At 46.1% G+C, this 108,377-nt stretch overlaps 3 protein-coding genes across 6 annotated transcripts; 2 read left to right on the top strand and 1 right to left on the bottom strand.

Moving 5' to 3' along the window:
• Positions 1 to 29,257: 29,257 nt before the first annotated feature.
• On the bottom strand, positions 29,258 to 48,873 carry LRRC8B (leucine rich repeat containing 8 VRAC subunit B). The gene is made up of 4 exons (XM_069967639.1): positions 48,756 to 48,873; positions 35,981 to 36,105; positions 32,388 to 34,507; positions 29,258 to 30,289 (listed from the first exon to the last, which is right to left on the bottom strand). The coding sequence occupies exons 3-4, from the start codon at positions 34,491 to 34,493 to the stop codon at positions 30,023 to 30,025; spliced, it is 2,373 nt and encodes a 790-aa protein (XP_069823740.1). The 5' UTR covers positions 34,494 to 34,507; positions 35,981 to 36,105; positions 48,756 to 48,873; the 3' UTR covers positions 29,258 to 30,022.
• Positions 48,487 to 75,210, top strand: KYAT3 (kynurenine aminotransferase 3). 4 transcript variants are annotated; one of them, XM_069967642.1, is made up of 14 exons: positions 48,487 to 48,712; positions 48,818 to 49,065; positions 56,203 to 56,267; positions 59,751 to 59,895; positions 60,090 to 60,239; positions 60,829 to 60,915; positions 61,675 to 61,800; positions 61,872 to 61,992; positions 66,421 to 66,497; positions 68,942 to 69,031; positions 69,452 to 69,638; positions 71,281 to 71,354; positions 72,475 to 72,561; positions 73,888 to 75,210. In XM_069967642.1, exons 2-14 carry the CDS (start codon positions 48,847 to 48,849, stop codon positions 73,939 to 73,941), a joined length of 1,482 nt encoding a protein of 493 aa, XP_069823743.1. In that variant the 5' UTR covers positions 48,487 to 48,712; positions 48,818 to 48,846; the 3' UTR covers positions 73,942 to 75,210. The 4 variants fall into 4 exon arrangements, with proteins under 4 accessions (XP_069823743.1, XP_069823742.1, XP_069823744.1 ...); XM_069967643.1 differs by lacking the exon at positions 48,487 to 48,712 and adding an exon at positions 51,674 to 51,774 and having other exon boundaries at positions 48,988 to 49,065; XM_069967641.1 differs by having other exon boundaries at positions 48,487 to 49,065.
• A 1,964-nt stretch (positions 75,211 to 77,174) lies between these two features.
• GTF2B (general transcription factor IIB) lies at positions 77,175 to 102,455 on the top strand. Its single transcript, XM_069969073.1, has 7 exons — positions 77,175 to 77,339; positions 89,595 to 89,695; positions 92,087 to 92,220; positions 94,889 to 95,035; positions 95,117 to 95,246; positions 99,136 to 99,417; positions 101,873 to 102,455. The coding sequence occupies exons 1-7, from the start codon at positions 77,323 to 77,325 to the stop codon at positions 102,004 to 102,006; spliced, it is 945 nt and encodes a 314-aa protein (XP_069825174.1). The 5' UTR covers positions 77,175 to 77,322; the 3' UTR covers positions 102,007 to 102,455.
• The last annotated feature ends 5,922 nt before the right edge of the window (positions 102,456 to 108,377 follow it).

Here is a 108,377-nt window from a genome sequence, read left to right as displayed (position 1 = left end):
GACGGCCGGTCACTTGCTAGGTGTTGTAGTGTGACGCCACTATGGTGGTGGATGGCCGAGATACAGACGGACCTTTGGGTTTTGTCAGGTGACGCCAGTGCCAGGTGGGCACACAGGTGTGATGGTACGGCTGCTTTTAGTTGATAAGGCCGGGTGTAGCCTTCTCCCCTGTGGTCGGTGTCCTGCCGGGTTGCTACCAGGTCCCTTGGGATAGTGTAGTCACAGATGATGTAGTCACAGGTGGTCAGAGCGGTGTAATCACCCTCCCGGATAGTAGGACCCGCCCCCCACTGAGAGGGGAGGTGTCCCAAGGCTGCGGTGTGTATGCTGTGCAGGTGGTGGGGTATAATCACAGTTGAGTTGGTTACTACTTGTAAATGTGCAGCAGGTAACACAGAAGTGACAGGATGAGCTGTCACTTCTGTGGGAGCGGGAGCGGACGAGAAGGGGGCGGGAGACTCTGCTATTCTAGGGGGAGCGCCTGTAAACTAACGCTGTCTTCTGGGTGAGTGAGGGCCCAGTCAGATGACAGCATGGATATGTCGACAGCATGGCCCCCCCCCCCCCCCCCCCGAGCCTCGGGCCCCAGGCGGCCGCCCAAAATGCCTTTGGTATAATCCCGCGTGGCCATGTCATGGCCCCAGCTCAATGTCACATACTTGGCCGATGGATTGCCTGCTCAGCCAGTCAATGACTTCAGCAGTGTCCATCCTCAGTCAGTGATTGGCTGAGCGGGCGATCCATCATCCAAGTATGTAATGTTGCAGCTGGAGGAGCTGGAGGAGGCCGGTGACTACTGGATATCATTAAGGAAGAGCTTCGGGGGCAGAGGGATGGGTAAGTATGTTTTCTTTACTATGTTCCTGCACCCCCCTGCCCACCTGAGATTTGTTAGTTTCATGGGACTTCTCCTTTCAAGAAACTTAAGTGCCATGTTATGCAGTTCACATAGAGTGACTGAAGAGTTACTAGTAGTGGTCACATACACAGCGCTGTGCAAAGTCGCTATAGTAATGTGAAAGGTTTGGTGCTTGTTATATCTGGTGTAAGCAGGGTGGGCCCCAAGAATCAAATTCCCAGGTGGGCTTAAGGTACCCCAGTCTGACACTGGCCAGCTGGCGCTCCCCCTAAAATCCATAGAATAGGGGATATCAAGCTAAAAAAAAATTATTTTAAATCAACTGGTGTCAGAAAGTTATATAGATTCTTAATTTACTTCTACTAAAAACCCCCAAGCTTTCCAGTACTTATCAGCTGCTGTATGTCCTGCATGAAGTGGTGTATTTTTTCCAGTCTGACAAGTAAGTTTCTGACATGGACAGAGGTGGCAGCAGATATCACTGTGTCAGACTGGAAAGAATACACCACTTCCTGCTGAACATACAGCAGCTAATAAGTACTGGAAGACTGGAGATTTTTTGGATGGAAGTACTGTGGACTATTTTACTTTTAGGGTAGCTTCACACACACCATATCGCAGCGGATTTACTGCTGCAGATCCGCAGCAAATTTGATCTAAATAATTGAATATGCTGCAGATCTGCTACGGATCCTGCACGTGTGAACGCACCCTTAAACAACTTGACAACCCCTTTTGTACAGTCAATGCAGTTTCTCCGTTGATTAACTAATCAGGTGATGACCGATTTCCTATAAAAGCCTGGGTAATATAGTCCTACATGCCTCCCATACTGTCTTTACTCTGGAGGATTTCCAGGTAGGGATCCCCTCCATTATGGGGATGTCGTGTTTTCAGTCATCATCATCATCATCACCTTAAGCTTTACAGTAATGGAGCAGCTTTATCAATCTGCCAGAGACAAAACACGGTCTAATTTGCCCCTAGCAACCAATCACAGCTCACCTTTCATATCTTAACAAGGTCTTATAAAATAAAAGCTGAGCTCTGATTGGTTGCTATGAGCAGGTTAGACTGTCTAAATTGCGCATGGCAACCAGTCACAGTTCAGCTTTTATTTTACCAGAGTAATTTGAGAAATGAAAGCTAAGCCGTGATTGGTTGCTATGGGCCACATGAAACTATATTATGTTCTTAGTGCGGCCTAACCATAAGCTCTTTGCTTGGTCACAAGTGTGTTTAGCGACCTCTGCAGTAAAGCGCATCACCAGTCATTAATGGGTTAATCCTTCAGATGTGTTTACCTGCAGTAACCATGGCAACCGTGCACTATGATGACAAGCGCTTATGTCATAAAGAAAGTTCCATAAAGCAATGCACCGCGCCCTGATCAGTGCCATCTTGGATGCGCCAGAGGACCTTGAGCTTGTATACTTTACTGCCCCCTACTCATGATGAAATTTGGAGGTTCTAACAGGGGAAAAGAGGTGGTCTGCTTTAGACTACCCCTTCATCAAGTCTCCACCTTCTTGAGAAGTGGACCTGGATCTGTGAAGGAGAAAGGATACATCCGCCATCGATAAGGTGACAGATATTGCAGCCAGATCTCTCTCACATCCAGTTTATTATATTTATAATATGGTTTTACCCTCTAAGCCCAGGGGAGGGGCAACTCTCCAGCCATGGCTCCCTTGAGGTTTCCCCCACAGGGGGTTTTTCCTCGCCTGAGTGCTGGAGAGTGACTCTTTGTGAGTCGGGGGTCTGCCATTTTCAGAGTCATGTAATTTTAAATAAAATTGGGCCCCTTTGACATCTGATTACAATGTGTTGTGTCTTTATTTTGCGTTCTTTGGTTTCACTTATTATGCTTGGCATTGGGGGGGTCATTCATATAGCAGATGAATAAAGCTGCACAATGAGAGCAAGTAGGATGGAGCAGTAGATAGTAGAACTCCTGCATGTATGTGAATATCCCTATTTTAATGGAACACTCTACTCACTCAAGAAAAAACATACATCGCAAGGTTTATACCGACATCTGCAAGGTTTGTCGAAAGGTTTTTTCAAGTGACAGGGTCACACCAATCATAGCAACACGGACACCACTGTACATATACATTATATATACACAACCCAGTGGCTCTTATGTGTGGGCAGCATGAGGCAAAGTATCCAGGTGTGGGCTAGGTAGCTGCCCCCTCCCCCTGCAAAACCCACAGGATAGGGGATATTAAGCTGATTGGTTGGGGTCCCAGTGGTCACCAGAATGTGGGGAACGTGGCCCCCTCAAATAAACAGTGGGGACAGTGCTCCATTAATTCTTTATAGGTCTTGTTATCCCTTATCCTGTGAATAACTTTGGGAGAGGGGTATGTTCTCATGTACTATATGGCTGGACCCAGTCTAGGTTTTTTTTTCCAGAAATATGGCATATAGCATTTTTTGGGGTTCAAAAACGCAGAGACCAGAGACCCATAGGACATTTTTCTGCTATGTTTTGGGTTTTTTTTGTTTGTGAAATCATAGCAGGCTATATGTTTGGTATTTTGCCACAGACTTCTATAGGGGGGACTATTGTCATGTCTCTATGGAAATTATAGTGGTACCTTGGTTTAAGAGTAACTTGGTTTAAGAGCGTTTTGGTTTAAGAGCTCACAGTTTTTCAAAATTGTGACTTGGTTTAAGAGCATTGCTTTGGTTTAAGAGCTCCCTGTACTGGGTGGGAGGGGGAGCGGGGGAGGGGCAGGGTCTGCATAGTGGGGTCTACAGCACTGCACTCTGACCCAGGAAGTCTCCCTCACCTTCCAAATCATAGCAGATCCCCTTCAGGCTGGGGCTTACATCAGGGGACAGGACTGTGGAGGTAGCTGTAACCCTTCACTCCCCAGAAAGAGTGCTGCTATACTGTGACCACATCTCCCTGCTCATTCCTTCCTGCTCCCTGCAGTCTCTGTCCGCCCTTGTGTTTCCCATCCTCTCCATTACTGTACAGTAACTTATCACATATTCACATATTCTGCTGTTTCTGAATGTTTGTTTCATCTGTTTTACATGCTATTCAGAATAATTATTTTTGAGGTGTGGAACCAATTGCCTGCATATCAGTGATTTCTTATGGGAAAATTTGCTTTGGTTTAAGAGTGGATTTGGATTACAAGCGCCGTCCTGGAACGGATTATGCTCCTAATCCAAGGCACCACTGTATTGTTTTTTTCCCCAGTTCTTCAACAGCAAACCTGGAATCACATGATAAAGAATCACACGACTTGTACTGAAAAAAAAAAAATAAAAAACACAGGGTAATTTACGCTAATAGTAATTTACACTAAAATGGGAAAAAAAAGTGCCTGAAAAAAACACCAAACAGCAAGAAAATGTGCAACAGTCTTATTCTTGGTTCAGATTTATAGTAAATTCAGTAGAATTAAATGGGTACTTTGGCAAATTTTTTCTTTTAAATCAGCTGGTGTCCGAAAGTTATAAAGATTTGTATTTCACTTTTATTTAAAAATCCAGTACTTATCAGCTGCTGCATGTCCTGCAGGAAGTGGTGTATTGTCTCCAGTCTGACACAGTGCTCTCTGCTGCCACCTCTGTCCATGTCCGGAACTGTCCAGAGCAGGAGAGGTTTTACCTGGGACCTTGTTACCTGGGATGAGCGGAATGCTGAGGGTTCCCTGCTGACACCCGCGCTGCAAGACAGAGTTCATAGGCTTACTGCAACTTTGCTCTGTCCAGATCAGTTCCTGGCTCTGTGGCTCTGTTATGGATACTGTCCTACTCTGTGACTTCTCCTTGTCCTCGGCATGGGTTAAGGTTATCTCTGGCTAGTCGTCTCTAAGAGGAGAGTGCACAGTGGTTTGGAGTGTTACAGGTAAAGAAGTTGGTAGCAGATGATGTCTTGTGTCCTTCCCATGCAGAGTACTGACTGACTTGGGTACGGGGACCTGGCAGAAGGCCAGGGCCCAAATAGGACCACTGTGGAGAGCTATCTAGCGTGTGTGCTTCCTCCACAACGTCCAGAATAAAAAACTCATGCTCCTCCTCCACCCATGTGACTAACCTCCTCTCTAGCGTGTATGGTGCGCTATGAGTGGGTGAAAGAGTGCAACAGAAGAAGAAAGGAGGGAGATGATAGGAAAGAAGAAAGCAGAAATCCTACTGGTCTGCAGATTCTGGTGACACACGAACACAATAACCCTTTGTAATCCTTCAGCTGTGCAGCTTCCATATCCATAATACAGTGACATCTAGTGGTGAACTTTTAGTACTACTTTTACCATAGTGATAAGGCAATAAGTAAAGACTTTTGCGAAGGGTGTATATAACTGCAACACCCCTAGTGGGACACCATAAATACTTCTAGTGGATATACGAAACTTTGTAATATATCTTATCAGATAAAACACCTCTTTCCCCCCCATATCATGTTCCTCTCCTGCTTCCTTTTCCTAAACTCATCATTCACTGAGGAAAACTGCTTAAGTCTTAAGTCTTGAAGAGCAAATGAAGTATTAACTCACTGAGGAATCAGGTTACGTGCTGCCCACTGATGTCTTTGAAGAATGGGAGGGAGAGAAGGGGGAAGCGGCTGGAGAGACAGATCTGGGCGATGCTTCGGTCAATGACCATGAAGAACCGGACGGCACAAAGCAAAATATTTTTATAGCTGTATCAGATGTTTGGATGCTTAGTGATAAATGACGGCCATGCGGTAATTATTACGTTACGGCCGTGTTTCCTGCTTACATTTCATGCAGTGTTGGAGCATTGTGCTAAACACAGGCGGAGATTGTTAGTGATGGATCCTCCCGGCATGGGGAGCTCTGTAAGCAAAAGTGAAGCGCTGGACGTCAATCTCCTTTATTGATGTGGCTGCACCTGCACCGTCAGCGTTCCTGACCCAAGGGCGCAGCTCCGCAACAGCAGCAGAATTTCAGGAGAGGTTTTCTATAGGGATTTGCTGCTGCTCTGGACAGTTCCTGAAATGGACAGAGGTGGCAGCAGAGAGCACAGTGTCAGACTGGAGAGAATACACCACTTCCTGCAGGACATACAGCAGCTGATAAGTACTGGAAGACTGGAGATTTTTAATAGAAGTAGATTACAAATCTATATATCTTTCTGACACCAGCTGATTTGAAAGAATATTTTTGCCCTTTAAGAATCTGTGCCGCTGTTCAGATTTGTTGTGTGGACGCGGCCTGAATGACACCTGGCAGGTGGGGCCCTCCCTATAGCTGATGTAACATGGGGGCCCAGGAGCTTCGGGTTTCGCCATGGCTGCACACGTTTCATCTTCCTCCAGGTTTATTGCGCTATAATTCTTTTTTTAGCCGGAATATTTGCAGCCGCCGCTCTATGTCTGTCGGAGAACGTGCCGGCCCTTTCTATTTGTGTCCGTTTTTAGTTACAGACCGGCGTGTCTATAGGTTGTAGACGTCAGCCATACAGCTATCTCTGGAGAGCCGCACTACTCTGGACGCCGGATTGATGCTGCGAGTGCAGTCATATTAGTTCTTCATATGAAACCTGAAAATGTGATGATCCGGCTGAGACGTCTGCATGTAAAGTCTGAAAGTACAATGTGAGGACACGACGTCCCCATTATTCATCCACGGCCCCTTCCCTCTACCATGCATCAGACGCCGGGAGAAGGGGAAGATGGGAGTGCAGGGCGGAGGGGAGGATGGGAGTGCAGGGCGGAGGGGAGGATGAGAGTGCAGGGCGGAGGGGAGGATGAGAGTGCAGGGCGGAGGGGAGGATGAGAGTGCAGGGCAGAGGGGAGGATGAGAGTGCCGGAGAGGATGAGAGTGCAGGGCGGAGGGGAGGATGAGAGTGCAGGGCGGAGGGGAGGATGAGAGTGCAGGGCGGAGGGGAGGATGGGAGTGCAGGGCAAAGGGGAGGATGGGAGTGCCGGGGAGGATGGGAGTGCAGGGCGGAGGGGAGGATGGGAGTGCAGGGCGGAGGGGAGGATGGGAGTGCAGGGCGGAGGGGAGGATGAGAGTGCAGGGCGGAGGGGAGGATGGGAGTGCAAGGCGGAGGGGAGGATGAGAGTGCAGGGCAAAGGGGAGGATGAGAGTGCAGGGCGGAGGGGAGGATGAGAGTGCAGGGCGGAGGGGAGGATGGGAGTGCAGGGCGGAGGGGAGGATGGGAGTGCAGGGCAAAGGGAAGGATGGGAGTGCCGGGGAGGATGGGAGTGCAGGGCGGAGGGGAGGATGGGAGTGCAGGGCGGAGGGGAGGATGGGAGTGCAGGGCGGAGGGGAGGATGGGAGTGCAAGGCGGAGGGGAGGATGAGAGTGCAGGGCAAAGGGGAGGATGAGAGTGCAGGGCGGAGGGGAGGATGAGAGTGCAGGGCGGAGGGGAGGATGGGAGTGCAGGGCGGAGGGGAGGATGGGAGTGCAGGGCGGAGGGGAGGATGGGAGTGCAGGGCGGAGGGGAGGATGGGACTGCAGGGCGGATGAGAGTGATTGGCGGAGGGGAGGATGGGAGTGCAGGGTGGAGGGGAGGATGGGGGAGCAGGGCGGAGGGGAGGATGGGAGTGCAGGGCGGAGGGGAGGATGGGGGAGCAGGGCGGAGGGGAGGATGGGAGTGCAGGGCGGAGGGGAGGATGGGGGAGCAGGGCGGAGTATAGGAGAGCAGGGCGGAGGGGAGGATGGGACTGCAGGGCGGATGAGTGGTACGGAGGGGAGGATGGGAGTGGGGTACGGAGGGGAGGATGGGAGCGGAGGGGAGGATGGGAGTGCAGGACGAGCAGCTCAATCTGCAGGAAAAAAATTCAATTGTGACTTCAGGTAAATTAAATATATTTGTTCGGTGTCTCTTGGGCCGAGAGGAAACTCAATTTCTGAATGGTCTGAACAATGTCAGATGTGAGAGAGAAGAACATGGAGAGAGGGATAAGAAGAGAGAGGAGGAGGGTTATGAAATAGGCATTCAGCTCTGGAGAGGGGCAGAGGAGTCTGGGGAGAGGGGCAGAGGAGTCTGGAGAGGGGCAGAGGTGTCTGGAGAGGGGCAGAGGTGTCTGGAGAGGGGCAGAGGAGTCTGGGGAGAGGGGCAGAGGAGTCTGGGGAGAGGGGCAGAGGAGTCTGGAGAGGGGCAGAGGAGTCTGGAGAGGGGCAGAGGAGTCTGGAGAAGGACAGAGGAGTCTGGAGAGGGGCAGAGGTGTCTGGAGAGAGCAGAGGAGCCTGTGGAGGGGCAGAGGAGTCTGGAGAGGGTCAGAGGAGTCTGGAGAGGGGCAGAGGAGTCTGGAGAGGGGCAGAGGAGTCTGGAGAGGGTCAGAGAAGTCTGGGGAGAGGGGCAGAGGAGTCTGGGTAGAGGGGCAGAGGAGTCTGGGTAGAGGGGCAGAGGAGTCTGGGTAGAGGAGCAGAGGAGTCTGCACATCTGCCGCTGTCATTTTGTGCAATAGGAGGAGAGGCAGACCACCACTATCTTCTATGGCTGCCCGGATGATCGCCCGGGCAGCCCCCAGCAGCTCCCTGTGGCCCCCCCGCACTTACCCGCTGACTGGCGGTGCATGTAATAGCGCAGCCAGCCAGCGAGGCCTGACAGGTTGGCGCTCACTTGCTCCTCTGAATCGCCCGTGTAGTAGCGGCTTTAGTGATTGGATTTATTTTACGTTTCTTTATCAAACCTCCAAATCCCTTCTCCTTCCTGACGACGAGACGTCGAATAAAAATAGAAAAATATTCACAGCCTGAAAACTAAAAGTCGTCTTCTTAGGGCAACGTTATGATGCATTTACACAGACAGATTTATCTGATTATTGAAGCCAAAGCCAGGAATGGATGTGAAAAGAGGAGAAATCTCAGTCTTTCCTTTATGACCTGATCTCTGTTTATAGTCTGTTCCTGGCTTTGGCTTCAATAATCTGTCAGATAAATCTGTCTGTGTAAACGCACCATTACATGGGGCGATTATGGTGCGAAATTATCGTTTCATCGGTTGAATTTAAACAATCGCTTTAAGGCAGCAACGATTAAACGACCAACGAGAAATTTGTGATTGTTTATCGGTAATCGCTTTCTCTAATAGGATCCTTACCTCCCTGACTAATGGGAATGAGCAGCTTTAGGGTCCATTTACACAGAAAAATTATCTGTCAAAGATTTGAAGCCAAAGCCAGAAACAGACTATAAACAGAGATCAGGTCATAAAGGAAAGCCTGAGATTTCTCCTCTTTTCAAATCCATTCCTGGCTTTGGCTTCAAATCTTTGGCAGATAATCTTTCTGTGTAAATGGACCCTATGTCTTCCGGATGTTTAGGACGATCTCTTGATGCTCCACACGCACAGCAGCTCCGGCAGGTAGAGTGCCTCATTCCAAACCAATATATCTTTCTAGTAGCAGCTGAATAAAAACAATAACCAAGAGTTCCCCTTTAACACTTGTTCCCTGTTCTGAGCATACCCATCAATGTTAAATGTTGGTCCGTCAGTAAACCTATTGCCAGCAAATACAATCTGGATCCAACAGATCTAAGATCCAACAACAGCAACCTGTTGATAAATTCAAGTTAAAGGGGCACTCCAGTGAAAATCTTTTTCTTTCAAATCAACTGGTTTTAGAAAGTTAGATAGATTTGTAATTTACTTCTATTTAAAAATCAACCGTCTTCCAGTACTTATCAGCTGCTGGATGTCCTGCAGGAAGTGGTGTATTCTCTACAGTCCTTTAGTACTTATCAGCTGCTGTGTGTCCTGCAGGAAGTAGTGTATTCTCTCCAGTCTGACACATTGCTCTCTGCTGCCACCTCTGTCCATGTCAGGAACTGTCCAGAGCAGCAGCAAATCCCCATAGAAAACTTCTCCTGCTCTGGACAGTTCCTGACATGGACAGAGGTGGCAGCAGAGAGCACAGTGTCAGACTGGAGAGAATACACCACTTCCTGCAGGACATACAGCAGCTGATAAGTACTTGAAGACTGGAGATTTTTAAATTGAAGTAAATTACAAATCTATATAACTTTCTGACACCAGTTGATTTGAAAGGAAAATATTTTCGCTGGAGTACCCCTTTAATTTCAGCAATATACAAATCTATTGGGTGAATTTTCTTCGGATGCCTTGAAGCGTCTTCACAGGTTCAGCGCAGGCATTGCTCTTGCAGAGCGCGGTTCAGTAGTCTGACCACATATAATACATTCACACTCCGGGGCAGGGGTTATAATAACCGGCGTGTGGCTTCCGCCCTTCCAGTTATGTAGCGATAAGTCAGCGGTCAGGGTGGCGCAATCTGACACAGTGGTCTCTGCTGCCACCTCTGTCCAGAGCAGGAGAGGTTTTCTATGGGGATTTGCTGCTGCTCTAGACAGTTCCTGACATGGACAGAGGTGGCAGAGAGCACTGGGTCAGACTTGAGAGGATACACCACTTCCTGCAGGACATACAGCAGCTGATAAGTACTGGAAGACTGGAGATTTTTAAATAGAAGTAAATTACAAATCTTGTGGGTCAGATCTGGCCGTCACTTTTGGTTTTCTGCTATGATGGGAGCTCAGTCATGTTGATTCGGTCATCGCATGTTGTAATGTGACCCAGCCCTGATGACGGCAGAGACAATAGGGAGCAGATGGTATAATCTGAAATGTGCCCAAAGCGGTTGTCACTGCCTTTCCCCACTGACAGCTGTAAGACCCGACCATGTGTGAGGAAGTCGGAATAAGATGCATTGTGTAAAAGCATCATAGAAATCCATTTATAGATATGTGAGTTGTCGTTCTATTGGTCTCACACTTTCTGCAAACTTTAAATAATGTATCTTACAAGCTAAAAATGCTTCTTTCTCCACTTATCGGCTTCTTTTCTCCCCCCCTCCCTCCTAAACTCATCATTTACTTTAAGAAGAAAGACAAGTCAGTAGACAAGTCAGTGTACTGAAAGGTCAGGTTACAGCTGCCCCTAGAAGTCTATGGAGAGGGGAGGGGGAGGGGGAGGAAGGAGCTGTAAAGTGAGACAGAGACACCACTGAAAGCTGTAGTAAGTGTTACATTTCCCCCAGTGCTGGGTTCACACCTTATACTGCTCACTACTGCTCTATAATGTCCTCCATGCTGCTGCTGCAGCTTCTGAGGGTGTGCTATAGAGATATAATGGAGCAGCCCGATCTCCTCTACTGTGTGTGCGGTGTATGGAGACATCATGGCAGCTACTCTACCCCCCTACTACAAGGACAACCAAGGACCAGATACATTATGGAGCCGGCACAGGGCAGAGGTGGAGAGTAATGTGCAGGGCGGCTGGAATAGATTTGCTGCAAATTACAAATAAATTCAGCCAAATAAAATGCGATGAATCTGTCCCCACCCGTAACACGAGGTCACTCCAGGGTCACCATTGTGCGGGGGTTATTTCGTGGACTTTTGTTTTTCTCATAGAATAATTTTTTTCTCCCTATTGCAGAGAACACGACGCCCTGATACAGTCCTGAGCGCTAAGTGTTTGTGCTGCTGCATCACACCCAGCGGGAACACTGACAGCGAGCCAGCTCCTCCAGAGGAAACAGCGCTGACAGTGTTCTCCCTCGCATCAGGAAGAAACTGGGAACCATTCCCAGAAACCGAAGCTGAGAGAGCGGCAATAACATAGAGGGTACTGCTCCATAATGTGTCTGTATAACAGCAGCACGCTGATCACAGGATAGAGAGAGGGTACTGCTCCATAATGTGTCTGTATAGTACAGGGCGCTGATCACAGGATGGCAGCACGCTGATCGCAGGATGGCAGCACGCTGATCGCAGGATGGCAGCATACTGATTGGAGGATAGAAGCACACTGATCACAAGATAGCGGCACGCTGATCACAGGATAGAGAGATGGTACTGCTCCATAATGTGTCTGTATAACAACAGCACGCTGATCACAGGATAGCGGCATACTGATTGGAGGATAGCAGAACTCTGATCACAGGATATCAGCACTCTGATCACAGGATAGCAGCACTCTGATCACAGGATAGCAGCACTCTGATCACAGGATATCAGCACTCTGATCACAGGATAGCAGCACTCTGATCACAGGATATCAGCACTCTGATCACAGGATAGCAGCACTCTGATCACAGGATAGCAGCACTCTGATCACAGGATAGCAGCACTCTGATCAAAGGATATCAGCACTCTGATCACAGGATAGCTGCACTCTGATCACAGGATAGCAGCACTCTGATCACAGGATATCAGCACTCTGATCACAGGATATCAGCACTCTGATCACAGGATAGCTGCACTCTGATCACAGGATGGCAGCACTCTGATCACAGGATATCAGCACGCTGATCACAGGATAGCAACACGCTGATCACAGGATAGCAGCACTCTGATCACAGGATAGCTGCACTCTGATCACAGGATGGCAGCACTCTGATCACAGGATATCAGCACTCTGATCACAGGATATCAGCACTCTGATCACAGGATATCAGCACTCTGATCACAGGATAGCAGCACTCTGATGAAAGGATATCAGCACTCTGATCACAGGATATCAGCACGCTGATCACAGGATAGCAGCACTCTGATGAAAGGATAGCAGCACTCTGATCACAGGATATCAGCACTCTGATCACAGGATATCAGCACTCTGATCACAGGATAGCAGCACTCTGATCACAGGATAACAACACGCTGATCATAGGATAGCAGCACTCTGATCGCAGGATAGCAGCACTCTGATCACAGGATATCAGCACTCTGATCACAGGATAGCAGCACTCTGATCACAGGATATCAGCACTCTGATCACAGGATAGCAGCACTCTGATCACAGGATAGCTGCACTCTGATCAAAGGGTATCAGCACTCTGATCACAGGATAGCAGCACTCTGATCACAGGATATCAGCACTCTGATCACAGGATAGCAGCACTCTGATCACAGGATAACAACACTCTGATCACAGGATATCAGCACTCTGATCACAGGATATCAGCACTCTGATCACAGGATAGCAGCACTCTGATCACAGGATAACAACACGCTGATCACAGGCTAGCACCATAGTGTTCTTCGGCTCTGGATCAGTGTTGGGTTACTATTTTAACAATCCAGAGTGCAGTTGGTAAAGATTACCTGATGTCATTGTTATTAGATATATAACCCAGGAGTGAGGCCTCACATGACTGCACTAGGAATGCTGCTCTGAGGGCGGTGCAGAACATATGTGAGGTCGCATTATACAAGGTCAGAGCATTCCTCTTAGTCAGTGGATGGCGATATTTTTGGCTTTTTGCACTTTGCTCCAATCATCCGGATAACATTATATATATATTTTTATTTCATGACATGTTCCCGGTCCTCTGCTCTGTATACTGGCGTTACACCGCATATAATGAATGGACGGTCATGTGGAATCTGTGCTCAACACCAGCGGCCGTTCTAAGATTTAGAGAGATTTGTATACATCTGTAATGAGACGGCATTGATGTTGTTGCACATTTCACATGACAGAGAATAGAATCTGTGATAAAGTTCTGCAACATTTCCCCAAAAGACAGTGGTGGAGATTTATCAACCATGGTGTAAAGTGAGACTGTCTCAGTCGCCCCTAGCAACCAATCAGATTCCACCTTACATTTTCCAAAGAGTCTGTGAGGAATGAAAGCTGGAATCTGATTGGTTGCTAGGGGCGACTGGGCCAGTCTCACTTTACACCATGTTTTGATGAATCTCCCCCAATGTCCCCACATCCACTCTCACTACAACACTGTGATCTATGGCCGAGAAGCCGGAGTACCACCCATATATAATGGTATATGGTATATGCAGCCCTACATGGTTATCAGCAGAACCCGCCCCGCTTGTACACCAATAGCGACACTTTATTTTTAGACCGCTGATAAATTCATTCCCTAATATCTTTCATGTCGGCTTGGGGTAGTAGATTATTCTATTTAAAGGGATACTCCAGCGGAAAAAAAATTCTATCAACTGGTGTCAGAAAGTTACATAATCTTTTAATTTACAGTACTTACAGCTGCTGTATGTCCTGCAGGAAGTTGTGTGTTCCTTGCAGTATATATCAGCTGCTGTATGTCCTGCTGGAAGTGGTGTAGTCTTTCAGGGGAATGCTTCTTTAAAGGGGAACTTTGGCAACTCTGGCAAAAAGTGTCAGAAAATTATCTAGATGTGTGGACTACTTCTATTTAAAAATCTCCATTCTTACAGTACTTATCAGCTGCTGTATGTCCTGTAGGAAGTGGTGTATTCTCTTCAGTCTGACACAGTGCTCTCTGCTGCCCCCTTTGTTCCGGCACAGATGACTTCTCTAATAACCTAATATTACATGGCATGGTGTGTATACAGAGGATTAGGGACCCTGTCAGATATCGCATTGTAATATATCAGTGATTGGAGGGTCACAGCTTATAGAGATGGGCAGGACGCGGCACCATTTATTATGGAAGACAATGGAGCAGATTCATCTCTATTTATAGCGGGGATGGGGAACCTCCGGCTGGTGCCAAACTACAACTCCCATCATGCCTGTAAAGCTGAAGCTAAAGCTGGAGGGCTGGAGGTTCCCCATCCCTGCTATATACTCACACCAGATCTCTGCACGCAAAAATCATTCCAATCAAATTAACCTTACAGGCCCCTGTGCCGCTCTCTGGCATCAGTGCCGCTATCTGGCATCTGTGCCGCTGTCTGGCATCTGTGCCGCTGTCTGGCATCTGTGCCGCTGTCTGGCATCTGTGCCACTGTCTCTCATCTGTGCCGCTATCTGGCATCTGTGCCGCTTTCTGGCATCTGTGCCGCTGTCTGGCATCTGTGCCGCTGTCTGGCATCTGTGCCGCTGTCTCTCATCTGTGCCGCTATCTGGCATCTGTGCCGCTTTCTGGCATCTGTGCCGCTGTCTGGCATCTGTGCCGCTGTCTGGCATCTGTGCCGCTTTCTGGCATCTGTGCCGCTGTCTGGCATCTGTGCCGCTGTCTCTCATCTGTGCCGCTGTCTGGCATCTGTGCCGCTGTCTCTCATCTGTGCCGCTATCTGGCATCTGTGCCGCTTTCTGGCATCTGTGCCGCTATCTGGCATCTGTGCCTCTGTCTGGCATCTGTGCCGCTTTTTTGGCATCTGTGCCGCTGTCTGGCATCTGTGCCGCTGTCTGGCATCTGTGCCGCTGTCTGGCATCTGTGCCGCTTTCTGGCATCTGTGCCGCTTTCTGGCATCTGTGCCGCTGTCTGGCATCTGTGCCGCTGTCTGGCATCTGTGCCGCTATCTGGCATCTGTGCCGCTTTCTGGCATCTGTGCCGCTATCTGGCATCTGTGCCGCTTTCTGGCATCTGTGCCGCTATCTGGCATCTGTGCTGCTATCTAGCATCTGTGCCGCTATCTGGCCGCCATTCAGAATTACAGTGTTACCTTGGATTACGAGTATAATCCGTTCTGGGACGGCGCTTGTAATCCAAATCCACTCTTATACCAAAGCAAATTTTCCCATAAGAAATCACTGATATGCAGACAATTGGTTACACACCTCAAAAATAATGATTATTATTCTGAATAATATGTAACAGATGGAACAAACATTCAGAAACAGCAGAATCTGTGATATTATAAGTTACTGTACAGTATAGCAATCAGCATGTGGTGTATAATGTATAGTAACTGTATAACCCTGATAACACAGCAGCTGGATATGTGATATATAAGTTACTGTACAGTATAGCAGCATGTGGTAATATATAGTAACTGTATAACCCTAATAACACAGCAGCTAAATATGTGATATATAAGTTACTGTACAGTATAGCAGCGTGTGGTGTATAATGTATAGTAACTGTATAACCCTGATAACACAGCAGCTGGATATGTGATATATACGTTACTGTACAGTATAGCAGCATGTGGTGTATAATGTATAGTAACTGTATAACCCTGATAACACAGCAGCTGGATATGTGATATTATAAGTTACTGTACAGTATAGCAATCAGCATGTGGTGTATAATGTATAGTAACTGTATAACCCTGATAACACAGCAGCTGGATATGTGATATATAAGTTACTGTACAGTATAGCAGCATGTGGTGTATAATGTATAGTAACTGCATAACCCTGATAACACAGCAGCTGGATATGTGATATATATTACTGTACAGTATAGCAGCATGTGGTGTATAATATATAGTAACTGTATAACCCTGATAACACAGCAGCAGCTGGATATGTGATATATAAGTTACTATACAGTATAGCAGCATGTGGTATATAATGTATAGTAACTGTATAACCCTGATAACACAGCAGCTGGATATGTGATATATAAGTTACTGTACAGTATAGCAGCATGTGGTATATAATGTATAGTAACTGTATAACCCTGATAACACAACAGCTGGATATGTGATATATCAGTTACTGTACAGTATAGCAATCAGCATGTGGTGTATAATGTATAGTAACTGTATAAACCTGATAACACAGCAGCTGGATATGTGATATATAAGTTACCGTACAGTATAGCAGCATGTGGTATATAATGTATAGTAACTGTATAACCCTGATAACACAGCAGCTGGATATGTGATATATAAGTTACTGTACAGTATAGCAGCATGTGGTATATAATGTATAGTAACTGTATAACCCTGATAACACAACAGCTGGATATGTGATATATCAGTTACTGTACAGTATAGCAATCAGCATGTGGTGTATAATGTATAGTAACTGTATAAACCTGATAACACAGCAGCTGGATATGTGATATATAAGTTACTGTACAGTATAGCAGCATGTGGTGTATAATGTATAGTAACTGTATAACCCTGGTAACACAGCAGCTGGATATGAGATATATAAGTTACTGTACAGTATAGCAGCATGTGGTGTATAATGTATAGTAACTGTATAACCCTGATAACACTGCAGCTGGATATGTGATATATAAGTTACTGTACAGTATAGCAGCATGTGGTGTATAATGTATAGTAATTGTATAACCCTGATAACACTGCAGCTGGATATGTGATATATAAGTTACTATACAGTATAGCAATCAGCATGTTGAGTATAATGTATAGTAACTGTATAACCCTGATAACACAGCAGCTGGATATGTGATATATAAGTTACTGTACAGTATAGCAGCATGTGGTGTATAATGTATAGTAACTGTATAACCCTGATAACACAGCAGCAGCTGGATATGTGATATATAAGTTACTGTACAGTATAGCAGCATGTGGTGTATAATGTATAGTAACTGTATAACCCTAATAACACAGCAGCTGGATAGGTGATATATAAGTTACTGTACAGTATAGCAGCATGTGGTGTATAATGTATAGTAACTGTATAACCCTGATAACACAGCAGCTGGATATGTGATATATAAGTTACTGTACAGTATAGCAGCATGTGATATATAATGTATAGTAACTGTATAACCCTGATAACACAGCAGCAGCTGGATATGTGATATATACGTTACTGTACAGTATAGCAGCATGTTGTATATAATGTATAGTAACTGTATAACCCTGATAACAAAGCAGCTGGATAGGTGATATATAAGTTACTGTACAGTAATGGAGAGGATGGGAAACACAAGGGCTGACAGACTGCAGGGGGCATGAAGGAATGAGCAGGACAGATGTGGTCACATACATGCAGCGCTCTCTATCCGGGGAGAAAGGGGTTACAGCTATGGACAGATTACCTCCACAGTCCTGTCCCCTGATGTAAGCCCCAGCCTGAAGTGGATCTGCTATGATTTGGAAGGTGAGGGAGACTTCCTGGGTCAGAGTACAGGGCTGTAGACCACACTATGCAGACCATGCCCCTCCCCCACTCCCCCTCCCACCCAGTACAGGGAGCTCTTACACCAAAGCAATGCTCTTACACCAAGTCACAATTTTGAAAAACTGTGAGCTCTTAAACCAAGTTACTCTTAATCCAAGTTACTCTTAAACCAAGGTACCACTGTACTTATATTTTAACGATGACTTTTATTCTTTTCTTTCTCCTTTATTTGAGTTCCTGAAGATCAACTAAAAAACCCCAAAGAAACAGAAAGGTCACAGATCCCTGAGGCCTATGAAGGGCTCTAAGGGGATTTTCCATTATAATAACATATTCAAGGAATCTTCTGTACCTTTCAAGGTGCTTTTTTCTTCTTTTTTTTGCTGTACGCAAAATGTGGCCAACCCATTTTTTGTATCCAGCGTCTACATTTCAACCCATTTATCTTTATCATGTAATGTTCCATTGAAGTGAATGGAGCTGAAATGCTGTTTTTGTGATTTTTTTTTTAAATCCTGGATAACTCCTTAAAGCAAATAGGGATGAACAAATATGAACCTTGAAGGGGTATGCAGGAATAGAAAACCGCTTCTGCTTTCTTCCAAAAACAGCACCACCCCTAACCTGAGGTTGTGTGTAGTGTTGCTAGTATATTTACCATGTGGCACTCCATACACTTATAGACGACACCTGCCATACAGACCTGGAGCAGGACATTGCGGATCAATGAACTACAACACACAGCGCCACCTGGTGGCATGATTTCTGACAAATATTCACAATTTGTTTTTCTCAGTTTTTTTTTAATAGTTTTTTTTTTTAATTCTAAATTGTATAAAAATAAAAGCTGTGTGTGAGTATAGGGCTATGTTCACACTATAAAAATAAAAAATTAAAGTTATTTTAGTTGACTTCAATGAATTGCATTGAAGTCATTTGCACACAGTGTATTGAACGACGGACGTCTTTAAAGGCAGATGTCAAATAATGTCCATGACAATTATTTTCGGACATCTTTTGCAAACAACGGACGTTATTTTTTAGTTGTTCCCAGACAGTTCTTTTTTCACCGTCTTCAGTATTAAATTTAATTGACTTTTTTCATTAAAGACAAAGGGCGATCAGTCCACCTGAGCTAGAAAATAATGTATCCACAGCCGTCATTGCACTGACCAACGCCAAACAGCGAAATGACGGACATCGTTTCGGACTCAAAATGACAGACGTAATTTTAAAAAATTTTAAACGGTCAAGAAAAAATTGTCAGAACATAGCCTATGAGTGAACAGAGAATGAAATCTATGGGGACAGTTCCTGACATGGACAGAGGTGGCAGCAGAGAGCACTGTGTCAGACTGGAGAGAATACACCACTTCCTGCAGGACATACAGCAGCTGATAAGTACTGGAATACTGAAGATTTCTTAATAGAAGTAAATTACAAATCTCTGGCACCAGTTAATTTGAAAGAATTTTTTGGGGGTGAACAATCCCTTTAAGTCTCTTCTCCCACATCTGTCTATTCTGACTAACCCTACAGAGATGCTGTTGTCTGACCTGAAAGGCCTGTGTGGAGATTGACCTATGGTGCGTATTCCATATCAGAGTTCTTGCAGATGTATTATGAATATATAGTTGTTCCTTTCTATATAAAAAATTCCTGGCGGACGATCAGGTCAAATGACCTGGATACAACAATGAAATATAGATGCAGCAGAGCTGGGACGAAACAGATGACACTGCAGGAATAGTGAAGGTGAGTGTACATGACAGGCATAAAATAAATGTGGGAATGCTTCTTTAAAGGGGTATTCCACTCAAACATAACTTTTCATATGTTGTTGCCCATGGTGAGACTAACAATTCCTGCCTTACTTACTTACTATTATCTATTCAGTCTCCTTCCCCCAGTTCTCAGCTGCTCCTTTCTGCTGAAGATACAGAAATCTGTGTGTGAGCTTTTCTCTCTGTCTCCCCCTCCTCCCCCCTCCCTTCTGAGACGGATGATGTAAACAGGTCCCTGGCAGGCTTTATCTGCAACATTGTAGCTTCTCTGTAATGCTGGGAGGGTTATTAGAGTTTATTAGCAACTTGACCTCAGAATAACCCTCTACAATGTTGCAGATACAGCCAGCCAGGGACTTGTTACATCAGCCATCTCAGAAGGGAGGGGGAGACAGAGAAAAGCACACACACAGATTTTTGTGTCTTCAGCAGAAAGCAGCAGCTGAGAACTGGGGGAGGGAGACTGAATAGATAATAACAAGTATGGAAGGAATTGTTAGTCTCACCATGGGCAACAACATAGCAAAATTTATGTTTGTGCAGAATTCCCCTTTAAGTCTATTTTCTGTTATTTAGTTCCATGTAAGTTCTAGATATCCGTGACCCTGGGAAAGAAACGCACAAAGCATAAACAAATGGGTAAGATAAGCGGAGTAATCCCAAATTATAATATTCTTCTCACATTCCAGATTGATGCTGTAAACATGATATCTAAATAAATGAAGCAAATCCTGAAGTCTCTGAAGTCTGCAGACGCGGCTGTGATCAATTACAGAACACTATACATTGAGATCACATGTACATACAAATACACAGAGACCATGACATGGAGAAATCCTCGTAATCGTCTACAGAATACGGCAGGATGTCCAGAGGAGGAACCACTACAGACACAGATCTTACCAGACTTCCCATGTACAATTCTTGAAGGAAACACGTTGGGCAGAGTTCACACTGAAGTTACAGCATCTGTTTTCCATATGTGTAGGTGAGATACTGCTCCCCCAAGTGTAGGTGAGATATTGCTCCCCCTCAGGTGTAGGTGAGATACTGCTCCCCCCAAGTGTAGGTGAGATATTGCTCCCCCTCAGGTGTAGGTGAGGTACTGCTCCCCCCAAGTGTAGGTGAGATACTGCTCCCCCTCAGGTGTAGGTGAGGTACTGCTCCCCCCAAGTGTAGGTGAGATATTGCTCCCCCTCAGGTGTAGGTGAGGTACTGCTCCCCCCCAAGTGTAGGTGAGGTACTGCTCCCCCCCAAGTGTAGGTGAGGTACTGCTCCCCTAATCCATGGGTCTCCAAACTACGACCCTCCAGCTGTTGCAATTCTACATTTCCCATCAGGCCTGGACAGCCAAATCCAAAGCTTTAGCTGCCTGGGCATGATGGGAATTGTGCTTTTGCAACAGCTGGAGGGTTGCAGTTTGGAGACCCATGGTTTAGGGGAGCAGTACTTCACCTACACTTGGGGGGGGGAGCAGTATCTCACCTACACTTGGGTGGAGTCGTATCTATCCTACACCTGAGGAGGAGCAGTATCTCACCTAGACCTGGGGGGGGGGGAGCAGTATCTCACCTACACCTGGAGGGGAGCAGTATCTCACCTACACCTGGGGGGAGCAATATCTCACCTACACCTGGGGGAGGAGCAGTATCTCACCTACACCTGGGGGGGGGGGAGCAGTATCTCACCTACACCTGGGGGGGGGGGGGGGAGCAGTATCTCACCTACACCTGGGGGGGGGGAGCAGTATCTCACCTACACTTGGGGGGGGGGAGCAGTATCTCACCTACACCTGGGGGGGGAGCAGTATCTCACCTACACCTGGGGGGGGGGGAGCAGTATCTCACCTACACCTGGGGGGGGGGGAGCAGTATCTCACCTACACCTGGGGGAGGAGCAGTATCTCACCTACACCTGGGGGGGGGGGAGCCATATCTCACCCACACCTGGGGGGGGAGCAGTATCTCACCTACACCTGGGGGAGGAGCAGTATCTCACCTACACCTAGGGGGGGAGCAGTATCTCACACCTGGGGGAGGAGCAGTATCTTCCCTACACCTTGGGGGGGGGGGGGGGAGCAGTATCTATATCACTTACACCTGGGGGGGAGCAGTATCTCACCTACACCTTGGTGCAAAACGGCTGTCTCTGGTGTCCTATCTTGTGGCTCTCGGAGGCTAATTTTGGCCAGTGTACCTCTCGGTGAGAGTCCATTGACAGCAGCCACTGTCACCTTTGTTTGCAGTGGCGTCTTGAACAGGAACCATGGACTGCTAAGGACTAGGGCCATATCCTCCTTACTAAATCCAGCTTCTGTTTGAGATGGTCCAGTTGAAGTACGGTGGTCATGTGACACTGTCTGTGTTGTGGAGTACACACTGCCCCCTGCTGGTGTGATGATGTGGGGAGGACATACTACTCAACAACCACACTTTACCACCATTGTGCACGTACACAAAACAATTGTTGGCTGGAATGGCCGTTGAGGCTGATAATGGGTTTGAGTAATAGGATGTTAACCCTTCCTTGTCCTGCCACCTCATGCAGTAATTTTTTTTTAAAAACGCCACCAACTGAGCCGTACCCCCAATCTGGTCCTGAGCATGACGTAATATAGTTTTATATGAGGATGGTTAATAAATCCCCAGCTCTGCCTTGTGTCTGCCATCATTTTACTGCTCCAAGCCATAAACCTAGACGACATTTATAGATAAACCATCGGGTCTCTGGAGTAAGTGGCGGCTGTGACAGGAATCATTAGACGCCATTATACGCAAATCAAGAGGAACCAGATCAGATCTAAGAAGGAAATCTCACAGTGGAGTACAAAGACAATCTCACAGCAAAGAGGAGTCCAAGAAAAAACGGAAGTTTATTAGAAATAATTCACACTTCATGGTAACGGAGCGTTCACTTACATTCAGTAATAACAAGCTCCTTCATGTCCCCGATTCTGCGGCTCACGCACACGGCGAATACTGACTCCTGGTAAGATTTGGCACCACTTCCACTTCATTCAGGAGAGGTCGCACGTCTTCAGACCACACCGGAGTGATGAGGATACGGAGCGCGCTCTGTGTACGCTATAGTGGAAGTGCGTGACGCCAGAGCCGGCCAGTTATATAACACGGTATGGGATGTAGAGTAACCATGGAGAACAGAGCCGAGCGAAAACGGTAAGAATCACCAAACCCAGAACTAATGAATAAATCCTAGAGAAGTTGTTCAGCTTCCTAAGCGTTCAGCTTCCCCAGAGAAGCAGAACAATTCTTAGAAGACATACGGAGCATACACCTGTTCTACAACACTTTAAAATGTTCCCGCTAGTAACAGTACAGCAAACATTTTAAGTGTTTCAGGGCTACAGGAGGCCAGGGGTTCCGTTGTGTAGCACATCATCCGTGCACAGACCACCATCACCGAATGTGTAAATGCCCCCAAAATGTATCGACAACAAATTTATTCAATTTGGAAAATCTAACTGCAGATTCCCTCAACTTTACCCTGATATTGTCATACGCCAGGAGACTATAGCTGCTACCAGCTAACACTATGGAGGGTTGGCTATGCAAGTGCTGAAAAACACCTGGGAAAGGGGTATATCTATATTAAAAACCCCAAAAATGTAAAGAAAAAACAAAAACAAAACCCAACTCTCATACATCCAGGGGTTACAGACATCCACAAAACATTCTCTTAAAATTTACATGTCGATCTGTGGCAGAAATTTACACAACTCTCCTATTCACCTATAGCTTGCAGAAATATACACTCGAATCGAAACAGCAACCCCAATCAGGTGAGCTGGACCTGAGTTTCAATGTTTGTTGCGCGGTTTATAAAAAAAAATAAAAAAATATTCATATAAAGTGATAGGAGTCAAGTGGGCGGTCCCTTTCTGTAAGAACAGCTTTCTCCTAAGCACAGAACAGGGATGTAGATGATTTCAGGCTACACTAAATCTTTTCCATATAACTCTATGGCATTGGACTCCCTGAGCGTGCTCTCCATCCCTTACCCATCTCCTGCCTCTATCAGTATGAATCTTAAAGGGGTTATTCAGCACCACCTCTGTCCCAAGGTATTGCACAAACTTAGGACAAAAAGAGTTTTTTTTTCCTTCTAGTTCTGGATACCCCTTTAAGTAAAAAACAAAAACGGCTCAGGTCACCTACACAGCCCCTCTGAGAAGCCATTACACAGTCCTGTCCACTTTCTCCTTGCTCAGCTTGAATATAGGTAATAGATACAGGTAGGATATACAGACTCTATCTGTAGCGGGCTAGCCCCTGAGGATAGTATATAGACTGTATCAGTGATATTGTGTAGATTGTACCATGAATGTTGATCACAATGAGATGACGACACAATAATACATCCTGCAACACGCGACAAACAGCACAACGGATCAGGCGTCAGACAACACGGAGCGGACTGCAACGTGAGTAACGGCCGGATTACACGTCCAAGATAATGAGGGGGAAGCGAATGCCCCACGTTCCCTGCTCACCGTCTGTGATATTACACACATAGACGTGTGATATTACACAAAGCAAAGGGCAGCAGGCCGACGTTAACCGTTCAAAGATCAGTTACATGCGCTATTACACCAAACTATTTTCATCCAAAACGTCTGGTAATCGGCCAAAGTATGGCCGATAATTGTTTTGTGTAATAAGGCCTTATGGTATGGAAATAAAGCATCCCAATGTCTATACAACCACCACAATAAACGCTTTAAAGGGGTATTCCACTCAAACTTAACTTTGGATATGTTGCTGCCCATCATGAGACAAACAATTCCTTCCATAATCTCCCAGCATTACAAAGAAGCTACAATGTTGCAGATACAGCCTGCCAGGGACTTTTTTACATCATGTCTCAGAAGAGAGGGGGGAAGAGGGGGAGACAAGAGAGAAAGGCTCACACACAGATTTCGGTATCTTCAGCAGAAAGCAGCAGCTGAGAAGTGGGGGAAGGAGACTGAATAGATAATAACAAGTATGGAAGGAATTGTTAATCTCACCATGGGCAGAAACATATCAAAAGTTATGTTTGAGTGGAATACAGCTTTAATGCAGTTTTATGGATCTTGTAGTTGGTTCTTTAATTTAGTCAGTCTAGAAATAGTCATTATTGTCATGTTAAGAACTTCAAAGGGGTTGTCTGCTACAGAGCAGTGATCTACATGAACCACTGACTGCAGCGGCACCGACTGCAAAAAACAGATAACCCCCTGACTCACTGCCTGTCCAGTAATAATAAGTGCGGAGAGGCAGAGAACTGCAGGATCCGCAATATGTAAAGCATCAGAGCAGCCATATCCCTCAGGCCTCATACACATGGCAAAAGTGAGGGATAACATCTGCAGACGGTACAAGAACGCACGGCGCCCCGGGCTCCATCCCAAGTGCCCGACCTGTCACAGGCAGCTCACTGATTACATGCCCGTCAATGCTCTACGGAGCCAAGTCCAATCGGCTGGATACTATATGTTTCTATAGAGCCCCAGCCATAGATATCACATATATGAATGGAGACCAGACAATTGTTATGAACATGTAGAAAATAGATAAGGCATAGACCGGTGCGGTAACAGTAACAAACCACACGAGAAGCAGAGTAAGGGTGCGTTCACACGTACAGGATCTGCAGCAGATTTGCTTTGAATCTAATGTGGGCCATTAAATCTGCTGCGGATCCTGTACGTGTGAACGCACCCTTATAGGCCGTTCTGCTATCAGTAGTGAAGTGCTTTATGTTAGACGCCATATTACCTACAGTCCTGTAGGGCTACGAGAGTCTTACACTATCTCAAATACTAAAATTCTCAATTGCATAGTAAAAAGAAATGCTGGAAATAAGAAGCTACGGCTGTACTGCACCAACCAGTAAGACTATGGGCCCTATTCCACCGGACGATTATCGTTCGCATAATCATTAACGATTAACAATCTCAAACGACCGCTATTGCGAAAGACCTGAAAACGTTCACTTATTTCCATGAAACGATATTTGCGATCGTTTTTTCTTCGCTATTGCGTTCGTATCTACTGCGAACGACGTCTTATTTAATGCGAACGTTTTGCGAATGAGCAACAATAAAAAAAGGGCCAGGTCTTATAAAGCGATCAACGATTTCTCGTTCGGTCGTTAATCGTTAACTGCATTTCAACTGAACGATTATCGCTTAGATTCGAACGATTTAACGATAATCTGAACGATAATCGTCCCGTGGAATAGGGCCCTATGCTGATATACAATGTAACCAGTAAGACTATGCCGATATACAATGTAACCAGTAAGACCTTGCCGATATACAATGTAACCAGTAAGACCTTGCCGATATACAATGTAACCAGTAAGACTATGCCGATATACAATGTAACCAGTAAGACTATGCCGATATACAATGTAACCAGTAAGACTATGCCGATATACAATGTAACCAGTAAGACTCTGCCGATATACAATGTAACCAGTAAGACTATGCCGATATACAATGTAACCAGTAAGACTATGCCGATATACAATGTAACCAGTAAGACTATGCCGATATACAATGTAACCAGTGTGTTCAGTCAATGTAGGCGGCCTCTCACCCTCATATCACATAGACTGCACTGTATAACAGGCTTCCTCTCCTCTGTGTACACAGACTATGCGCATCCAAGTAAAGCCGCCTGGCGTTTTGTGTATACAGCTCCTATGCAGATCTATAGTCATATATACAGATAGTCATATAGGGTCAGATGCAGAGGAGAAGTCTGTGATCATGGAGCCGTATACACAAACAGTGGAATATTACTAATGCTTTTAAAATAATTTTTTTTTTTAATTTAAGACAAACTTAAGACGTTTGCTTTGCAGTCAATGTTAAAGGGGTATTCCATCACCTTAACTTTTATAAGGTGAGAGAATACAAAAGAAAGGAATTTTTGTAAACCATTTGCATTAACAAAATAGCTTTCTTCTAAAGTTTGGCCCCTGGATGTCCCTGTATAGTCGTCAGCTCGTTGCCTAGGTTCCCGACCACCACTTTCAGCTCTAATCCTTGGGAGCGGTCCTCTGAGGTCACACACGTCTGTCCCTGCAGACGTATGTTATCTCAGCTGGAGACACAGCGATGCCGAGCAGATTCAGCACTGCTGCATCCCGTCCTTGCTCCTCCTGCGCTGAAACAGGAACTGAGAGGGGACGCAGTGGTGTCCAGAAGAATTTTCAGTAAGTGGGAAGAATCCCCTTTAAAGGGGTAGTCCACCCAAAATTTTTTTCTTTCAAATCAACTGCTGCCATGAAGTGACAGAGATTTGTAATTTACTTCTATTAAAAAATCTCAAGCCTTCCAGTACTTATTAGCTGCTGTATGCCCAACAGGAAGTTGTATTATTTCCAGTCTGGAGAGCAGGAGGGGTTTTCTATGGGGATTTGCTCCTGCTTTGGACAGTTCCTGACATGGACAGAGGAGGCAACAGAGAGCACTGGGTCAGACAGGAAAGAAAACACCACTTCCTGCTGGACATACAGCAGCTAATAAGTACTGGAAGACTTAAGATTTTTTAATAGAAGTGAATTACAAATCTCTGGCACTTTATGGCACCAGTTGATTTGAAAGAATTTTTTTTTGGGTGGACTACCCCTTTAAGACAAAAAGAAATACAAAACAGAAGTTTAAAGGGGGTTTCCGGGACCTCAAAGACCTGAAACGCTGATCAGTGAGATCCAGGCTCAAGGAATCTTGCAGACTATTAAATCCACTGGTCCCGTTTACACAGGGAGATGTGCTGCCGACTAACCGGGATTTAAATTAGGACCCTGTACTCACATTATATTCACATTATAAAAAACAACGTAGAATTACACATTTGTTTAACAAGATTTTCTGGTTAAAGTGGTTTCAAAAGACTTAAATAGTGATAATAAATATGTGCCCCCCCCCCATGTATGTATGTGTCATCCAAGCCAGGGGTTGCAGCGACTGCATAGATCACCACAGACAAGTGAACCCAGACAGTAAGGGATTGTACAGGTGGTACTATACACAATAAGAATTATTATAGCAGTAAGAACAATGCTTTCCTTCAGTGCAGGCAGCAGCAGGTTATCATTTAAAGGGGTTTTAAATAGGGAAAAGACTGTTATACTGCACAGCCCCCACTGAGCATGCAGGAGTACAGACAACCCTGAAGAGAGACCAGGCCGCCACGCTCATGGGGGTCATCAATATTCTTATTCTAGTTAAAACCCCTTTTATAATCTATTTCTAATAAAGATCAAACACAATAAAGATAAATGTAAAAAGATGAATTAACAAGCAAAATATTAAACTTATTTACATATTATCTGGGGTTAAAAAAACAAACAAAACAAAACAAAAAAAAAACAGAGTTAGAATCACCAGCAGGACCTGTCACTGCTATCAGCACTTCCTGGTGCCCACTCAGCCAATCACGTGCTAAGATGGATGCCAGTGCAGCCAGTGATTGGCTGAGTAAGAATCCCCTGTGTGTCAGGATGGGACGTAGCAGTGACAGGGGATCAGGTAGGTGAGTATCACTTATTTCTGGGTGGAGGTCAGGCTTTCACTTTAAGACACGGCCAACACTGGATCAGCGGCAGAGCAGTCTCTTAATCCGTTCGTTCTGGTATCCATGGCTATGAACCACGTGTAATGGAAATGAGCGCAACCCTCATTCTGATCCAACAGAAGTCACATGCATCTGTCAGGCGTGGTTCGTAGCCATGTATACCCAAACTCCCAGCGTTGGCAGGTACACTTTAATTTCACTTGCAGGGATTTCACATTGAAAAGAAACAGAAATAATAGAAGCATATGAAGCTGGACAAACCCCAAATGCTTGGGGGCAGCAACACAACCAAATCCGGTTATACGGATTAATCAGGATTAGAAAAACAGGTTTACAAAACAGCGCCCCTTCTTGTCCTCAGTCGGCCTGTAGTATTGCAGCTCTAGTGAACGGCATCAACCCTATACATATACAGTATGAGGAGTCTGCGGAATCCACAGCATTTCTGATCCTCAGCTTTGTCGGACATATATAATGTGTCTCCACACGTATCTAGTCTGCACACAGTCTACACCAGGGATGGGGAACCTTCGGCCCTCCAGCCTTTGGTTGTCCAGGCATGATGGGAGTTGTAGTTTTGCGACAGCTGGAGGGCCGGAGGTTCCCCATCCCTGATTTACACACACAGCTACACGTTACTATCACAGTAGTTTAGCACACATCAGTGTTACGGTGTTGGCATGCCTCTAGCCCGCGCCTGGTCCTATTCTGGATCCGAGCACTTGCTATATAAATGGCCACTATTTGGTCCCGTCTACATTTGTTTTATAAAAGGCGCTAACTTATCAATTGTTTTGTGCAACATACAGAAAATATATACTATGAAAGGAAATCTCAGCGTTTCTACAAACTAGCTACAGTATCTGAAACCTTTAGGCTATGTTCACACAACATACTTTTTATGAAAAGAATGGCTGTTCTTTTCATAGGGAAAAAGGTTGCATTAAATTTGATGCAAAACAACGTCCGCCATTCCCAAAGGCTGTTGTTTTCTATGGCTATTAAAATAATTGGCCTACATTTTTAGGCTATGTTCACACTACGTAACAGACCGGCCGTTCCGTGACCCCGGCCGGGTCACGGAACGGCCGGTCTGTGCCCGGATCATCGTGGCCGGTACTTAAGTACCGGCCGGATGATCCATCCGGCCGCAGAGCTCTGATGCAGGCACATCAGCACGCGCCCGCATCAGAGCTTCCCATAGCCCACAGTGAAGCGAGCGGCCGGAGCCGCTCGCTTCACTGTGTGCACTGACAGGTCTTTCTGCGGCCGGAATTCACTGAATTCCGGCTGCAGAAAATTGACATGTCAGTTTTTTCCGGCGCCGCATGGGATAACGGCCGGAGCGTATATGATGTGTGTACGCTCCGGCCGGGATCCCATTGCACATAAGACTAAGTTCAACTCCTCAAAACTACGGCCGTAGTTTTACATAGTATGTGAACATAGCCTTAATGTTTTTGGAAACTTTTTATATGCCTCAATAAAGACTACAAGTTTTATGGGAGCTGTGGACTTTCTCCTTTATATCATTGAAATAATCGACATGTTAATTGTTTCCCCTGTTGTGCATCGAATTCAATGCAACAATGGTCGGCATTTGACACGGAGTACAACAGCCGTTTATTTTTCAGTGACGAACAACGGCCATTGTCTGTACCTTTGTGTGAACATAGCCTTAGGCCGTAATCACACCTGCAGTTTTTAAACCAGTGGATCCAGCAGGAGGAAACCCTCTAAGTCTTTCTTTAAATTTCTCATTGCTTTTGACTCCACTGAGTAAACTGCCCGTGTGATGTCACTAGACTGCCCGTGTGATGTCACTAGACTGCCCGTGTGATGTCACTAGACAGGATTGCATACACTATAAGAAAACTGAATAACAATATTAATAGTAATAAGATTCAATATGCAAAAGGTGCAGAATTCACACTGCAAAGTCTGCTGTGGTCGTGTACAGAAGAGAGACGGCCCCCGTTATCGGGTCTTATCACAAAAGTAGCAAAACAAAAATGAAATGAAAGTGTCCGGCATGTGGCGTTGGTTTCCTATCTATGCGCGGACTTGTGGTTCTCTTTTGCGTATGATGGCAGTGTGTGTAGCACGCTGCTCTCTACGATAATGCAGTTTGGCTTCAGCGACTGACAGGATTCCAGCTCTGGAGGAAGAGATTCAATCTGGTTCCCCACCAGTTCTATCTTGATGAGGTTCATCAGGTCGCCCACGTGCGGGGACAGGCTGGTCAGGCTATTCTTCCCCAGGAGAAGACACTGCAGTTTGCTGCATCTGAACAGCCCTTCTGGCAGCGTCTCAATCTATGAAGAAAAAGACAAAATAATTCTAGGAAGGAATTCTATAAACCTGACAATATGGCTGATTTCTTTTTTTTTTCGGGGGAATGCATGCTTTTTACATTATGTCACTTTCACTGGGGTTATTTAATGAAATAAAAGATGGGGGCAGATAACACAGAATCCACCATTTACAATAAGTAATGGTTTACAGCTGACCTCCTCCCTCTTCATGCACAGGTCACCAAACATGCCCATACTGCTCTCCTATAAAAAGCAATGCAACATTTGTACTTATTGATGAACACAGCTCAGCTGGTTCCCTCCCTGCACAGGTCACAGAGCATTTCCACAACATTCTACCACATATAGCAATGGGACATTTTTACTTACTGATGGACACAGTTAAGCTCTTTCCTCCTCTTCAAATGTCACGCCCACACATGCACAGGTTACAGGGCATGCCCACAACACTCTCCCATAGAAGTCAATTTCACCTAGTGATGGACACAGCTCCACGTTTCTCCTTTTTCACCTCTACACAGCTCACAGAATAAGACCACAATACTTTCCCAATAGCGTCACTTATTTTTATCCACTAATCGACATAACTCAGCTTCTTCCCATTCATACACAGGTCACAAAGCATTATAAAAAAAAAAGCTCTTGCTACTGTGCTGGAGACCAGATGACATGGCTCTGTCTGCTCCAGCATTCACTACAGGCACCTCATATAATAAGAGGTAAACATAGGCATCTATAGTGCAAACACTCTCATAGTCAACAGCTGGAAAAATACAGACAGGATGTGAGGAACAAAGAGGAAGCACAACCGCCATAGTGACACAGTCTGCCCCAATATGATAAACGCCTTCACTTTATATCAACTGAGCGCAAAGCAGGAGTGTGGTGTAAATGTGGTCATATAAATATAAATGTGGAGATATAGGCATATAAATGTGGTGATACAGGGATATAAATGTGGTGATATATAAATATAAATGTGGAGATATAGGCATATAAATGTGGTGATACAGGGATATAAATGTGGTGATATATAAATATAAATGTGGTCATATAACCATATAAATGTGGAGATATAGGGATATAAACGTGGAGATATAGAAATATAAACGTGGTGATATAGGGATATGAATGTGGAGATATAGGGATAAAAATGTGGTGGTATAGTGATATAAATATCAGCCACCAGTATTCAAAAGGCAGAGTGATGGCACCTGCGCCTGCTTGAGCCTTGCTCATCTCTACTGGCTGTATGTATATATATATATATATATATATATATATATATATATATATATACACACATACACACACACACACACGTGCATGTAGAAAGAGCTGACAATTACTGAATAAGACCACCCACTTGACTACCTTGCTTATTTTGAGTCAAAAGGGGTATTTCCCTCAAAATAGTTTTTGCATTAATAGGCCACCCAAAGCTTTCTATCTTTGTAAAATCAACTTATTATTACTTTTGCACCATTTTGCTGTTTTCTGTGTGACCTCACCCCCTCTGGATGCATAAAATCATCTGAACCAAGTCCTCTCCGACACTGCTCACTGCTCCTGGCCTCCACCTTCTGTGTCGGGGATCACAAGTCCTTTCTCTCTTCAATGGGCAAGGTTATAGCTCTTCTAACCCTACCCACTGAAGAGAGGGAGAAAACGTGATACACTGACATCACGTTCTCCCTCCAGTAAGAGCTCACAATGTGATAGGTTCCCTTGAAAGCAGTACTCAAGAGAAAAAAAAATAGTTTTTAAATCAACTCATGTCAGAAAGTTATATAAATTTGTAAATTACTTCTATTTCAAAATCTCCAGTCTTCCAGTACTTACCAGCTGCTGTATGTCCTACAGGAAGTGGTGTATTCTCTCTAGTCTGACACAGTGCTCTCTGCTGCCACCTCTGTCCATGTCAGGAACTGTCCAGAGCAGCAGCAAATCCCCATAGAAAACTTCTCCTGCTCTGGACAAAGGTGGCAGCAGAAAGGAGGAGACACCAACCTTTAGACAGCGGTTTTGAAATTTATTGAAGCCTTTGGAGAACCAACACTAATATAGTATGTAATAATGACCGTATAATAATACTTACACTATTGTTTGTCACAGCTAAATGCTGGAGATTTTTCAGCAGCTGGATCTCATCGGGGATAAAAGTCAGATTGTTGTGACTGAGGTCCAGAACCCGCAGCTTGTTGCAGAGAAAGAGCTGCAGCGGCATCATCTCTATATTGTTATGATTGAGATAGAGCTGTTCTAGGTTGGCCAAAGCCCCGATCTGTAGTGGTATATACGCTATGGAGTTGTGCCATAGCTTCAGGCAGGTCAGTTTGGGCAGATGCTGAAAACTAATAATTTCTTCAACCGTTTTAAAATTATTTCCCCTGAAGTCGATCTCCCGCAGTTCCGTCAGACTGAAGATGGAGTGCGGGATCCGTTCTAGGTCACAATTTATCAGTTCTAGGCTGGTCAGGTTAATCATCTTTTTAAGACTTATTAAGATTAGGAGTCTATTTCCTTCATTGTTAACGCTAAGTTTCTGAAGGAACGGTAACATGTCCGTAACCACCGGAGGAACCCGGGGAATGCTGGTCTTCAAGTAAAGGGTGGTCAGGTTCTTCAAGTCCTGAAGACCCTCGATGTGCGAGAAGCTGTAGTTGTCGATACATCCAGCTAAATACAATTCCTTCAAATTCTTTAGGAGGAAGATCCAAGAAGGGATCTTTTCGACTGAAGTAAACTTCAGATGTAGAGTTTCGAGGTTGTCGGCCAGGTAGCTCAGAGCCTGTAGGTCCACGGTGAGGGTTGAGTGATAGATGTGGAGTTCCTTGAGGTCGACCAACTGTGTGATCATCGGGGTGATCTTGGCATCGGGTATAAGTTCCAGTTTCATGACCTGAATCTCAGTGAGCTCAAAGACGTTGTCCGGCACCCCGCTCAGCATGAACAGATGAAGCTCTATTTTGTCTTTGGAGTTTCGCACCAGTTTGTTGCGCAGCATTTCCACGCTCCATTCGTTGTTAAGATTGATCTGCTTCAATCTGTTCTCGCTGACTTCGGATAAAAATATGGAGAAGCGTTTGGAGTAGAGAGGATCATACTGATCCGCTAAGTGAAGGATGAAGGCAAAGTCGTTCTGGACATCGGGGATGTCGCTGTAGTGGCTCTTCTCTCTGACGGCTTCGAAGGAATACTGCTTCAGTGAGCTTCTCAGCATCCACCAGAGACTATAAAAACAAGCAAACCCGTACAAAAAGACAAGGAGAATGTAAAACGTGGCCAAAACCTTGAAAATGGCAGCGAGAGAATAAACACATTGGTATCTCTTGTATCCCGTGAACGCTTCAATGTCTACTTTACAGTCAATGTCAAACGTTATGTGCATCAAAAAATACGAGACGTAAGTAATGATGACGAGCAGGGCGATGACTTTGACCACGATCTGCTTCAGGTACAGTCTGTAGATGATGTCCTTCTGCTCCACGTGAAGACGGAACTTGCGGACCTTCTCAAACAACGCCTTGGCCTGTTCACCTTCTTTCTTGTCCAGGACGCTGGACGCGTCATCTTCCACCGCTGTGCCTTCCACCCCGTGTTGAACTGACTGTTTCCTGGCATCTGTGTCTTCGCTGGTCAACCGCCGTGACGGTTTGTTAGTCCAGTTTCTCATTGTCTGTTCCGCCACAGTCTCGGACAAAGCTCGCGTCGTCCACGGAGAATCAAAACACTTATACAAAATGGCTACGAAGTGCTCCAGTCTGGAACTTGTGCTTGGGTAATGAAGCCAGAAATTGCTGCACACGGCGAAAATTACAGTGTGAAGAAACACCAGATAGGGAAAAAACTTTGTGAACCAGTGCAGCTGCTTCTCATAGCAAACGGCGTCTATATAGGCGTATTGTTGGCGATGCAATTCATTCTGGATTCCTCTCGAGGGGTTTATTTTTCCTAAGGGACCGACAGACACATTAATCTTTACGGTGTATTGATCCAGGGGATGTGTACAGTGATCACCCACTTCTGCTTTACAGGGAAGGCAGAGCATTCGGCTTTGTGTGAGCTGCAGAGCGCCGGCCAGAAAGGCGATCATCAGCATCACCATCGTGATATAATACCAAAACACGTCCCACCATGGCTTCAAGATGTGATAGGATGTCTGGGCGTCTGCCAAAAATCGTAGTTCTGTTACAGTGATCATGACGTCAGTAGTGGCTGTGAAAAAGAAAAAAAAGAAAGATTAATGGGATGCAAATATATGTATGTAAAGAGCATAGACGGGGAATAGACCAGACATGTGAATCCAACATACGTGAAGACAAATGGGATCAGGATCTATATGTAGTTGACACTAGCGGAGTTCTCAGACCTCCGCCAAAGATGTCAGAAGCCTTTCTATTAAAAAACACTCTAAAAAGGGGTCGTCCCATAAGGTCATCCGATATAGACAAATACAGAAACTCCGGCTATGCTCCCGAACAGCAGCTGACTTTAAGAAGCAGTTAACAAAATTTTTTTTTTAAAGAAAATGTTGGTGCGCTGTATATGAGAGAGGAGAGCGAGATCCTCTGCGTCCTCCTGGATAATGTCGGATACTGTAGTTGCAAATATTTTCTGACATGTCATAAAGACATTGTAGACATGTTAAAAGTTGTGATTGGTCCGGGTCTAAGGGCCCTATTCCACCGGACGATTATCGTTAGCATAATCTTTAACGATTAACGATCTCAAACGACCGCTATTGCGAAAGACCTGAAAACGTTCACTCATTTCCATGGAACGATAATCGTTACTTATGATCGTAATTGCGATCGTTTCTTCTTCTGTATTTCTTCGCTATTGCGTTCGTATCTATTGCGAACGACCGAACGATGTCTTATTCAATGCGAACGTTTTGCGAACGAGCAACGATAAAAATAGGTCCAGGTCTTATAAAGCGATCAACGATTTCTCGTTCGGTCGTTAATCGTTACTGCATTTCAACCGAACGATTATCGTTTAGATTCGAACGATTTAACGATAATCTGAACGATAATCGTCCGGTGGAATAGGGCCCTAAGTGTTCATACCCGAACCAATCGGGACATAGTTCCCCGAGAGAGACGCACTGCAGCACATTGACTCTCCATTCGAAAAAATAGGGTCGGACTTATAATGGAGCCGACTGAGGAGCAGATGTGCTGCAGAGCAGTCTTCTCCCCATTGGTACAGGTCTGGACACTCTGACTTGGACCGATCAAAACGTTTGACATGTCTCTATGATGTCTCTATGACATGTCAAAAGTTTTTTCTAACGACAGTGACACTTTAAGTAAATTGCTCATTATCAATTTAAAAAAAAAAATGCTGTCTCAACTAGGAAAGCTCCTACATTTCCCCAAACCTTACTGTGATGTAGAGAAGAGCGTCACAATATAAACCATAGAAATCTACAAATCCTGAACTGCCGGGAAGATATTAGAGGTGAACCGCAGAGCGTGCTGGTGGGATAAGGGAACTATATTTAGTCATGTAGGATTTACCATGAATATTTAATCTGATGCCAGGCTAAGCGGAGGAGGGCAGCGGCCAGAACTTGGGCCTACACCCACCGGCGCTCCACCACAAACACACAGGACAAATCCCGGCACACATCTGACTGAAGGGGAAATTACTTAAGTTATTCTATCCACCTTCCATATATCTCACCTCAATGTTATAGACAAAGCAGACTGGAAAATTCCTCAGTCAGGGGGTCTGCATCTCTTACACAGTCTCATTCTCTTCATTTCTGGTTTCATTCTGGATCATAGCCCAACGCCATCGTAATCCTCCTGTAAGAAGAGAAGAAATGCATCAATACAGGACAGAGAAACAGTCAGGAACATCACTATATATAGCCAATACAGGACACAGGAGTATATAGGAACATCGCTATATATAGCCAATACAGGACACAGGAGTATATAGGAATATCACTATATATAGCCAATACAGGAGTATATAGGAACATCGCTATATATAGCCAATACAGGACACAGGAGTATATAGGAACATCACTATATACAGCCAATACAGGACACAGGAGTATATAGGAACATCGCTATATACAGCCAATACAGGACACAGGAGTATATAGGAACATCGCAATATATAGCTAATACAGAACACAGGAGTATATAGGAACATCGCTATATATAGCCAAAACAGAACACAGGAGTATATAGGAACATCACTATATACAGCCATAACGGACATCGCTATATATAGCCAATACAGGACACAGGAGTATATAGGAACATCGCTATATATAGCTAATAACGGGACACAGGAGTATATAGGAACATCGCTATATATAGCCAATACAGGACACAGTAGTATATAGGAACATCACTATATATAGCCAATACAGGAAACAAGAGTATATAGGAACATCGCTATATATAGCCAATACAGGAAACAGGAGTATATAGGAACATCGCTATATATAGCCATAACGGGACACAGGAGTATATAGGAACATCGCTATATATAGCCTAACCAGAACACAGGAGTATACAGGAACATCGCTATATATAGCCAATACAGGACACAGGAGTATATAGGAACATCGCTATATACAGTATAACCAAACCAGAACACAGGTGTATATAGGAACATTACTGTATATAGCCAAAACAGACAAATCGGTGATCTGTGGGGAAACCTGGCTGTAAATGTTTATTACCCTGTAGCGCCACCAGAGGAGAAACTAAACATTACACATCCTTCCACCACATTGATGTACTACCTATGTAATACAGGACGGGTCGGGTCCTCCATCCTCTTCTACCAACTTACATTCACCTATCAGAGTGTCTGGAATTGGGACAACCCCTTCATGGTATTACAGCATGAGGTTTACTAATACTTTTCCTTTATAATGGTAACTTTATAACATATAAGAAGCCGCGTCCCTATCACAAAGTAAAAGGAAATGTTGGTGCGCTGTATATGAGAGTGGAGAGCGAGATCTGCTGCGTCCTCCTGGATAATGTCAGATACTCTGCAGATTTATGTCAGCCAGGCTGTTCTGGGAAGAGCAGGAACATGGGAACAATTGAAGCGATCCCACGGGAAAGACATGGATGTTTTGTCTGTGAAACAAACGCACAGTCCTGCAGTCTCACTGAAGTGCTGGCGAAGGTGGGGTCCCTCCATCACCGTGTCCCGGCTCCCTCCAGCACCGGGGCCCGGCTCCCTCCAGCACCGTGTCCCGGCTCCCTCCATCACCATGTCCCGGCTCCCTCCATCACCGGGGCCCGGCCCCCTCCAGCACAGGGGCCCGGCCCCCTCCAGCACAGGGGCCCGGCCCCCTCCATCAGCAGGGCCCGGCTCCCTCCATCACCGGGGCCCGGCTCCCTCCATCACCATGTCCCGGCTCCCTCCATCACCGGGGCAGATGGAAATGGATTTGTCATAACCAATGTCTGTGTGGGAGGCCATCCTGCTCACCATCCCGAACCAGGAATAACACAGAAATGATTTAACAGGATGTAAGGTGGTTTTCATTGGAATACTTAATTGAATTGAAGGGGTTTTCTGATTAATTGTTCTATAAATTATTGTTCCTGCTGTACACTCTAGTTGGTACTACAGCAAATATAGGAGGCTCCTGTGAATGTAGTGGGTGGGTTATAGTTAAAGTGGTATAATGCAGTGGTGCACTACCTGCAGGTCTTCAGCCAGTCATCATACCTAGACAACTATGAAAGCATTGTACCAGCTGGAAGACTCTTCCCAAGAACCCTTCTTCTCTAGGACAGTATTAAAATAAGTTCAATAAATCCAGGGAATTTTTGAGGAATTCGTAAATTAATAAATACATAGGCTGCAAAAGAAAAAAATTGGATTTGAGATAAACATGTGATGCCACAAGAACGGGAGACATCTGTTGTTTTTCCAATGTGTCGTCCTGGGCCGGAAAACCAGATAATGTACATTGCATCTGTCTGCGGGAAGTCGGATGTTTCCACGACAAGTTCTCACAGTTCCCTGCAAAAATATCTGACAATAACCCCAAACACAACAAAACAACCATGGGATATGGGATGTGTCATGAATGTGTCGCACCATCATTGGCATAAAAGAAAAAGACCTGAGTCCTGGTTGAATCAGACTGCGGCCTGTGGGTAACGGCCTGGAGGGAAAGAGCAGGGCCATTTCTAGTACTGTGCCAGGCGGCGTGACAGGCGGGGGTGGAGTTCTCACCTCAGTCAGCTCCACACTTCAGGAGTGGGGCAGGCAACATAGCTCATACAGCTTCCTTGCTCCTGCCAGGGAAAGAGAAGACAGACCACCCCCTTCCTGCACCACTGCCTGGGCCTGGAGGAGAGGAGGACTACCCTGCATGTTTTAGGTAAGGGAAAGCGCAGTATACAGGGGGGTCCTGATACAGTACCCCACCCTCATGCCCACTCTATGTACTGTTCAGGGCCTGAAGCCCATATATGCAGAGGGGTGGGGGTTCTTTATGAGCACCAGGCTCTGAACAGTACTTGGAGTGGGTGGGGTGGTGGTGGGGTGTCAGCTGAGGCGCTATACACAGGACAGAGACCCTAGACGTCTACTATCAACACTACTACCACCACCAGCATCATCATCATCATCCTCCTCCTCCTCTCCACCTCTTCCACTCTAGCCTGCTGCAATAGGATTACAGCAAGGATGGCATTACATAAAAAAGCAGCCCTGGTCTAAGCAGTAACCTGTGGATAACGATGTCTAGGTGTGGGGGACATTACATTCAATAGAAGCACTTTGTATATAGAACACATGTATTTACACAAGGTCCAGCTGCCCAGCACTCTATGGATGCTAAGAGATGAGAGGGAAGCCTTTATTTTTACTTCTCAGGCACAGTGTAGACCCTCTAGAGGAGACAGAAAGGAGCTCAGGATACAAGCACATAACAGTCTCTAAACCCCACCCCAATATCTGTATTCCATCACTGAGGTAAGCTCCGCCCCCACTTCCTGTGTTCTGTCCTGGTCTCTCTGCTGCTACAGACAGATGAGTCTACCAACAGGCAATGGGCCGCAGATCCTAAGACTTTAGAGCTGTGTTTCTTCTGTTTTGCTGGTAAATTAAGTAAATGACAAATATGTTAGGAATCCAATGGAGGGAAGTTGTTTAAAAGAACAGTTAACCCCACCCCATCTGTCCGCGGGATGACTCTGGTACTACTGCAAAGAACGAAACTGAGCTACAATAGTGCATATAACCTACGACAGGTTAAGAGACATTCCTCCTATCTTAGACACCTTCACAATATCTCCCCACAATCCTCATAAGCTGATTTAACACTGGTCTATTGAACTCTATGGTTACACTGCAAACATGGTGGATGTCAAACACCTTTTCGGTCCCAATGTGTATAGCCAAAGTGTGATGTGACCATCAACTATGCCAGTTCTCCAAGGCAGACTGAAATGAAATACTAAAAAATGCAAATGTGAACGCCCCTTACGTCTTACATATACTTACATATATCTTCAATCATTCCTTGGCAGAAATCCAGCTCACCAGGTCCTGGCTCTGGATCTTACATGCAGATGGGACATATTCAGCATAGTATTTACATCCTTGTCCGGGGGACTGGCATCAATTATGTAGAATTCCAATCACATTTTTCTGAGTAGATGTTTTCCAGGTCTGAGGACGATCTTCTCACCGGATTACTGAGCAGCCATGTTTTCCAGGTCTGAGGACGATCTTCTCACCGGATTACTGAGCAGCCATGTTTTCCAGGTCTGAGGATGGTCTTCTCACTGGATTACTAAGCAGCGAAGGTTTCAAGGTCTGAGGACGGTCTTCTCACTGGATTACTGAGCAGCGTAGGTTTCCAGGTCTTAGGACGGTTTTCTCACCGGATTACTGAGCAGCCATGTTTTCCAGGTCTGAGGACGGTTTTCTCATTGGATTACTGAGTAGCCATGTTTTCCAGGTCTGAGGATGGTCTTCTCACAGGATTACCGAGCAGCCATGTTTTCCGGGTCTGAGGACGGTCTTTTGACCGGATTACTGAGCAGCGAAGGTTTCCAGGTCTGAGGGCGGTCTTCTCACTGGATTACTAAACAGCGAAGGTTTCCAGGTCTGAGGGCGGTCTTTCCACTGGATTACCGAGCAGCCATGTTTTCCAGGTCTGAGGACGATCTTCTCACCAGATTACTGAGCAGCCATGTTTTCCAGGTCTGAGGACGGTCTTCTCACCGGATTACTAAGCAGCAATGTTTTCCAGGTCTGAGGACGGTCTTCTCACCAGATTACTGAGCAGCCATGTTTTCCAGGTCTGAGGACGGTCTTCTCACCGGATTACTAAGCAGCAATGTTTTCCAGGTCTGAGGACGGTTTTCTCACCAGATTACTGAGCAGCCATGTTTTCCAGGTCTGAGGACGGTCTTCTCACCGGATTACTGAGCAGCCATGTTTTCCAGGTCTGAGGACGGTTTTCTCATTGGATTACTGAGTAGCCATGTTTTCCAGGTCTGAGGATGGTCTTCTCACAGGATTACTGAGCAGCCATGTTTTCCGGGTCTGAGGACGGTCTTTTGACCGGATTACTGAGCAGCGAAGGTTTCCAGGTCTGAGGGCGGTCTTCTCACTGGATTACTAAACAGCGAAGGTTTCCAGGTCTGAGGGCGGTCTTTCCACTGGATTACCGAGCAGCCATGTTTTCCAGGTCTGAGGACGATCTTCTCACCAGATTACTGAGCAGCCATGTTTTCCAGGTCTGAGGACGATCTTCTCACCAGATTACTGAGCAGCCATGTTTTCCAGGTCTGAGGACGGTCTTCTCACCGGATTACTAAGCAGCAATGTTTTCCAGGTCTGAGGACGGTCTTCTCACCAGATTACTGAGCAGCCATGTTTTCCAGGTCTGAGGACGGTCTTCTCACCGGATTACTAAGCAGCAATGTTTTCCAGGTCTGAGGACGGTCTTCTCACCAGATTACTGAGCAGCCATGTTTTCCAGGTCTGAGGACGGTCTTCTCACCGGATTACTGAGCAGCCATGTTTTCTAGGTAAGAGAATGATCTTCTCACCAGATTACTGAGATGTTTCCAGGTCTAAGGACAGTCTTCTCACCGGATTACTGAGCAGCAAAGGTTTCCAGGTCCGAGGATGGTCTTCTCACCGGATTACTGAGATGTTTTCCAGGTCTGAGGACAGTTTTCTCAGCGGATTACTGAGCACCGATGTTTTCCAGGTCTGAGGACAGTCTTCTCACCGGATTACTGGGCAGCGATGCTTAGGATCCTTATTTGGGATAGATCATATTGTGGTATCTGGACTAAATCACATGAGTATAATACATCAAGTGAAACATCTGCTCCGAGGCCGTATATGACAAAGACCTGAGACACCAGGGTGGTATATACTTCTAAGAATAACCTGCCAGTACAGTATGGGGGAGATTTATCAAAGGGTGTAAAATATACAATGTAAAATATTGTGTATCTGCCTGCTCTCAATCTTACATGCAGATGGGACATATTCAGCATAGTATTTACGTCCTTGTCCGGGGTACCGGCCTCAATTATGTAGAATTCCAATTACATTTTTTTTGTGTAGATGTTTTCCAGGTCTGTGGAGGGTCTTCTCACCGAATTACTGAGCATCCATGTTTTCCAGGTGTGAGGACGGTCTTCTCACCGGATTACTGAGCAGCCATATTTTCTAGGTTCGAGAACGGTCTTCTCACTAGATTACTAAAATGTTTCCAGGTCTGAGGACGGTTTTCTCATTGGATTACTGAGTAGCCATGTTTTCCAGGTCTGAGGACGGTTTTCTCACCAGATTACTGAGCAGTGAAGGTTTCCAGGTCTGAGCACAATCTTCTCACTGGATTACTGAGCAGCAATGTTTTCCAGGTCTGAGGGCGGTCTTTTTACCGGATTACAGAACAGCAATGTTTACCAGGTCCGATGACGGTCTTCTCACCGGATTTCTGAGCAGCAGAGGTTTCCAGATCTGAGGATGGTCTTCTCACTGGATTACTGAGCAGCGAAGGTTTCCAGGTCTGAGGACAATCTTCTCACTGGATTACTGAGATGTTTTCCAGGTTTGAGGATGTCTTCTCACCGGATTACTGAGCAGCCATATTTTCTAGGTTAGAGAACGGTCTTCTCACCAGATTACTAAAATGTTTACAGGATAGAGGGCGGTCTTCTCACCAGATTACTAAGCAGCAATGTTTTCCAGGTCTGAGGACATTCTTCTCACCGGATTACTGAGCAGCCATGTTCAGGATCCTTATTTGGGATACATCATATTGTAGTATCTGGACTAAATCACATGAGTATAATACATAAAGCAAAACATCTGCTCTGAGGCCGTATATGACAAAGACCTGAGACACCGAAGTGGTATATACTTCTGAGAATAACCTGCCAGTACAGTATGGGGGAGATTTATTAAAGAGTGTAAAATGTACAATGTAAAATTTTGTTTAACTGCCCGTAAAAAACAATCACAGCTCAGCTTCCAGCTCTGGTAAAATGAAAGAGGAGCTGTGATTGGTTGCTGCGGGCAGTTTACATCAGTGTTTAGTTTACTTAGATAAATCTGGGCCTAAATGACCAAGTATAACGTCTGTACTATAAGGTAACAACTATAAAACTTATAGGGCACAGATCCACCAGACACCTACAGTAAGGATTGTCCAATTACCATACACACCAATTAGCAATTACATTACAACCACCTGCCTAATACAGGGACTCTCTCCTCCTGCTCTGATGTTTTGAAGCCCGGACCCCATAGCCCTGTAATGTGACCCATCTACGCCCAGACCCCATAGCCCTGTGATGTGACCCATCTACGCCCAGACCCCATAGCCCTGTGATGTGACCCATATACGCCCGGACCCCATAGCCCTGTGATGTGACCCATTTAAGCCCGGACCCCATAGCCCTGTGATGTGACCCATCTACGCCCGGACCCCATAGCCCTGTGATGTGACCCATCTACGCCCGGACCCTATAGCCCTGTGATGTGACCCATCTATTCCCGGACCCCATAGCCCTGTGATGTGACCCATCTATGCCCGGACCCCATAGCCCTGTGATGTGACCCATCTATGCCCGGACCCCATAGCCCTGTGATGTGACCCATCTATTCCCGGACCCCATAGCCCTGTGATGTGACCCATCTATTCCCGGACCCCATAGCCCTGTGATGTGACCCATCTATGCCCGGACCCCATAGCCCTGTGATGTGACCCATCTATTCCCGGACCCCATAGCCCTGTGATGTGACCCATCTATGCCCGGAGCCCATAGCCCTGTGATGTGACCCATCTATGCCCGGACCCCATAGCCCTGTGATATACACAAACCCCCATCTGAGCTTTTTGAAGCACTATGCAACTCCCAGTAGTTAACAAAGCTGTAGCTGGTGACATGAGCGGATCGCCAGCGAGACTACATGTAAAAAAAGGTTTTCATTCCATTGAACGCAATGCTATATGCACCCTCAGTAATGTTTCCTAAAAATTATTCTTATAATAACTAAAAAAAAACACCTAAAACCCTTGTACCCCGAGGCATTTGCTATGTCTTGTGCGGTTTCGATGACTATTTAATAAATTTCTAATATACTGATAAAAACCATCCAGAAACATAAGTACAACAACAACTGCTGCGTGTCGTCCCCAATGGTGTCCTGTCCCTGTATCCAGCTGTAGCCAGGGACATGCAGGTACTGCTGCGTGTTGTCCACAATGGTGTCTGGTCCCTGTATCCAGCTGTAGCCAGGGATGTGGAGGTACTGCTGCGTGTTGTCCACAATGGTGTCTGGTCCCTGTATCCAGCTGTAGCCAGGGACATGCAGGTACTGCTGCGTGTTTTCCACAATGGTGTCTGGTCCCTGTATCCAGCTGTAGCCAGGGACATGCAGGTACTGCTGCGTGTTTTCCACAATGGTGTCTGGTCCCTGTATCCTGCTGTAGCCAGGGACATGCAGGTACTGCTGCGTGTTGTCCACAATGGTGTCCGGTCCCTGTATCCAGCTGTAGCCAGGGACGTGCAGATCAGCCTCAGCAAGGACATTATAAGCTCACTACACAGCTATTAAGAGCTTTATGGTTGTTCCCATCGTAAAGAGCTGTGCACTGACCTGTGATCACCGTGCACTATCCATAGTGTCCTGCCCTTCACAATAATTAAAGTGCACCTGTCCTGAGATCTACAGGAGCACGCCATGAGAGTGCCCACTATACTGCCCGTCAGATGAGAGTTTAGGAGCTACACACCACAAATGGGCAGCTAACCCACCTGGCACATGGGCTCCCAAAAATGCCAGAGATAGGTGAACTAAACCAGGAGTACTTCGAGTGCAGGAGAACACCCTCTGGGCACTAACAAAAAGGCTTATATCTTAGATCGCCTGATGGGACGAGGAGAATCGCATGGCTGAGTGCTCCTCTCTTCAACATAACGCAGCAGTCAGGCTCCACAGACTTACTAACATCTAATGCAACAAGATAGGCTGCAGTGAGCTGGGAAGTGAAGCGCTAAGGTGCACTCTTCTCTTGGGTCACTCTAGAGAACTGTGGGGTCTGGACACCTTGACCCCTCACCAATCAAAGCTTTTGATGCGTCGTATGATTTTGTTAAATTGACAGTACCACTTTACAGGGGGTGGGGGTATCCAGCCTGGGATGGGGAACCTGTGGCCCTCCAGCTGTTGCACAACTACAAATCCCATCATGCCTGGACAGCCAAAGGCTTTGGATTCCCATCCTAAAAACAGGAGCCTGAGGCATAGTAGGGAGAACAGCATGGACCACCACTGATCCCTACAGAGGAGCCTGAGGCACAGCATGGACCACCACTGATCCCCACAGAGGAGCCTGAGGCACAGTATGGACCACCACTGATCCCTACAGAGGAGCCTGAGGCACAGTACAGAGCACAGCATGGACCACCACTGATCCCCACAGAGGAGCCTGAGACACAGTACAGAGCACAGCAGGGACCACCACTGATCCCTACGAAGAAGCCTGAGGCACAGTACAGAGCACAGCATGGACCACCACTGAGCCCTACGAAGAAGCCTGAGGCACAGTACAGAGCACAGCATGGACCACCACTGATCCCTACAGAGGAGCCTGAGGCACAGTACAGCGCACAGCATGGACCACCACTGATCCCCACAGAGGAGCCTGAGGCACAGTATGGACCACCACTGATCCCCACAGAGGAGCCTGAGGCACAGTATGGACCACCACTGATCCCTACAGAGGAGCCTGAGGCACAGTACAGAGCACAGCATGGACCACCACTGATCCCCACAGAGGAGCCTGAGACACAGTACAGAGCACAGCAGGGACCACCACTGATCCCTACGAAGAAGCCTGAGGCACAGTACAGAGCACAGCATGGACCACCACTGAGCCCTACGAAGAAGCCTGAGGCACAGTACAGAGCACAGCATGGACCACCACTGATCCCTACAGAGGAGCCTGAGGCACAGTACAGAGCACAGCATGGACCACCACTGATCCCCACAGAGGAGCCTGAGACACAGTACAGAGCACAGCAGGGACCACCACTGATCCCTACGAAGAAGCCTGAGGCACAGTACAGAGCACAGCATGGACCACCACTGATCCCTACAGAGGAGCCTGAGGCACAGTACAGAGCACAGCATGGACCACCACTGATCCCTACAGAGGAGCCTGAGGCACAGTACAGAGCACAGCATGGACCACCACTGATCCCTACAGAGGAGCCTGAGGCACAGTACAGAGCACAGCATGGACCACCACTGATCCCTACAGAGGAGCCTGAGGCACAGTACAGCGCACAGCAGGGACCACCACTGATCCCTACGAAGAAGCCTGAGGCACAGTACAGAGCACAGCATGGACCACCACTGATCCCTACAGAGGAGCCTGAGGCACAGTACAGAGCACAGCATGGACCACCACTGATCCCCACAGAGGAGCCTGAGGCACAGTATGGACCACCACTGATCCCTACAGAGGAGCCTGAGGCACAGTATGGACCACCACTGATCCCTACAGAGGAGCCTGAGGCACAGTACAGAGCACAGCATGGACCACCACTGATCCCCACAGAGGAGCCTGAGACACAGTACAGAGCACAGCAGGGACCACCACTGATCCCTACGAAGAAGCCTGAGGCACAGTACAGAGCACAGCATGGACCACCACTGATCCCTACAGAGGAGCCTGAGGCACAGTACAGAGCACAGCATGGACCACCACTGATCCCTACAGAGGAGCCTGAGGCACAGTACAGAGCACAGCATGGACCACCACTGATCCCTACAGAGGAGCCTGAGGCACAGTACAGAGCACAGCATGGACCACCACTGATCCCTACAGAGGAGCCTGAGGCACAGTACAGAGCACAGCAGGGACCACCACTGATCCCTACGAAGAAGCCTGAGGCACAGTACAGAGCACAGCATGGACCACCACTGATCCCTACAGAGGAGCCTGAGGCACAGTACAGAGCACAGCATGGACCACCACTGATCCCTACAGAGGAGCCTGAGGCACAGTACAGCGCACAGCAGGGACCACCACTGATCCCTACAGAGGAGCCTGAGGCACAGTACAGAGCACAGCATGGACCACCACTGATCCCTACAGAGGAGCCTGAGGCACAGTACAGAGCACAGCATGGACCACCACTGATCCCTACAGAGGAGCCTGAGGCACAGTACAGAGCACAGCAGGGACCACCACTGATCCCCACAGAGGAGCACATATAAAGCACAGCATGCACTGATCCCCAGAGTTATTTGTAAGCTGAACTGGCAATGAATACAATAAATAAAAAACTCTACTGTGCGGTTTTCTGCCCTGTCACCATTTATCTGTCCATCTGAAGGAACGCTATAAAGAAACCACTATGGTCAGTATTGCGGCTGTGATCCTCTGATGTTCTTCATGGTGCATTCATGTCAGGTCTGGAACTTGTCGCTATAGTTCACTGATATTCAAGGGATAAAACCACCGAATAAGAAGACAGATTGGTTAAACTGTGACTTATGCAACAAACATGACATCGGCTTTCATGTGGCCGGCCGACTCCAGCACGACGTGCTTCACATCCGGACGAGAGTCACTGTCCACATCGGGGATGGAAGGGACAGAATGCAGAAGTGGTTCCACCCATCGTTGCTTCCGCTGAATCTGCTTTATCTTATCTGCACACCGTATATTAGTGCGGCACTCGCTGTATCTTTTACGTATTCCTATGTTGCTCCCTCCTTCGCCGACAAGTAACAAATCAAAGGCCGGGTTCACAATAGTGTAATATGGAGGCATTTAGGGCCACATTAAGGGGTATGTTCACACTGAGGGATAGGTGAGAAATTTCAAGCAGAATCCGCGCTTAAAGTGACTGTACCACCAGGCCCAGGATGAAGCACTGGAGGCGGCCGACCCACCCTTAGTGGGAAGAAACTCCAGCCCCTCCATGACGTGACTCCATTAGAATCAATGGAACCCTATCATAGAGGGGCAGGGGTTTCCTCCCACTAAGGGTGGGTCGGCCGCCTCCAGTGCTTCAGTCTGGGCCTTTTGGTACAGTCACTTTAATTTTACACGTATTCCGCTTGAAATTTCACCTGTAAAATATGTACAGAGCAATGTCCCATTATGTTTGATAGGATTTCCTCTCTGTCGTTCACATGGCGCAATTTACACACGGAATTTCTATGGAATCCCATAGAAGTCAATGGGGCTTTGAATTTCCGCTTTCTACTCGCATTCTGCCATTGATGATGAAGACAAATTTTTTTGCAGAAAACTTTCCTCTTCAATTCCCCAGTGTGAACACACTCTAAGGGCCTGTTCACAGTACCAAATCTGCGCAGATGACCTCCAACGGATTGTGTGTGCTTGAACATCTGGCTGTCCCATAGGCTTCATTTTATGTTCTGGCAAATCTGAGCAACCAGAGCACAGCATTCAATCACGAAGCAAAATATGAAATGGTAAAAGCCGGGCTGTGATTGGCTGCGCAGAAAGAAAGCCGTGCTGTGATTGGTTGCTTAGAATGAAAGCCGTGCTGTGATTGGCTGCACAGAATGAAAGCCGTGCTGTGATTGGCTGCACAGAATGAAAGCCGTGCTGTGATTGGTTGCTATGGGGCTGGTCAGGGTTTCTTAGTAACAGTTTCCTAAAGCTCCTGTGCTGTGTCCCGTGTGTAATATAAGGATAACCGCTGAATCCACGGCCAGTCTCCGTCACTAATCATCATAGACTGACATGCACGGTGGTTACCGGGCGCTGACAGCATTGTCAGGTTACACAATAGCCCGGAGAGAGTTGATAAACAGAGACATTGTACATCCCCCCATATCTCCTCATCCCCTCCGTACACCGCGCCTCCCGTATCCGCGGCCGGGCGGTACCGTTAGGTGTGTACAGCGCTGACAGACACACCTCAGCACTCTCACTTACATGGCTCAGCTCCCAGCTATCCTGTGGCCTCTTGTCAGCTGCTTCTTCCTACTCCCTCACAGATGCGGCGCACTGCTACACGCACCAGCCAATGGCGTCTCGCCGTGATCCTAACTTCTCATCCTATTGGTTGTTCTGGCTGTCAGTCAAGACTCATCCACCACTAGCAGAGCCGCGGTTTCCAGCGCCGAGCCATCCTATTGGCTTACGCTTCCGTCAATCACGCCTCCCTGTGGTAACCATCTGTCACCATCCGCCCGCCTCTTCCTCTCTTGCTGGTGAAGTTCCCTGTGACACAAGGACGCAGCCAGTAAGTAAATGCTGTGTGTGAACGCAGCCTGCGGTTCTTCAGTGCACTTGGTATATCACCTTCTTCTATACAAGAGGTGCAGCAGCAGCTTTGACATGAACTTTGCCCTTTGCAGCTGGTGGATGAACAGGCCCTTTAAGTCTCCTGTATCTGCACTGTTTGCAGTGTTTAGAGCGATAGGATTACAGTTTATATCCTGTTTCTAGGATTACACATCAGGGCTGAATTTTATATCAGTGTAATAGTTTTTGGAGTCCTATAGATTCACAATTTGTTTTTAAAGGGGTTTCAGAGATTGCAGAAAATTAAAGGGGTAGTTCTAAAAAATATTTCAGATTAACTGGTCCCAACAAGTGCCACAGATTTGTAATTTACTTCTATGTAAAAATCTCCAGTCTTCCAGTACTAACCAGCTGCTGTATGTCCTGCAGGAAGTGGTGTATTCTCTCCAGTCTGACACAGTGCTCTCTGCTGCCACCTCTGTCCATGTCAGGAACTGTCCAGAGCAGCAACAAATCCCCATAGAAAACCTCTCCTGCTCTGGACAAGGTGGCAGCAGAGAGCACTGTGTCAGACTGGAAAGAATACGCCACTTCCTGCAGGACATGCAGCAGCTGATAAGTACTAGAAAACTTAATTTTTTTTTTTAATAGAAGTAAATTAAAAATCTTTTTGCTGTGACCAGTTTATCTGAAAGAAAAATAAATTTGGTGAACACCCCCTTTAATTGGCGTTATCTGTTATGTAACGATTCAGGGAGAATGACGCAGCAGCCTGTTTCCTGCCCAATGATTCTGTGTAGTCCCAGCCTTGTATGGTCACATGACCCATGTCATGGAGCCCTAGTCTAAGAGGGGTCATTCCCATTGAATACTCGCCTAAATGTGAACTGATTTTGGTAGGTAGGTTTGACACCCCTGTAGGTATTGGACCCTCACTCTCATCGTTCCCGGCACACGCTGGTTGTCTTAAAGGGAACCTGTCACTTATTGTCATACTACTTGTATATCTTTTATGCCCATGTCAATGTATAGGAGTTAGGAACCAGGTGGGCACCATGGGGGTCTCCGGAGGGGCCATATGGACAGCCCTAGTCTTCCAAGTCATCGAGTCCTCCAAGCAAGTCACAAGCACCTGTGATCTTTTCTCTTTGCAATTTTTTTTTTGGGTTGACAAATTGCATCTTTAGCAAAGTTGCTTAACAGATTGTATGGTGGCGGGATTGTATGCATTGCTGACACGTGACCCATGTCACCACCGCCTCAGAATGTGCAGCCTTAAAGGGGTATTCCCCTTGTTTAATCACCCCACCCCTCCTGGAGAGTAACAATTCCTTCCATACATGTCATTACCCTTTCTGTCTCCTTCCCCCAGTTCTGAAACTTTCTGACACCAGTTGATTTGAAAAAAAAAAAAAAAAATCTTTTTTTGCTAGAGTTCCCCTTTAATGTAAATGAGGAAAGTCTACTGCATATCCACCACCGAACTAACACCAAGCATATTTGCAATCTGCAACCCAGATCCATTTTTGCTGATTTTCTTTATGCAATGTGGGGATAAGAGTCTTGGATCTGTCGATGTAACTTGTAAAGGTTTTTACTACGAAGACTCTGCAGCAAATACGCCACATGTGACTCTACCCCAAGCGTCACCCATAATACTCCAGTCATTTTTCCCTGGGCCTACCTGCATCTACCTGGCGTCCGCCCAGTATGTGTCCATGCCTTATTAACAAAAAGGAAATCTGCACCAGCATCTTCATCGGTGAGTGGATGTCATTGCACCTATACCTTATAAACAATGGTGAATACCATTGAGTAAATGTACGAAGAATTGAAGGTGAACTCTGGTAAAATATATATATTTTTTTTTTCTTCAAATTAACTGGTATTAGAAATTTATATAGATTTGTAAAATACTTCTGTTTAAAAATCTCCAGTCTTCCAGTACTTATCATCAGCTGTATGTCCTGCAGGAAGTGATGTATTCTCTCCAGTCTGACACAGTGCTCTCTGCTGCCACCTCTGTCCATGTCAGGAACTGTCCAGAGCAGCAGCAAATCTCCATAGAAAACCTCTCCTGCTCTGGACAGTTCCTGACATGGACAGAGGAGGCAGCAGAGAGCACTGTGTCAGACTGGAGAGAATACATCATTTCCTGCAGGACATACAGCAGCTGATAAGTAATGGAAGACTGGAGATTTTTAAATAGAAGTAATTTACAAATCTATATACATTTCTGGTACCAATTAATTAGATTTTTTTTTTTGCTTATAAGGGGGAAGTCAAATGCCACAATTAATTGTCGAGAAGTTACGAATCTAATTGCTTGGTGAATAAGACATGTTTAGTTTCCAGCACTCTCTATTAGCATTTTCCCACTAGGGGGGGTTCTCCAGCTGTAGCAAAACTACAACCTCCCTCTTGCCATGACAGCCGAAGACATGATGGGGGTTGTGGTTCTGGAACAGCTGGAGAGCGACCGCTTGCAGAACACTGCTATATATGTAAGAAATGACTTTGCTGTTACATTCTAAGTACAATGTAGACATGGCACCACGGTAATTGCTCGGCTAATCCTCTGCCTCTCTCGTTGACCCATCCTATAGGCATGCTGATTGCTTTTCGTGCTGTCTGCCGCCTTGGGAATCGCTCTCAATTGCCGAGGACAGTTCATTCCCCCCAGTTCCTCAGATTTTCCACTACAGGAGTATGTATGGCTTTTTAACATTCCAATGGACTCCTATTTTTGCAGAATTGATTTTGGTTTCGCCGGTGCCGCATTATACCGGGAGGTTATTTTTGGAACCACAAATGTATCCTCAATGAGCGTAACTTCCACATTTGTTTCTCTCGCTCAGAGATATTTTTGTTGTTGTTTTCAGGTCTTTTTTTTTTCCATTGTCCTGACTTGATCGTTATAACATTCTCTCCATACCGCCATTGGGGGGGGGAGGTAAGAGGAATTTACTATTTGTTGATGAGAGCAAACACAAGAATGTTTATTCTACTATAAATATACAGGGACGTGCGCTGTATCCGCATAAGACTCGATAATCGGTTCTAATGAACTGGAACGTTTGTCAGCCCGTGTTCATTTAGGAAAAATGCCGGAGGAGAATAAGGAAATGGAGAGATGGCTGCAACAATCTGGACCCACAAGGGGGGGGGGCATTGCTTATCAAAAATACCAATGTCATGGTGGCGGGGATGGGAAAGTCACTGTTCACGCTTCCAAGATGTGTAATTTAGTTCATAGTTTTAGTCGTTCCATACAATGGAGACAGTCAGTATGCAGAAGAAGGAGAATGTTCTTCTTGTAAAATAAAGGGTGTTCCCCGACACAGTTCATTTATCAGAACAGAGTCATTTACCAAAGTCAGAGATGACTGAAGGACAGACTAATATAGAAGGACCCTGCCCACAAGGGCTTTCAGCCTACGAGGGAAGGAAATGGAGACAGTAGAGGCTACCAATGTGGTTTGTCGTGGTAGTGATGGAGAAGGTAGAGAAAAGGTTTAGAAGGAGGAGCACAGAGTAATGGTAAAAGCAGAGGACAGGTCTAGGGGGAGGAGCACAGAGTAATGGAGAAGGAGGAGCACAGAGTAATGGTGAAAGCAGAGGACAGGTCTAGGAGGAGGAGCACAGAGTAATGGAGGAGGAGAGGAGAGGACAGGTCTAGAAGGAGAAGCACAGAGTAATGGAGGAGGAGAGGACAGGTCTAGGAGGAGGAGCACAGAGTAATGGAGGAGGAGAGGACAGGTCTAGGAGGAGGAGCACAGAGTAATGGAGGAGGAGAGGACAGGTCGAGGAGGAGGAGCACAGAGTAATTGAGAAGGAGGAGCACAGAGTAATGGTGAAAGCAGAGGACAGGTCGAGGAGGAGGAGCACAGAGTGGTGGAGAAAGAGGAGCACAGAGTAATGGAGGAGGAGAGGACAGGTCTAGGAGGAGGAGCACAGAGTAATGGAGAAGGAGGAGCACAGTAATGTAGAAGGCCAATGTAGAGGACAGGTCTAAAAAGAGGAGCACAAAATAATGTAGAAGACAGAGAAGGTCTAAAAGGAGGCACTTAGAGTAATCCAGAAGGGGGAGGACAGGTCTAGAAAGAGAAGCACAGAATAAGGTGGCCAGAAGTTTACACAGAGTAAAACTGGCGGAATTCCGTGGCGGACCCCCAGCCGCGGAATCCCTCCAGCCTCTGTGTCATATTGGCCATCTGTGGGAGGCTCTCACGCCTCCTCTCTCAGCGCCTCTCCACTTTGGAAGATCTGAAATGTCCATTGTTCCGCACGGAGAGAGGCTGGCAGGATTCCGACAGTTTTATTTTGTAGGAACTGGCCCTAATGTAGAAGACTGAGGACAGGTCTAGAAGGAGGAGCACAGAGTAATGGAGGAGGAGAGGACAGGTCTAGAAGGAAGAGCACAGAGTAATGGAGGAGGAGAGGACAGGTCTAGAAGGAAGAGCACAGAGTAATGGAGGAGGAGAGGACAGGTCTAGAAGGAGGAGTACAGAGTAATGGAGGAGGAGAGGACAGGTCTAGAAGAAGGAGCACAGAGTAATGGAGGAGGAGAGCACAGGTCTAGAAGGAGGAGTACAGAGTAATGGAGGAGGAGAGGACAGGTCTAGAAGGAAGAGCACAGAGTAATGGAGGAGGAGTGTACAGGTCTAGAAGGCGGAGCACAGAGTAATGGAGGAGGAGAGGACAGGTCTAGAAGGAGGAGTACAGAGTAATGGAGGAGGAGAGGACAGGTCTAGAAGAAGGAGCACAGAGTAATGGAGGAGGAGAGGACAGGTCTAGAAGGAGGAGTACAGAGTAATGGAGGAGGAGAGGACAGGTCTAGAAGAAGGAGCACAGAGTAATGGAGGAGGAGAGCACAGGTCTAGAAGGAGGAGTACAGAGTAATGGAGGAGGAGAGGACAGGTCTAGAAGGAGGAGTACAGAATAATGGAGGAGGAGAGGACAGGTCTAGAAGGAAGAGCACAGAGTAATGGAGGAGGAGAGGACAGGTTTGGAAGGAGGAGCACAGAGTAATGGAGGAGGAGAGGACAGGTCGAGGAGGAGGAGCACAGAGTAATGGAGGAGGAGAGGACAGGTCTAGAAGGAGGAGCACAGAGTAATGGAGGAGGAGAGGACAGGTCTAGAAGGAGGAGTACAGAATAATGGAGGAGGAGAGGACAGGTCTAGAAGGAAGAGCACAGAGTAATGGAGGAGGAGGAGAGGACAGGTTTGGAAGGAGGAGCACAGAGTAATGGAGAAGGAGAGGACAGGTTTGGAAGGAGGAGCACAGAGTAATGGAGAAGACAGAGGAAAGCAGAAAAGAGCCTCATTAACACCATTGATTTACTGCAATCTAGGTATATAACACTTGTTTGTTCCATGCTTCGCTGTATTGTAATCTTTGTGTGGATACCCGGTGATTGTCCTGTTATGGGGTCTTCTGGTTTTCACGTGATGTGGTTTTTGACTCTGGACCCCCCCCCCTTCCCTTCTCGTTTCAGTCCAGTCATGTGATTTCTGATGAATTTCATCCTCTACGCTGTTAGTGAACCGCTTTATGTTTCCATTAACACAAATCCATCTATTTTAAAGAAATCCATCTCTTTTTTTTCCATAATTTCTGTTCTGGTTGTTCTTTTTGTGACTTTGATTGCTCGAGGTTCAATCTTCCAAACCTTTCTCTGGTTGTTTGCTGGTGGAAGAGCCTTGACTTTTTGCAGGATATTTTGACACAGAGTTGGTCCATACCTGACTTCTTGGCCTTGCAGCTCCCACCACCATGAGAAGTGACAATGAGGTGGCTAGTAGATGACACGGTCTTGGCCATACAAGCTTCATGGCCAAGACTTCAGGTGAGGTCCAGCTCCCTGAAGAATGTACAGAGTTGTCAACATTTTTGAAGGCTCAAAACTCTAGACAAACTCCTTTTATACGGTCAGTCCCATTATTATGGCCACCATCAAATATAAAGAATAACCAAAGTGTGCAGTACGGACAGCAGCTAGATGAGCCAGGAGTGACTGAATAAGATCCTGGCAGGTTGTCACAGGTATCTGGAGTCATGATGACTGCATCATACACCAGCTGGAGGGTTCATAGAGCCAACATCACCATCCAGGTGGTCCCACAGCTTCTGGTTTCAAGTCCAGGTAATTAGGGGTCAGGATAGTACTGAGAAATCTTGGTCTCGTTCTTCCGAACAAAGTTGGACATTTCTAGCCTTGTGACATGTTATGTTGTCTTGCTGAAAGATCCAATCAGCCCCAAAGGATACAATCAGCAAGGATGTGTGTTGGTTATGTGCAGGGAAAGATTCATGCCCAGATCAAATGTGAGCATCTCCACATGGATGAGTGGCCCAGAGCACATCTCCCAGACCATAACGCTGCCCCCACCAGCTTCTGTTCTTCCAGCAATGGTGTTTGTTCTCTGATGTTTTACATCTGAAATACGATCGTCTATCCATTCAATGAAGCAGAAAACAGGACTCATTGGAGAAGACAACCCTTTATCGAACAGGAGAGAAGACAACCCTTTACCAACCAGAGGAGGAGACAACCCTTTACCAACCAGCGGAGAAGACAACCCTTTGCCAACCAACAGAGAAGACAACCCTTTACCAATCATAGAAGAAGACAGCCCTTTACTAACCAGCGGAGAAGACAGCCCTTTACTAACCAGCGGAGAAGACAGCCCTTTACTAACTAGCGGAGAAGACAACCCTTTACCAACCAGCGGAGAAGACAACCCATTGTCGATTAGCAGAGATGACAACCCGTTACCAACCAGCGGAGAAGACAACCCTTTACCAATCATTGGAGAAGACAACTCTTTACCAACCAGCGTAGAAGACAACCCTTTACCAACCAGCGGAGAAGACAACCCTTTACCAACCAGCGGAGAAGACAACCCTTTACCAACCAGCAGAGAAGACAATCCTTTGGTGCGTTAAACACGTCTTGCAGAGTATGGCACCTTATATACCACACATGGCTTCTTTATGAGCTACACGCTGTTGTTGCAGAAAGTAGAAAGTGGTCATGAGAATGGGACTTCACTGTGAAGATGTAAAAATCCTCAAATATGAAATAGGCGTTCTATTTCCTTCTATATGAATGACAAATGTTTTTCCTTTCAGATTACCAGTATGTCCTCGAGACACAAAAATGCGAAACGTATCGAGGGGATCGATGGCAATGTATGGTAAGAAGCCACATATTTATAATGACATCTATTATGTCCAGCTACATTCATGTCATCAGCAGATCAGGATGGCGGGAGGGTCTGACTGCTGGGAAACAATGGAGGGACATGGTACTGAGCGTTCCTGGAGCATGACCACACATAGACATCTGTTCTCTGAGATTAATGAGGTCTGAGTGCCAGGCATACATGGCGCATTTCCATCAATGTTCAGCACTGGCACCATTGCCCTGTTTCCCCGAAAATAAGACATCGCCAGAAAATAAGACCCAGTAGGGGTTTTGCTGAATTGCTAAATATAAGGCTTCCCCAAAAGTAAGGGCCCTATTCCACTGGACGATTATCGTTTGCATAATCGTTAACGATTAACGATCTCAAACGACCACTATTGCGAAAGACCTGAAAACGTTCACTCATTTCCATGGAACGATAATCGTTACTTATGATCGTAATTGCGATAGTTTTTTCTTCGCTATTTATTCGCTATTGCGTTCGTATCTATTGCAAACGACCGAACGATGTCTTATTCAATGCGAACGTTTTGCGAACGAGCAACGATAAAAATAGCTCCAGGTCTTATAAAGCGACCAACTATTTCTCGTTCGGTCGTTAATCGTTAACTACATTTCAACTGAACGGTTATCGTTTAGATTCGAACGATTTAACGATAATCTGAACGATAATCGTCCGGTGGAATAGGGCCCTAAGACTTACCTTTTTATTTGAGAGCATGCCTGCCAGACAGAACACCAGAGCATAAAGCTGTGATTCTTTTTAGCCCACCGCCATTGTCCCCTACCTTCACCATTCATTGCAGAGCAGCTGCATGCAGGTCATGAAGACCGTCATCTACCACCAACCCTGATGTTTCCTTCTGCGGCTGTCACTTGTAAATGTGCAGACAAGACATCAAGAGGCCCGTCGCCTGCCGCCATCCCTGCTGTCCCCTACTGCCTTATGTAGAGCTGCACACAGTCTGCCGTTATCCCACCGCCTGTCGCCATACCGTACACTGTCCCTGCTGTGCTGTATGAATGTGCTATGATGAGTTCCCCCTGGTGGCCAGAGGCCGCCATACCATACGCTCTGTCCCTGCTGTGCCGTATGAGTGTGGTGTGGTGAGCTCCCTCTGGTGGCGGAAGCTGCTATACCGTACACTGTCCCTGCTGTGCTGTATGAATGTGCTATGATGAGTTCCCCCTGGTGGCCAGAAGCCGCCATACCATACTCTCTGTCCCTGCTGTGCTGTACGAGTGTGCTATGGTGAGCTCCCTCTGGTGGCCAGATGCCACCATACCATACACTCTGTCCCTGCTGTGCCGTATGAGTGTGCTGTGGTGAGCTCCCTCTGGTGGCTGGAAGCTGCTATACCATACACTGTCCCTGCTGTGCTGTAGGAGTATGCTGTGGTGAGCTCCCCCTGGTGGCTTGAAGCCGCCATACCGTACGCTCTATCCCTGCTGTGCTGTAGGAGTGTGCTGTGTTGAGCTCCCCCTGGTGGCCAGAAGCCGTCATACCGTCTGATCTGTCCCTGCTGTGCTGTACGAGTGTACTGTGGTGAGCTCCCCGTGGTGGCCAGAAGCTGCCATACTGTACACTGTCCCTGCTGTGCTGTACGAGTGTACTGTGGTGAGCTCCCCGTGGTGGCCAGAAGCTGCCATACTGTACACTGTCCCTGCTGTGCTGTATGACTGTGCTGTGGCGAGCTCCCCCTGGTGGCCAGAAGCCGTCATACTGTACGCTCTGTCCCTGCTGTGCTGCAGGAGTGTGCTGTGCTGAGCTTCTTCTGGTCACCGGAAGCCGCCATACCATACACTGTCCCTGCTGTGCTGTACGAGTGTGCTATGGTGAGTTTCCCCCTGGTGGCCAGAAGCCGCCATACGCTCTGTCCCTGCTGTGCTGTACAAGTGTGCTGTGGTGAGCTCTCCCTTGTGGCCTGAAGCCGCCATACCGAACGCTCTGTCCCTGCTGTGCTGTATGAGTGTGCTGTGGTGAGCAGTGTCTTATTTTCGGGGAAACACGGTATCACCTGCCCTGGGGTGTATATACCACACAGACCTGCAGCTTATTTTAGTCAATGTTCCAACAGTTGTACAACAGTCATCATATAGATACCAAAAGAGGCACCACATAGTAATAAATGACGCCATTATTCTACCATGGAGTCTTCAGAGCCATATCTGCATTTGCCCTAAGTGATATAAGTGCAACACCAAGGAAAAAACGAAGAAATAAGTTAAATTAAAAAAAAAAAAAAAAAAAAAAAAAAAAAAACAGTTGAAAGGGATTTGTGGCGAAGAGGAGGATTGCTCTTGCTGCAGTACATGTGTTTGCTGGCTCAATGCTGCCACCTGTTGGTAAACAAAGAATAATAGTGAAGTCTTATAACGTTGAGTAAAAACTAAATAGAAAACCAAATTAACTCACCTCTTAAATTGTTGCAGTTGAAACACTGCCCCGATATCCCCGCAGCAGAAGGCTTAGCGGTCACGTCATACATGCAGCACTGTGTATCCAAAAATGTCAAAACAGAAATCTCATGGGACAAGCTATACTGTGTGAACATAACTTTAAAGAAGATATAGTGCTTTTGTGGGGGGTTCCTATAATTCACACTCGCTATTACTATTCCTGCAGTGTCATCTGTTTCATCCCAGCTCTGCTGCATCCGTATATTTATTTTCTGTATCTGGGTCATGTGTCCTCTGATCAACCACCATCTTGATTTTAAACTACATCCTCTCCCTTTAAACTCTTCATTCTCCCCATGATGCATCAGCGCAGCATCACATGGCAGCGAGAGCCAGGAAAATCTCTGTATCTCGGTCTGTCTGGGAGGCTGAGCTGTGACCAGGTCCATTATACAGTAGGGGTGAGACAGGAGCCGTAGTATGATCATCATCATCATCATCAGTGACTGATGGGAGTTCATGTCTCCCCCTGTGAAGAGCTTTACTGCTACAGTCCCCTCAGCTTCATTATACAGGAGGTTTTGCTGACTCCAAGAAATACTGAAAATTGCAGATTACTTCTATTTAAAAAAATCTCCAGCCTTCCGGTACTTATCAGCTGCTGCATGTCATGCAGGAAGTAGTGTATTCTCTCCAGTCTGACACTGTGCTCTGTGCTGCCACCTCTGTCCATGCCAGGAACTGTCCAGAGCAGCAGAAAATCCCCATAGAAAACCTCTCCTGCTCTGGACAGTTCCTGACATGGACAGAGGTGGCAGCAGAGAGCACTGTGTCAGACTGGGGGGAATACACCACTTCCTGCAGGACATACAGCAGCTGATAAGTACTGGAAGACTGGAGATTTTTAAATAGAAGTAACCTATAAAATTTGTATAAGTTTGTGGCACTAGTTGATTTGAAAATAATTTTCTCACCAGAGTACCCCTTTAAGGAAATGGGCTCTGTTAAAATGGTGATGGTGGGGGAACAGTGAAGTGAACAACTTTTTCTCTTTTCTCTTTTTTTATCCCAGGGTTGAATTCACCTCACTGGCCTCAGATCCTACAGTCGTCAATCTTGGTCAGGGACTCCCGGACATATCTCCTCCTTCCTATGTAAAAGAAGGTCTGGCCCGGGCAGCGTCTGTGGATAGGCTGAACCAGTACACCCGAGGCTTCGTGAGTGAAACCTTCACTATCTATTTCTATAAATATATTGACCACGTACTCCCCATTTAGTGACTACTCTACAGGCTGGAGGTGGACTATGTCCCCCAGTAACATGCGCCATGTTGGGGAATATATCACACCCCATCAGTGTCCTCATCATCGCACACTATCTGTATATATTGTCCTATATGTGTTGTCCTCAGGGTCACCCGTTGCTGGTTGAAGCTCTCTCTCAGGTTTACGGTAAAGTCACCGGACGGCAGATCAGTCCGACCAAAGATATCCTGGTGACGGTGGGTGCGTACGGCTCCCTCTTCAGCGCCATCCAGGGCCTGATGGAAGAAGGTGATGAGGTGAGTGTTACATGGCTGTATACAGCGTTATGGGTCCAGCCAGGTTCCGTCCTTATGACCAGGCCATAACCTGTAGAATCTATGGCACCTGTATAGTAAATGTGTCCATATGTCTCCCTGGGGGGATCTGGTTCTTCTAGTCTGCAGCATTGTCCACCCTTGCTTCTCCTGGATTGGGGAGCGGCATCTCGGGTAACCAGGGCTTGCTCGCTGCTGTCACCTACCTCTAAGTGAACTGCAGCAAGATCCTTAATGGTTGTGTAACCCTATATCTCTGCCCACATCTGCGCAGTAGGCCCCGCCTCCTCAGTGGCGTCATTAGCGTCTAGGCCCCGACCTAGAAAGAGGAAAATGGACAAGAGATGTCTTGGAAGGTTGGTGAGAATGGTGGAAAAAAAACCCACGTCACGCAACCAAACCCGAAGGCCGACCAGGAAAAGTCTGGGGTCATGGTGTCACCGAGTACCGTACACCGTAGACTAAACCAAGCAGAGCTTTATAGGGGACGGACCATGGAAGAAACCATTATAAAATTCCATCTATATATAGTCTTGTACCGTTCCTCATATTTCATTTTTGTTCCTACCAGGTGATAATAATTGAGCCGTTCTATGACTGCTATGAGCCCATGGTGAAGATGGCCGGGGCCACGCCTGTCTACATCCCTCTCCGCTATGTGAGTAGCCTGTCATGTAGAGCCCATATAGCGTCCTAGAATGGGGTTCCTGGGTAATTGTTACTGCAGGTAAATGTGTCAGTTGTATTGGATAAGAATCAATCTGTCATCTCGTAATTTCCCATAGATTTAATTCACACATACTCAGACTCTGTTCTTTACATTACCTTCAGTTTCCAATATTAAAGGGGTACTCCGGAGAATATATTTATTTTTTTTACTTTAACTGGGGTCAGAAAGTTATATAGATTTTTAATTTACTTCTATTTAAAATTCTCAAGTCTTCCAGTACTTATGAGCTGCTGTATGTCCTGCAGAAAGTGGTGTATTCTCTCCAGTCTGACACAGTGCTCTCTGCTGCCACCTCTGTCCATGTCAGGAACTGTCCAGAGCAGCAGCAAATCCCCATAAGAAAACCTCTCCTGCTCTGGACAGTTCCTGACATGGACAGAGGTGGCAGCAGAGAGCACTGTGTCAGACTGGAGAGAATACACCACTTCCTGTAGGACATACAGCAGCTGATGAGTACTGGAAGACTAATCTTTAATAGAAGTAAATTACAAATGTTATAAATCTATATAACTTACTGACACCAGTTTTTTCCTTCTCTGGAGTACCCCTTTAAGGTTATGTTGCGGCCATTGGTTGGGTCTACAGTGGTTAACCCCTTCATCCACCTTGTGGGTAAATCTTCATCTGAGATCTCCTTTATATCCTGAAACAAATGTTACTGACGTGAGACGTGTTTGGAATTCACAGAAGGAAAGCGGCAGAGTTAGCGCCTCGAGTGGCGACTGGAGCCTGGATCCTGAAGAACTGGCCGGCAAATTCAGCCCGAAGACGAAGGCAATTATCTTGAATACACCGCACAACCCCATAGGGAAGGTGAGAGGCAGAAGGCATTGTCTATAGGGTCTGTATCTGGTCTAATACTAATCCTGGAACCTGCCGTCTAGGTGTACACCAAGGAAGAGCTGCAGATTATTGCTGAACTGTGTATAAAACACGACATCCTCTGTATCAGCGATGAAGTCTATGAATGGATGGTCTATTCTGGAAGCAAACACGTCAAAATAGGTAGCGTATCTGTATGGAGTATGTCTATATACTGTTATCCCTGTGTATACTGTATCCCTGTGTATGGGGTATCTGTGTATACTGTATCCCTGTGTATAGCGTATCTGTGTATGGGGTATGTCTATATCCTGTAATCCCTATGTATGGGGTATCTGTGTATACTGTATCCCTGTGTATAGCGTATCTGTGTATGGGGTATGTCTATATCCTGTAATCCCTGTGCATGGGGTATCTGTGTATACTGTATCCCTGTGTATAGGGTATCTGTGTATATTGTATCCCTGTATATAGGGTATCTGTGTATACTGTATCCCTGTGTATAGCGTATCTGTGTATACTGTATCCCTGTGTATAGGGTATCTGTGTATGGGGTATGTCTATATACTGTAATCCTTGTGTATACTGTATCCCTGTGTATGGGGTATGTCTATATACTGTAATCCCTGTGTATGGGGTATGTCTATATACTGTAATCCCTGTGTATAGTGTAACTGGGTATAGGGTATGTAATCCTTGTGTATACTGTATCCCTGTGTATAGTGTAACTGTGTATAGGGTATCTGTGTATACTGTATCCCTGTGTATAGTGCATCTGTGTATGGGGTATGTCTACATACTGTAATACCTGTGTATAGGGTATCTGTGTATGGGGTATGTCTATATACTGTCATCCCTGTGTATGGGGTATACTATATCCCTGTGTATAGTGTATCTGTATATACTGTATCCCTGTGTATAGAGTATCTCTGTATATACGTGTATGTATGTGTATATACAGTGTAATATATACACTCACCGGCCACTTTATTAGGTACACCTGTCCAACTGCACGTTACCACTTAATTTCTAATCAGCCAATCACATGGCGGCAACTCAGTGCATTTAGGCATGTAGACATGGTCAAGACAATCTCCTGCAGTTCAAACCGAGCATCAGTATGGGGACGAAAGGTGATGTGAGGGCCTTTGAACGTGGCATGGTTGTTGGTGCCAGAAGGGCTGGTCTGAGTATTTCAGAAACTGCTGATCTACTGGGATTTTCACGCACAACCATCTCTAGGGTTTACAGAGAATGGTCCGAAAAAGAAAAAACATCCAGTGAGCGGCAGTTCTGTGGGCGGAAATGCCTTGTTGATGCCAGAGGTCAGAGGAGAATGGGCAGACTGGTTCCAGCTGATAGAAAGGCAACAGTGACTCAAATAGCCAACCGTTACACCCAAGGTAGGCAGAAGAGCATCTCTGAACGCACAGTAGGCCAACTTTGAGGCAGATGGGCTACAGCAGCAGAAGACCACACCGGGTGCCACTCCGCTCAGCTAAGAACAGGAAACTGAGGCTACAATTTGCACAAGCTCATCGAAATTGGACAGTAGAAGATTGGAAAAACGTTGCCTGGTCTGATGAGTCTCGATTTCTGCTGCAACATTCGGATGGTAGGGTCAGAATTTGGCGTCAACAACATGAAAGCATGGATCCATCCTGCCTTGTATCCACGGTTCAGGCTGGTGGTGGTGGTGTCATGGTGTGGGGAATATTTTCTTGGCACTCTTTGGGCCGCTTGGTACCAATTGAGCATCGTTGCAACGCCACAGCCTACCTGAGTATTGTTGCTGACCATGTCCATCCCTTTATGACCACAATGGACCCAACATCTGATGGCTACTTTCAGCAGGATAATGCGCCATGTCATAAAGCTAGAATCATCTTAGACTGGTTTCTTGAACATGACAATGAGTTCACTGTACTCCAATGGCCTCCACAGTCGCCAGATCTCAATCCAATAGAGCATCTTTGGGATGTGGTGGAACGGGAGATTCGCATCATGGATGTGCAGCCGACAAATCTGCGGCAACTGTGTGATGTCATCATGTCAATATGGACCAAAATCTCTGAGGAAGCTTCCAGCACCTTGTTGTATCTATGCCACCAAGAATTGGGGCAGTTCTGAAGGCAAAAGGGGGTCCAACCCGTTACTAGCATGGTGTACCTAATAAAGTGGCCGGTGAGTGTGTGTGTATATATATATATATATATATATATATATATATATATATATATATATTATATACTGTATCCCTGTGTAAAGGGTATCTCCATACTGTGTATATGTGTGTAAATATATATATATATATATATATATACACACTATAGTCCTGTGTATATTGTATCTGATTATAGGATATATCTCTATACTGTGTGTGTGTGTATATGTATGTGTATATATATATATATATATATATATATATATATATATATATATATATATATTAGACTATATCCCCGTGTATTGGGTATAGGACCTACAGGGCTCCAGACTAAAAAATTTACCTAGGAGCCATTGGCTCCTAACCTGAAAAATTTAGGCGCCAAATAGAATATTTGGTCGCCAACATTTGAAACCATGTAAAATTAATGTTATGGTAAATGGGACTTACTGTGTGCAGAGGCCGCGGCAGCAGCCTCCTCCTCCTTTACTGTGTGCAGAGGCCGCGGCAGCCTCCTCCTCCCTTACTGTGTGCAGAGGCCGCAGCAGCCTCCTCCTCCTCCTCCTTTAGATTCTCTCTTTTCTTAGTTTGAAAACGTTCAACATGGAAACTTGCAACTTGACAACCATATCCAGTCTGACAACCATATCCAGTCTGACAACCATATCCAGTCTGACTCAGTACTTCAGCTTCACTTGGCTAGCCTATTAATGAGGCTTACTCTTCTGAACTTGAACTTAAAGGGAACCTGTCGACCCCCGTGCCGGGGTGACAGGCTCCCAACCCCCCGTTAGAGCCCCCTATACTCACCTCATCACGCCGGGTCCCGCTTCTGAAGATGGTCGGGTCACGGAGATCTCAGCCGCTGCAGCCTGACGCGCACACTGAGAGATGAGTCCAACCCTCATAGAGAATGACGGAGCGCTGGACTCTCCCGTCATTCTCTATGAGCGTTGGACTCATCTCTCAGCGCACGCTGGGCTGCAGCGGCTGAGATCTCCGTGACCCGACCATCTTCAGAAGCGGGACCCGGCGCAATGAGGTGAGTATAGGGGGTTCTAACGGGGGGTTGGGAGCCTGTCACCCCGTCACCGGGGGTGACAGGTTCCCTTTAAAAGCTTGCAACAGTCTATACATACTGAGCTAGACTTATGACTGCAGCCATAGTGACCCCCACAAGATGTGTATATAGATAGATATATCTCTCACCTAGTGACTAATGCAAGTGACCCCCTACAATACAGACACCTGAGGGGCCCTGATAATAATAATTGTGCATATATCTATCTCCCAGTGTCTGCAGCCAGTTTGCCCTACACTTATAGATGGCCCCCTGTCCTTATAGATGACCCCCTCTACCCCTATTATAGATGCCCCCTCTCCCCCCCATTATAGATGCCCCCTCCCCTTATAGATGCCCCCTCTCCCCCCCCCATTATAGATGCCCCCTCTTCTCCCCCCTTATAGATACCCCCTCTTCTCCCCCCTTATAGATACCCCCTCCCCTTATAGATGACCCCCTCTACCCCCATTATAGATGCCCCCTCCTCCCCCCCATTATAGATGCCCCCTCCTCCCCCCCATTATAGATGCCCCCTCCTCCCCCCATTATAGATGCCCCCTCTCCCCCCCATTATAGATGCCCCCTCTCCCCCCCATTATAGATGACCCCCTCTACCCCTATTATAGATGCCCCCTCCTCCCCCGAATTATAGATTCCCCCTCCTCCCCCCCATTATAGATGCCCCCTCTTCTCCCCCCCTTCCCTTATAGATGCCCCCTCTTCTCCCCCCATTATAGATGCCCCCCCCCTTTCCTCTATGCTAAGCAATATTTAAAAAAAACAAACACACAAACTCACCTGACAACCCGCTCCCCCGGCGATCCTCTTCTTCTTTAGGTGCTGTTCCCGGCTGATGCGCGGCTGCCGGGGGTGTCCCGTCCTATCCCCGGCAGCGCGGCGCGTCAGTGAGCTCCCTGTACGCCGGGGCTGTGACTTCTGACACAGGAAGCGTCTCTGACGTGCGCTTCCTGTGCCGGAAGTCAGGGCCCCAGGCAGCTCACTGATGCGCCGCGCTGCCGGGGATAGGACGGGACACCCCTGGCATCAGCGCATCAGCCGCGCATCTTAAAGAGACAGCGCGCCGCCGCCGGGGCCAGTCGCAAATGGCGCCCAGATTAATAAATCTGGGCGCCATTTGCAAAATGTCGGTCGCATTGGCGACCATTTTGGTCGCCATCTGGAGCCCTGACCTATACCCAATATATAGGTCACCATTCTTATGGGCAGGCCTTTATGTAGCGGCCATGACTCTGGTTATAGTAGTAGCAGTGTTGGTATTCCATAGGTATTGATCAGTGCTTTCCTATACAGCCCTGGGCTCCTGCCATGTTGTGTATATACGTTCAGTAACGTTCTTTTCTATGGCTCTTCTATGTTTTAGCGACACTGCCGGGGATGTGGGACAGAACGATAACCATAGGGAGTGCAGGGAAGGCGTACAGCGTCACAGGATGGAAGGTGAGATGGGCAGGAACCCTGTATATGAAGAATGAATGGATTGCGGTACACCGGGGCCAGGGCCGTCTTAACAGCATTATGGGCCCCTGGGCAGAGGTGCGAATTGGGCCCCACCCCCCGCGGCCGCCGCCATCAAAACCCCCCAATCTTTGCAACCCCGCCCCTAGCCAGTACAATTACGTACAATAAAAAATACTAATTATTGTTAACATAAACTTTAATTCACAATACAGTCTTTCAGCAGCGCAAAAACAAAAAAATAACCGTGCCGCCTCACCAAACCAGAGCAGGTTGGCTTCAAAGTATCCAAAAAACGCAATGGAGACAGCACTTCCAACAGCAATCTGCAGGGTTTATTGTCACACCAGTGCAACATGTCTCATCTATACAGAATACAGGGAAACAACATGGTTCATATATAATATAATAGTCATGTTGTTGCCCCTCTGTCTATATGAGACATGTTGTTTTGCCCTTCTCTCTCTATATATGCCAGATAACAAGCAACAAATATTACCACCGCATACTGACTAATCCACTGTACACAGATCACTATCACCTCATCCAGTCATATAGAGGTACCCAGCTCTACACAGGTCCTGTACACCATATACATTACAGTGCAGATACATCAAGTGACTCACAGGGGACGTCTTCTCTGATCGGAGTTCTTCCCTTTTCATCTTCTTCTCCATCTGTCCTGGGCCGTTATGAGAACTTCTCCGAGCCACGAATCCACCGAATCTGCCAGACAGACATATTAGTCTCCTCACTCTGTCACCATCCTCATCTCTCTACACACTGCACATCTGTATTGGCCCCTTATAGATAGCTCCCCCTGTATTACCCCCTTATAGATGGCTTCCCCCTGTATCCCCCCTATAGATGGCTCCCCCTGTATTACCCCCTTATAGATGGCTTCCCCCTGTATCCCCCCTATAGATGACTCCCCCTGTATCCCCCCTATAGATGGCTCCCCCTGTACCCCCCCTATAGATGGCTCCCCCTGTACCCCCCCTATAGATGGCTCCCCCTGTACCCCCCCTATAGATGCCCCCCCCCCCCTGTATATGGCTCCCCCCTGTATCCCCCCCTATAGATGGCTCCCCCCTGTATCCCCCCCTATAGATGGCTCCCCCCTGTTGTCCCCCCCTATAGATGGCTCCCCCTGTATCCCCCCTATAGATGGCTCCCCCTGTATCCCCCCCTATAGATGGCTCCCCCCTGTATCCCCCCTATAGATGGCTCCCCCTGTATCCCCCCTATAGATGGCTCCCCCTGTACCCCCCCTATAGATGGCTCCCCCCTGTATCAACCCCTATAGATGGCTCCCCCCTGTATCCCCCCCTATAGATGGCTCCCCCCTGTATCCCCCCCTATAGATGGCTCCCCCTGTATCCCCCCTATAGATGGCTCCCCCTGTACCCCCCCTATAGATGGCTCCCCCCCGTATCCCCCCCTATAGATGGCTCCCCCTGTATCCCCCCCTATAGATGTCTCCCCCTTATTCCCCCCCTATAGGTGGCTCCCCCCTGTATCCCCCCTATAGATGGCTACCCCCTGTATCCCCCCCTATAGATGGCGCCCCCGTATTCCCCCCTTATAGATGGCTCCCCCTTTATCCCCCCCTATAGATGGCTCCCCCCTGTATCCCCCCCTATAGATGGCTCCCCCCTGTATCCCCCCCTATAGATGGCTCCCCCCCGTATCCCCCCCTATAGATGGCTCCCCTCTGTATCCCCCACTATAGATGGCTCCCCTCTGTATCCCCCCCATAGATGGCTCCCCCGTATTCCCCCCTTATAGATGGCTCCCCCTGTATTCCCCCCTATAGATGGCTCCCCCGTATTCCCCCCTTATAGATGGCTCCCCCGTATTCCCCCCTCATAGTTTGCCCCCTGCACAGCAGATAAAAAAAACAAACACCCAACTCACCTACCAGCGCTCCCCCGTCGCTGCTTCCTCTCCTCTTCTGCCCCGGCTGATGCGTCGCTCCCTGGGGGATTCTCAGGGAGCGCACACATCCGGAAGCTCAGTGTGCGCCCAGGCCGGGACTTCCGGTACAGGAAACCCCAGCGACGCGCACTGAGGTTCCTGATGCGTGCGCTCCCGGAGAATCCCCCAGGGAGCGACGCATCAGCCGGGGCCGGATTTCCTCTTGCGACCGCAAGCAAGAAAGTGCTTGCGGTCGCAAGAGAAGGGGAAGGGGGCGCGCGCAGGGCCGTCTTACCAATTGGGCATGGGAGGCGGCAGCCTGGGGACCCTTGCGTCCTAGGGGGCCCCTGCCCGCTGTCACAGCGGGCAGGGGCCCCCTAGGACGCAAGGGCCCCCGGGCAGCCGCCTACCATGCCCAATGGGTAAGACGGCCCTGACCGGGGCCCCAGGGAGCTATGTATATGGTATATATGTGAACAATAAATGATTTTAATCTATATCTCCTCCAGCTCGGTTGGTCTATTGGCCCGTCACATCTCATCAGACATCTGCAGACCGTCCAACAGAACAGCCTCTATACCTGCCCCACCCCACTACAGGTCAGTGTGATATGTGCGGCCGTTACGGGGGGACAAGGACCAGAAGGTAAAACAATATTACGATAATATCAGTGAAATAAGATGAACAACCACCGGGAACGTCCCCTGGGATGCACAGCTATATGGCGTGTTCAATGTGTTGTCTTGGTGCTGAACATAAAGCAACTCTCTGAGGCGATCCCCTTCTCCTATGATATGCTATTTGACCGCCATCCATGCCCTTGACGCAACTCCTGTCCTTTTTCCCCCTGTATACATATATCTCGCATCCATTGCTTTTTTCACACTGCCTTTCTGCAGTCTGTTTTATGCGTGGTTTCCGTAATGTGCACATACCCTAAAACAGATGAAAAAAGTGGATTGCAAAAATGCAGTGGGAACCCAGCCTAATCCCATTCTGCCGCCCCGTCTCATGTGCAGGAAGCCTTGGCTCACGCTCTGCTGAAGGACCTGAAGCGAATGGACCAGGCCGAATGTTACTTCAATGAATTACCCCGGGAGCTGGAGGTGAAACGTGACCGGATGGCTCGCTTACTGCAGGAGGCCGGGCTGAAGCCGCTCATTCCAGAAGGAGGATACTTCATGGTGGCTGATGTGTCTGTATTAGGTAACATAAATATATGTTATAACCTCATCCCCTTCAAGGGAAATATAATTTACAAGGCAAATAGTCTCAATAGCCCCCCTTCCGTACGCCAGGCAGCCCATCCAACATGGAGACAGAAGGAAGGGAGCTACATAAAGGACAAGTATTACATGGTGACACAAGTGCATTATGTGACCATGAGCACATATATTGGAGCTTACCCTGTGCAGAACATGAGTTTGTCACCTGCCATAAGATTCTAATGTTACATTAGGGAAGCAACATGAAGGTATTGAGGGACAAGAATGTGTAAGAGTGAAACATGGTGTCTGAGATGTCAGTGTGACTTTATATCAATGCACACTCCGACTTCTCCCATCTTTCTTATAGACGTGCGTGCTTGGTTTGACTAAGAGTACATGTGCTGCCAGGCCTTCAGATAACTCCTATGGCAGCGGCTTATCTCCCCCAGTACAAAAGGGTTGAGTGTTCCCAATGATTATTTTCCTTGAAATCACTAATCAGCACACCCCCATGTACAACAACACCTCATCATATACATCAGCATCCCATCATATACATCAGCACCTCATCATATACATCAGCATCCCATCATATACATCAGCATCCCATCATATACATCAGCATCCCATCATATACATCAGCACCTCATCATATACATCAGCATCCCATCATATACATCAGCACCTCATCATATACATCAGCACCCCATCATATACATCAGCACAACCCCCATATACATCAGCACCCCATAATCTACATCAGTACACCCCCATATACATCAGCACCCCATCATATACATCAGCACACCCCCATATACATCAGCATCCCATCATATACATCAGCATCCCATCATATACATCAGCACACCCCCATATACATCAGCACACCCCCATACACATCAGCACCCCATCATATACATCAGCACACCCCCATACACATCAGCATCCCATCATATACATCAGTACCCCATCATATACATCAGCACACCCCCATATACATCAGCATCCCATCATATACATCAGCATCCCATCATATACATCAGCACACCCCCATACACATCAGCATCCCATCATATACATCAGTACCCCATCATATACATCAGCACACCCCCATATACATCAGCATCCCATCATATACATCAGCATCCCATCATATACATCAGCACACCCCCATACACATCAGCATCCCATCATATACGTAACACAGTCTGTCCTGTGATGGGTTGCACAGAGTTTGTCCTTATGTATCTGGGGCCTGTAGTGTTGTAGATAGGAGCTGTATGTGCAGCAGCAGATAGAAGAATCCTTCTGTTTTATTTACTGCTTTTCACATAATTATTCTGTTCATTTGGGTTATTATTCCAACCTTGAGGCACATGTCCCATAGAAGCAATGCATTATCATGTGCTGCCATCTAGTGGACAGCTATGTCTCTGCTGCTAAGTTGCAGAAAGTCTACAGGATGGGGGGTATATAGTGAATTGTGAACGCACCCTAAAGGATTATTATTATTATTATTATTATTATTATTATTATTATTATTATTATTATTATTATTATTATTAATAATAATAATATTAATAATAATAATAATGTTTAGGTATAAACCTGCTTAATCTAACCCTTTTATCATGCTGTAGGTGTGGACCTTTCCGATCTGAATAATGATGAACCTTACGATTACAACTTTGTGAAGTGGATGATAAGAACTAAGGTGAGCAGAATCCCGTGAGCTGTCACCACTATGTAGTGTTGTGTATGACGGCCAGATATACACGTATGATACAGGGAGAGGTATGCTGAAAACACTAGACTCACAGATCCCTCCTGGGCTGTATGTATAATGGACCACACAGGCGTCAGTGCTGAATATATAGAGAAACTCAACGAGCCTACATTATAATCCGCATTCATCTCCTATACAACTGATTCCATGTCGGTAGTGATTGGTAGGAGAAGCGTCTACATTGTCCTCAGGTCTCCTGTTGTGCACGGCTTTGGCCTCTGTCTGGGTGGGGACACGAGTCCATTCATGGCCTGGAGACCTGCTGAATGTTTGACAACCTAATTGCAGTTTGCTTTATGCTTCCTGAAAGGAATTTTCCAACATAAAAAAAATATTACAGCTTCCTTTTGGTATAAAATTACAAAATAAACTAGGCTGGGTAAGGCTTTTCTTTCATCCATTTTATGCAAAAAAAAACAAAAAACAGACGAATAAATGTATTTGTGTGCATCAGTTTTGGTCCGTTTTTTCATTGGCTTCTATCTAAAAAAAAAAAAAAAAAAAAAGCACCAAAACACATTTTTTATTTTTATTTTTTAGCATGCACAAAAAACAGTCGACCATGCTAAAAAAAAAAGATGCATTCCATTTATAATGGAAGTCAGTGGGAAAATGAATCAAAACAGATGCACATAAATCCTTCTTTTTTTTTTTTTTTTTTTTTTTGTATAAAACGGGTGAAAAAACGCAGAAGTGTCCGATCATCCGGTCACTGTTCACAGGACTTACCTGCAGTTACTGTGAGGTCAATGCGTCCAAGGAAGTGGTGGTGACCAGCAGGGACCAGGAGGATACAGAGCTGCAGCAGCGGGGGAGGAGAGTATGAGATATTCTTTGTTGTTAATGCTTCCCCAGCTATATGTAAAAAATTTTATAAATGTGGACAAACCCCGTGCAGATGCGGCATGCAGAGGAGGGGGAAGGGTTCAGTTCCCGGGGGCATTTCCTGTTCACGTTACGTTAGATGTCAGATCTGGGGTCACAGTCTGGTATACATTCACTACAGGGTCTTCCGATACAATAACTGCGTCCATACAATCTGTTGTAGAAACTAGCGGCCATTCCCATTACAGCGTTTTGTGGACCTGAAACCAGGAAGCAGTTTGAGAAATACATAAGATTCTGTTTTATTAAGGTAAGAGCAGAATAATGATAATAATGATGATGATAATAATAATCTCTCTGTTGCCGTTCAACAAAAAAAAATGTTTCTTTCAAATCCACTGGTGCCAGAAAGTGCCAGAGATTTGTAATTTACTTCTATTAAAAAAATCTCCAGTCTTTCAGTACTTATCAGCTGCTGTATGTCCTGCAGGAAGTGGTGTATTCTTTCTGACACAGTGCTCTCTGCTGCCACCTCTGTCCATGTCAGGAACTGTCCAGAGCAGGAGAGGTTTTCTATGGGGATTTGCTGCTGTTCCGGACAGTTCCTGACATGGACAGAGGTGGCAGCAGAGAGCACTGTGTCATAAAAAACACATCGCTTACTGCAGGACATACAGCAGCTGATAGGTACTGGAAGACTAGAGATTTCTAAATAGAAGTAATTTACTAATCTATATAACTTTCTGACTTTAATAAAAACCCATTACTCACCTGATAAACCCCCTTGTCACATCACTGTGTCTGCCGGCAGACCTCGCTGGTGTGTGTGTGTACTGCGCCATATGCCCAGGTGACCACTGCCGCCACGGATACATGTGTAAACCTAATATATACATGTCTGTGCTGTCAGTTTCCCTTTATCGTTATTGGATGCCCATAACCCTGTTTACACGGAAAGATGTGCGGCCGATAACTATACATTTTGAAGCAAACTCTAAAGATCCGATCAGCGAGGATCAGGCACTTTTCCGCTCCTCAGCGGATCAATGCCGATTATCAGCCGAAGGTTTGTTTCTAGGAGCACACCCAGAATGAAGCGTACGCCCTGCCTCTTCATCTCCGTCTCACCGCTAAAGGAGGAGAAGTTTGTTTAAATGATGGGTCTGTCAGCAGGTTTCTGCTGTCCTATCTCAGGGTAACATAAACTGGTAACAGGGAAGCTGAACAGAATGATGGATCACTTACATAACATGTATAATATGGACAATAAGTAGTCCTCTCCATTATGTGCATGAGCCCAGTAGTCCTGGATATTCATGAGAAGCAGAAAACTCCACCCACCAGCTGCTGATTGACAGTTATCTACCTATGCTGTGTATAGGCAGTCAGCTGTCAATCAGCAGCTGGAGGGCGGGGGGAGGGGTGTGGCAACAATCCTATTCTCCTGCATATTAGGAGAATGGCTGAACAGAATGATGTAAGTAATACACTGATCTGTTCAGCATTTCTGTCACTAGTTTATGCTTTTCTCATTTACAGAGGAATAAACCTTGTAACAGATTCCCTTTAAGTCTGGTGCCGCCGTTGATATCTGCTGTTTGATAACAATTGATCATTTATTCTTGGTTTCTTACAGCGAGAAGAAACGTTAGATGCGGCTGAGAAGATCCTGAAAAGCTGGAATGATTGAAGCCTGTATGACTGTAACATGTAGCTTTATTATCTGTATAAGAATGTTGGGATGAGCCGTAGCTCCGGGTAAGGGCTCGTTCACATTACTGATTGCCTTACCCTACGGAGGGAGGGATGTATAATAGTCACAGGAATGATACAGCAATTCATCTCTATTGTCTTATAAAAGGTTATATCTCTTTACACATGCAGGTAGTGAGCTCTTCGGGAATCACATGAATTTCTGCATTGATTACTAAAAAAAAATAAAAATGTGACCCGATTGTTATCACACGTTATAGACAAACACGAAGCATCCTGGAAAAAACGATGACCGATGAGCTTCGGTTACGTGGAGCGGGGGGACGCGGCGAACGACGGCTCATTGTTAGCGCTCGCATTTACTTACCTGCACTGTGGCTGTTTACTCAATAACTGATATGAAGGGCACAGCTGTCTGTGTTATTCTGATATTTTGTTTGTCTCTAATGGTTTGTCTATAATTGTCTATAACTTACATACAATCAGATCACATTTTATTATCCATCAATGCAGAAATCCAGGGAGTTACATTTATTTTCTCCCTGCACTGTGGAAGTCTACTCAGTACAGGATATGAACAGGTTATGAAGGGTGCACATTTATGTGTGGTATTAGGTCACATTGTGTTTGTCTATAATGGTGACTTAGATACAACCAGGTTAAAATGTATTAGTCATCAATGCAGAAATCCAGGGAGCTACATTTATTTTCCCCCTGCACTGTGGATGTTTACTCAGTACAGGATATGAATGGTGCAGCTGTGTTATTGTGTTTGTCTATAATGGTGACTTAGATACAATCAGGTCACATTATATCATCCATCAATGCAGAAATCCAGGGAGCTACATTTATTTTCTCCCTGCACTGTTCATGTTTACTCCTGTACTATCTGTCTTACTGTGTTTTTTCTATAATGGTGACTTAGATACAATCAGGTCACATTATATTATCCATCAATGCAGAAATCCATGGAGTTACATTTATTTTTCCCTGCACTGTGGATGTTAATGAAGTACAGCATATGAACGGTTCACCTATCTGTGTGTTATTCAGTCACGTCGTTTTTGTCTATAATGGTGACTTAGATACAACCAGGTCACAATTTATTAGTCATCTATGTAGAAATCCAGGGTCTCCCATAAAGTTCATTTACTTGCAGCTGTAGTGTCAATGAGGCCTTGCACCGACTTTTATTTCATGATGTATTTTAATATAATAATAGACAATAAAACACTATAAATGTTAATGGCTATTTTGTACATCATGCCCAACCAGGTGCCAAGCAAACAGGTTACTGGGAAGGAGCAGGCGAGCTGGGAGTGATGCAGGTGAGCAGAGAACGGGGCAGAAAGGAGACTGAGAAGTGAGACCATCATCTAGCGCACACAGATCAAACTCAGGCCCCCCAGCTGTTACAAAACTACAATTCCCATCATGCATGGAGAGCTAAAGCTTTGGCTGCCCAGGCATGATGGGATTTGTAGTTTTGCAGTAGCTAGAGGGCCTGAGTTTGACCCTCCTGACTAGTGTGTACAAGCTGTAATGTGTGATGTCATCATTTCATGGTCAATAAGGACGGTGTCACATATGTACATGACAGGTGAGATCTGTAATATTAATACAAAAACATGCACACACTGTGATAACGGCTATAGCAGGTCAGAGAGCTGTGCACCAATCAGAGCTGAGATCAGAGATCCCGCCTCCACTTCTGAGAGGGTGACAGCCCGCTCAGCCAATCACAGCCCTGTCTGGCACTGCTGGGGACCTGAAGATGACGGAGAAGGACATGGTGAGAGAGGTAAAAGTAACCAAGGGCAGCAACGTATGAAAGTGGAATACCCCTTTAATGAAGTAATTAGATTCTGTATCACTGGATGATAATGAACAACATGACTGATGGAAAAATAGAAAATAAAGCCATAAAAATATCTAACTTAAAGGAGAAGTCCGGCCAAAATTTATTTTTTATATGTTATTACTGATGGAAAGTTATACAATTTTCTAATGTACATTAATTATGGGAAATGCTCATATACTGCTATTTCCCTTAATTTAGTGTATCAGGAAGTGTTAGAATTATCTCTGAAGCAGTGACGTCACGACGAAAGGTGTAATTCCAATGGAGTGTCCAGCAGGGGCGCACTATATATAGAAGTCAATGGTACTCATTGACTTCTATATATAGAGCGCCCCCTGCTGGACACTCCATAGGAATTACACCTTTCGTCGTGACGTCACTGCTTCAGAGATAATTCTAACACTTCCTGATACACTAAATTAAGGGAAATAGCAGTATATGAGCATTTCCCATAATTAATGTACATTAGAAAATTGTATAACTTTCCATAAGTAATAACATATAAAAAAATAAATTTTGGCCGAACTTCTCCTTTAACGCAAACTTTAACGCAAACTAATACTGAAAAGAGCTACAGATCTCCGCGCTGTAATACACCATCATACATGGAAATATTAGGTCAAAATACAAAGCCATTTTCCTTTAAAAAGTGTAAAAAAAAAATAAAACCTCTATCTCTTTGGTAGGGTTGTAATGAAAGACTTGTTCATATTGCTCTGTATACAGGACATTTATCTGACACATTTTTGAAGCCAAAGCCAGGAATTGATTTGAAGAGATGAGAAATATTAGTCTTTCCTTTATAACCTGTTCCCTGGTTATAGTCTGTTCCTGGCTTTGGCTTCTTGGCTTCTTCTGTCATATAAATCTGTCTGTGTAAAGGAACCCTAAGTGTGTGTGTGTGTATATATATATATATGTGTATATATATATACACGCATATATGTGTGTATATATATATATATATATATATATATATATATATATATATATATATATATATATATACATACACACGCATCCTTGAATTAAAGACTATAGAAATTTTCCTAGACTGAACCACAAGCGTCCTTCTTTAGCAGTCCAAAACGTTGGGAGTTATGATTAAACTACAAGTCCCATCATACTGTTCACCAGGCAGTTGTGCGCAGCTGCAGGCTCCGCCTCCCGGCTACGAGTCACGTGGTTCGGTGTAAGGTAAACGAAACCACGTGGGAAAGTGAAAGCATTGGGGGCACAGCGCGCGCTCGCTGATGACTCCGCCGCACGACGCGCCTGCGCACTAAGCGGTTCCTCACAAGGCAGACAGGCTGTCTGGAGACATGCGCACTGGCGCCCACAATTGCCGCGTGCGCATGCGCGAGCGCTAACAATGAGCCGTCGTTCGCCGCTGGCCGCGTCCCCCCGCAGCACGTGACCGAGCTCTATAAAAGGAGGAGCGCAGAAAGCTTCAGGTTTACTTGTCGGGCAGCTCGTTCGAGCCGGACGCCGTTAACAATGGCGTCGACAAGTCGGTGAGTGCCCTGTCTGGTTATACTGTCGCCTCAGATGTGTTGTAGGCTGCCGGCTGTGAGGGCTCGGCTTACGGCTGCTCGGTATCCGGAGCCCGGCTGGCTGTGAGGGCGGGCAGCTGTCGGGCTCGCCTCAGGGCTGTGGGGCGAGTGTGGGGCCCCCGGCCTGGGCTGAGGGGAGCTCTTTGTAGCCGGGGGCCCCTGAGTAGCCGCCCCCGGGTGTCTGACCAGAAATTACCTCAGGGCCCTGACCCCGGGGGACTCTCAGAGCCCTGTGCCCCCCCCCCCCCAACCCCTGACCCCCCCCCCCCCGAGTTGTGCTGCCCTGTGCCCCCTAGAGCTGTGCCCCCTGCCCCCCCCCCCGAGCCCTGTTACCCCCCCCCCCCCCCCAGAGCTGTGGCCCTCTGCCCCCATGGAGCCCTGTTACCCCCCCCCCCCATGGAGCCCTGTGCCCCCTGCCCCCCCCCCCGGAGCCCTGTTACCCCCCCCCCCCCAGAGCTGTGCCCCTCTGCCCCCATGGAGCCCTGTTACCCCCCCACCCCTCCAGAGCTGTGCCCCTCTGCCCCCATGGAGCCCTGTTACCCCCCCCCCCCCCTCCAGAGCTGTGCCCCTCTGCCCCCATGGAGCCCTGTTACCCCCCCCCCCCCATGGAGCCCTGTGCCCCCTGCCCCCCCCCCCCCGGAGCCCTGTTACCCCCCCCCCTCCAGAGCTGTGCCCCTCTGCCCCCATGGAGCCCTGTTACCCCCCCCACCCCTCCAGAGCTGTGCCCCTCTGCCCCCATGGAGCCCTGTTACCCCCCCCCCCATGGAGCCCTGTGCCCCCTGCCCCCCCCCCCCCCCCCCGGAGCCCTGTTACCCCCCCTCCTCCAGAGCTGTGCCCCTCTGCCCCCATGGAGCCCTGTTACCCCCCCCCCCCCTCCAGAGCTGTGCCCCTCTGCCCCCATGGAGCCCTGTTACCCCCCCCCAGAGCTGTGCCCCCCTGCCCCCATGGAGTCCTGTGCCCCCTGCCCCCCCGGAGCCCTGTTACCCTTTCCCCCAGAGCTGTACCCCCTGCTCCCCCAGAGCTGTGCGCCCCCCTGACCCCACAGAGCCCTGTACCCACACAACACACACAGCACGCCCCTTCAGTCTGTGGCCTGTCCAAATCAGTCTGTTATCTGTGCCTAGGAAAGTTGGGTGACATTCAATATGGCTGCCACCATGGCTCTTAAAGGGGCTATCTTTTCGGTCTATGTAAGATCTTTACTAAGGGGCAAGTGACAGGACTTTTTTTTTGGGCGGGGGGGAAATGGCTCCGCTCCATTGTTTCTTTGGTTTCAGGCATTTTGCCACAGTTTATGATCCATACACAGTGTCACATGATAGGAGAGCTGGATGACATCTGATGTGGCTGCCCTTAAAGGGGCTGCCACATAGTTATAATGTGCAAGGCCGGGTTTACTTTTTAAATTTTTTTTTTAGAATACAGGTTCTTCATTATTTCATACAATAACATCCATTTTTACTATCTAAGCCATCGTTTTTTTCATATTGAACTCGGTGGGATAATGTTTTAGTTTGCCTAGAACTTATTACGGCCATTACAGTAAGTGTGTGGTATTATTTTGTCATATGGCAGTTTTATGTGTATTGGATGTGAACACCTCATCATACTTGAGTTGCGAGCATATACCTGATGTGCATTAAACATTCCAAAAGGGCATAAAAAATGGGAAAAACAAGTGTGAACATAACCCAAGAACCGTGCTGCTGCTGAGGGGGGGGGGGGGATAAGGGGCGCCGCTGGGTTTTTGCCCTTGTTGACGCCATCTGACAACTTTGTTGTTTTCAGTCAGTATGTGGCGCTGTATTATCTCTAGGCCGCCATTAATCAACTTGTAGTTTTGCAACCACTGTAAAGTAAGCTCCTATAGTGACAGCTTCAGTAAGGTCTGCTGCATTGCCCGCCCCCTCAAAAAAAACTACTGCTTCCAACATGCTTACATGGCCAAAGGGTTGGGGGTGGGGGATACCGATCAGGAGTCTGAAAAAGCTGCATGATTTCTCCTGTGAGTATAAGAACGGACGTCCTTCCCAGGAAGTCATAGATCTGAGGACAGGAATACGTTATATAATAGCAGCCGACTGATTGTACGCGTCATTTTATTGATCTGTTTTTTCAAGACTCCGTTCACATGAGGTTCCAGCTGTCCGTCACGGATATACACTGTAACTATAGGAAGGTCTCCGATATATTCCACTGTTGTAGTTGTAATTTGCCAAAACTGTTTACTTTGTTTTACACCAGTATGTGATTACGTGATCCAAGCACAATGATCCTCCCCTATGGCTACGCCACAGTATATGGTGGTGTACTTTGTTTTGACAGAATCTTGATGTATATCCGCATTGTATTGTAAGAATGAAATATATTTCCTTTATAACTCATTTCCAGGGGTTTACTAGGATAAAACAAATGATAACCTATATTGATCAGCTGTTCAGAGCCTGAATTAAAATGCTGCAGGCTCCGCAATGTTTCCATCACCTGATCAGCCGCTTTGTCGTTTGCAGGTGTAATGCAATGTGAATAGTGTCAAGTGTCTGTAATGTTCGGTGGCACTTGTGCCCATACGTATGTAGGAGATATATCATACCAGTAATGCACACATGACCTGTGAAAGCCACAACCTACTTGTTAGGGACCACAGTGTTTGCACCCATGAAGATGGAGCCTCGCAGCAGTCACACTCCTATAGAAGTAACATAAATATATATAATTGAAATATATATTTACATTGCCTAAGAGTGACGTAATAAGGTCACATGGCTTTAACCCTTATAAAATGCTACTTGCTCTTGACACCTCATGTCTGAGGTTAGTCAGGCCGAGCGCTGGAGCTCAGTGACTTCCCATAGGAATGCACAGAGTCACATGTGTGATCACAGGCACGTGGTGCTCTGAAGAAGTCACTGGATAGTGTGACCTGGAGAAGAATTTCCATTGATTTCAGGAAGAAAGCATCACATGAATGCCCGCTGTACTTAGAACCGTGCTCACGTATAATTTGTGTGTTAGTCGTAACTCCACCGTCTCTTGTGACCTTCCCTGGTTCTGTTGAATCTATAACACTGTGGTTCTCTTGATGGATCTACAGCGGGGTTGAGGGATGCATCCTGAATATGGTTTGTTAAAGTGACTGTACCACCAGGCCCAGGCTGAAGCACTGGAGGCGGCCGACCCACCCCCAGTGGGAAGAAACCCCAGCCCCTCCATGACGTGACTCCATTAGAGTCAATAGAACCCTATCATAGAGGGGCGGGGTTTCCTCCCACTAAGGGTGGGTCGGCCGCCTCCAGTGCTTCAGCCTGGGCCTGGTGGTACAGTCACTTTAAGGGAAGAATCTAACCTGCCCCTATAATGTACCGGGCACTTTGGATGCCGATCTGTGCACGGACGGCAGTAGTCCTGCCCCCAGTGCACCACAATGCCTCATTAGCATAAGAAATAAACAGCTAATATATCAAACTGTGCCCAGGAGGAAGTTTAGAAACTTATCCTCAGTGTGGCGCCACAGAAAGTTATACAGATTTGTGTATTCTATTGAAGAATCTCCGGCCTTCCAGTACTTAGCTGCTGTATGTCCTGCAGGAAGTGGTGTATTCTTCCCAGACTGACAGTGCTCTCTGCTGCCACCTCTGTCCATGTCAGGAACTGTCCAGAGCAGGAGAGGTTTTCTATGGGGATTTGCTGCTGATCTTGACAGTTCCTGACATGGACAGAGGTTGTATCAAAGTGTATAACTTTGATACCAGTTGATTTAAAAAAAAAAAAAATCTCCAGGGAACCCCTATACAAATATGCCTGCTATACACCCATATGTGTAAAGACTAGGGCTGTATGTGCGGCCTGGGTTACAAAAAATGTTTTTTTCAGAGGACCCGGACATGTTTGTCAGACGATGGATGTCTTGAGTATTCAGAATCACCTCTCTATGATCATGTGTGTAAGTAGAGAGTTACTCCGGCCTAATCCATGTGTTGTATAGAGTTTTTGCAGCAGTTGTCACCTCTATCTGTATGCAGATCTGTGTGTGTATAGCCGGAGGCCGGCCATAAACATTACATAGCTGCAGCTGGGTGTACGACAAATGGCTCGCCTGGCTCCACCATAGACAATCAGGTATGTGCTTATTTATTATCATTTGCCACAGTCTTTGTCTCTATATACCTTAGATCACAGGTGTCAAACTGGTGGCCCTTCAGCCATTGCAAAACTACAATTCCCATCCTTGTAGGTTGCTGGGATGCATGGTGGTAATTGTAGTTTTGCAACTGCTGGAGGGCTGCCAGTTTGCCACCCCTGCTTTAAGGCCCTATTCCACGGAATGATTATTAGCCATTACGGACGATAATCGTCCTGTGGAATAGAAGGCAACGATCAGCCGACATAGTTCATGTTGGATGATCGTTGCTGTCGTTTGTCTTTCAACCACGTTGAAAGACAAACGACTGATAGTAGGAATCTGCTGCCGTGGCTCCGTGGAATAGGAGCGAAGGCAGCAGACCGCCACTATCCTCTATGGGCTGCCCAGATCTAACAAAATCACCCGGGCAGCCCTTCCGCACTCACCCGCTCGCTGCCGCTGCGTGTAACAGCGGTGACAGCGAGTGGGGAACGAGGAGCAAATGAGCACTGACGGCACTCATTTTCTCCTCAGTCGGCCCTGGAATAGGAGCTTTAGATGTGTATGGCTGGCTGAGGATTGTTTCTGTGCCATGCTGCAAGCCCTTGGGCCAGGGATGGGGAACCTGACGACCTCCAGCTGTTGCAAGACTACAATTCCCATAATGCCTGGACAGCCAAAACTTTGGCTGCCTAGGTATGATGGGAATTGTAGTTTTGCAACAGCTGGAGGGCGGCAGGTTTCCTTTTCCTGCCAATGGGCCCTATTCCACCGGACGATTATCGTTCAGATTATCGTTAAATCGATTGACTCTAAACTATAATCGTTCGTTTGAATAGCAGTTAAAACGACCAGACCCATTTTTTATCATTTCTCGTTCGCATTGAATAAGACTTTGTTCGCAGTAGATACGAACGCAATAGCGAAGAAAAATAGAAGAAAAAACTATCGCAAATACGATCATAAGTAACGATTATCGTTCCATGGAAATGAGTGAACGTTTTCAGGTCTTTCGCAATAGCGGTCGTTTGAGATCGTTAATCGGTAACGATTATGCGAACGATAATCGTCCGGTGGAATAGGGGCCTTGGGCTATATGCCAGCCTTTTGCTGTGTCACACAAGATAGTGATATTGCAGCTGCCGGCGGTGATTGGTATTGTGCAGAGACCTGGCAGGTCTGTGTTTCTGTCTCCTGTCAGGTTGCGATCCCTTGTGGGTTGCGCAGTGTCCACGTTCTCTGCCATTAGTTGCAGTGTGGCGGTGTTCTCTTATATAATGCTTCAGTCACTCCATGTCCCAGGACACCATTGTGGGGGGGATATCTATGTACTAAGTAAAATATACACTATGAGAAATACTATATCTGGAAACCTAACATCAGCTCTGTGGTCAGGGACTGTAATTTTGTTCCACATCTCGACGCGAGTGATTTTGGCTGTACATGGAGCCGTGTAGCGTCAGTATTCACCATCCGTCCTGCCGTCACCGGCTTCTCTTTGTGTCCTGCATTTGAGGCCTCTGTCGTGTCAATGCAGCAGGTTTGTATGGATATATATATATATATATATATATATATATATATATATATATATATATATATATATATATATATATTATAATTTTCACTCTCTAACAGCTTGCTTACATGCTTTCATGTCACTGAAAGCAAAGTATTACCTGGTTAACAAGGCGGCTTTATGTCTCTCCGTCACTGGAGAGCTGTTTATGATGTGGCATGTATGGATTGTGGAAGGACAACCTGTGGGGTTTCATAAGTTACATATATCTGAAGATTATTTATGTTTGCGAGTTTTTGTATGGCCACGTTATGTAGTGATGCAAAAACAGAAGACATGAAAGACTATAGGTAGTATACAATAAGGAAATAGTATAGGGGCTGGTGGGTTTATCCCAGGCATATTAACATCTTCTGGAAGTTTGTTCTAAGCATCTACTACTCTTTCAGTAAGATTTTCCAGTGTTGTTTTCCCACCTACTTTCCAAATAACCTCGGATTGTGCCCCTGTTCTTGTTTTGTATCTTTCCCCCTAAACCTTATCCGTTTCCATCATGTCGCCACTTTCTCTTCTTTCCGTAACATTTAGTTCCTGGTTTGTCCTGAGATGAAACCTTTTCTTTTAACACCTTGGTGACTGCAAGATGCAGAATATCATGAGAGCTGGGCTGTTACATGACAGCAGGGGCGCCTGCCCAAACTACCAGGAGCAGAAGGACTGACAATCTTTGGGGTTTAACCTCTTAAAATTTGATCTCTGCGTTCCAGTGGATTCTGGGCATCTGTCACCTTCGTATCGGGGAGAGACACTAGCAGATGGATTTCCATGGCAGCAGGCGGCCTCAGCTATACCAGATATGTGCCTCTGGCAAGGTCTACTGGTTCTCTGTGTTCTAACTGGAGGCTGCCAGTAACCACAACACCCCGGCCCTGAGCTCTGCTGCTCCCCCTGCAGGTCAGAGCACATTTCAAAAAAAAAATTATCTATTTGAATCGTATTTTCAAATAAGGGGCGAAATGATAGAATTCAATTAATTAGGTCTAAAATATATATATATATATATATATATATATATATATATATATATTTTATTTATTTATTTTTTCAAGGCAAAATACTGCGGCACTCCAAGAATAGTGAAAAATATTCAAAGTGGTTTATTCAATCCATATAACAGGTAGTTGTTTATTGAATCCATATAACAGGTAATGGTAATTGCATTACCTGTTATATGGATTGAATAAACCACTTTGAATATTTTTCACTATTCTTGGAGTGCTGCAGTATTTTGCCTTGAATATCTACTTGAACGCCGGCTGATCTCCGGTGTACGGCTGGCCACCTATATCTTGAGTGCTGCGTTACTTTGTTTAGTGTATATATATATATATATATATATATATATATATATATATATATATATATATATATATATATATATATATATATATATATATATATATATATATATATATATATATATATATATTAAAAAGTACAACTTATTCCACAGAAAACGGGCCTTCCCATAGGTTGACAAAAAATTTCAGCACCTGACAGTGGGGGGAAAAAAATAGAAACTTGGTGATCAAGGGGTTAACTGTGTAATAAATTAACATATAATGTTAAATATACTTTAGAAATATACAAATGTATTACCTTTTCTGTGGTCTTTTATGCGTTCCTTGGTTTGGAAGTGGACTGTCTGCTTTGATGTCTTAAGCCCAACTTCCTTTCTGGTGGACATCAGATGTGTATAGGACTTAGTGTCACTGTTTCACCAAAACTGGACAACAAGTTAATTTAAAGCTACATCACTGGGCTATCTCCTCTGAAGTCAGCAGTGACCTCTAAATACTGGCTTTCACACAGGTCCTGCTGTGTAATCTTTGTTCTCTGCTGGTGACTAATCTCCCTCCTTCCTCCTCCCCCTCCCCTCTCCATAGGTTACACAGGGCAGGTCTGATGTAAAAGAGTTGAAATTTCCTGATGAGCAGTGAATGAGAGAGAGGAGGAGGGGGGGCGGCTGAGGAAAGTCTTTTTGAATGCAGATAATGGCAGATTTTCCTAATAAACCCAATTATGTTTCTTAGAATCGGCTGGACTATTGATTTCTGCCAAAAAAAAGTGACTGAGATTTTCAGTGTATTTTGTATGTAGTAAAGCTAGCGCATCATGCTAAGTGTTTATTATGCTCTTTAGGGGTTTTATACATCTCTGGTATTCTTAATTTGCTTTCCATTAAATGCTGCAGTGAAGCGCACAGCGTGAGCCGTTAGATCCTGCAGTCACATGTGATGGGTTATTACATACATGGCACGGGGGTCCGGGGTGTAATGATGGGATGCTTGTACAGTATATACATATGTTCAGCTCCCCATATGCCTTATAGAGGCCAGCTGCTTCGGGAAGAGTCTAGTAGTTATTTATAGGGAGAGTGGGAAGAAGTCCTGTGATTTGTATACGGGTCCTCCAAGTAAACAGGCTGTACTCTCCTCTGAAGGTTTCCACAATTGCTGCGGTTTATTAATAGTCCAACACGGCGTACAAACTGTTTTAGAGCCTATGTATAACTTCCATGGCACATGAGCGTTTCGGAGGACATGCCTCCTTCCTCATGCGTGCAATGAAAGGAAACTATTGACTATCTGACTTCCATCCTTCAGGCTGGGCTGCCCTGCTCTGTGGTGTTTCAGTCCATAAGATAAGACATGTGACCATGCCCCACCCCCCCATTGTCCACCATAGGCATATACAGGCTCAGTGGTGGGCACTGGGGGGCGGGCCTGGTCACATGCTCCTCCATGTTGGCCATCTTATGGACAGGGCCACCACAGAGCAGGGCAGCCCAGCCTGAAGGAGGGGGGAGAAGGAGTCTGATTTTAGCTCTGAAGTACACAGGGAACTGCTGTCAGTGAGTGAGTAAACCTACTAATACTGTACACTGAACTCTTTTTACTATAAACTGGCCAACCCCTTTAAACCGTTTTGGAACCCCCGATGATATGAATGATGCCGGGAACAGTTGTGGACCCTGCAAAGTATGTGTGAAAGCCCCCTCATTGCCTCTCTGTATGTCATGGGCCACCAGCTAGTCATTATATAGCAATAGCAGGCCTAGGCATCTGTCACTTGTTAGGCCTGACAACTACCAAGGCCCCACCCCCTCCTGTGCCCCGCCTCCTCTCCCAAACCTCCTAGATGCAGTGGTTGCTGTGGACTGTGGCATCTGAGGGGTTGGGTTCAGTACTCTGCAGCAGGATGTTGTGGGAAAGACATGGTGCGGGTACAACTTCTCTGCCATCTGCTGGTCTTGCTGTACATCTGTCTGGTGATGAGATGAAACTGCAGTCTAGTCAAGGCAAAATACCTGTAGTGATGCCTTAGTCCAACCTTGTACCAGGACAGCCAAAGATTTCACACCCATGCTTTACTTTTGTTTTGTTTGTTGCCATGGTCCGTGTCCACCTGTGGGAATTACAATGTGTGGCCCTTGTTCCCCAGAGTACTCCTACCTCAGGGCCACTGGCCCCCAGCTGTCAGTCATGTGACCAGGACCTAAGATGTCTTAACACGGGACTCTCTGCTACCTACATTGCAGCAGCAGGGGACGAGCATAGATTATAGGAGAAACCAGTATAGATTATAGGAGAAACCAGTATAGATTATAGGAGAAAGCAGTTTGCACAAAGAAGAGTTTGTGAAGTGGAAACTTTTTTTTTTTTTTTTCCCTTGCGATTTGCACAGAATTTTATGCAAAAATTTCATCACAACACATGAGCTCACCCCCAAGTACAAGTAGAGTTTATTTTCTTTGTGTGTGTAGGTACAATCACAAAACACTGCAGAGCACGCCCACGACCATCGTGAGAGAAAGCAGCGTCTAAGGGGAGAGGAGAACAATAGGAATTAGAAAGTGAATGTAAACAAACCATCTTAAGCATTATTATTGTTTGTTAAGCTTCATGTGTTACCTGGCATCTAGGAACTAGTTGTATTTCTGGGGAAACCCCCTCGAATATATCTCCTGTGGGGGAAAGGTCAGGTTTACCAGGAAGTGATACGGATAACTACTGGTGACTTTCAGCTTAAGATTTAACTCGTTAACAACCAAGACAATTGTGACATGTTTTGTCAGTGTCATGGTGTGTTGCAAAAAATGCATAAAGTTTAAAAAAACAAACAAAAAAAACCTTTCAAATCAACTGGTGCCAGAGATTTGTAATTTACTCCTATTAATCTCCAGTCTTCCAGTACTTATAAGCTGCTGTATGTCCTGCAGGAAGCGGTGTATTCTCTGACACAGTGCACTCTGCTGCCACCTCTGTCCATGTCAGGAACTGTCCAGAGCAGCAGCAAATCCACATAGAAAACCTCTCCTGCTCTGGACAGTTCCTGACATGGACAGAGGTGGCAGCAGAGAGCACTGTGTCAGACTGGAGAGAATACACCATGTCCCGCAGGACCTACAGCAGCTAAGTACTGGAAGACTGGAGATTTATTAATAGAAGTAAATTACAAATCTCTGGCACACTTTGGGACCAGTTTTTTTGAAAGAGGATTTTTTTTTTTGGTGAGCTGCCCCTTTAATGTACAGTACGGCTCATCCTTAAAGGGCAGCTATGCTTATAAAAATACAACTAATCCTTCAAAAAACTGGACCCTATACAACATCTGTAGGAAAAATTAAAGGTCTCCCGAAATCCAGCAGTCAGGCCGTGTTATGTGCGTTCGCTTGTATGGATAATCTCGGCCATCATTAAGGACTCCCATGAGCTGACCAGTAACTATTGTATGGCGGGAGCCAAGAGGAGCACCTGCTGTCCGGTCCTATACTTGCCTGTATGGATGTATGTGACAGGTAAAAGGCCTACAGAGCTGTACAGTCGGAGATCCTGTGACCTCGGAGGATGACTAGCTGTCACTGTAACACAGCACCTAGTTTGCTTCATACTTTAGGGCCATTATAAAGAGTCAAAGGGTGTAGTCTAAACCTGTAAAAGCAACAGGGCGTGTTACGGCGGCGGAAACGCATACTTCAGTGTAGACTGGATCCAGGGAAGTGTGTGATATCATTACAGCGAGGTAATTTAGGGATGATGATTCAGCTCCTGCTGGCACAGTATGTTACAGTACAGCATATAGTATGGAGGGATGGCTCTTATATATAGTGTTTAATCTGTGCCTCCCCAACCTGGGACTCTCAAGGGATGGCAAAACTACAACCCCCATCATGCCCAGGGAAGCAGCAGTTTCACTCTACATGACATCACATGGATGGATGAGTAACGCTGCATTGACACAACTGCGGCCTAGGTGGTCGTTGACCAGTGAATGTCCTGCATACATCCTATTCTAGGTAAAGGGGTACGCTAAGTTGGGGCCCACTCTGGAGATTGTCCAAGGATCGGACCCCCTGTGATCTGATGCTCATCACCCTTCCCTGTGGATTGGGGGATACATTATTTTTAAAGGGGTACTCCAATGAAAGTCATTTTCAAATCAACTGGTTTCAGAAAGTTATATAGAATTATAAATTCTATTAAAGATTTCCAGTCTTTCAGTACTTATGAGCTGCCGTATGTCCTGCAGGAAGTGGTGTATCCTCTCCAGTCTGACACAGTGCTCTCTGCTGCCACCTCTGTCCATGGAAATTACAAATCTATTTAACTTTCTGAAACCAGTTGATTTGAAGGGAAAAAAAGATTTTTTCCAGAGTACCGCTTTTAACCCTTTGAGGACCAGGCCCAAAATGACCCAGTAGACGGCGCAAATTTTGATCATTGCGCTTTCGTTTTTTCCCTCCTCCCCTTCTAAGAGCTCTAGCACTTTCAGTTTTCTATCTACAGGGCCATGTAATGGCTTGTTTGTTACAGGAATAGTTGTACTGTGTAATGGCGTCTTTCATTCTACCATAACGTGTGACGGAATTCCAAATATATTATTTATGAAGATATAAATAGGTGAAATCGTAAAAAATAATGCAATATGGTAACTTTTGGGGGGTTCCTGTGCCTACGTAATGCACTATATGGTAAAAGTGACATACTATTATTCTATAGGCCAGTCCGAATACAACCACATGCAGTTTACACAGATTCTGTTATTTTTTTTTTTTTATTAAATCTTTTTTTTGGCAATTATTAATAAAATGGGCCTATTGTGACATTTAACAGTTTTATTTTTCATTCATTTCATTTTTCCGCCATGATAGTTTGATTTCATACACTGATCATTGCTATGCCATAGGCATAGCATTGATCAGTGTGATCGGACCGCACGGAGGAAGGTAAGAGACCTCCGGCGGTCCGATACAGCGATCGGTAAGTGGCAGGGGCGGCATTTAAGGAGTTAATGACACGCTGCAGCCTGTCATTAACTGTGAGTTGCTAGCTGCTCACAGCAGCCGACCCCCACCTCCTATGAAGCGCGCTTCATAGCAGGAGAACAACCACGACGTACAGTTACATCCAGGGTCGTCCGATGACAGACTTCCATGGCGTAACTATTTCCTGGGTCGTCAAGGGGTTATCATAATACATAAAATAACCCCTGTATTCTGTTTCCTCCTCAGTGTGGAGCCGAGAGTGACCTGTCCCAATCACCCGGATGCCATATTGGTAGAAGATTACAGAGCGGGGGATATGATCTGCTCAGAATGTGGATTAGTTGTAGGTAAGTGAAGAACAGGTCACCAGACGCCGCAGCTTTCCACGTGTGAGATTTTCCATTATTTACAGATGTTTTTTATTCCTTTTAAAGGGAAACTCCATTGCTTTAATTAATGTTATAATACTTGGTAATTTACACACTTCCATTGCCTGGCAGCAGTAAGGGGGGACGCTGATTTTACAGAGCACAGAGGGAACAGGACCCTGTTGTGTACAAGCACTGTTTCGCTTATGGTCCTGCAGTTCCCAACACACATGTTGGTGGTAGCAGAGAGGCCTGTATCACCCCTTACTGCTGCCAGTCACCGGGAGAGTTTCCAGGGGAGCAGCTTGCTTAGACTGTTTTCCCCTTCCATATTTTTTGAATTAGCTCCTCTGTGGCTCCCCGGCTCCTCCTGCCTCTGTGTGCGCTGCTGCTGGACATTCTACAGCCTGTTCTGGTTTCTCTGCACTATTAAACCCATAAGGGGGACCTTGCACTTTAAAAAAAGGTTATCTAAAAGTTCTGCTATTCAGCATGGTTTATCAGGAAATCCCCCCCCCCCCACCCCCCTTTTTTTTTTTTTTTTTTAAGTTGTCCTAGTAAGTTTAAGGGAAAAGTCCAGCAAAATTTTTTATTAAAGTATTGTCCACCAAAAGTTATACAAATCATCAATATAGACTTATGACAGGAAATGCACGTGTCCTTTTTCCCTGCACTTACTACTGCATCAAGGCTTCACTTCCTGGATATCATGGTGATGTCACTTCCTGGATATCATGGTGATGTCACTTCCTGGATAACATGGTGATGTCACTTCCTGGATAACATGGTGATGTCACCACCCGACTCCCAGAGCTGTTCGGGCTTAGGCTGCTGGAGAGGATGATGGCAGAGGGATGCTCAATGTCCCTCCAGTGCCCTGTGTCCCTTAGTGTCCCCCTGCCGTCATACTCTCCAGCAGCCACAGCTTGCTCAACTCTGGGAGTCGGGTTGTGACCTCACCATGTTATCCAGGGAGGGACATCACCATGTTATCCAGGGAGGATAACAAAGCAAAAAAAGGCACTTTATAAGCATTTCCAGTAATAACTTTATTGGGGATTTGTATAACCTTTGGTGGGCAATACAATACTTTAACCCCTAGGACGTACCGGTACGCCATGGGTGACTGTCCCCAGTTGACCCTGGGCGTACCGGTACGTCCTGTGCTATGAAGCGCGCTCTGGAGCAGAGCACGCTTCATAGGATGTGGGGGCCGACTGCAGTGAGCAGCCATTAATGACAGTTCCCTGTCACTTACCAATCGGGACCCCCGCAGTGTACAGTGTTTGCAATCTAAGTATTGCAGGTGCAAGTCCCCCAGGGGGGACTTAAAATGTGTAAAAAAATAAATAAATAAATAAAATTATAAAGTTTTTATAAACACCCCAAAGCCTCTCCCCCAATAAGTTAAAATCACCCCCTTTCCTATTTATATAAATAAAACATAATATACCGTAGCGTGTGTAATTGTCCGATCTACCGAAATAGAACAATCGTCATTGCGAATGGCATAAACAAAAAGAGGGGAAAAAAGATCCAGGATTACTGATTTTTTTTTTTTGTTACATTATATATAAAATTTTATTAAAGTGATCAAAACGTTGGATCTACATAATATGGTATTCATACAAACTAGAGGTCATGGTGCAAAAAATTACACCCCATACAGCCCCATAGGTGAAAAAATATAGCAGTTATAACTGTCACAAAAGGCCCATGTTATTAATTGAAAAAAAATAAGGATTTAATAAAAAAAAAATATAACATTAGAGAATCTGTGTAACCTGCATGTGGTTGTGTTCGGACTGACCTATAGAATAATGGTATCATGTCACTTTTACCATATAGTGCATTACGTAGACTCTGGAACCCCCCAAATGTTACCATATTGCATTTTTTTTTTTACGATTTCACCAATTTATATCTTCATAAATAATTTGGGGTTCAATTATACGTGTTATGGTAGAATGAGACTTCATTACATAGTACACCTATTCCTGTGGCCCTGTAGGTAGAAAACTGAAAGTGCTAGAGCTCTTAGAAGGGGAGGAGGTAAAAACGAAAGTGCAAAATTTGCGCGGTCCAATGGGTCATTTTGGGCTTGGTCCTCAAAGGGTTAATAAAAATTTTCACTGGACTTCTCCTAACATTTGCTTTACGCTAGTCACACACATTAGGATAGTTTTTGTTTTTAAAGGGAATGTATTAGCAGAAAATGATTTTATTGTTTGAATGTTATGTTAAACGTATTTTTTCTTACCAGCTTCAGAGTCCTCAGTCCTATCTGTCTGCTTCTTGCTTCGGTCTATTGTATAGTCCATATTTTAGGTCTTCTAAATTCCGAATAATCTTCTCGTTTTTAATTTTTAGGTGATCGTGTTATTGATGTTGGCTCTGAATGGAGAACTTTTAGCAATGACAAAGCTACCAAAGATCCGTCTCGAGTTGGAGACACCCAGAATCCCCTTCTAAGTGGTGGCGACCTGACAACAATGATTGGAAAGGTATCACTCCTGGAGCATGTCGGCTACTGCAGTTTTTTCCCGAAAATAAGGCATCCCCCTTAAAGACACCCCAACTAATCTACAAAGTAGCCCAAAGTAATGCACCCCCAAAAGTAAGGGGGTCCACCACTACCTACCTCTATCGCTCACCCCTTCTTCCTCATGATTGTCCCGTTCAGCTCACCAGTCCCCCTCCTTTGCTGCTCAGCCCTCCGTTTCCCTCCCGTGCAGCTCCCTAGAAATAAGACACCCCCTGAAAATAAGACAGAGTGCCTCTTTGGGAGCAAAAATTATTTAAGGCACGGTCTTATTTTCGGGGAAACACGGTAGAATGGTGTTATAAACATAAGTCCCTATATAGTTAAATCCAGTCTTTAAAGGACGCCAGGCACACTGCTCCTAACTCATTATCGGTGTGTGTTAGTAGCTGACAATGGAAGATGGACGTCATGGGACGACTTCACGTTAACTCCAAGTTCCATACATGTGCCCTGTTAGATAAAGGAGGCACATCCATGGGAACACAATCTCCCACTATTAGCTGCAAAGAACCCCAAAAAACGTATGCTATGTGACTACACGGATCCCAAAGAAGTCTAGCTCAAAAATGTGTACTACAGCAAACATCAACCCTGAGCATCAAACACATGAGCCACAGAAATAATTTTCAAAAATTATGTAACAAAGTTTATTGAAATACAATATCAATTCTACATAAATACATATATTAATAAAAGTATGTGAAATATGGAGGCAAGACAGAACACACAGCAGGGGAAGAGAGGACTACACGGCATCTAGGTAAAAGTCTATGCACGCTTTAGCCTATGAGATTATTGTAAATAGATTGTAGTGGCCTAGTACAACAATAAAAAATCTCCAGAGGCAAAGTGTGTAAAGAACCCAACCCACATCTGAGTATAGATCCCAAAAAGAAGAGTATAAAGTATATGCATGAGTAGCAAACCAGCCAGAGTATCCCAATATAGACAGATATAAATTGCTCTAGGGAAAAGTTCTCAAAGTCTAGCAAGACATGCAACATAAAAGTGAACATCAAATCAGAGAGATAGAGGCAGATAAGTAGTAATACGGACAAGAAGAGAATATCGCTGCACCTCACGCCTATGGCTGATACTAATGCTTCTCAACTCCAGGATGTTGATATATAATTTGATCAAACCATATTGCCTCATGTACCAGCATGCAGGTCTCCTGGCTCACATGGGCCCCTAGACTAACTCACCACCGTGTCAGTCAGCGACCGCCATCCCCACAAGGCGTGCACAACCAGTGAAGGGAGGCCATAGAACGGCCCTGCAACCCCACTGTCACAGGAACAATACCCAGAGGCCCCCGTAAATCCCAGCAGGCACCGCTGGCGGAGAAAGCTGTCACCAAACATCACAAGTGTGAACTAGGTCTAAAACACTCACCACACTCCAGCAGGTAGAATGTGAAGGATAGGAGGTACAAGTCATGTGTGCACAGGTGTCTCCTGCGAATTGCGGTCATGTGGGTCTTACCAGGAGGAGTGCAAACACTGAGAAAAGGGAGAAATGTAAAATACAGACAAGAAGAGAAAATAGAGCTGCACCTCACACCTATGGCTGATACTGATGCTTCTCAGCTACGTTTAAAAACAAACTCCAGGATGTTGGTATATAATTTGATCAAACCATATTGCCCCATGTACTTGTACCTCCTATCCTTCACATTCTACCTGCTGGAGTGTGGTGAGTGTTTTAGACCTTGTTCACACTTGTGGTGTTTGGTGACATCTTTCTCCGCCGGCGGTGCCTGCTGGGATTTACGGGGGCCTCTGGGTATTGGTCTTATGACAGTGGGGTTGCAGGGCCATTCTATGGCCTCCCTTCCCTGGTTGTGCACGCCTTGCGGGTATGGCGGTTGCTGACTGACACGGTGGTGAGTTAGTGTAGGGACCCATGTGAGCCAGGAGACCTGCACGCTGGTACATGGGGCAATATAGTTTGATCAAATTATATACCAACATCCTGGAGTTGGTTTTTAAATGTAGCTGAGAAGCATTCGTATCAGCCATAGGAGTGAGGTGCAGCGATATTTTCTCTTCTTGTCCGTAGATAAGTAGTAATACTATAAGTGCAAAAATACGCTGTGCAGCAGTCTTACCCAAAGAACACCCCAACACGCGTTTCCGGTCACGCCCTTTGTCAGAAGGTCACTATTAGCTGCAAGTACACGAAGTTAGAAGCTTTGTGACGGTACCCTTTAAGGAGATTCTGAGAGTTGCAGTTTCAGAACAGCTAGAGATCCACAGGTTATAGACGGCTCTTTAAATAGAATATTGGCTGTTATCAAACTTGCGGCCCTTCAGCATTTGCAAAACCATAGTTCTCATCATGTCTGGACAAGGAATTGTAGTTTTGCAACACCTAGAGGGCCGCAAGTTTGATACCTCTGTACTAGATAGAATCCTAGGAAGACTCAAAAGAAAAGCAGTGTTCATGTCTAGTTCCTGCACATGTATAGGACCGTGTGAGTGGGGTCATCTGTATGTCAGAAGAGGGCCACGTGTGTGTATGTGTATGCCATGAGAGGACAACGTGTGTGTGTGTGTGTGTGTGTGTGTGTGTGTGTGTGTGTGGGCATCTTTTTCAGTTCATTTACTTTTGTGTTTTTACTTTAGGGAACCGGATCAGCGAGTTTCGATGAATTTGGGAATTCAAAATACCAAAACAGAAGGACAATGAGCAGCTCGGACCGAGCCATGATGAACGCGTTTAAGGAAATCTCAAATATGTCTGACAGAATAAACCTCCCACGTAATATCATTGTAAGTCGGCATCTTATCATGACTGGTGCGAGAGATGGAAATATCACTTCTCTAAAACAACTTTTCTTTTTACTTTATAAGGATCGGACTAATAATTTATTTAAACAAGTGTATGAACAGAAAAGCCTGAAGGGCAGAGCCAACGACGCCATAGCTTCTGCGTGTCTGTATATTGCATGTAGACAAGAAGGTGTACCCCGAACGTTCAAAGGTGAGTGCTCCCACCTGTCCCGCCGTCATATCTGCTGCAGGGATTACTGGATTGTCCTTTTATTTCTCACTTAGGGTGTTCACATTTTGCATTGGAGCCTTCTGTGTTGCAAATTGTTTTATGTGGGAAAATGACACCTTTGTGTAGCTACATAAACCCTGTTGTCATTGGGGTCAGTCATTCAATTTATCCCGCATTATAAACAGAAACCATTGCATAGATGTGAACAGGAAGTAACCACAGTCCATTCACCATAGAAGAAAACCATCATGGCTGCACCTCCTGATGTCACAGCTGTAGAGGATATTGGTTATTTCTGTTAAGCCTGGAGACTAAGGGTACTATTACACGGAGCGATAATCGGCCGAATTGGCCCGATTCGGCCGATTATCGCTCCGTGTAATAAATGCAACGATCAGCCGATGACAACGATCATCGGCTGATCGTTGATATAGGTTAGACCCTATTTTCGTCGGGCGCCGACCGCGCACCGCTGCGTGTAATAGCGGTGCGTGGCCGGCGGCTAACGATATACATTACCCATCCACACTCCAGGGCTGCTCCTGCCGTCCGCTTCTCCCGGGGTCCCGCGTGCGCTCTAGCTTCACAGAGGCCTGTCAGCTGGTAGGCCGCTCAGCCAATCACAGGCCGCGGCGGTCTCGGCCTGTGATTGGCTGAGCGGCCTACCAGCTGACAGGCCGCTGTGAAGCTAGAGCGCGCACGGGACCCCGGGAGAAGCGGATGGCAGGAGCAGCCCTGGAACGTGGATGGGTAATGTATGCCAGTTTAGCAAGGGCTGCAAGGACATCTGTAACTATGTCCTTGCAGCCCTTGTCAAACGATTATCGGGCTGTGTAATAGGCCCAGTAAACGAGAAACGATCTAGCAGATCGCTGCTCGTTTACAGGTATTATCGGGCCCTGCTCAGCCCGTGTAATACCACCCTTAGGAACATGTTATGATCTGTATTATGGCGCCAATAAATAGACTTCATATAGTGAAAGTGGACCAAACAGACCCCCATAGGACTGTAGCAGGGTCTATGCTCAGCTGCTTTGAACCACAAGAAGTCCTGATGTTGCAGCCTCAATTAAAAATTAATTATTACAACTATTATAAAAGCAGGTTAGATTTGTCAAGCTTTTTTATTGCTATGTCCCTACTGCACAAAAGACAGAGGAGGAAATAATATATTATATAATATATAATATACGTACAATGCAGGTTATATTTGTATTTCATTATACAATAAAGACATTTAAAAAAAGATAGAGACCTGCTCATGAGAGCATACAGACTAGGATGACTGGGGGTGACATGAGAGGCAACAAGTGCTTTATTTCCCGATGTTCCAGTCATTGTACATAAAGTCTCAAAGTGCCTATAGCTGATTGGGCGAGCCAGTCACATGCCATTCTGAGTTCAGGTAGAAAGTACATGGCACCGAGGAGGTTAAAGAGTTGATGAAGAAGGAATAGAGGAGAGGAAGATGAGATTAGGAAATGTTATAACTTATAAGCCTGAAAAGATGAGTTCACAGGACACGCTTGAAACTGGGACTTGGGAATGAGACTGATGTCTTTTGGAAAAGCATTCTAGAGAACTGGTGCAGCACGTGAGAAGTCCTGGAGGTCGGAGTGGGAGGTTCTGATTATGGAAGATGTTGGTGTAAGGTAATTAGCGGAACGTAGAGCACGGGAAGGATGGTAGGTGGAGATGTATACAAAAAGTTCAGTTTAAGTTTGAGAAAGAGAGGTCAAAGTGTTAGACGGCGGATAGACGGTCACTAGTATTTAGTAGGAATGCCGGGGTTGATTTCACGGGAAGAGGTATATGGCTGGGTGTCATTGGAGTAGAGATTGTATTAAAGCAATGTCTTACCTTTATCCTCGGCACCACTCCCGTGCACTTAAAGGGGTATTCCAGGGAAAATTGATAAATTGGTAATGGAAAGGGTTAACCAAGGTTAACCCTTTCCTAATATACTTACCTGTCCTTTATTGCCCCCCCAAGGAGATCTCCGGTTCGGCCACGTGATCTTCCAGCTTGCGACTCGTGGATCCTCTTCTTCTTCCGGTTCGGTGACGTCACCATACCCGGCCGGCATGTGGCTCTCGTGTCTTATTAGCGGCAGAGCACTGAACCCTGCCTGTCAGCTGAGTTGTATCGGGGCGATTGACAGGCGCTGTGTACGGAGCAAGAAAAATCTCTCCTGCCTCACACACAGCGCCTGTCAGCGGGGGATAGCTGTTTGAAAAAGGCGCTGAGATCGGATCCAGCGCCGCCGCAGCATGCTTACATCGGAGGGTGGGGTGAGTGATCTGTGTATCTGAATGATTACACAGGGGGCCAGGAGGATCGCAATGATTACACAGGGAGGGGGGCCGGGGGGAATCAGCTCACTGTACAGCAGGTCACTGTGAGGGGTCCCTGCAGGGTGCTGTTATGTGACATGACATCACTCTGCAGGACCTCCCCCCTCCCCCGGGTGTCAGCGATGCCGACTCTTGAGTGCCAGGAGGGGAAGGGATACAGCGGGCGACATTGCTCCGCTCCAGATGTCTGGTGGCTATGAAAGAAGTAATACAGCCTGCCATATCCCTTCCCCTCCCAGGACTCAGGTCGGCATCGCTGACACGGGGGGGGTCCTGCAGAGTGATGTCGGATCGCACCCCGCAGGGACCCCTCACAATGACATGCTGACGCCGGCCCTGCAGATGTAACTGGTGTGTGTGGAGACGCAGAACACTAAACCCTGATTGGCTACACTCTACCAAGCCAGTCAGGGTTTAGTGCTCTGCCGCTAATAAGACAAAGAGCCACACGCCGGCCGGGTATGGTGACGTCACCGAACCGGAAGAAGAGGATCCACAAGTCGCAAGCTGGAAGATCACGTGGCCGGACCGGAGATCTCCTTGGGGGGGCAATAAAGGACAGGTAAGTATATTAGGAAAGGGTTAACCTTGGTTAACCCTTTCCATTACCAATTTATCAATTTTCCCTGGAATACCCCTTTAATGGTTAATGGCTTTGAGGCGTGAAAGATTAAGTGCATGGGAGTGGGGCCGAAGATGAAGGTAAGACACATGCATTCCTCCTTGGTATCTCCTGTGCAGTAGAGATATATCGGCAGGTTTTCCTGTCATTTCAAAAAAACACTTGACTGTTCCCAAAGATTCTTCAAAACTTTTTGCGCGGTCTGGATGTTCAGACCACTACACGTTATTAGATACAGCTGAGCGCCTCTCCTCCTGACTCTCTGCAGGTGTCTTGCTCCATAGTTAGCGTGGGTTCATACTGAGGAATTCTCACGGATAATGTCCAGAATTCCGCTGTCCGCGCCACTTTCCGCCGGCTCCATAGACACCATTCTATGGGCTGGCGTATTCCGCTATCCGCCGAAAGAAGTGACATGTCGTTTCTTTCGGCAGATAGAGGAATACGCCAGCCCATAGAATGGTGTCTATGGAGCCGGCGGAAAGGCGCACGGACAGACAGCGGTATTCCGCGGACATTATCCGCACCCCCCTTAGGGGTATATTCACTCATCTGCTCTTGACAGTTCCTGACATGGACAGAGGTGGCAGAAGTAAAGTACAAATCTCTTGCACTTTCTGGCACCAGTTGATTTAAAAAAAACAACTATCATTATAAACCATAATACTCTGGTGTTTATCTAATATTCGTTCTTTGGCAACAATGACAGAAGGTGAATTTGGCGCAGAAACTAGCGCAACCTGTGTTGTGTTTACTTTCCATGAAGACCCCACTGAGTCGGGAGCCCACCTTCCACCATACACATCTGATGCAGATTACTTGCTGGTGGTTAATTAGAAGCGTTGCTGGCGAGGTGACTACAGGACTCTGACATCTCGTGTTTACTTTGTAGAAATCTGCGCCGTCTCCAGAATCTCCAAGAAAGAAATTGGCAGATGTTTCAAGCTGATCCTGAAAGCTTTGGAAACAAATGTGGATTTGATTACAACGGGAGACTTCATGTCCAGGTTCTGCTCAAACTTGAGTCTCACCAAACAAGTGCAGATGGCGGCGACTTATATCGCACGCAAGGCGGTGGAGCTGGACCTGGTTCCTGGAAGAAGTCCCATATCTGTGGCAGCTGCTGCCATTTACATGGCTTCACAAGCATCTGCCGAAAAGAGGACACAGAAAGGTTAGTGAAATGCCGCAAGGATGACCTGTGGGCTGCTGGGGGGACCTTGTATGGATGCTGTGAGCGCTGCTCGGAAATATTTCTGCAGCTTTTGGTGCACCATCATACCGCCTGTGTGTAGGTGTATCATAACCTTGTCGATGTTAGTTCTCGGTAGTTCTTGCATTTACGTAGTGTCACAGGTGTGTGCACTTGAAACTTTATATTTCAGTAATTGTATGGATTGGTTTACACTGCGGAATCCATACAGAGAATTTCCACCGGATTCCATAGCTCGTACCCGTTTACTGCCCCGCGCCTTTCCGCCAACTCAATAGACCCCATTCTGTGGGAGGCCCATTTCCGCTATCCACCAAAAGAATTGACATGTCAATTCTTTCGTCGGAATGTGGAATCCGCCCGTGCATAGAATGGTGTCTTATCGTACGGGCGGAGAGGCGCGCAGCTGTGAACGGGTACGAGCTACGGAATCTGTCGGGAATTCTCCACCCGTGTTCCGTAGTGTGAACCTTCCCTAACTCTATACTGGCGCTTGCTCCTTGCAGAGGACAATGCGTAATCTTCCTTTTATCCTCCTTTATTTTCCATATAGGATTGTAAAATAATGGGGTGTGAAGGCTCACTCTGTCTGTGTTCCTTCTATCACTAGAGGTCGTCACGACACTGAAATACTAATCCTAACATGGAGAAGGAAAAAACACTGACAAAGCTCTATAGGTGCAATACTTAGGTGAATATTATGTACAAATATACAGTATGCATATACTGTAGGCAGGGACCAGTATTTATAAGTAAAGGTGGGAGTGCAGTCCTCTATTGCACCCTACCTAAGCATTAGGTGGAGCCCCCTGGTATGGGCGTCACCCAAAGTTCAGGACTGGGGGCCTGTCTCTATCCTAGAACCTATGGTTGAAAACATACATTACATAAATATACATGAACCCTATGCAAGAGATGTGTATTTATGGCATTGACGATGTGCCTTGCCTTGATGAGCCTAAGCTTAAGGGCAAGATGTCAAAGTATTTTTTAGTGGAGTAGAGTCAAGATACATAGGGCAGTGTCTCCCTACTCTAATTCTGGATCGTGTTGTCTTTAGTGAGAAGGCATGTCGCCTCTGTGCCACCCTTGACTCGGAAATGTGCTGTATAAAAATAAAGGAGGATTTTGAAGGAAGATAAGTTTTCCTCTGAGTTCAAGCATCGGTATTTGAAAAGCTTTGGAATCAGAGTATTAAGTGTATTACCTTACTAGATAAAGTGATTATCCATCTGAGATGATGGCCGGCAGTAGCTCTGTACCATCTGGCATCAGGTTGGTGCAATAAGTCCGACATGGGTGTCATGCTCTTAGCTCTTACCGCAGAATGAGTGAAGTTGTTAAGGGCACACTTCACCCTCCTGTGGGATTTACCACACGTTGGCACGCCTTTTGTCTTGTTTTCTGATGTTGTTTTTGCAGCATTATATTTGTCTCAAAGTATGAAGTTCTAAAGCATTGAGGTTTTACAGCATTAGTGTCCTAGGGGTTATCCAGCGCCACAAAAACATGGCCACTTTTTTCTAGAGACGACACAATTCCTGTCTCCAGTTCAGGTGCGGTTTGCAATTACGCTCCATTCACTTCAATGGAACTTATTGCAAAACCTGCAGCCAAACTGGAGACTAGAGTGGAGGAGCGAGGCAGAACACTGCTGCACATTTTTGCACTTTGCAATGGCGGCCAGTCTCTGCACAACTGTAGGTCTAATGACCTGGACTAAACCTTTTAGGGGCATGGGATCCATTCTTGGGCTAAGCGGGAGCGTGTGGTGGAATCCGTGGGAAGTTATCTGCGAGAATTCCTCAGCGTGCATTTACCTGTCATTGTATTTTTTTTTTGTAGAAATGAAGTACAAGCGATTTTAAGAAACTCTGTAATAGGTTTATTAAGCAAGAGTTTTCTTCTGTACTGAAAAAGCTGTCTGTATGATAACTTGAGGGGGGTGGCTGCAACGTCGTTCACTTTGCTCCTTTGTAATGGACAAAGCAGAACCAGTCTTTTACATTACAACCTGTTAAGGGGGATGAGTGAGCAGGAAGAGGAGAGAGCCAGCCTGTGCAGTTTGGAGACTGTGGATTCACAGGTCAGACTGATTAGTGCTTATGTGCCCAGTGTTTTATCTGGGAACTTGGTGAGAGAGGATTGCAGGATGTTGTGCTGTACTCTCTGCTATACACCAGCTGTTTGTCTCCTCTCCCTGCTTCCTCACCCCCTTGACCCCTCCCCTCTCCATATAGAAGCAGATAAGTGGTGGCAGGCCTTGTGGATGTGTGCTCGGCTTTGTTTGCAGACTTGTATGTTTGGGATGGGTAATATTCGCTGACTCTTCTACCATACGGCGCCAGGACCCATCTCCATGCTGAACACTACGCAGCTATGTCCGATCCCCTTACCACTCATCATCTTTTCACAGAAATCGGTGACATAGCAGGCGTGGCGGACGTGACCATCCGACAGTCCTACAGACTCATCTACCCACGAGCTCCAGACTTGTTCCCCGCAGACTTCAAGTTTGACACACCGGTAGACAAGCTGCCCCAGTTATAAAGCCACATCATGCGATTCTGGAGGAGTCGGATTCTCGATTACGGTTTTATTTCGAGGTGATGCATAGACGTGTGAAGTACAGACCTGTGAAAGCTGCAGCGAGTTTAATAAAACATTCCAAGCTTTTTCTATGTGTATATATATCCTAGCGGGTTAAATATTTAAGATTTGAACAATGGCGTGTTTCTTTGTTTTGCATACATTGTATATTGACAGCAGTAACAGCTAATAAATACTTTCCAGAACTTCTTCCTCGTCATCCTTTTCGGAGCCGACACAACTACGGCCTCTCATACGACTTGTATAAACCGCATTCGGCGAGTAGCGGAGCGGGTGGTTCTCAGTGACATCCGGCTCCTCACTCGCCTTATTACTGTACATTGTAACAGTGGACTTATTGTTTAAATGACTTTGATTTTCTATGTAATATATACTTTTATGTAATTCAATGGTCTACTGTGATTTTCTTCTTCGACCTTAGTTTTATTGCCTCCTGGTAAGACATAGCTGAGGACGCCGTCGGTGCCGCGCTCCTGGATATATTGCAGTATCAGACATTGATACATCTCATTGCTCTAAAAATCCATTTACTACCTGATCCCCACATAGGAGGTGATCAGTCTAATATTGATATGTTCCCAATGAAGAGGACTTCTGAGACGCCATCATCCACACACACAGGATGCAGGTAAGTATGGGATTTGGAATCTGTTTTTTATCCTCAGCATTTTTTTTTTGTCACTGATTTTATATTAGTAGTTTTGGTCTCCTCGATGCATTTTGAGGGTAGCTTCACACGTACCGTATCACTGCGTTTTTATCGGTGTGTTTTGTGCGATCTTTACATGCGAGTTTTGATTTTCACATGATTTTCATGTGAAAATCAAAACTCACATGTAAAAATCGCACAAAACGCAGTGTTAAATACACAGCGATATGGTACATGTGAAGCTACCCTAAAGTTGAAAACTTGTGACAACTTATCCTGGTATTTAGCTCTCCTGTTAGGCTGGGTTCACACTGCGTTTTTAGCATACGTTTAATGATGGTTTTTTTACGGACAAAAAAGTGTCAGCAACGTTTGTCCTTAAAAAAAAAAAACAGATCCGTTTTGATACTTTTTTTTATAATGGAACTCAATGGAAAAACTGGTCAAAACGGATGCGCACAAATGCTTTTTTTTTATTCAAAAAACGGATATAAAAAATGCAGTGTGAACCCAGCCTTACATGAATAACATGCACCAACCAATTCAGTTATGAAGAAAAGTTTCATCCTCATATCTGGTGCAAAATCTTACACAAAATACTTGTAATAGTGATTTTTTTTTAATAGATACACCTGTCCCATGGCAACTGACTGTCCAATCATTAAGATGTATTGTGAGTGTTGGGTTACTGTCCGTCCTGCAGTTGGAGGGCTAGGGAAATAAGAAGGTGGTGGTGCAGTTGGCTGGAGCTTTTTTCTATCACTTGGGGGGGTAGTTATGTATTTGGCTTAAAAAGGTTGAGGAACATCACTCTACAAAGTTCTGTCTGAAAATGTGTCCACTCAGCATTAGGCTTATAATACAAAGAACGCCGAGGGCTGCTGTTAGTAATATAAAACATGTTTGTCATCCCGTATGTAAAATGGTTGTGTAGAACCAGTCTGCCATCTGAGTGGCCATCGAAGTTGATAGATGCCGTATGCTGGAGGGGACAGGCACCCTGCAAGTATTGGGCACACAAACATAACACATGATAGCCGCAGGATAGGAACCAGTCCTACTGTGTGCGCCACTTTCTGAGATTACATCTGGCAATAGAAGTTTTGCACAACCCCTAAATTCATTTGAGTAGGTCTGCGATCTAGCAAATTCTAAGCAGCCAAACCTCAGCAATTCTGGAAGCTTTACGATACCACCTCATGGATGTGATTTATGAATCCTCTGTAGACTTACTATCCAGCATTGAAGAACATTGAAGAACAAAAAAAAGCCAAGAGTTTTTGCAAAAACAGCACCCCCTATGTCCTCAGGTTGTGTGCAGTATTGCATTTCAACTTTATTCTCTTTAATAGAATTGAGTTGCAACCCAGTTTTACCATCGAATAGGTAGTAGATAAAGCTTGCATTGAACCGTCCAAATCCCCATCATGTCTGGACAGTCAGAGCAGGATAATTAGTGGATCAATGGGCCATTTGCCTGCAGCACATCCTGAAGCTGCAGACAATCATTACTGTTAGGGGGATATGTGAAGATAGTGTGTACAGAGACAGAGATCACATGATCTGTCACTTCTGTGGCCCAACCAGCTGTAACACTGCCCACCACCACACAGTGATTATCTGGCCGAGGGTGGGGAAACTGCAACCTCTCCTGAGCAGTATAGAGGAAAGGAGACAGTTTCTCCTCTCTAATCCAGTGGTGGCTAACCTTGACACTCCAGCTGTTGCAAAACTACAATTCCCATCATGCCTGAACAACCAAAGAGAGAGACTGTTACAGGTATTCCACATCCGTGTTCCATGAGAAACGTGTGAATATAGTCTTATTCTGCTGCACAGAGCAACATCAACCTAAACACATCTACTCCAGCAGCTGGTTGGGGTAGGTGATAGTGATACTGGAGAAAGGATTTATTACAGGCCACCATATTAGAGGCCTCGGTTATCATTCCATGCCAATGAAAAGGGCAAAGTCACAGGTACAAGTCACAGCCTGACCATAGATGTAATGGCCCAACAGCATCAGGGATCACTATGATGCTTTCAGCTCTGGTCTCTAGACTTGTGCCTATAAACTTGTACTTCCACATGGAATCAACTTTCTATGCAAAGTACCATCCTACATGGAAAGTTCATGGCGTAGCACCCCAACCTCTATTTAGCTGAATGGAACACTCAAGTCCAAATTGGGATTATATTTTTTTTGCATGTAGCTACATCAATTTGTTCCGTCATCTAGACTGAAACCTGGGAGCACAATGTACTGTATCTATAACAAAATGCAAAGTGGGTTTATGTGGCATTCTATATTTGCATTGACCATCTAGCTGCTGTAGCTGCAGAGTTATAGCTGTATACAAGAAAACACTTTCTCCAACCATCTCACCTGTAAAATGGACCAACATTGCATGCTTGGCAGAACTTACACTTCAATAGAGGCTGGCAATAAGCTTACTGGCAGTGGCGTTTCTCTCCAAGACCACCATACTTTTCATTCTCAATTCCATCCTGTATATTAGCCGCATACTTGAAAAATCAGATTGTATGCTGCCCATAGATCTCTAAGAAGATAAAAGGGGGAGAGAATTAAAAGGGTACTCGGGCAAAAATGGTTTTCTTTTAAATCAACTGGTTTCAGAAGGTTATATATATTTAACTGCTCTGGACAGTTCCTGACATGGACAGAGGTGGCAGCAGAGAGCACTGTCAGTCTGGAGAGAATGCACCACTTCCTGCAGGACATACAGCAGCTGATAAGTACTGGAACACGAGATGTTTTTTTATATATAGAAGCAGATTCACACATCTATATAAGTTTCTGAAGCCAATTAATTTGAAAGATTTTTGACTGAGTACCCCTTTAAGGGATGCAGACTTCAAGCTGTATTAAATCTGAATCCAGGGCTTGACTGACAGCTCAGGGTCCATTTACACAGATTATCTGCCAAAGATTTGAAGCCAAAGCCAGAAACAGACTAAACAGGAAAGCCTGAGATTTTTCCTGGCTTTGGCTTCAAATCTTTGGCAGATAATCTCTGTGTGTAACTGGACCCTTTGCCTATTCACTACTGCTCCATAATAACGTCATTGCTGCTTCATATTGTGTACTGTAAGGAGAAAAAAAAAAAAAAAAAACAGGATTCCATGTTGTGTGTGCCAGGGCTGTGGAGTTTTACCTCATTTTGGCGGGAGTCTTTTATAAAAAAAAAAGTACAGTCTCCAGCTTTAAAAAAAAAAGCTTGAGTTTCCATGTGAATTTTAGACGTTTTGCTCATCAATATATTTTATGAGCAACATTCTAATAGGACACTGGCCCTCTTAGATAAGGGTGGTCGGGGAACATATCAGTAATAGGACACTGGCCCTCTTAGATAAGGGTGGTCGGGGAACATATCAGTAATAGGACACTGGCCCTCTTAGATAAGGGTGGTCGGGGAATATATCAGTAATAGGACACTGGCCCAATTATTACATAAGGGTGGTCGGGGAACATATCAGTAATAGGACACTGGCCCTCTTAGATAAGGGTGGTCGGGGAATATATCAGTAATAGGACACTGGCCCAATTATTACATAAGGGTGGTCGGGGAACATATCAGTAATAGGACACTGGCCCTCTTAGATAAGGGTGGTCGGGGGAAAAGTTGTCAGTCACTATCTGGCAGTTTGTTTCTGAGCTGGAAGAGTCCATTGTGTGGGGGGGAGATCTGTGCTGTTCTCTAAATTACACAGGATATCTCCATATTACACTGCAGCTCATATACAGTCATCCAGGAAGAGGAGAAGATATAAGTAGTGTAGCAGCAATCCCTGTCCTCAATGTGGGGTTCTCTCTGGGAGAAGATTGTGTGGTTTTCTTCAGTGTTCTATGGCTACAGCAGGCTGTGTGTGTGCTATGGCTGCAGCAGGCTGTGTGTGTGCTATGACTACAGCAGGCTGTGTGTGTGCTATGACTACAGCAGGCTGTGTGTGTGCTATGACTACAGCAGGCTGTGTGTGCATACTATGGCTGCAGCAGGCTGTGTGTGTATACTATGGCTGCAGCAGGCTGTGTGTGTGCTATGACTACAGCAGGCTGTGTGTATACTATGGCTGCAGCAGGCTGTGTGTGTATACTATGGCTGCAGCAGGCTGTGTGTGTATACTATGGCTGCAGCAGGCTGTGTGTGTATACTATGACTACAGCAGGCTGTGTGTGTGCTATGACTACAGCAGGCTGTGTGTGTATACTATGGCTGCAGCAGGCTGTGTGTGTATACTATGGCTGCAGCAGGCTGTGTGTGTATACTATGACTACAGCAGGCTGTGTGTATACTATGGCTGCAGCAGGCTGTGTGTGCATACTATGGCTGCAGCAGGCTGTGTGTGTATACTATGGCTGCAGCAGGCTGTGTGTGCATACTATGGCTGCAGCAGGCTGTGTGTATACTATGGCTGCAGCAGGCTGTGTGTGTATACTATGACTACAGCAGGCTGTGTGTATACTATGGCTGCAGTAGGCTGTGTGTGTGCGCGCTATGGCTGCAGCAGGCTGTGTGTGTGCTATGACTACAGCAGGCTGTGTGTGTATACTATGGCTGCAGTAGGCTGTGTGTGTGCGCTATGGCTGCAGCAGGCTGTGTGTGTGCTATGACTACAGCAGGCTGTGTGTATACTATGGCTGCAGCAGGCTGTGTGTGCGCTATGACTACAGCAGGCTGTGTGTGTGTGTGCTATGGCTGCAGTAGGCTGTGTGTGCATACTATGGCTGCAGCAGGCTGTGTGTGTGCTGTGACTACAGCAGGCTGTGTGTGTGTGTGTGTGCTATGACTACAGCAGGCTGTGTGTGCGTGCGCTCTGTGGCTGCAGTAGGCTGTGTGTGCGCTCTGTGGCTGCAGTAGGCTGTGTGTGCGCTCTGTGGCTGCAGTAGGCTGTGTGTGCGCTCTGTGGCTGCAGTAGGCTGTGTGTGTGCTATGACTACAGCAGGCTGTGTGTGCATACTATGGCTGCAGCAGGCTGTGTGTGTGCTATGACTACAGCAGGCTGTGTGTGTGTGCGCTCTGTGGCTGCAGTAGGCTGTGTGTGTGCTATGGCTGCAGCCGTCCGTGTGTGAGGCAGAAATTAAGAGTATTCTGGGCAACAGTGAAAAATCCAGGGGGTGGGGTTGGTTTATAACAAAGTCGTCCTATTTACCCGTCCCTGTGACCCCTCTATATCACAGGTATCTGGCAGTGTTAGCAGTGTTTCTTTAAGTATGGTGAATATTTAGTTAGAAACATAGAAAACTGTCACCAGGAAAAGACCACCTGCTCCATCTAGTCTATTTTGTGAGTAGTTCAGGACATGGAGGCTGGAGACTGGCTGCATCCACTGCACACACAGGAGAAGCTGCTTTATACGTTTCTTTATTCCCTCAGAAATCGCCCCAGGATCATGTAGGACATTAGGGAGAAGCTGCTGAGCCAGTGTGATAGATAACTCCCCTGGTATATGACCGGCCATTTATGAAGGAGCAGGAGTCTGTCCTGCTGATAAAAGTCAGGAGCTGGAGCTGCGGCTTACCGACTGCACAGCCCTGCTGTGTGCATGGTGTATAGGAGGCATCACATAGGCTGAGACAACAGAAAATACACTTATCACAACACGGATCCCGCCCAGAAAGGCACAGACACTGAAATCTATT

Source organism: Dendropsophus ebraccatus, chromosome 4, assembly GCF_027789765.1.
Source record: "Dendropsophus ebraccatus isolate aDenEbr1 chromosome 4, aDenEbr1.pat, whole genome shotgun sequence".
NCBI lineage: Eukaryota > Metazoa > Chordata > Amphibia > Anura > Hylidae > Dendropsophus > Dendropsophus ebraccatus.
This window is presented reverse-complemented; position numbering and strand designations above follow the sequence as displayed.

Bases quoted from the DNA above. Each gene is read 5' to 3' on its own strand.
- LRRC8B (XM_069967639.1), bottom strand. From the start codon at position 34,493: ATGATCACTGTAACAGAACTACGATTTTTGGCAGACGCCCAGACATCC. The intron at 30,290-32,387 runs GTAAGTATTATT...TTTTCTTCATAG, and splicing joins TAGCTGTGACAAACAATAGT to ATTGAGACGCTGCCAGAAGG.
- GTF2B (XM_069969073.1), top strand. The intron at 95,036-95,116 runs GTAAGTCGGCAT...TTACTTTATAAG, and splicing joins ACCTCCCACGTAATATCATT to GATCGGACTAATAATTTATT. The intron at 99,418-101,872 runs GTTAGTGAAATG...ATCTTTTCACAG, and splicing joins CGAAAAGAGGACACAGAAAG to AAATCGGTGACATAGCAGGC.
- KYAT3 (XM_069967642.1), top strand. From the start codon at position 48,847: ATGGCGTCTCGCCGTGATCCTAACTTCTCATCCTATTGGTTGTTCTGG. The intron at 61,801-61,871 runs GTGAGAGGCAGA...CCTGCCGTCTAG, and splicing joins CGCACAACCCCATAGGGAAG to GTGTACACCAAGGAAGAGCT. The intron at 72,562-73,887 runs GTAAGAGCAGAA...GGTTTCTTACAG, and splicing joins TAAGATTCTGTTTTATTAAG to CGAGAAGAAACGTTAGATGC.